Below are 105,043 nucleotides of genomic sequence, written 5' to 3'. Positions count from 1 at the left end.
GCACAAGAGCATCGAATAAATCTGTTATCATCTTTACTTAAAAGTTTAGAACACAAAACTGTCTAGAGCTTTAAATAAAAAATGTAAATTAGACAGGAGTATGTTCTGGAGATCAAGGTCTATTATCAAAAGATTGGTGCTAAGAGTATCACCTTTTCATCCTTTGGCTGAAACAGGTGTGCTTACATATTTCTAAATCATTCAGATGGCATCCTAGAACAAGCAGTTGTATCAGTACAACAAAGTGCTTTTTAAAAAAACAGCTTAATGCATAGGATGCCTTTTCTATGCTTTGTTTTAAGCAATCATAGGATCCTTAAACATCCGCATACAGTAGCTGTTCCAGTTTCACTATCCAGCTATCTTTAAATGGAATGTTAAAGCAAATGTTTAGTTCCTAAATGTTTTATAACAGTAATGTTTATCAAATAGATATCACTTCATCATAATGTTTCTTTTTTAATGTGATGATAAGATAATCTGACCTTTCTGTGTTACAGATTGCATTTCTTCAACTTTAGGTTGGAAAATGAAAAGTTTATTATAAATATATAACTATTTCAGGTGGGTAGCTGCATAGGCATCTACTTTTCTTTTTCTTTCTTCTTTTTTTCAGCATGGAATAAACCTATTACTTGTTCCTATAAATATTTCACCACATACAGTACAAATTGTAAATTCGTGAAGAGGTTTCAATGCAAATATGTATGTTTATGTAAAGACTGTTTCAATATTTTTTTCTCTTCCGATACTTTTCAGCCTGTCTCTGTTGCGAATTCAACTTAGAAAAGTTTCCTTGCTTTTTCATGTTAATCGGAAGCTAATTTTGCTGCAGGATGATCAGCTCATAGAGTCTCATCTGAATTCATGGGCAGTCCATCAAGTCTGCACCATGATTAGTGTACATCTCTGGTGATTGGTCCTTGAATGACAAACCCATCTCTTGTTTGTGTACCAAGTCATTATCTTTCCTGGTCACTTGAGCACCACCACCAGTGGCACAGTGGCTCTTTTTATCATGGTCAGTGCTGATTTCACCCTTATTGCTACAAATCCCAAAGAAGGTAAGGAACACAGGAAGAAAAACAATCCCGTGAGCCGCCCCAAACAAGATGACCAGGAACATGATCTTGAAAAAGGTGCGAAAGATGTAACTCTCAGCAGCAGCCAGCGCCACCACCCCCAGTACGGTGGAGGCAGCGCCCTGCACTATCGGGTAACCCAGGACGAAGAGCGAATCGATGGCTTTCGCGTTGACGTTGTCGTTCCTGTTCGACACGAAGGCATAGGAAATGTGCGCGGAGAAGTCAACCGAGAAGCCAATGCAGATGACGAGGTTGATCATGGAAATGGAGTCCAGGTTAACCTGCCACAGAGCCATAAACCCGGCTACGCCCACGATGACGGAGCCGATGGCAAACGTCACCCACAGAGAACAAAGAGGGTTTGGAATCAACAAGAGGGAGATCACCAGCATCACCGCTGTGGCCACCACGATATTCTGTACTGTGGTACTGACTATGACTGCATACTGATCATAGTAGATAAATGCAGGGTGATAGACCAGTAAGGGGACTTTACAGTTCTGGGCCGTCTCCCTCAGCTTATTCAACATGTTCTTCTCATCGACTGCTGTGCTAATATTTACTGTCTGAACAAAGAAGCGAGAGGCATAGATATTACCTTGAGAAATGTTCAGATCTTGCTTAAACTCTGGCTTTACATTTAGAAATGAAGTTAAATTGCCCATGAAAGCACGTTTATCATTGAAATCGACTGAGCTAAACATTGTCTCGTACATCTGAAGCCAGGACGTCACAACAGTGCCGTCAATGAAAGTGAGGTTTTTAAAATCTTTCATACACGCCTTTAGATCAATATGGATTGTTTCATTCCAATACGCAACATTTTCCTTTACAACTACCATAACATTTGGACCGTACTTGGAAAAATATTTCTCTTCATCGTCATAATAGTTTACCACATATGAACCATCGGAGGCCAGATTCCGAAGGTCTATGCCTTCTTTCAACTGCAAGCACCCATAAATACTAGTACCCAGATACACCCCGTACAGCAAGACCACAAATACTTTAGTCCATGTGTTTGTGAGAAAAGGACCATAGTACTTCCTAAAGAAATGACTCATTGGCTGCTCTTCCTCACAGCCAGTCTGGGAGTCATATGCCCCTCCCACACAGCACAGACTGTAGGCTTTAGAGCGTCCCTGGGGACAAACTTCTGGAACTTTCCTACAGCTCAGCCAGTGCCTGTTGCTCTCTTCTCTCCTTCCGTTCAGCGCCAAGAAAGCACCGAAGAACGTGATGTTGTAAAAGTAGCAAAACAGGACAGTGGTGCCCGTATAGAGACAGAAGGACTGCACAGACCGAAAGGGTGTCATGATACCGATGTAGAAGGCCAGAACGTCAGTCAGCGTAGTGATCGTGATAGAAATTGCGGCCTCTTTATACGTCCTAGCCAAACGGTCCTCAACTGAATCGCAAACTCTGGTTTGCTGCCAGCAGGAGATCATGATGAACATGTCGTCAACGCCAATCCCTGGAAAAGATGGGTCAACATTTAATTCCACCGAGCCGTTTTCTAAACCACTTTATTCAGTGTGGAGGCACCCCAGGAATCAAACTCAGGGCCTCAGTGTGCCACCATGCCACCCTGAACATTTAATTATTTTCTTTGAAAAAAAGTTTGCGAACCCCCTGATGGTCAGTGGAACCTGGAATGAAAGGACATACTGTAAGGACGTTCTTACCCAGGATCAAAAAGGGAGAGTTGGCTACAGTCATGGCGAAGGGCACACCGCAGCACAGCAACAACCCAAAACCAGACAGCACAGCCAGGCCGGCTGAGATCACCCCAACAGACGCCACCCAGGCCTTATTCCTTACACAGTCAAACCTATAAAATAATACAGTAAAAGATCCTCAAAAGTGGTTGGTGTCAACATGTTTCTTTTTCTAATAAAGACTTGTGATATAAGTAGATTAGTAAAGGATCACAAACTGTTCTTCAAAAGACAGTTACTTGACAAGAGCCTTTTAAGTTATGTATTAAATATAAAGAGTTATATATTAATCATAACATCATGTTTCACTTATTCCTGTTGTCTTTTTAGGGCTGTAGTCTCAACAACTTTGAAAAGGGTAAAACGCTTTCAGTTGGAAGGAGAGCAGAGTAAAGAAGCCAATTCATAGATGGGGATTATTAGGAGGCCATGATTGGTAAGGGCCAATGGGAAATTTGGCCAGGATGCCAGGGTTACACCCCTACTCTTTTCAAGAAACGCCCAAGTATTTTTAATGACCACGGAGAGTCAGGACCTCGGTTTTATGTCTCATCCGAAGGACGGCGCCTGTTTACAGTATAGTGTCCCCATCACTATATTGGAGTATTAGGACCCACATGGACCACAGGGTGAGCGCCCCCTGCTGGCCCCACTAATACCTCTTCCAGCAGCAACCTTTGTTTTTCCCAGGAGGTTTCCCATCCAGGGAGTATAAAGTATAAAGTGGTTGTGGGAGTGTGCAACAGGCTACCCAGCCATGTTGTTAAAGCTGATATCCTGGCTCCTTTCAAGATGTGAGTGAATACGATGCTCATATCTCTTTGCTACTAGGAAACAATCAAACTAGATGGAATGAATGGCCCCATTTTAAACTGTATATACAGTTCAGGTGGGTATCTGCGTCAGCATGCATAGTCTGCAAAGCAACAAGTAATAGGTTTATTCCATGCTGAAAAAAAGAAGAAAGAAAACAACGTTTTGGCCGTGGGGCCTGAAGAAGGCTCCACGGCCGAAACGTTGTGTTTTCTTTCTTTTCTTTTCAGCATGAAATAAACCTATTACTTGTTCTACACAGTTCATGTTGTTGTATTATCTGTTAACAGTTGCAGGAGGTTCGTTCCTGCCCATAGGAACAAAGACTTCCTTTGTTTTCTAGGATGCTCTGATATCAAAAAACTTTGATTATTGTAAAAGCACCACGAAATATATAGACTTGTTATTTTAAGGTGATACCTAATGTTGTGTGGTTCAGAATAACATTGATTTTTTTTATTATTTTAAATTCCAGCCATCAATTCTTTTGATACCAACACAAAGCCTTACAGCATATTAAATACTGTGCATAGCATAGCATGGCTCTAGGCTGGGCATAGAGCACAAAATATCAATATCTCAATAATAGGTTTAAAAAAATCTCAACGTATAGTCTCTTAACCTTAAAACAACTAACACTTACCTCAAGCAAGATACGATCGAAAATAAGATGGCAAGGAAATATGTAATCGAAAATAAGGGGATCACAGACTTTGAATTTCCCTCAAACTCCTCCTGCCTAGATAAAGAAGTAAACGGAGACACCTGCGAAACAGAAGAAGTCATATGAAACTGTGCATGTCATGACAGCGAGTCCAGCCTAAAGCCCACCCCCCTTTAATAAAAGTGGTGCCACGCTGCACAAACAGCGCCCCCCAAAACGAACGTTTTAATATTTCTGAAGGCGAAGAAGAGTCACAGGCGGCTTATTTTGTTCCGCATGGCCCACTTACTAATGGGCAAGATATTTTTTTCAAACATGAAATCCTGGACGTTTAAGCCCTGTTTAACAGTAAATACAACCGAAAAGCTGACGGTGGTTAAAGCATATCCGAGTCTAAAAAACAAAAACTATGACTACCGTGATGTCCGAACTTAAGTGTGCAAGTAACACTGTTAAGACTACTGTTATTTGAATCGTACATAAACCACATATGATTCCCTGTTGTTATTAATCATTCTACAGAATGTATTAGCTGAAAGTATTTTTCAGTTGGTTTACACTAGACCCCAGAATCAAGACTGTATCTTACTTAATTAGGACAATGCATATTTGTGTTTTATTCATTGTAGCCTTTGTGATCATTCTTACGTTCTCGATATGAGTGCGTAACGTTTGAATCAAACTCTTTTTTGTCCTCGCATAAAACTCAACACCGTGCAGCTTTGAATTACGTGTGAAAACTATGATCACAAATGGCTGCGGACACTCTCTTGGTGTAAACAAAACAACAGCAGGAGTTTGAAAACTGAAATTGGTGACAGGATTGTTCCAGCACAGTTTTCTCAAGATGAATAATAAAACAGATTACCAAAGCTAAATGCTTCTAAATCAGTTCTGAAAAAAAGTCTGTAACTACATAGCTTTCAAAAGCCTTATTAAATGGTGTCACTATGAAGTCGCTAAATCATTTGAAGGCCTAAATATATTCAGTTATATAAATCAAGTTTCAAAAATCAGCAGCCAAGGTCTATTTTTTGCCGTTTTGAAAATTGTGTTGTTACTGTCTTCTGAAGTTACATTAAATTGGTAGGCATTTTTTCAGAAGAGCCTTAGTTTTCTAGTAGAAACGCGCAAAGGCTTCCACTGAGAGAAATGTTGGTTAAAAACAGAAATGATCCCACGAAATGATCAGAGGCGGGTATGGTAGCAGGGCTTTTGGTAGAGGAGACTGCAACCAAAAAGGAGGACTTGGGCAATCGTAACAGCTCGTACTTCACTGAAATAATACGGTTAACTATTTCGGTTAATTATTTTTTCTATGGCGTAATTTTAAAAATCCGCTGCACACCGACTGAGCAAAAAATCCTACTGTCTCTCACATTGATCGTAACTATCACAGCACACAGACTCTCAAAACTGCGACACAATAACGCGACGTACAATCGAATCTGCCCCCTTGGATACCTGCCAGTCATTTTTATGATTCTGATGCGATGATTTATCTTATCATGCAATTTAATATCATAGGATTTAAGAGGCTCAATAAAGGCCGAGACTTTGAATCAGCTGGTGCAGGTTTGCGATCTTTTGATACTGTAACGCTTACAGGCACTGTGTAAGAGCCGGCGTACCAGAGCAGGTGATGTCACCGCCCTTCCCTGTGATAGCAGGACCACAGCTACTGAGCTGTGGAGAGATCTGTCTTTAGCTCACGGGTCTGGGTCGCTGCAGAGACGCGGGGGTCCCGGGTTCGAGCCCCGGACGGTGCGGGGCCGACGTAATGCGGCAAGGGCGCCCGCCTGAGCCCCCGTTGCGTTATAATACAGAGTTCACGAGCAATCATATGGCGAATATAAAAAATCAGATTATCTTCAATGGGATTAAGAAACAAACCGACCAAATCCAAGATATTTTATAGTGTAGTAAGTCTATCAGAGGACAATCTCCATAGAATGATTTCAGTGAATCGATTATTTCAATTTTACAAAAATACCCTCCCCTTATCCTCTCTTAAAAAAAAAGGCCATTTGAAAATTGTATCGGTTTTTTTTTGTTTCATCTAAGAGGAGCCTACTGTACGAAAGAGGGTAGATTAAAAACAGTTGCCCATTAAATAATGAAATGTAGAAAGAAGTTAATTACAGGCTATCGGATCACAGTCTTTTCTGACACACAAATCCTCGAACGAAAAGCAAATAACTGTAATTTAATTTATTACCAGGTAAAAGAAAACTTAATATTAACTGATGTACCGATCCGGAGAACTTCTTTATTATTACCAAATTGTATCCTTTCTGATGGATCAGGATCAGGTTTTGCTGCTGTTACCCATTGACTAACTGTATGCAATAAATTTTAATTCACGGGTCATGTCATCAGTTATCACAGTTGCCCTGAACTGCTAAGGTACGAAATTCTGACAGGAGGTGACAGCCATCAAAGTTTTCTGTCTCAATCCATAAGCGGTGTACATATTTTTGTATTTGTGGTTACTGGTTCATATTACCCTGAAAATTCGTATTTCCACTTTTATTTAGCTCAATAATGGTGTAACCACGCTTAAAAGTAATTTAAATAACTCGTACGTATTTTAGACTGTTTTCATCCAAAACGCCATTTTTTAAACGTTCAAATTTTAATCTAACATTTTGTGCGAGTATTGCGCTGCATTTTATCGAGTGAGTTGAATGTAACATCTAAACATTTAATAATTTGACACTGACAGGAAATGTGACGAGCAGCAGACATTGAGCACCCGGACTCAAAGATAAAAATAAAATAGAGATATTGTCGGGCTTTTAAGCTACGGCTTTTAAGTTTTTCACTTACCTTGATAAACGTCCTATGTGTAGAGCTGTTGGAAAACACTTTCAGAAATTCATTGAGCCACAAAGTACCCGAAACGTCGTTTTCTTCTAAATAGTAAAAAAGTCTTATTGCCTTGGCACTTTCTGCTAAACTACCGTTCGTCACCACTCCACCAACTGTGGATCCCAGAAAAACAAAACCACTCTTTAAAATATAAATAGGGAACGTGAGATGAATGTCTTCGATTTTACTGGCATTATAGTCTATAATGTCTAATATTGCATTGGAAACACACTTCTGCTTCGTTCTGACACAGAGATGAGCGTAATTAAACTGGCCGTTGTCCGCACGCACGCTCATCCGTTTGATTTCAGCATCTAAATCTAGTATTTCTTGAAATGCCTCTTTTGTTAAAATACTCGACCCTGTTGAAACCGCGATGACGGAAGCAAATGTCCCCTCGGTGTACAGCCTTTGACTCGAAAATTCAGAATAGTTCTGAGGGAAATTTTCCTGCACAAAACGCCGTTCGGTCTTTGCAGGTCCGTTTACGGGAGTGAACTGGTTTTCAATATCATTCGCTTCTCGGTCTTTTAGAAAATAAAAACCTCCTCCCAGTCCAGCGGAGATCAGTAAAGGAATAACAAAAAAACACCAGGGATTTCTTCCTATAAAACGTCCTAACTTCTCAAAGCCGATGCAAACGGGCTTTTCTATACAGTTTGTATGACATCTAGCCATATTCAACTCAGGCTAGAGGTGCAAAGTCTTCGAAAATAGTTTCTTGAAATTAGCAGATGACAGAAAGATTTTCCCTAAAATTTGGAATAAAATGTCTAAGCTTCTGATAACATTTCTGTCCTGAAGCTAAAAGGACAAGAGCATCAGACGCTAGATTCAGAAATACACAGGTTATTTGCATATACTGACGTAGGCTGCTGCAGATCTGCACTAAACCTGAGTTATTAATTAACCACTTTTTCAAGAGCGTTCTTTAATTCTTCGGTGCCTGACAAATTAGTTCATGATTTTGTCTTATCGGTATACTCGTTCAACAAAGAAACTATATACAGTATATATCGAACAGAAACTCTTAACACGTTATTATTCCTTGCTAAGTAAACGATGGTGTTTTCTTAACAGTTGCTAGCATTGGTCTTGCAAAGGTGGCCTGATGGTGCAGGATATAAGGACGACCAACCGAAATAAAAAATAAAGACCTGAGATGAAGTTTGAGAGAAAGTATTACAGGTCGTGCTATTTATTTTTTAGACATTATCGACAGGTAAGGTAAGTAATATAAATAAAAACTAAATCAGATTACCAGCTATCACCATAAAATTAAGAAGTACGGGGATTCTGTGTTACATTAGGAGAGCAAATCACATTTGAAATCAAACCTTCGTCTGGAGAAAACATTATTATTATTATTATTATTATTATTATTATAGTTGTTTTTGTTGTTTTGATTTGATGTGGGGGTGTCTGAAGCTTTTCTCTCAACCTCAAAATTCTCATTTTCCTCAAGGTAACAACCGACCTCTGGTAAGATCGTATCTCTAAGCCCTTACTCTGCTTTCATTGAGACCAGGGCACGTTCAAACCTTTGGGTTCTGTGTTTAATTATTTAAAATCTTCATTTTCCAGGGACTTTGTTAGGAGTGTCTCTCTTTCAAATTTCAAAGGACCTACTTGATAATACCTGTGGAGGTGAATAGTCTGATTGTTCTAACTAATGAAGCAGCTTACCCCTATACTTTATAAAAAGATAAAGGACAGGGGGTTAGTGTTGGTGACCTTTAATGTGAAACAGTACTTTCCTGTTAATTTGTTGAAAGTTTTCCTTCATTGGACAAAGGGTAAGACCATTTGTTTGTACTCAATAAACTACAGTTTGTACTTAATACACACTTACTGTACTTTATATATTTTATTTATACTGTAGTATAAAAATAGTATTATTATAATATATTATTATTACTATTATATTAAGTACTACTATAATAGAATTATAGTAAAGAAAATTATTTTTTTGATATACTGTAATTTTAGTAGTTCTGAAAATTGTTGCATTCATTTCCAGCTTTGCAATCTCCACACAACACAGATATGTCTGCCTGCCTATTTATGGAAAATGTCCCTTATAGGCCCCATGGTGCTTTGAGTCATTTGTTCTTGCACTCTTGAATGTTTTAGCTTGTCATTTCAGACATATGTCAGTTGGATGGTGTTAGCAAATTGGGAAAAATGGTTGGGTTACAGTTTGTAGCTTGCAAAAAACAATTGAAAGTACAACCTATACGTTCATCTAACATATATAAATGTCTGGCTAGTATATAGAGTATATACTCTATAAATATGTAATATATACGTGAGGTTGTAAATACTGTGCATAAATAATTTCCCTATTTCTTGCACACACTTTAACGTCTTGCATTTCCCTATTTTCCCTATGCAGTTTGGAAGATCCTGAACTTTAGTTCAGAAGTTTTACAATCAGGGCATCTGCTAAGTGTAGTTTAAGTGGATTGGGAAGGTTCTGACATAGAAACAGGCTTTGCAATGGAGAGGTTTGTAAGGCCTTATTGTGGAGTCTAATTTGAAGTAATAAATGAAAGCACCTGGCTATGTACAGTCTAGTTGCTTGTGATGAGTTTCTTTTGGGTAACTGATTGTATCGTGGGAAGAAATGAAAAGATCCGATAAAGAGAGATGAAGAATAGTGTCCGAAGAACAGCAGAAGGAACAGTGCTTTGGAGGTTGAACCGACAGGAGGGGAGATGCAGTTTTTCCAGAGTGAGGAGAAGGTTAGAAGTGTGACTGTTATCAGCAGAGGTGATTCAGATTTGCAGAGCAAGCTGATGTGCAGTTGTACTTGGGCAGGGCAGGAATTGTCCCTGTTAGCAGAGTGTTAAAGACTAGACAAGTATATCTCAAGGTTTGTGTTTTGTTATAGTTAGAGTAGGATATGAGCAAAGATATGGTATTGAAAACAAAGGAAAGATAATTAACTGGTTCTGCAACTGAAAACAAGAAAGTGAATCAGCAATGTGGTTTAAGTAGCCAGGAATATGAGCAGTGGAAATTATGAATGGATTGCATATCATTGGTGTTATCCATTTAACAGAGATATGTCGGCTTCTGTGTCTTCCAACCCAGTGGGACAAGCTGTTTCTCTACTGGTGCTCTTTTCTCATTCCTGGACTGCTGTCTCCAAGCACCTTTCTGCTGCTGTTCCCCACTGCTTGCTGCCATCTTGCTCCCGAGTTGTGTGGTCATTGTCAGGACTCTTGTGAAGCCTTGGCTGTGCCTACTGACTCGAGGGTTCTTGCTTCTTCTGCAGTCTTTTGCTGCTATCATGGGGATACAGTCAATGGGAGCTGACTTCTGGCAGTCCAAAAGAATACTTCATCATTTATCCCACTGCTAACACCAGCTGGCATTGGCCTATGCTTCTGTTTGTAAAGAGGGAAGATAATTGTTACGTTGCAGCTGCTGCTGAGCAGTGCTGCAGCGAGATGAGAGGTCGGGACCCTAGTGCAAGACTTTGGGGATCTTGGGGAGATCCGGGAGAGACAAGATGACAGTGAGGCAGTGAGTAGGAAGCAGAGAGAGAAAAGCGCAGGAAGGCTGAGGTTAAGGAATGAGCAAAGGGTGCAGTATTCAGGATGGGGACTTTCTGTGGAGAAATGGCAGGGAGACCAGCAGGAGAGAAGCTGCCTGCAGAAGGCAAAGATAGATGATAACAGAGAAACACAGGGGATTAGAGATGTAGAAAATGTACAAGGAGAAGACATATTACATAAAACCCTTTCTGAAGAAGAAGGTTTTGAGTCTGTATTTGAATTCTCACAGGGTAGTTGACCCCCTGATATCCTCAGGGATAGAAATCCAGAGCTTTGGGGCGTAGCAAAAGAAGGCCCTTTCATCTGAAGAGCGTAAACAAACTTGGAAGACAAACAGGAGACCCGAATCAGATAAAGGAAGATTGCAAGATGGGGAGTAGGGAGATAATCACTCAAAGAGGTATTGAGGTGTCAAGCCATGTACAGCTTTAAAGATGAGCCCAATAATTTTTAAGTTAACATGAAACCTGATAGGAAGCCAGTGCAAGGACTCCAGGATAGGAGTAATGTGATCACTTGCATGTGACCTCAGGATTCTGGCTCCTGAGTTCTGGACATACTGAAGTTTGTTCAGTGTGAAATGTGAAACCCCAGTGAGTAGGGTGTTACAGGAACCAGTTCTAAAAATGTCAAATGTAGTAACCTCTTTTCTGCTACAGTCAGTCAGGCAATATTTCTGAGATAGAATGATGTTTTTACAATATTTTGGACATGTGGGTCAATGGTCAAACCTGGATCAAATACCAGCCTCAAATTCTTTGATTTAGAAGAGGGTAAGGAATACAGAATGTACTGAAGCTGTTCCATTATTTATGTATTCCACACTAGATACACGCACTCCAGACTTACACAGATCATACTAGTGGTCTCTCTTCCCACTATTTTCAATTGTGTGTAGACCAGGAGGAAGACTTATCTTCAGTTATACACTGCCCTGAATAGCATCATGTAAACAGATGAACAATTACAGAAAGAAAGACAAAGAAAAAAGTTATGAGCGTTCAAAATAAAAAAATAGCATTAATTATACACAGCCTGATCACTCAGAATTCTCTTATGCACATGAGCTCTAGGTCACACATTGTCATGATCCTAGGATTCCTCAGTATGGCACAGGACTGCTGCAAAATTAACAAGTGGCTTACCAACAAGCACATTTGGAAAAAATACTTTTTCATGTTTGTTTTGGCTTCGGTATTTTTTTGCTGTGAAATGTGCTTTATATGCATTGTGTTGTAAGAGCTTTGACACAGTATCTTTTAAAGCCATCATTTGGCATGACTGATTTTAATTATTATAATCCATCCAAATGTTACTATAATTCAAACAGACATTTTCCCATGAACAGTTTTTTTTTAACATTTCCCATGAATAACACCTGGAACATACAGTATTTATAGCAGTATTAATTTTATTAGTTTATTACCATCATTAAAGATAAGAAGAAGTTTCCATTATTATCTTATGAGGACATTGTACTTCATAGTTTAACCATTGTCAAGCTGTTGTAATACTGAAAAAAACTTTAATTATTGATTTTGGCCTACTTTGCAATATTTCTCTCTGTTATCATTTCACATGTCCTTTGTAACATGTGCTTGGAGTTTCTCTGAATCCCTGAATAAAATCTTTGCAATTTTTAAATCATGTATCACTGAAAAAGCTAAAAAAATTTTGTTCAAATCTTTATTATTTTTCTAAGTTAAAGAAGAAATGGTAAAAATAAGTGATTTGATCAAAAATAGTCATTCTCTGTGTCTCACATTACATTAATCAAGTGCAAAACATTACACCTGCTGTAATCACTTTAGTGTTTAACAACACCACTAAAATATTTATTAAGTCTGTTACAGTACATATCCTAGTTATCAAGATAATATAAGAACACATTGATATTAGTGCACTTTATATCCCGAGTAGAAATCTGATTTACATTGTGGAGAAGGGATAAAACCAATAAGTTAAATTCATTAAATTATTATGTAGCTACCTGAAGCTAGGTACTGTGTGATCATTGTGATGTATTTTAGGCAGTGTATTCAGTACTGTTACAGCTTCTGGAAATAGTTATTGAGGTGTCTCAGGATCTAGAGACAATTGTCAAGACCTGGCTAGTGTCAACATTGGGCAATTTAGAGCTTCAAAGTAAGAAGGGAACTGAGGTGTGTGCTCAGTTGTAGGGAGGTTGAAGCACATTGATCAAAGAAATTGTAAGGTTTACTTGGTTATGTTCAGAGTACTGTAAATCATTAAGAGTCATCAACAGCCCAGGAACACAGGTTAAAAAAACACAGGGAGAGAGAGAAGGGGGACACAGAGAGAAAGAGAACAGAGGATGGACAGCATGACACAGGCAGAGAGAAAAAGGCGTGCCTGGCGATAGGTGCTGGTTCTGAACAACCATAAAGACCAGATTTGAGTTATCTTAGGAAGCTCTCATTTCCTTTATACAGAATATCTAAGTTAAAAATGGTCTCTCCTGGTTAGTGAATGCATTTTACAGAATAGGGAGACAGGTTTCACATTGACTTTGTGACATCTGGATTCATAAAGAGAAATTTACCTGTAGGTGATATTCAGTTCTTTGTAGAGGGCAAGTGTATCTCTCTGTTTATCCTTTTAGTATTTTGAAGACTTGGTCAGCTGTCTGGGGTTTTTCTAGATGTAGGATGTAGACTTTTGAGATGCCTTGTTTGTAACTGGTATTTTGTATGTTGTGTGCTATTTATTTTGTGTTGTGTGATTATCAATACAATTTTGTTTAATATATATTGTGTCTGACTTATAACTCTTTTCACCAAAGCTGTGCCAGAGAACTAATATGTCAAGTGCCTCTAATTAGAGTATAATCTTGACAAAATCTTTACAATTTGGGGGTTATGATCATTTATTTTAATCATTGATTTTACTGCTGGTGTTTTTGGTAATTCTCCAATTCTCTTTCTCTTATTTTCATAACCCCCTAATTGTAACAACATATTCCATGCCTTAATTTGTGTTGATTTGAATCCTTAATGCTTTGAGAAAATACATCAACCAACAAATCTGATTTTTCTTTCAAACTTTCCATTTGGATGCTTGTCTGACTTCTTAGTATCAAGCTGGAAATATAATAAGGAAAAAATGAAAGAGAAGGCTCCACAGCTGAAACACTGTGTTTCTTTTTTTCTCTTTTCAGCAGGGAATAAACCTTTACTTGTTCCTTATCAATTAAAATGTCTATTTGAAACAGGGAATATTCTGCTCGGGATATAAAGTGCACTAATTATACAGAATTATTTCTTAAGGAAAGTTCTGATAAATGTCTTTGCACCAGTGATTTGTGGACATACAGTACATCCATAACGTGTGGATTATCTCCAACAAATCACCACAAAATTGTCCCTGTAAACTCTTTCCCCAAAAGATTCTGTACAGGAATGTTCTGTAGCCCTTATGGTCTGGATTGCTAATCTTCTCCACAAACTATTTATTCATGCCACTGCATAAATAGCAAAGTATCACCCTCACTCTATATGGATCCAGAAGAAATATAAATTTTTCTGACTTATGTTTATTATATAATAGTTTAAAATTAATTTAATAGTCTTTAGAAAATTAATTAAATTTAGTCTTTAGAAACCTTATATAATCTTATATAATACAACTTAACATGTTACCAAATTTCAAAAAGCGAAATCGCAAAGAATACAATATGTCTCACAGATTGAGATTTATTATATGAAAAACTATAGAAAAGTTAATCAAAAGAACTTATAATAAATAAAATAGATCTATATATATACTTAATGTAAGTGTCGGTAGACATGGCAAAATTTCTAAAGAAATCAGCTTAAAAGTATGTTCTTGTTTTTCAAGGAGCAACTTAAATTGCTCATCTGTGTTTGAATGTTGTGTATTTACATTTTCAGAAATAATAAGTACTTCAGAAGTGAAAAGGTCTTAGCTAAGCTGGTATGAATTAATGAGCAGATAAAAACAAAACTGTTTGTTTACTTCATATAGAGAATAGTTTCAATATATGATATGATATATAATATATAAGCTGATTTCTTATTTAAATTCAATTATATACAGTATATGCTGTGAAACATCCCATCTAATGCCCTCAGCATTAATGTGCAATATTTGCTACTTCTTTAGTAGTAAATGAAGATAAACATTCTGGCCAGGAAGGTAATGGAAGACTTTGTCACTCAGTTCTTGCCATCGAAAGAGCATATTAATTTGAAAGGGGGGTCCTTCTAATATGTACAGTGAGTCTTTATTCAGCTACCTTGTTTTCTAGCTTAGCTCAGATAAGACTGCAGTTTATGTTTGCTTATAAAGGTTTTATGATCAAAAGGTATTTTTTTTTCCTAGATGGAAACATCAGCCTTTTTATATTTGCTAGTACCCTTGCTTATTAATGTATACATAAATAACAAATATAGGTGTGACTACAGTGTGATTTATGGTTTGTTATTTCTTGCAATGTTTGTAAATTTAAAGTAAAACTGCTAGCACCTGGCTATTTTGATTTGAGAAAAAGAGAGTTTTTCTTTGTTTTTGACTTTGTTCAAAATGATAAAAGACACTTGAAAGAATCCAGGGATCCCTCAGAAAAGATGTTGTTTTTCCATATTATCAATTTATTCCATGAGCTCAAAAACGAAATAGAGAAGTACATTAAATAGAGAAGTGCCCATTCATCAGGAACACAATACAGATAATGTTTAGTAGATAAAAACCTGTTTATTTATTGGTGTCAAAGGCAATTTCAGGTTATCTTTCGATGGCTATTCTAAGCCAATATGTCCAGACAGGGAGATACATTGTTTATTGTTTGAGGTATCAGTATAACTCAAGGACAAAACCACCCAAGCCTGCCCTTACTTCCCAGTCCAGCCTTCTAATTATAGGCTTTTATTGGAGACTGGTGGGAGAGCAGTTGTGATCAAAGGTGTTTATGTGCAATACTTAATACTCTTTCAAGGTAATCAGTTACTGAAATTAAGAGGATACATGAAAGAGCTCGGAAACATTTTTTTGTTCTGTTTTCTTAGAAATGCCATCTTAGTTTTACTTTTCCCTTACTAAGCACTAAGCAGAAGTAATCTGAAGACTATATAAGAGGCAGGCAGACACTGCCAGTAAACAAGACAAAGGAGATGAGGTGAGTAGACAAGATACAGTATGTAGGCATTTTTATAGCAATATAAACAGTAAGAGCAAAACAAAGTAAGATGCATAAACGTAGTTCTGTGAAAAGAGTTCTCATTACTCTGTATTAGTTAATTAACTTTATAATCTTTTGATGACACCATAAACTGAATTTTCAGGTTTGAATTTCTCTTGTAGCAATGCCGTGTGTTATTCCGCAGAGACGACAACAGAAGGAGTTTAACTTGGAAAAGAATAGAGAAGTTTAGCCTTTCACTTAGTTATCATTATTTTTCTTTTATTTTAACTTACAACTCTGACCATGGTTAAGGTCAAACATAACTAATAATATTATAAGAAGGTATCAAGAACGACTTGCGAGTATTTAAACTTGCCATCCTTAGCACTGTTTCTGAAGCCCCAGGCAACCCTGATCTCGATGAAGTGGTTAGAAAATGGATGGATTCCTAGCTGTAGAACCCACCCTTAAATTATCGTAGACATTAATGTCTTTATTATGAAAATAAAATAAATAAATGCTAATAATAACAAAGCTAGGAAATTAGAAAATGATTAGAAATAATTAGAAAATTAGAACATTTCAAAATGATCACAAACTTTGTCATCAAGAATTGCACAGAGAAAAATGTGCATTGAAACATTACATCTATTCAAAAGTGTCCGGATTGAACTTCCTTTTTAAATTGGATCCTTACTGCTTAAAATTAAAAGTTATATTCTGTTTTTGACCCAAAAAACTTTCAGTCTTGTTGTATTCCTAAAAAAATAACTTGCTATTTATGGTATTGCTGGAGGATTTGTGTCTAACAATATCCAATAATACTGTTTTTACTGTTTCTGATGACACCGTATTGCTCAAGTCATTCCAGCACAGCATTCAAAACACTCTCTTTCCTTTCCTGCTTCTGCCTTAATTAGTGGTTTAGGAAAACACAGATACAATTGTCTTGCAAACGTCTGTACTTGGAATGAGTGTTTTTTTTAGTTAGAATGCCTCTAAACCCATTAGTGTAACTCTTTTTACATTTCTTACGTTCGATGTTATAGAATAAAATGCAAAAATGAAACAATCTTAGCATTATTTTCTCTAAAATACAAAGATGGTATTTAAAATAACTTATAAGAAACTGTGTTTATGTTTAACTATTTTTTTTAAAAGGAAAATGTCTTTAATTTTCTGTTTTAAAGGTGTTGAGATGTCTGCTTTCAAAAAGAGGAGTACTATGGAGCACACAGAAGAAGACCTAGCTATTGTAGGCATCGGATGTAACTTTCCTGGAGGTGAGTGAAGAGTGAAGACATTCTAGTTGCAATAAAACAGACAGTGATTATTTCTTTTTATAAATCTTTTTTTCAAACATCGTGCCTTTTGTTTATGAGGGAGAATTCTTCTTGTGGAAATTTGTAAATAAAATGAACATTTGAGTCTCGAAAAACACCTGTGCTATCAGCACGTATGTGTGAATTTATACAGCAAAGGACCAAAAACCATCTACGATTAACAAAATATATATTCACTCACAGAAGAACAGGAGCTCAAACTCTTAAAGAGCCACAACTGTAAAATGTGAATTGCCTTTTTAAGTATAACAGATGTTTCAAACAAATGTGGAGACTTTCCTCACAGATGCCTCAATATATTTCCAAACAACCCTAATCAGGAGCACCAATGTCACACATGTGAAGCCTATGAACATTGTAATATATACATTATTACCCTAATATTTTTAATTGCACTAGAACACCTCATATTTTGCATAGCAGAATAGTAATGTGTGGTTTCATTTACAAAACATAAAAAATGTTAATTTTCATATCTATGAATAGTGCTAATAGTGCTTTTGTGTACATCTCTGAAGTTGCTGATTTGTACTGACACGCTGTCATGGATACAAATGAAGGTATACTACCTTATATGAACCACTGGTGACAAAAGCCTTCGTACAATATTGTTTCTTAGCAAGAGAACAAATGTTTATTCGATATACTGAGTATCGAAAGCAATTCATCACTTTGCATATATGGTTTGTAGAAAAGTACTATGTACCTTTTTGGTAATGACTAAACTTTTTTGTGTCATTTTGTTTAATTGATCTTTGAAGCTTGACATGACGCACTGAAGTGACTTTGACCATTACATAGGCATTAAGCAAATTTATTTTTGAGACGATTGATGGGAACTGAGGTAATTTAACCTGTTAAATGTCAAGCCTGTGGCACAGTGGTTGGCACTGCTGCCTCTCAGTGTTGGGGCCCTGGGTTCAATTCCAGACCTGGACTGGTGTCTGAATGGAGCTTGTATGTTCTCCCCGTGGATGCACCAGTTTCCTCCCACAGAAGCATGCTGGTAGGTTAATTGGCTTCCGGGAAAATGTGAAAAACTGGAGTGTGTGCATGTCTGTGCGTGTCCTGTGATGGACTGATGCCCAGTCCAGGGTGTATTCGGCCTTGTGGCCGTTACTTGTGGGGATTGTTGGGATAGGCTCCGGCTCCCCAGTGACCCCGAATTGTAAGATCTGGTTAGATGGAAGTGAAAATGAGAAAGAAGGAATCAATATTTCCCTCTAATCACAAGAACAGTACATTTGTGTCATCAGTGTGTTGGGGATCAGACTAAGTCAGTCCACTGGGCGTTTCCCAAAGATCCAGACCCACTCGAGTGATAAATATTGGCTTTGTGAAGACCTCCATATCAGCAGTGTGGCATGCAGCAGATGTGCAGAACAATATACTAGTTATTGTGAACAACAGACCAGTCCACAGGGGGGTCCAAGTGTGATGGTCTGAGCAGGAGTTTCTAGTCACCACAGCATTGGAAGACTGCAGAGTACTACATTGATCGGGTCTTGAGACACTTTTTCTCTAGTTTCACATTGTCTACATCTAAATAATCATTTGTACTTCCTGTACTTCCAAACCAGCAATTAGCACAACATCACAATTTATCAATACAAACAGCTGATTGGTAAGACAAAAGTATAAGTAGAAAATTACAAATTTACAAGAACAAATAGCTGTTGAATGGATATTACTTTTTGAACACTGAAAATGCTTTTGCAAAGCAGAAAAATATGATAACATTAACCAACTACACAATGTTATCAAATTGTCTTTAAAAGTTAAAATACAGACATGTAGAAAAGACAGTGGTTATCTCTAAATATTTTTAAATATGTACTGTATTGGAAAAGTGGGAAGTATTTTTTAGTAATGGTGTCTAAAAGAAACCAAAAAACTTTATACATGACTTTCTTTTACAGGCGAGGGAATAGAAAACTTCTGGAAGGTTCTTCTGGAGGGAAGGAACTGTGCAGTGGAGATCCCGAATGAGAGGTTCAGCGGCAAGTCCTGGTACGATCCTGATGACAGCAAGGCAGGAAAATCACGGACCGCTAAAGCTGCTCTCATCGATGGGTAAGAGAGTCTGTCACAGGGCCTAATACAGCTTCGCAAACTCCATTGCTTAATCACGTGTGTCTGAGAATTTAATCTTCCCCAAAAAGCACACAAGTACACAGCTATACCATTGTTATAATATCAATATTATTAAATATGTTGTGGTGTACAGTATCAAATAGAAAATTCACAATTAAATTGTCATGGGAGCCGGTTCTGACTCCCATGAAGTGTGTTGTTAAAGACACTGTGTGTGATTCGGAAGTGTCTGGAGAAGCGCATCAGGGAAGGCCGGGTCGACAGACAGAGGGCGGCGTCAGTGGTGGTCCGGTGCACGGGGAAAGGGTTCACAAAAAATCCAAGGGAGGTCTGAGGGGGTAATTCGGTTGCAGTCCAGTGTCCAATGCTGGGCGGCCCATCCGAGACAAAGACAGTTAAAAACCGGAACGGGGAACTGGGATCAGGAACAGAGAAGATAAAAACATAACGGGACTGGGCACTCCGAGCGCCGGACTCAGAAGACAGGACGCTATGATAAAGCTTATGCCCTCGGGCCACTCCTGTGCCCAGTGATAGACGAGCTTCTGGGCTTCCAAAGCTGAGCCCAGAACTACGGAGACACCGGGCTTAAATAAGACAAACGGGATGAGACACAGGTGAAACTAAGAACAATACAGAAAAAGGTAGGGGCGCCCTCTCCGTGACATAAGGAGTGACGTACAGTGAAAAAAATAGCTTTTAACTGAAGTGAATTGACCTCTGTTACTCCATGGAAGTCTCTTCTCTCAAGACAAGAAGATATTTGGATACTGTATATCACATTTTGTTCCATTTTTCTTTTTGTAACCTTAACGGTCTGAACAAATGGTTAACATTTATTATCTTGCTGATTATACAGTCACCTTTTGACCTTGGGGTGTTTTTTTTTCTAAATAAGTTATTAGTATGCTTTATTGTGGGAAGTCCCTTTTCCCTCATTAGGAATATTAGATTCTAACTTTTGAAAGTCATTAGGTCATGGATGGTCTCGGTGTGTGTCCAATAATTAATAAGGCCCTGACCTGAGATCGTCAGCTGTGACTGGGTCTGATGGGCTGGTGGCATTCAGCGTGAGAGGAGTTTTATACATATACATACTATATATCGCATGACGCATAAGACACTTTTAATTTCTGGTTTGTTTGATGTTTATGACCTTCAGGAGAAAATATAACTCTCAACACAGCTTCTGTGGAAAATGCATTGTGTTAGCATCACACAAACCTGAAATCACTTCCTTCTTGAGAAGTAGAAGTTCAGAACAAGTCATTATACATGCTCGTGTTCTAGATAAGGGATCCAATCTTTTTTCCTGGAGACCAATTCAACAGGTTTTAGCAAATGAATCATCAGTTTTTAAAGGCACCTGAATTGCTATCATTTTGTCTGGAGATTTGTTAGATAAAGTCATTCAGAGATCAATTGGAATTAAGAAATGTAATACCAGTCTCCCAAATTTTTCAAAAGTTTTCACTTTTAGTCATCTATATTTTCATGTTCCTAAACTTCCAGGTTCAACGCATTTGACCACAAGCTCTTTGGCATTACCGAGGCTGAGGCTGACCGCATGGATCCTCAGCAGAAACTGCTCCTGGAGTGCACCTACAGGGCCCTGGAGGATGCTGGGATACCAATGGAGAAAGCCAGCGGAACCAGAACAGGAGTTTACATTGGTACTTTTTTATTTTGTGGAATGCTGCTGTTTGGTGTCATGCACAGTATTAAAAAGGCTTTTTTTACCTTTGCGTGAAATTTAACAATAGAACAAACTTATAGTTATAGTGCAGTGCATTACAACAGTACTTGAATAAAAGTAAAAGATGAGGTCTCGGTAAGTAACAAATGTTGAAAACGAGACTATAATCATAAAACAAAAGTGGCATTCACTTTAATGCAGTAACTTTATGGATAAATGTGTATGATGTATGGATTTGCAAACTAGTTTTTACAGTAGATGTTAACCAACTATATTGTGCCTACTGTACTGTGCAGATAGAAACATTGTGACGTACATTTCTGATTACAGTTCACAATGTGGCTACAGTAAGACTCCGATGAGTGTTTATTGCTTTATGTGCAGTAGTTGTGTTTGCAAAGGGTAAAAACACAACAAAATGGCGATGCGCCACTTCAGTTTTAGATGAGTCAAAAGCTCAGGAAGGGAGCTGTTCACAGTTGGTTATGTTAGGAACAGGAATGTGTGAGTCAGGGGAAATATTCAGAAAGAGTTTCTTCATGCAGGCTAACTAATAAAAGTGAAAACCATCACGATCCCAGATATGAATGTCAGGATACAGTATATTGAATATATTAGCACTTTTGATAATGCTATTGAGGACTGGATTACTTACTTTGTAAAAGATGACCTTCATTGTGCAGGAAATGATCTAGAGAATGAAGGATAAGGTTTTGGTGTTGCTAAGTTTCTGTTATTACAGTTAACTGTGCAGTTCGCTAGAGCCAGAAAACATTTAAGTAGACAGTTGAAACATTACTTAATCATTTAAATAAAAAAAGAATCATGATACTAACTGACAGATTCAAATTTCATAAAGGAAACCAGTTGAAAAGTGGGAAGTATATCAGAGAGCGTGAGTAGGTTTAAAGAACATTGCCAATGTGGGATTGTCTGATGCATTGTGGAACAGGCTTGTATGTGTCATGCATAGTCACAGCACACGAAAGAAGTTGCTCTCAGAAAGAGATTTTACTTTGGATCGCTAGCTGAATATGTGCAGTATCAATGGAGTCTGCTGCAAAAGCTGCATCCAGATTGCAACAGAAAGTTGGTTGGTAGTGCAATAAACAAAATGTCAATAAAACAAAGAGACGATTATGTTTTCGCTGTGGCAAGATATCATGTGATGCAACTGACTGTTCAAAAACAGAGACTGTAGAAAATACAAGCAAGCGAGTTCAAGGCAGACAAAAAGCACATAAACTGCAAATGGATCTCAGAGACAGAAATGCAAAACTGCAAATGGGCACAAAGTGACTCAAAAGAGACTGAAAATGACGGAGACAATGTTGAGCAGTTATGCTTTCAAATTCATGGATTGTTATGTTTGCCATCTCAAACAACAGAAGGGCCAAAGTCAACAGATCCGTTGGAAGGGTTTCACGCTATGTTAGTTGAACAGCTACCAGTTACAAATGCCCTCGTAAAAAAGAGAAAGAAGGAATGACCTAGGACTGTTAAAAATCAGTGACACTACTGTGATTAATTTCACCCAGGATTCACAACCAGAAGAGATCAGCTTTCTGTAATGTATGGTAAGGGAACTTGATGTGCAGATCAGGTGTGCTGGTCTGCTGTTCAACCTGTGCAACAGCTTGTTAAATGCATTGCATTACGGATACTTAGGGACAGTGAAAGTGGAGAGCTTTGCTTGTAGTTATGTGTGGTGGCCCTGTATTGACAAACAGATTGAAGAACTGTCAAAGAGCTGCTCTGGATGCCAAAATACCCAGAATGCACTACTGTGAGTACCTTTACACCCTTGGGAGTGTCCTTCATCAGCATGGCTACAAGTGCGTATTGATTTTGCAAGAACATTCATGGACTCTATTGTATGTTCTTGGTTGCAGTTAAATGCACATTCCAAATGGTCAGAAGTCATTCCATGAAGTCAACAACCTCTGAAAAGACTCTCTCAGTATGTAGAACTCCCCTGTTGCAGTGTAGTATATGGATTGATATGTCGTGATGGACAGATCTCATTACAATTAAGAACGTTGCTCTCACTCTGAGTCTTTTGTGTTTCATGTAGTTTTGTTCTTTCTTTCTCTACAAAAGTTCATTTTCAATCATTTTAATCATCCCTTTGTTGTTATTATGATATAACTGCTATGTAAAAAATGGTAAATTCGGTCAGTAAATCCTGCTGATTCTAGGTGTCCATTTTTTTTTCAGGTCTCATGAACAGAGATTACGAAGGACTTTTAAGCAACAGTCCCACCACAATAAACCACTACAATGGCACGGGGACAGCAATGAGCATCGCCGCCAATCGGATTTCCTACACCTTCAACTTCACGGGGCCCTCGTTCGCCATCGACAGCGCCTGCTCCTCTTCGCTCGTGGCTCTTCACTCTGCCTGCCAGGCCATCAGACAAGGTAACCTCTCGTGCGTGGAGAGGATGTGTTCCCCGGTGTCACGACCACCAGCCAGCGGAGATCAACTCACAAAAGAACTAACCAGTGCCACCAGCGGGTTAATAATAACAAGCGCCGCCGCATGTGTTAATCCATCAGCACACTCTATAGTGCGGCACGCAGCGCTATTTTTACCATCCAAACTCGCTTCCCACTGCTCGGTGTTGAGTCTTCTCAAAGAGAGCTCTACCTTGTGTTTACTCTGAATCTCGCTTACTGGTTACTGAACTCCATTTTGCCTCACAACCTTGGACCTGGCCTTCTGTTTTGGATTGTTTGCTTTTCTCTGTACTTCCTAGATTTCGATCTACCTTTCGCCTATCGACTATGATCTCTCCTGACGTCCCGGATTGTTCGCCTGTCTCAATATCTACTTGCTCCTGCGCCTGCACAGGATCTGCATACCTTTTCATTGAGGATTTCTGACAGTCGGTCAAAAAGTAAAGTGTCCTTGGCCAGTCACAGCTGATGATTTTCTGACTGAGTTTTGGGGATAAAGTATTTCTGGTGAACACTTCAATGCAGATTTATGGGTTAACATTTTTGTGGATGTTTCACAATGTTAAGAGTCCAAATACAATTAGCTTTTCAGTAGATTGGATAGAACCTAATGAATGCGATGGAGGGATGAAATAAGAGAGGATGAAAGAGAGTATTTGTTGTGACTCCCCTAATAACTCCCCTTCAACCAACATTGGTGTACAGCCCCACCTGGATGATGCGAGGGCAGCCATAGTGCTTCAGTACTCTCACCACACACCAGCTATCAGTGTGGAGGAGAACAGAGAGATGAAGCCAATTCATAGATGGGGATTATTAGGAGGCCATGATTGGTAAGGGACAATGGGAAATTTGTCCAGGACGCCGGGGTTACACCCCTACTCTTTTCAAGAAACACCCTGAAATTTTTCATGACCACAAAGAGTCAGGATCTCGGTATTACGTCTCATCCTAAGGATGGCACCTTTTTACAGTATAGTGTCCCTGTCACTATACTGGGGCATTAGGACCCACACAGACCGCAGAGTGAGCGCCCCCTACTGGCCCCACTAACACCTCTTCCAGCAGCAGCCTTAGCTTTCCCAGGAGTCTCCCCTCCAGGTACTGACCAGGCTCACGCCTGCTGAGCTTCAGTGGGCTGCCAGTGAGCTGCAGGGTGATAACTGAGGGAATGGCAGCCTATTCATGAGATATGCCTTTCACCTGGAGTGACGAGAGGGATGAGAAAGAGATAAGGGACATCCTGGGTGCAAGCCTTACATGCATAGGCAAGCAGAAGTGTGCAAAAATAATTTCTGTTGTTTTGTTTATTTGGTTAGTTTATTTTTAATACACCTGGTTTATTGTTTTTTCCCCTGATTAGTTCTGATGTTCAGTAGTATATCTATTTTTATACACATATTTATTTGTATATTTATTTAAATACAGCCTTGCACCAGTTAGTCTGAGAATATGTCTATTTTAAACAGCCTCTGTGGCTTGGATTTATCCAGAGACAGCTGTTTTAGAGCCCATGTTGGTACTGTTTTCTAGGGGACTGCGAAATGGCGATTTGTGGAGGTGTCAGCTGCATTATTGAGCCACGAGTCTTTGTCGCCCTCAGCAAAGCAAAAATGATTTCGCCTGAAGGCACCAGCAAGCCCTTCTCCAGCAAAGCAGATGGCTATGGAAGAGGGGAGGGCTGTGGGATTGTCTTACTGAAGCCCCTGCAAAAGGTGAGATGTTCCCACACTCCCTGATTAAACCCACTGTGATTGAGCTGCTGATTAATTTCATGTGCTTTACCATCACTGCAAAGGTGAAGTGCTGCACTCCAGGATATATTGTAACTGGATTTCATTAAAATGAAATAAGAGTATAAAGTGATTTAAAAGTGCCCTTGAATGTTTCTACCAGTAAATGTCCTCATGTTCAGCTACCAAATCCAGATATTGTATCATAAAAAAAAATTCTTCATATGTACACCTATTTGCAATTTTTATGTTACTGTATTTCTGGGAGCTCTTCTGCCGTGGACGTTATTCAAAAAGAAATCAACAAATACCATATATTTGTTTTCTAAATACATGCATAACACGTTTTTCATTCGTTCTTACTGCAGCTTTTATCACGCCAATGTCAGATAGCTATGCTATTTACCTGTCGATTTTAGTACACAAATTGAAAAGAAAAATGTTTTCCTCCAAACAGAACTTTACCTTTTCTTTATTAAACTGCTCATTTAAACTAATATGCCTGGTTCCTATTTGTGTTAACAGGCTAAGAGGGATTTTGACCACGTGTGGGGCATCGTAAGCAGCACTGCTGTAAATCAAGATGGCCGCTCTGTCACCCCAATCACCAAGCCATCCATGGCCCAACAGCAGGAGCTCCTTCGCACAATTTACCCTGCACAGATTGATCCATCACATGTCCAGTACGTGGAGGCTCATGGGACTGGAACCCCAGTAGGAGATCCCACAGAAGCTGGCAGCATCTCCAACGTCATAGCCAAAGCCCGCCCCCCAGGATCCCCAGTGCTTTGTGTCGGCTCTGTGAAAGGTAACATTGGGCACACCGAGTCTGCAGCAGGGGTGGCAGGGCTCGTCAAGGTCCTGCTGATGATGCGCCATGAAACCATTGTCCCCTCCCTCTTCTATTCTGAGGACAACGCAAGCATCGATGCCAAAGCCCTGAATCTCAAAGTCCCCACCGCAGCAGAGAAGTGGGTAGAGACTGGGCCGCTGGGAAGGGCTGCAGGCATCAATAACTTTGGCTTTGGAGGCACCAACGCTCATGCTGTCGTGAAGCAGTACAGACAACAGCAAGATGTTAGGTCAAGAACTAACACTGCGCCCAAACTGTTTGTTCTGTCCACAGCCACAGAAAAGTCTCTTAAAATGATGATGGAAGACACAGTCCAAAAGATCAGCAATGACAACACAGTTGATCTACAAGCTCTAGCTTATACATCTGCATGTAGAAGGACTCACTTGAGGCACAAATACAGAAGAGCCTTTGTTGCGTCTTCTATCAGTAATTTAGTAGAGCAGCTTAAATCTGCAACAACCAAGAGCAGTTCTCAGTCAAAGTCAGACCCCAGGTTGGTTTTTGTGTTTTGTGGCAATGGAGTTACCTACCGAGGCATGTGCAAGCAACTGTTACAAGAGGAGTGTGTTTTCAGGGAGAAGGTGAAAGAGATAGATGAGATTTTCCACAACTACAGGATCTTGAATCTCCTGGAGAAACTAGACAGTGATTATGACAACGATGATTACTCCAAACCAGATGTTGTCCAGCCACTTCTCTTTGCTGTCCAGGTTGCTATTGCCAGCCTTTTCAAGCACTGGGGTGTCAAAGCAGACGCCATGGTTGGGCACTCTGTGGGAGAGGTGGCTGCTGCACATTGTTCTGGACTGCTGTCCCTGGAGGACGCAGTTAAGGTCATTTACTTCCGCAGTGCTCTTCAGGCCACAGCAACTGGTGGGAAAATGCTTGTGGTCAGTAACATAAGTGTGACAGAGATCTCAAAACTCCTACCCGCATATTCAGGGAAGCTTTGTCTTGCTGCCTACAACAGCCCTAGATCATGCACCTTGTCAGGGGATGCAGATGCTATAGAAAGTATACATCAGAAATTGAAAACATCATTCAGCGGCAAGAATTTATTTCTTCATGTTTTGGACGTTCCAGCTGCGTACCACAGCCACATGATGGATCCAATTTTAAGGCCAATTGAAGAGAACATCGGCATGTTGACACAACAGCCAATGGGGGTAGAGCTGTTCTCAACTGTGACAGGAAACGTTTGTTCTCCAGGTGATTTTATCACAGGCGAATACTGGGCGAGAAACATTCGAGAGCCAGTAGCTTTTGAGCAGGCAGTGAAATCTGCTGCGAAAGACAAGAGGAATGTAGTTTTTGTAGAAATTGGTCCAAGAAGAGCACTGCAAAGGAATATCCTGGAGACACTAGGGAATGAGGCCACGGTATTCTCATCTGTGCAGCCAGAGAAAGACCACGAGGCATTGCTCACTGTCACATCAAAGCTTTTTGAGCTGGGCCTCCAAGTCAACTGGGAGCAACTTTTTGAAGGATGTGAGACAATACCAACACCATTTCCAAGATATCAGTTTGACAGTCTGAAGAAAGAGGTGTACTTTGAGTTGGTAAGGAAGGGCAATGAAACTGTGTCAGCTTCCAATCACCCTGTGCTGATGCAGACCGGCAACGACGACAAAGAATTCAGTTGCAACATTTCAGGAGACTCTGTGTCTTATATATCTGAACACAAAAACAATGGTGTTGTTATAGTTCCAGGTGCCTTCTATGTTGAAATGGGATTGGCATCATTCATGGCCAGTGTGAGACCAAAAGTAACACTTAGGTCAATGCAGCTCACCATTCATTTCCAGAGTCCTTTCATTTTGAGCAAGAACCCCCTTGAGATGAAAGTACAGCTCGAACCAACAGGCAATGCAACGATGTTTAAAGTAAAGTCTGCAGTAGCCACTTATGCATCTGGGAGAATTGAGCATAGCACAGAACGAACTATTAAAGAAAAGAAAATCTTACTGGACCTTATCTTCAAAAGATGTCCCTTGGTAGTAAAGTCAGGGGATGTCTACAAAAAACTTTCTCAGGTAGGATTCCAGTATGGGTCGGTTTTCAGAAACCTTGGAGATGTGCATTATGGGGAAGAGTTCAGGGAAGCTCTCACGAGTGTGAAGGTCCCAGATGAAACTGTAAACCAGCTGCATGACTACTGCATACACCCTGTAGTGTTAGATTATTTCTTACAGATGACCGCTGTTGTAGCAGCGAACGGCTTTAAGGCAAGACCTGGGTTTCCTTCAGCCATAGGCAGCCTGACAGTTGTAAAGCCATTGGAGGAGGAAATGATTATGTATTTAAGGACAACCAAAGCAAACTCTGACTATCTTGAGGTGTGTGGTTGCTTCACAAACAAAGAAGGCTGTGTTTTAGTTGAACTTAAACATGTGAGGATTACATTTTTAAAAAATACATCTTCAGTTTCTGAAGAATACTTCTTTCACAATGAGTTGACAGCAATTTCAGAGGATTTCAACTCTAGCCACAGGTCAGTGGCTCTGGTCTTTGCAGACCAGTTAGGAGTGGCCCAGGCCTTGCAACAGCACTTACATCATAGCTGTACCTACATTCCCTTCCAAGACTCTGGGAAATTTGCAGACCGTGAGCTTCCTGCATTGATTTCACAACTACATGTTCCAGGCAGGCAGTACAAAGAGGTTTTGTTCTTGTGGGGGATTCAGAACCTCAATAATCTGACAACAGAGGAGGTTCTTGAGTGCTTGGTTTGCTGTTGTGAAGTTTACCGCCAGATTGTTAAAACAATGAAAGAGAAAAAATCCCCTAATGTCATCAGAGCTGTCACGTACAGATCAACAGAGAACACAGTTGACCACATTAGCCCAGGCTTTGTGCTTTCCGGTATGATAAGGTCTTGTGCAGCAGAAATTCCTGGTCTCACATTCCAGCTGATTGATATTGGTTCTGTAAGTAGTGAGGACATTACAGCACTGGCTCAGATTATTAATTCACACACAGGCCACAGGTACCCAGAAGTTGTAATAAGCAAAGGCCAGATTTTTACAACTGAAATTACACGCACAGCAATTAAAAATGTAAGGAAAACTCAAAGAAAGGTCTTGTCTTCAGATCCAGAATGTTTCTTGCTGCAGACTGCCAATCCGTACAAAATGACAGGCTTGAGTGCCAGTCCCTCTACTGATACGGAGAAGCCTTCTATGACACAATGTGTAGCGGTTCAGATGAATACAATGTGTGTTCACTCCTCAGAGTACTTTCCCGTCAGTCTCTCGGATTTGGAATTTGGCCAGACGATATACTGGAGTGAACACGCATCTCAAAACCACAAACTCCTAGCACTCGACTTCAGTGGTAAAGTTACAGCTGTGGGTAGTGATGTAAGCAAACTGAAAGTAGGAGATCACATTGTCTCCTGCTACCCTGTGGTTGCTTCCTCCAAAGTCACAATTCCTGAAGCTGTGTGCTATAATACAAAGAAATTCCCCTTTCTTGTGGAAGTGCCATGTTTATCCTTCTTTATACTGTCTTGGGAAATCCTGCATTGTGCATTGCCCAGACTGAAACAGCAGAGGAAACTGGGTATTGTCTGCACTGCACCAGAGTCAAGCCTGCTCCAGGTTTTGGTGCTTGCAGCTAATAAATCAGGATGGGTTGCTGTAGTTGGAACACAGTTCAGTGGACTGTTACAGAACATAAACAGGTGTGATGCTTTCGTTTTCTTGCCTCCCTTTGATGCAGATTCAGTTGCAAAGGCATGTAGCGTTTCTAGTGCCAAACACATCATTGTTGTCTGTGATAATCAGCTGTCACCTGCTTTCTCGCAGAAAATCTTTCCAAGTAAAAATGAAAATGTTTGCATTCAGCTCCTTCAGGTATTTCATGTTTTTCAAAAGGCCTATCTTAAGAAACAGAAATCAAAAATCTATAAATGGATAAAGTCATTGAATTTGGACAAGAAATCTTTAGATTTCCACAGTGTAACATTCCAAAGGGTGACATCTGGCAGTATTGATTCTCTAGCTCTTGATGAGTCTCAATCTTATTTCTCCTGTAAGACGATGCCTGTAGTTGTTCTAGAATCGGCACCAAAGAAGAATATTTCTGATATTCCAGTGCTCGAGACTGAAAAGCAGCTTTTCCAGCAAAACTCAGTTTATATAGTGACAGGGGGGCTTTCGGGTTTGGGATTTGAGACAGTAAAGTTTATTGCAGAACGGGGAGGGGGGTGTATCGCCATTCTTTCCAGAAGTGCTCCTTCAGCAGAAAAGAAGATAGAGATCACTGATCTGCAGAACCATTTCGGGGTTTCTGTAATCAGCTTGCAGTGTGATGTTTCAGTTTCTGAAGATGTTATGAAAGCCATCACAGACATTGGACAGAGGTTTCCTTCTTGTCCCATCAGAGGGGTTTTCCACAGTGCAGTTGTCTTGCATGATGGATTAATTGACATTCTGGAAAAATCACACTTTGAAAAAGTTCTGAGACCTAAAGTTAATGGTGTGTTGAACCTGCACTATGCAACAAGATATTGTAAACTGGATTATTTTGTGTGTTACTCCTCCATTACCTCCTTTATTGGAAATTCAGCTCAAACAAACTATGCAGCAGCAAATTCATTTCTGGATGTGTTTTGCCATTACCGGAGAAACCTTGGACTTTCTGGGCAGTCCATTAATTGGGGGGCTTTGAATCTTGGTCTCCTGCTGAACCGGGAACATTTCCAACGATTTCTTGAGGCAAAGGGAATGATGATCATGGAAGTACCAGAGATTCACGAATGTCTTGAACACTGCTTGCTGCAGAACAATGCTCAGCAGGTTGTGTGCAAGTTCAGCTTCAAGAACCTAAGCAATCATGTTCTTTCTCAAAATGCCTCTTTAAGAATGCGCTTACTGGCTTTGGTGACAGAAGAACTGAAAAACACAAGAGAAACTGAACCGCAGTTAGAAGAAAGTACTCTTGCCTCTTCACCTGATGAGTATGTTAAGTCTCTGCTCTGTGAAGTAGGCAATGTTGATGTTGTTGAGATGAGAAGTGACACAGGACTTTCTGCATTGGGTATTGACTCAATGTTAGCGATGACGCTGCAAAACCGCATCTTTCAAGATAGAAATGTGAATGTTCCCCTCATCAAACTTCTCGATCCAAGCACAACAGTTTCCTCTCTAGTTTTGGTTCTCCAGGAAGACACTGAGAGAAAATTTCAAAATGAGGATCGGAAAATGACTTTGAGCACAACTGAGAAAAGTAGAAATTATGAGTTCACTCAGTTTTAAATATTTAAACAAACTACACATTAATTCTTTCATGCTTGTTAACCTGATGATAAGGCCTGATAATAAGGTGTTCTTTAGTTCTCTGAGAAGATACAGAGAGCCGATTGTAAAATGAGGATCAGAAAATGTCCTTATGGAATGGTTACAAAGATGAAGCTTATGAATCCCTTCAGTTACAATTCATTTTCAAACAACAACAAATCCCTTTTGTTGCTAGATCTAATTAATCTGCAGAAAGGTTTGCTGCTAGCAACTAAAGGAGCTAAATTACTACGATGGGTATATACATCACATATACGTTAATCCACTAAAAACAGACAGTTTTTGCTATAAGCACCTGCTTTTTATATTTGGAAATACAGTGTTTGACCCAATAGCATTCTATAAATTATAATATTTATTATGCACTTAGTTTGTAATCATGGGTCTCCACCTGTATTATTGAAAATTTTAAGTATATTGTAAATCAGCAGCAAAAATATTCTTGACTAATTCTACTAAATGATAATTCCATTAAGAAGTTGGGAGCCAGGCTGGAGAAACCAGAAACCTTTAAACTACACCTCTGCTTCAGGGGCAACATTAACTCTATATTACTTGTAGTAATATTGGTACAAATTGTTACGCTACCAAGTATTGAGCACATATACATGATAAATTCAAAATTGCACTAAGCCTTATTGTTTGCATATGTAACAGGGCTAGCTGAAAGCATGTTTTATATGAATTGCTGAATACCATTGAATACTTCTAAATAGATTTAATCATTTATTGGATTGAGTCACTAATTGGCTGTGTACATTTGATTTGTCTATTTTTATAACCTTTACTTCTATATAACCATAAAATTTGGTTCATTGTGTATCAAGAGTGACCTTTGGGACCCTCAGATCACACAGTTTGCATTTGCCATGGTGTTGAAATACAGGTATGGGTTAACCTGAATGGGCTTCTTCACCAGTGATTATGAATTGCCTTCTGAAAGAAGCATCATAAATTAAACAGATAAGATAACTATTAAAAGTTTAATTTGTTATTCACAAAATGTATAATTACAGTGATAAAAATTGGTAAAGGCGTAACATATAATGGTGATTCTAACACTGAGCAATCCCTGATTTGTCAATAAATGATCCACAGATTCCACACAAAAGACTCGTGTCCTCCTGTCTAGACCTGTACAAACCCCTCTGCCCTTATTCAAAATTCAAGCTAGACATCTATTATAAATGTAAAACTGCAAAAATACTAATAGGAAATCTGTTCACTTACCAAATTTGAAATATGAAGTATAATTGCAACAGTACATAAATGTTAATTTCAATCTCACCAATGTCCAGTTATGCAACGTGTCTCTAACAAGTTTATCTTTTGCCTGTGTCATTATCTTGCTATGGTTACTAAAGGCCAATGTCTCCGATAGCTGATCTGTGATTCCACCCACATGTCAGCAATCAAGCACCACATACAGTATTTGGCATGTCTGAAAAGAGACCAGATAATTTACATAAGTGGAACCATCTAGTCCATACACGGCAAACAGTATCTGACACGCTAGCTGTCCTCAGCTGATGACAAATGGAGGCTTAATTCCCATCTCACTCATTAGGGTGCATTGGTTTCCCATTCGAAATTACTTAACAGATGGAAAGGCTGTTTGAGGACGGAGAGTGGTAGATAAGATTTAGCACAAAGGATGGTGAGGAGGTTGTGTAAATTCATAAAATGGCAAAAAAAAATACTTTACAGGAATAAAATGTATGACCTAGACCAGTGTGTAAGAGTGGGTCTGTGTATGTTTAAAAAAAGAGCAAAAAAGCATTACAGATTTGCTCCAGGGATTGGGAAATCAACAGGCAGTGAATGCTGTAATCATTGAGCAAGCTGACAGGATCTTCTGGCAAATTATTTTGTAAACATTTACAGTATCAAATAGGATATGACAGAGTCACTGTTTCCCAAAAATGGATTCAACATTTCAAACCTGAAACCTATTGCTATGCAGTGATCTGACCTAAGCTATCTGACCTAAGATAGCTGCCTATCTCCGGGGGTAAAAAGCAAAGCAACAATCACAGTCCACATGTCCACACTTAGTCATCATTCTGCCTGCACTGGTGCTAGGCAGCTTCTTAACATGTCAAGCTATTCGCAAACCCTGAGATCATTGTTAGACAATGAGCATGCAGAAAATCCACATTATTGTCCCAGTCTGGCATAAAGCTGGTTATTTTTTGGTGGAGGAAAAGCGTTGTAGTAGGTAACAATGATATTAAAATACAAAATCATGCATTGTTATATACAATAGTAGTTATGCGTCTTTTTGTTTAATGTATTCATCAGATACGCTGATAGGGTTCTGGGTTCATTATCAACGTCTCTCATATAATGGAATTAGAAACTTTATCTTTTAGCTTCTCTCATGTACAGAACAATTTAAATAATAAAAAGCAGAAGACGTGACATATTAATAATTACTAGTTGCCTCTTCTATCTCAGCGTTTCCCATTAGGTGTTCATACAATAGTTTATTTTTGTCTTACCTGCATGTAATACTCTACACTTGTCTACTTTAAAGGTTTTTTTATCTATTAACCAATTCTGCATCCAAACACACTTCATTGAGTGCATACCTTCTGAAGTCTGACAATTCATGTTTTATGAGAAACTTTATCACACTCCTTTTGAAAATGTAAATTCAGCAAATTATATACTCTGTATATTTGCTGATACAGTATACTCATGTCCCCTTTCTTTGTCTAGAAGTTTCCCGTTATTCTCCCAGATATATTTTTTATATTTTTATTGTTCTAGTACTGAGAGATATTTTAAGTTTTTATTATAGCTTCCGTTGCTATGTTCCCTTGCATCTCTCTCTTTACCTTTCTAATTTCCTTTTTTAACATCTGCTTACAATTCACTGTCCTCCTTTTCTTTAGCTGGATACTGCTGGTTTTTAAATCTTTTTCATGAAGTGCTTCCTTTGCCTTTATGTTTCCCGAATGTGTTTGTTCCACCCTTTTGAGATCCTGTTTGATAGCTTTTGCTTGGGATCTCACTCTTGGGATAAATGTGTTCTGTCCTTCATGCAGTATCTGTTAAAACTGTTGCCATCCTGTATCTACTGACTCCACATCCATCCTGTCCCACTGTACTTCTCTTCAGCTGTTTTGTTCATACTGTAGGCTGCTTTCCTGAAACTGTAAGCTTCTGATTTGGAGTGTATCTGGACCCTTTCAAAGTGTACATCTGGGGATGATTCTGTCACCTCTGTTTGGCAGTCTCTGTTTCGATTGTTTCGATTGTTTCAAACGCATTTTGCTAAGGTTCTGTGTCACAGAAGAAGGTCTACATTCAACACATTACATTTTTCATTAGTAAAATATTCACCACTTGGCCTTTGTGCAGTCATATTCATGAACACAGAAACTAAAATAGAATTAATCATAAACTGCACAGCAGTTTAGGAATAAAGACTGATTTTAGCTGAATTTGTAGCAGGCATAAAACTGAACTTCGTCTTTTTGCAAAGCTCAATTACCTCTGGCTCCACATCGGAGTTTCAACTCGGCTCCTCTATCTTAATAGGTACTGTTCATTGATAATACTTATAAAATGACTTCAGGTTTTTTCTTGAAACGCACACGCTGAATTATTTCCCAGTATTACATGTGAAATGGGAAAAAGATTTTTGTATCTCCCAAGTTTCAAAGCAAACGTGTGAATAAAATACTAGATATATGTGTAGTAACACTGCCACCTGCTGGTCAATCACCCCTTTTATGGAAATTCAATAAAGGGATAGAGTATTTTAACCATTATACTATTACTTACCTGGATGTTAAACATGTTGGTTTATTACTGGGTGTAAAACAAACAAATCCTACACCTGGCTGTATAGAATTCAAAGCTCACACAAAGTGAAAATTACCTACATTTGTTTAGCTTTTTAAAATCAACAACAGTCAAGAGCTGGTACAAATGTTTCTGATGGATTATTCTGTCCTTCATGGCTATTTCTTTATGCCTTTAAGATCCAAATGACAGATTTTTACACTGAGGTTTGTGTTGTTGTAGCTTCTGCTGTAGCTTGCTTACAGTAAGTTTTCTTTGTTAAGACTCTCAACTAAAAAATGGGGGCGCAGATGCAGGTGTTGTTGTTGTTGTTGAAAATGGACCTTACCCAGCAGTAAGTACAATATACAGTATATTAAGCTACATGATGTATGCTAGAGTCTCTCATAGCTTTGAGACTGGGAGACTGTGGCAAGCTGCCAGTTCTGGCAGACTTTTGGCCACACCTGGTTTTATCAAAGGATATGTCTTTTGTGGTTTTCTTTTCTTCCAGGCAAAGAAAGTAGATCTCACTAGTGTTCACTGGAACAGTACTTTCCTTTTGCTTCATGTCTCTGGAACATCAAAGATCCTTTCATTGTTAAACACCTCCCGTGCTTTGCTTTTTAAAATGTAACCCGGCATTTTAAACAATGCCTTGATTTCTTCTATGCATTAATCTTTCATACGAATAAAGATGAATAGTAATTGAGGAGTGTTTTTTTTTCTTGGGAGTTAATCTCCATGATAAATGATTCAATTCAATTCAAGCTTTATTGTCCCACAGGGAAATTTTTTTATTTACAGCACACTCTCAACATAGCAACACAATGACAGACACACCTTCACCAACCTAGAAGTCAGCGCAGTGTTACAGTAAGATAAGGGCGAAGATAGTAACAATACTTTTATACAATTTTATACTAATAAAATTAAGTTGCTATTTATTTTGACTCGTCTTTCCAGCCTATCCCAATCAGTGGTACTGATTTTATGGTTCTATTTACCTTGAAATAGCTTAGTTTCCTTTGAAAGTAGAGTCTCTGTTGTCCTTTTCTATAAATGGTGTTGCAGTATTTTTCCCAGCTTAGGTTTTGTCTATGACCAGTCCCAAGTAGTCATTGACAGTTTCTACAGTCTGACCATTAGTTACAGTAGGTTGGAGGAGTGTTGCATTTTTCCTAAAATCGATGATCAGATCCTTTTTTTAAAACACTTAACTGCAAAGAGAACTTGTTACACCATTTAGTAAAATCATTTAGAATGGGACCAGGATGGGTTTCTGGGTTCCTTAATAAGCTGTCCAGGGCTGTGCCATCAGCACACTTCCTGAGATGTGTCTTTGTGTGTTTACTATTAGAATCGATATCTCAGTGATGTCTCTCGCTTTGTGCCCATTGCTTGCTGGGATAGGTTCCGTCTAACCCAGGGTTATTTGACCCTGAACTGGAAGAAGGGATTAGAAAAGGGATGGATGGATCCAGACAACCTTACAAAAACCACACCACTCTTTCCTTTTGGGATTGACTCAATCCTGGGAACAATACTGTTCTCATCTCTCAAGAAGGAACAGTGAATGTGCTTATTGTTGAGCTATTTGATCCTAAAACCACAGTACCTACACTGTCTGCTTATAAAACCATATGTTTCTTTTGGAGTAGTTGTCTGCTCATGAAGGATTATCAATGCACCTTTTACTGTATTGTACAGTAAATATATATAAAAGTTGTAGTACACAACAAAAAATCTATTATCTAGTTAATGTAAAACTTAATGGCGTTAATGTAAAAACAACAAAGAACTGTAAATGTAAAGTATTGCATTTTCAGTCATTCTGCACATCATTGAAAATAGTATTTTTATAGTTTTATTTCCATGTTATATTGAAATATATGTTCAACATTTTTAAATAAATATACTGTATTTTTTGGAGCAACACTACAGCTTTATGTGCACTGTTCTTCAAAACGCTAAATAAAATACCCAATGAAACTGGACAGTGTAAAGTGAGTAAAAGCCAAAAATATAAATCCATAGTTCTAAAATCTAAATACCTCCCATATCTCCTCTCCTGCCTGAACAATGTCCTTAGGAATTTTCCTGGAATTTATCTTCTTCTGCTTTTACGAATATACTGTAGTATTTTTTTATTACATATACAAATATTGATGTTAACTATATTACAGAAACAGAAAATAACACCAAAACTTTTCGCTCACCAGTGTTTCTTACTAGTGGAAATGTCACTCTTTTGGAGGTCAGTACCAAATTTTACATGTTATTGATGCTCTTAGATACTACACTGCCAATCCTGTGAGTTTTTTTTGTTAATGAAAGCTTAAAGCATTTTCCTGCACACCAGCCTGACTGAGACTGCAAACCTAGACTCAGGAAAACGTCCCCCCTCCCACACCCAGATTGGTGCTGACGACCCCTAGCGGTCGTGGCGGAAACAGCATGTCGCGCCGCACTGGCGAGTGGGAGCGGCGCGGTGACGACATGGCGCCTGTTCTCCAATAGGAAGTTGCTGGAGGAGGGAGCCGCGGTGCGCTGAGCTCAGGCCCTCCGGTGCGGTGAGACAGCAAGTGCAACGTCAGCCCAGCTCGGGTAAACTGACAGCTGCCCCCCCAGCCTAGACAACGCTGAAGAACATGGACGAGGACGTGCTGACAACTCTCAAGATACTAATAATCGGGGAGAGTGGGGTAGGAAAGTCCAGGTGAGACACTCTCACCCCCTGTCTGCGCTGTGAAACACACTGTGCTCGGCCTTGTGTCGCTGGCTGGGACTCGGAGTAGCAGCCGAGGCCTGCGCCTGACCTGCTTTGTTTACTGTATTGTTAGTCTCGTATTTCTCACAACAGCTCATCTGGTTTTTTTTTTGTTGCGGAAAGAGAGCCGTGTAGGGTTTTCGGGCGCTCTCTGGACACGTCGCGCCGCCAGATCAGTGTGTTTTATGAAACGCGTACAGGCGAAATGGTGTAAAACTGGCGTTTCAAAAGCAGTCGTGTTGTTACAGTAACTTCTTTTTCGCACGATGCAGTTGTGCGGATGATGTTTTCTGCCGTGTCTGGAGACCTTTTTATCCTGCCTGTGGGGTTGACAGCAGGCAGCTGCGGTAGTTAACCCACCGTTTGGCTTCGGGGTCTCGTTGTGTTGACGGGGGATTGGCGTCGTCAGATGTAGACAAAGCCGTTGCTTGTGGTCATTTAGATGGCGATGGACTTACTGCCTGTGCTACCAAGTAGAAAACGACGGTTAAAAAGATCTTTCGCCACCTCTCATGGCAGCCTGCTGCGAGCTTGGCCGGTTTGGGATATTGGACATTTCACGATTTCCCTTGTACTTCATCGTGAAGTGTCGGTGTCCCAACAGTGCTCTGCGGTTTTTTTTTTTTGTACTTATCGCTGTGCCTTACTGATCTTTTCAATAACTAAAAAAAAAAAGTCCAGTGTGGAAAAACGCACATCTCAGATGAACCCGATAAGCTAGAAATGGCGAAATTGTACTCCTCTCTGCGCTGGGGCCTGTGAAATGCTTGGGGCATGTAACAGGAGAGACCGGTCATGAGAAAACTGTTGCAATGCTGAAGTCATCACCCTTGGCCGGTCTGAGCTCCTGAGCAGATTACTAATGGGGGCTTTTTCCTCAAGTGTGCCAAGTAAAATATTGCCACCCTTCAACAACAAGAAAACATGATCCAGAAATGGAGACATGTCCGTCTAATATGACGTCTAATGTTCTGGGAAAAGAAAATTGACGTCACTGGACGGGTTTTAAAACGTTTTGGACGTGCTTCTTTTCAGAATAGCTAGGGAAAGGCTAAACTTTTTTTTTTAATAAGGGCGATTTTTATATACGGTGGGAGCCCTAGTTTATCATAGGGGTGAGAAGAGCCATTGTTTTGCAGGTGTGTGTGTGTGCACGTCTCTGTTAAATAGTTAAAAGGATGTTTGGCATAGTTGTGTTTGCATAACAAATCACCTGGTGCCTAAGGCAAGCCAACTCCAGCATGTGTGACAGTTCTGCACGTTATGTGCAATAACAGGTCACATACTAGTATCAGTAGCATAATGGCCATACACAATGTTCATATTTATTCATATCGTGTACCTGTGTTAATGCTGTAAATGTGCTCTAGCCATGTTTGTCATCTGGTTGTTTCACAAAACCTCACAAAGATTATAGAAGCCTGGTGTTGAAGGAGGCTGAATTCTGAGGGAGAGCAGTGAGTATTACTTCATTCTGGGGGCAAGTCAGAGAATTGTTCAACTCCAGTGGCAGCACAAAAAAAAATCAGTAAGCGATCCCAGTTTTGACTGTGACACCCATCATCAAGAAAATCAAGGCTGAAGGGGTAGCTGCTGCCATATTTTGAAAAGGGTGTGCGAATGTTTTTCCCAAATTCAGGATCCGGTTTTGGGAGACAAACTTGTAATTAAAGGCAACAGCTGGAAATCTTCACAAAGCTGTGATATTCATCGGGATACAGTGTCTGACAGGATTACTTTTCAGGGTGAGGTCATGACTCTGGTGTCTGGGGAGGAGTTTCATGGGCATATCAAAGAAATGACATATCTGCCACCTGGCATCCAGTTATGAATGAAGCACGCCTTGTTTTCTCACCAGTACAATGACTGGCAGAGAAAGATGAATGTCATCTCTGAACAGTCTTTCTGGGAATGGATGTGGATATTTTCTGCTTTAGGATGGATTTGCTTTGGTTCTGGTATCCTAATTGAAACTGAGGTGCAGACAGTTTTCAATGTTTACTGGGATTTTTGGGATGTAAAATAGACCACAAGTTAAACACACAGAACAAATGTTAGCACCCTGGAGCCTCATGTTACCCATGTGCTGACCTGCTGGCATTGACTTGTCTCAGACTCCCTGAACGAGATACTCTCTCTCATTGCGTTCAGCTGAGTTCATTCATTTCTGCTGAAAATAAGTTAAATTTGTAGAAGTAAAAAGGCTTAAAAGCTTATGCTAGATGTTGAATAAATAGGCCATTAACAAAGGGCAAATTGTTCTCCTTCTGTGATTTGAAGCATTTTCAATAGTTAATATCATTCCTTTGTAGTGTTTGGCAGGATTTAAGAAATGTTTAGAAAGATCAACTGTGGGATATTTGGAAGAATTTATGACTGGTGTATTTATAGAATTTGAATTACTTGCCATGTGATGGTAGCCATCCGGGTTTTCTGGGTGTAACGTACCTGTAATACATTTTGTGTCATGATAGGCCTACTTCTTATTAAACAGGAAGCCTTTAAATAAAAGATAAGGATGTTTAACTACTAAACTAGTATTTTGTATATTGGTTCACTGAGTGTTTTATTTGGACTTAAAAACACGATAGCATTAGTCATCCAGTTGTTAATTTTTTTATATTTATTGATTTTTTTCTTGCTTACTGAGCTGTTACTTGAAAGGTTTGCAGTTCAGCTCTAGATAAATGTTGTATATTGTTTTCCCACTAGGGATATATCATATGAGATGGCAAGAAGTCTATTATAATTGGGTGGTGAGATGATACTTAACGTCCTTATTTTAATTATGAGGTGACATAATTGTGAAATGCGGTGATGGATGTTCTCTCAAATACCTGATAGTGTCTGCATTTCCAAAATTGCACTTGAACTTGAGAAGTATGAGGTAATTCTGATCCTGATAACGTTACTCAACAAGCTGTAACAGTGGTCATTGAAATAAAAATATATTTTGCGTGAACTCAGTGAGAGAAGCAATTTGCATACACTGACTAGCATGTCTGGTGTTGGGGAATATGGGTGAACTCTGACCTGATAAGATGAGCCACGATGAAGTCATCTGGCCTGCCTGCACTTTTCTGAATACGTCTGAGCTGACATTAGTGCATGCAAAGAGGTCGAGATGACGTTTTTCCATTGGGACAGGGCCAGAGCAGTAAACCCCTTTTAGAAGAAAGGTTTTTCAGAAGTTTTTGGCGTATATCCTGGGTTACAAAGTGGTTTAAAACTTTTAGATCATTTGATATTAAAATGTCAAAATGTTAAAAAAAGATGTAAAGCAAGTTAGAAAAATTTAGTGAAGCTTTTAAATTTAAGCTGATGCAGAATGTAACTTGAGGTTTGGGTGTTTAAAAAGTGTTCTACTGTCTGTAATTCAAGGTATATTTTGTTTCTTACTTGAAATGTTGTTTTTTTTAAAGTTGGAGGATGATTATAAAGTATGTTTGATGGGGTTATTCTGATGCAGAATATTCTAACTGCGGAAATAGTTTTTTTTTATGTCATGTTGTTTAGGCCTTCACAAATACATACATCTGAAAGCCCACTACCTGGAGATGACTTCTTGTTTTGCTACAAAAATCTTCCATTAGTTCATGGATTTGTGATTTGCTTTTGGCAGATACATCCAAGTTTAATTTAACTCTATGGACAAGTTTTTCTTGGTACTGAACAAAACAAATATAACTGTTATTAACAGGGAGTAACTGGAGCAGTTATAAGAAGGGTTACAAACAAGGAGGCATTCAATCCCTCTGTTTTTTTTGGTGCTAGCAGATAACTGCTCCAGGATTCTCATCCAGCCATGTCTCCAAGGGGTTTTGCAGTGGAGGCTCAAATTAATAACTTAGTTTTTTTTTGCTGCTACAAAAGCAGAAGACCTGTAAGCGATGAAATAAAATATATCTGAGCCAGTGATGGGAAACGTCTAGACAGTGAAGAGGAAGTGTCTGATGGACTAAATAAATTCACTCCCTGGCTTCTTTCAAGCAGTGTTTGGACGAGATCAATTAATTCATTTTGGTTGAAAATACTTCATTTATCCCCAAGGGGCAATTTAATCAGCAAACACTGTAACATCACAGTACATTCCAAATTAAAAATAAATCATTTTTAAAATAAATAACAAAAAACAACAAAAGTGAATTAAAATGATTACAAAAGTAACAAAGCGCATGTGCGCTGGAAGAACTCTGACCTGTCCTACAAAATAAAATGGTAATCTATCCATGAGATATTTTACGTTTGCAGAGGGAGCGCTTTCCAATAGAGATCATATGGATAAAACTTTCTTTATGGGCGAGCCTAATGCCCTCTGGAACAAAGCTAGGTTTCCTTCTCTTGGTCCTGCACTGTGGACAGCGAAGACATGTTCTTGAAGGCAAAAGATGAAAAGACTGATGAAGGACATGAGATGGGTCTTCAATTCAATGTATTTTTATATTGCAAGTGACCATACATGTGAATACAGAACAGAAAAGACCAGAAGACAACTGAGGAGAGGAACCAAAAACTCCTTAGTAAGGAGAAAAAAAACCCTCTAGGGGTCCAAGGTCAACTGACTGCCCAACCCCTTTGGGCATGCTAACATTATACAATAAAAAAAAAAAAGAAATAAATAAGGGTATTAATCCATCCATCATGTCTTGTGTATGTCGGTACTCCCTGCAGATCTATATAGACCAGTAAATCCCTCCTAAACGATAGCTATATCCATGACGTCCCTCTTGGATCCATGGCAGTGATGCTGCATCCAACTCAGATGGTGCCCAGCCCGGTTGCCATCCGGACATGTGGGCAGGAGAATAGGATAGTTTGGTCAGAACAGATGTATCTCCTGGTGGGCCAACACAGAGACACACAATGGCATGCACAGCAGCACCAGCAGCCATGGTTGCAGCAGGCTATGATGTAATGTGTGAGTAGTGATGGCACAGGCCTTGCTCAGGATCTGCTGGACATGCAGCTTTGCCAGGGGGTCTTAAAGGCTCACCAGTGATATTGGACTAACTGCTAAGTATCTGACAGGGGAGATGATTTGGTTGGCCTTCCCTTTTCTATAACCTTTCTTAAGAAGCTGAGTGTCATCTGCAACAACATGGCTGGTTAGATAAGCGCATACAGAAGCTCCACAGCAATGTAAGATGAACAGATTGCATCTTCTGAATGAAACGTTTTTGTGACCTGATTCACTAAGTATGTGGCATAAGTTTTTTTTTTTCTCAAAATTTCTGCGGCGGAATCCAATGAAAACAAGAGCACCGCGGAAGGAAAGAAAAACTTGTTTCAGAAAATGTGGCGATGGGCATGTCAAAGTGTTTTTAGTAGCTGTCGAAAAACTTCACGGGAGTATGGTTCTATGTAAAAAAAAACTCAGGAGACTACTATTATTCATTTTGGATAGTACTGTAAAGAATAGTAAAGTACTGTGAAAAATAGCACATTCAATCACAAGTGTAAAAGCTACTTAATAAAGATTTATGCAGTTTCCCTCAATTGCATAAATCAATCAATAAATAAAATATCTATTTAATTTATATAATATACTGTGTGTCACTGGCATCACCAGGGCAAGTTAAGTGCAGGTGCATATGGATTTATCTTAGTTTAAGTTGCAGTAACACATTCAGGTGTGCATCATTCTGTCATACATATGCAGTTCCCCAGGTTCTTAAAGTCATATGCTGACTAAAGGTTTCCTCACTGTAAAGAAAAACTGAGGTTTGTCTTGGTTTATGAAAGGTTAGTTCTATTTTGTTTGGGACCATTATATAGTAAAGATTCTCGCTGTGTTTTTTCATTCATTTATAAATGTACAATTCTTTTTCTACAATTTCTTTTTCAGTCTCCTGCTAAGATTCACAGATGATACATTTGATCCTGAACTTGCAGCAACAATTGGTGAGTTTACTGTACAGTAGACATTACAAAACGGAGGGACATATTCACTAAGTGCTCCCAGACTAGCATTATCTGCATTGTCCTTTGAAGTTTATGTACTTTACTTGTGTATCGGGTTAAACATTGGTAAATATCGGCTCAATGTAAATACTTCCACATACTCATTCATTCTTTATTTTAGACACCCTGATGTAATGTTATTTTTCCATACCTACAAGGTTGGAGTTACAGGGGACCTGCAGTCTCAGTTTCTCAGACCGGTTTATTAAATCTTGGTAACAAAATATATTAGTTGAAGGTATTGCAGAATTTGACAAATTCTGAATTAAGCAACAAAAAAAAGCATGAACTTTGTGAAAGTGCTGGATAGTCACCATGTTGTCAAAAACCCCTGTTCTTGCCACGGGTGGGAGCACAAAGTTTGCACAAAGTGCGATGTGATGCAGCCCTTCCTGCTCACTAGCCACTGTGATGACTAGTGTAAAGCAACGTACGAGTGAATAAATACAGGATGTAAAGCAGATATTTCACCGCAGAAATGTTCCAACGTGATCTGCATGCAGAGTTAACAAGTAAAAGGTATTTGCTGGCAAAACCGTCTCGAAACCGAGAGCAATATTTCTTGGATTAAACGAGAAGTATTCAGAAGCCTGCGTGTACACAATGTCACAGGGCCACTTCACCTCGCCAGAAGTTCTGTTGCCTCGTTCTGATTCAAAGAAGATGCAGCTGCGCATGCCTGGAAATTTAGTCTATTTTGTCATGTAAATTGGCGGTTTTACACTTTACTGTGCACATTTTACATTTATTGTGGTTTGAAATGCAGTCATCAGTGCAGATTCTTTCTAACCTGAAATAGAAAAACAAGGCTGCAGTTCACTTCTTAAGTCTGTGAAATTCTACAGTAAAAGCATTGATGTTCTCAGTTTAAGCATATTTTTGCAATAATGCTTGGCTTGGATGAAGTACCCGGCCTGTTGGCATTTCCTTCTTGGTTATAGCTAAAAGGGGTTTGTCTTCCCAGCTCTGAGTCTGTGTAGTTCTGTGCTCTACCTGTCTGAGGAGAGTAATACATGCCAATTGGCTGGGCAAGGCCTCAACAGCTCCTAAATAAGGCCTTAGAGAGTCATTTCCTGGTTTTGGCCCAGTATCTTTACTAATAAACATCCTCGAAGTGTAATGATTAACCTAGTTTTTCTTAGTTTTAAGAGTTGTTGTTAAAGGCGTTTGAAGTTCCAGAATTCTAAAATTCCACAGGTTCCACCACAGAGCTGTGATCAGGTGTAGAAGGAACTTCACTTAGTCGGTTCTAGAAGGAATTGTGGTCAGTTCTACTGTTGCTTTTCTTTTATATCCCTTCTGGAATTTGTGCTGTTAGCGACTTAACAGCACATATTCTGTGACAAAGCAGAGCTTTATGTGAAAGGAGATATTTTCTGCCAGACTGACGGTTTTCTCACAGCAAAGAGCTGTGTATTAATAAGTTGTTTTTTTTCCCCTCTCTGAAAAATTCATTTTAAGACTAGAAGTTCAGAAAACAATGACATACTCCAATGTACAATGACCTTAGGCCACTTGGATTTGGTTACTTTAAAGAAATCTTAAAGTTAATCCAAAACCGTTAAAATTCTTAGGGTTTTAGGCATCATGCAGTTACCTGGACTTTGTTTCTGAAATAATTAATTCAGGTGCCATCAGACCTCTTGTATGACTTGTGGCAAAAATAATCCAAGCACAAAAACCACTGGAGGCTAAATTAGGTTATCTCATCACTGCCCCAGCCGAAATGTATAAAGTTTTAGAACTATTTTGCCAATAAAGAAATAACAGCCCTGGATCTTTAAGGGATGGTTAGTTTTTGACCTATGTTAAAGTGTAGTGGGCTGCCGAATGTGCATTGAGTAAAATCCATACCTTGTATAAATTTGCTGTTTTGAATATGACAAATGTCAGAAGCCTTGTTTGTATAATAAAGGCTCGGTTACCATTGCTTCCATGAAGATTGACAGTGTTCGAGGTCAGAGGGGTGATAGTCTACTAAGCTTAAATAACCAGTATGGCTTCTGTTTTCATTACAGTTGAAATTTGATAGAAATGTCAAAACACCCTACACTTGCTTTAAGTATTGCTGACATTTGTTAAATATATGTTTTAAATTGCGGATCAGGCATCTTATATCTATTTTGTGGGCATATATTTCAAAGAGGTAGCTGGAAAAGCTTTTAATGTTTTCAAGACTGACTCGATGGCTGTCAGTCTTATATCAATTATTTTAAAGGTAATGAACAGTTATGATATAAGTATGCATTTTCTTCTCTTATTCATTTCAGCATTGTGTTTTGCTTGCTTGAGCCTAATCTAATAAAAATAGACACTCCAAGATTTGTGTATTATAGAGTTCACTGGATACTTGAAGTTTAATGTAAGATGCCATTTATCAGAGACTCCTTACTCTGTGGAAATATTGTATTTCACTGGTGTATAACGTGGAAAGTATTAACAGTACATTTTGTGTTGTGCATGTAGGTGTCGACTTCAAAGTAAAAACCATTTCGGTGGATGGGAACAAGGCCAAACTTGCGATCTGGGTAAGGGTTTTTTGTGCTGTTTGTATATTGTTGGAGAGAGTAACAAATGTGGTGCTTGATATTAATTGTACAAAATCTGTATTTTGCAATAAGAACCTCATTGCTATTAAATTAGTTGTTTTTAATACTCCGGCATGGACTGCCAACACCTTTCTTTTTTGAAACAGGCCAGTAGTCAGATGCTGTACACTTAGATAGAAAATGTGCCCTGTTTTGTGAAAGTTCTCTCAGGTCACTTTGTGCACAGATGAATTGTGGACTGAGAAAATGTCATTTTTTTTACAAGATGTTGTAAATCTTCTAGAATACAGTAGCACGAGCGTCTTGCCTGATTTATGATGGTGGCATGATGGTGTGCCGGGCAGTGTGCTCAGTGTGAGTTTTCTCCAAGGGGCTCTGGTTTACTTCCACCTCCGAGAGACGTGCTAGCTGGGCTGGTCGGTGTCTCTGACCCGTCCTTCTGCGTGTGATCTGGCCTCCTGCTCGCTCAGGGCTGTCGTACTGCCTTCAACCCTTCAACCCTCCTTCCAGGGCGGGCTTTAAGCTGCTGCAACCCCTTCTAGGAATAAGCTTTCTGAAGAACGGGATCCTTACTTAGCAGTTAGCCCTAATTACAGTGTACCAGTGTTTTAAAATTTAGTGCAGTTGTGAGATTTGTACTTGATTTTATTTTAAAATATCTTTGAAGCATTCTGTTGCTCTGTTTTTGCTAAGAAGTGAAAATGTCCCACGTATAATGGTAATAATAATAATAAACTTTATTTTATATAGCGCCTTTAAAGGTGGCTTCTCAAAGCGCTTGATGGTACAATATGATCCAGAGATTCACTCAGAAATAATTAGAAATGTGAGTCAAGTGCACCTTTAACTTTTTAAAGATGGCCTTTGAGTCATTTTAGCGATTGTGCGAAGGCTTCAAGTTAAAAACTGATCTTGCCTGGGTCTCTAACTAAACTCAAGACAAGCCTCCAGAAGATGGCACTAGTGCATAACATTACAGTCCAGCCTTAACAGGTTTAATCCAAAGCCCTTTTTAAAATTCATCTGCAGAGGGTATACTCCTTTTTCCTATTGTTTTTCCTGTTCAAGTAAGGCAGACTTTCTTGAGTAAATGTGAACAAAGTGTTTTGTATTGCAGGACACTGCAGGCCAAGAGAGATTTAGAACTTTGACACCTAGCTACTACCGAGGGGCACAGGGTGTCATCTTGGGTGAGTAAACACTATCTTATTGAGCAGAGACATTACCTTCTACATGCTAGATTATAAATTACTGGGAGTTCCTTTAATCAACATCACATTTTATTTCATTCAGAAATCTGTCAGAGATTATTGATGTGCTCGTTTTAAGTGCCTCATCTTAAATGAAGTGCAGTGGAGCTTTAAGAGATCTTTGCGGTGGATTTTAGTATTTAGCATAGCTTCTTTTTTAAAAAAAAATAGATGATTAGATAAAAGTTCACACTGGTATTCGGTTTAGTTACAAGCAAATTAAAGATTTTCAGGCTGCTCTCCCTTTTCTTGTAGTGTATGATGTCACAAAGCGCGACACTTTCACCAAACTTGACAACTGGCTAAACGAACTGGAGACCTATTGTACAAGAAATGACCTTGTGAAAATGTTGGTTGGGAACAAAATCGATAAGGTGAATATGATTGTCAGATATTGTCAGTGAGGAATATCCTTGTGCAAGCTTTTTTTCCTGCTGGACTTCCCTAAAATCCTTGTTAATCAGTAAATAAAAGGTATTTCAGATGCCTTTTCAATCTAATTTTATTCTTTATATTAATTCTTTATGTTAATCAAAAATAATTGCCAGCCCTTGAAATTCTGAAGTCTATTAGTACACTAATAATCAGAATAAAATGTAGCTGAATAGAATGTGTTGGCAATAATCAAGCTATGGTGGTGAACATGTCGTTTTCTACCTTTACTCAACCATTGTGTTTCTGAAGCCTGCTATGTGTTTTGTGTTTTCTTGGGATACGAGGGTCCTTGTGACCTTGCCTGCCCTCTTTAATTTACAGTAGCAGCTTTAAACTGAAGACAGGTTTCATAAATGATTGTTCTTTTTGTTAAAGGAAAACCGGGATGTAGACAGGAATGAAGGCCTAAAGTTTGCAAGAAAACATTCCATGCTTTTTATAGGTAAGTCTGGATCATTCCTCTTAAAAGAACCATTTCAATAAATTATCCTCGGCAACTATGTTGGGGAAGCTGCTTTTTAAATTACTGTCATTCTAGAAGGTGAATGTGTATTTTGGTGCCATATTGTCAGTCTATTTTTAGCATGTTTTTCATCTCCCTCAAAACAGCCATGCCTTCAGACACAGGTCTCTTCAGTTTCAGGTTTTCCCAGTTATTCTGAATTGCCTGATTTCAGATTCTTACAAACTTTGGTAGAAAAACAATTTCAATGTTAATCTATCTAAAAAAGTTCTTCCTTCTTTTGGTTCTTTAACAGAGAACCAAAAGGATATTGGCTCTATATTAAATGAATAATGGTTTGTACAAGCCCACGACAATATTTTGGTACAATATTTGGAAACTTTAAAGAGCATTGCAGTGTATTGCTTTAATGTTTTGCTTTAGTATTATTTAGTAAACTGTTTCCTGTCATAAAGATGTCAGGCACCACTACATACCTTTGAGAAAAAGTTATATATTGAAGTACATTTCTCTCCTCTATCTTTTAATTTTGTTTTTGAATGGAATAATAAACTGTTCTGTAATAGAGATGTGTTCATTATTGTTCCACCAATTTTTTTGGTCTGTTTTGAATTTTGTACTTGGGCAAAGCTTGTAAATTAGAATGCTGTGATCCACTGAGTAAATACCAGTTTGAAGTCAGGATTTAATTCAGATTTTATCTGCCAGGGACTTTTCTAGTGATGAACTTTGTGTGCATTTTGATCCTCTCGTACAGAAGCTAGTGCAAAAACCTGTGACGGCGTCCAGTGTGCTTTTGAAGAGCTGGTGGAGAAAATTATTCAGACACCAGGACTGTGGGAGAGCGAGACTCAGAGCCGGGGTGTGAGACTGTCTGATCACGAGGAGCGGGGTGGCGGAGGCTGTGGGGGATATTGCTCCTTGGTGTAAATCGAAAATCGACCACTGTCCCGCAACACCACTCGCGCACAAAAACAGACATCATTTTCTAACTATTGGAAGGGCCTCTGAACTGTATTGCTGTGTTTACATGTTCAGTAGCTGCGATAGTAGGGACATTGCTGTTTGCACACTTCCTGGTATCACGGCAGCACCCACGGTTTGTAAATTCCCCAGCTGAGCAACTTTGTAGACTACAGCTGATCTGACCCTCCTGTCCATGGCTGCTTTTCATGAACTGCAGTGGAAACGGTCTGCCAAGAGCAACTGAATGTGGTTGAGACGAGTCGGTAAATAATCTTACTAATTCACGGCAAAAAAACAAACACATCCATCCTCGCTGCCTTTTAGAGTAAAATGTTATTTTTATCTTGTATACGTGATGACATTTATCAAAAAGTGCAAAAATGTTCAATTTCTTTCCTGCCTCTGTTTCAAATGTGCTTTGTAATGCATTCTGTCAAGGGAAGCACAACCTGATTAAAAATAATGATTTCTTTTCTCTAGTATGTTGCCGGTTTATGCTCCGCATGATCATGCCTTGTATTCCAGATTGAAGAGAAAAAAGCAGAAAAGCAACAAAGGAATGTTGTATTTTATTATTATTTTTTCAACTGACATGATCCTATAATCTGGATGGATACCCTTTTTGAGTAATGTATGTGTTCTTCAGAATCTGCTTTTTTCAGTCATAGATTTACAACCATTTTGCAGCTGTTTGGCTATTTTATTAACTTAGACGCTAAACTTTAAACATGTTTGGAAGAATTTGTACGTTACCACAGATTGACACTATAGACTTTCTATTGTTCACTGCAAAAAGGCTAAATGTGCATGTCTTATTTGGTTTCCTGTATCCTTAGCTCATGCTTTTATGACCTGTAACTCATGCATATTATTCCCTTTCCTAAAAACACTTTTACATCATACATTTAACACACCTGATCATATTATATAAATCATTCCTGGGTCTGAAATATATATAGATCTTGTATTGATGCCTTTGGATATACAGTATTCTGAGTGCAGAATTTTTCTTTTCCCTCACTGTTTAAAAGCTTGATTTCCTGTCCTGTCAACTAGTACTGTATCCACATTGGCAACATTTCATCTGTGTTGTAGACTTCAACCTTTGCTATCCCTATAGCACTTGAGTGCCAGAACAGAGATTTGGTTGCAGGGATTAAGTGGTAAAGTTAGTTGACATTTGTTCTACTTCCAGTCTTTCTGGATGATTTGGAAACATGTGAAGGACATGTGGTACCTTTTGTCTGTTTGTTCAAACATTCTAATTCTCTTTTCTATTTTAATGTTTTTTTTTAACAGCATGTAATTGTCTGAATATTTGTGTTGTAACTCAGATTTACATAACTCTTCACGTTTACTTAATAAATGGTCATTTATTTACTGAGAATGCATCTGTCAACCATTGTTACAATCGTAAGTTGTATGCATCATATCTTGGTTTCAATTTTTTTCAAGACCAGTAGTCTTCCCTGGGTTATATTCTTAAACCTTTCTGTTAATATTGAAGAAAAGATTTTTAACACATACAAAAATTGGTTAGTTCTTGTAGATAAATGCTCTTTGCATTAATTTAGAACAAGAACATCATGTACTTTTGTATGTTTTACTTTGTAAAATATAATTTATTGCCTTTGGATAGATGATAAATGCTTATGACTGCATCAATCATATATACTGGACTGCTTTTGAAAGGTTCTTAAATATAATGCTGTAAATTCCGACACGTGGGGGGACAAATCTTAGTTTGTTAATGTAAATAAAGATCAGTTAACTAGGTGACTTGCTAGTGTTCATTGTGTTAGCACCACGTAAATATTAAGCCCATGCAGCGTCAGTCTGTATAATTTGTTCCACATACCTTTGTGAAAAGTTGTCATTTCGTTTTTAAATTTTTGAGGTATTCATCCGTTTTCTCACTGCTTTAACCAGTACAGGGTTGTGGGTAAGAAGGAGTCTATCCCAACTTGTGACGGGTACACACAGACACAGATACACACACTTACACCAGGGCCAGAGAAGTCCCACATGAAGATGGGGAGAACATAGTGTACAAATTCCACATGCCTTAGAGCCTCACTGTACTAATTCTAACCACCAATCTTGCTGCCCACGAGTACCTTTTTTTTCTTCTTCTTTTTAGAACTAAAGAGATTTTTTTTCCCTTTTATGCATCCATGCGTGACATTTTTTTGGAAGCGCCAACTTGTCCTTCTTTGGAAACTTTCTAGGGCAAGAGTATTATCTGGGGATCAAATAAAAAAACAAAACTGCTCTAATTGAAGCCTTGTCCACACCATATAACCTGGTGTAACTTTGCATTTAAAATCCAAAATTGACATTTCAGCTCTCTTCATCATCACTTTCCTGCATTTTGTAGATCAGAACATGATAAAACAGCAATTTTTTATTATAATGTGGTGACCAAAATAAACACTTGTGTCTTTCATAAGTAGCTTCTTCTAGCTTTGCATTTCACATTTTGTATTTAGATTTTATGCTTTTACTACCCTCATGCAAAACCCGGCACTTGTCTGCATAAAGCATCATCTGCCAGGTGTTTGCCCAGTTTAGAATTTTATGTAAATCTTTTTGAGCTTCATTTGTCTCTTAAACAGTGCTTATCTTCTTAATTGGAATAATTTGCAAACAAGTTTGCAAGACTAGTTTAAAAATGCTAGTAGAATCTGAGTTCAGTGGTCCTAGTATCGACCCTTGTGGCACTCCACAAATCACATCACTCCAATTTGAGTGATCACTTCTACTTTCGACCCTCAGTTTTCTAGTCTGTTAATTTAAATTTAATTGTTAACGCTGAGCTTTGTCAAATGCCTTCTGAAAATCTAAATATGCTTTATCATGTGCCCTGTTATAATGTAGTCCTTACTGTTATTGTTTACTTAAAGAACTCTAACATGATAGTTTAACATCTTTACTAGTTGATAAGATATTTTTCCATGTTATTTCTAATTATTGACATTTCTAATATGATTTTTTTATAAATTCCATTTGTAGTCTTTGTGACAGCATACAGTAATTTGATTGTGAAGGACTGTTACTATTTTTGCACTCCATAGGCCTAATTACCACTTTTCTCTAGCAGTTGAACCCCAAAGAAAGATTACATGACCAATCTGCCTAATCTCATCAAGCACATGCTCCATTTGATACTAAAGATTACTTCAGTATTTGTTTTATAACAACTGGGAAAAGAATGTACAAAAAAAACCCATTTTATCTGTACCAGAAGCCTGTGAAGTAATAGAAATGTCTATAAAACAGATGTCCCCGTCATTACCAGTTAAAAACATTTTCAATGAGACTGATTTTTGTTTTGTTTTAAATATTTACAACGGGAATTCTTTTCAAAAGTTGCCTCATATGTTTTTTTGTGACAGTTTTTTACTGTTCTTTCTTGAAAAGTCTCTCTTTCTGTCATGTAGCTGCCCACTGCCCGTTCCAGGCCATGGTTTTCAACATTTGATTGACAGCAGCATATTGGAAAATGTTATAATAAACCCATGGAGGGAGAACCAAACCCGCCTCTTTCTTTCGGCTTTCTGGAAAGGAAATCAATCCCATCGCTGTAACATTAACAAACTATTCTTCCACCACAACAATAGCAGGCTGAAAGGTTCATCTCCACACCATGTTCTTTTTTGATATCATAGTTGCACAACCTGTTTTGTTTTGAAATATCACTGCGTTGGTAAAAACCTTACGATGTGTTGTTTAAAACATATTTAGAATACAACATTTAATGTTTTATTTGCTTACGCTGCTGTCTATGGTAATTCAGTCTATCGTGTACAGTATATATGATGCGTAGATACAGATATAAAGGGTCATACTGTATTTGCAACTCAGAATTTAACAGATGGTACAGAGGAGCTGGGAGATGGAACAAACCTGGTCTTCACTGTAATCCATTCATCCATGAGTTCCTAAATTTGTTTCTTTGCATTCCTGTACACATACCTGTATAATCCTTGATAATACCTACAGGAGAAATTTTCTCATTTTAATCCCTCTTTTCTTAGTAATGACTACGAAAAGTGGGAAACGTGACCATTTAGCAGTGTTGCCTAATAAGTCAAATTAAGGGATCTCATTATTAGCAGTGGCGGCTTCTCTGAATAGCAGCAGTGAATAAGGCAAATGGCCATATGAAATAATACTAGAAGAATACTGTGCCCGAGGTTCATGTAGAAAAGGGAGCAGCAGCTTTTCCTCGGTGTTGCCAAGACCGAGCGTCTCCACAATGTTATAAAACCAGTGCAAGGAGAGTATGATGCAACATCAGAGAAACAAACAAAATGAATCTGCTTTGCTAAAAGTATGTGAGTTGAAGTGCAGCCAGAAGCAGAAAGAGGTTCAAGAGAAAAGTAGCACACTACAGTGCTACCCATGCAGCACTGAAAGATGAGACAGGACTGACAAACAGTACAGAAGAAGCAAAGGAAATTCAACTTTAAGATTTCAAAATTAAAAAATCAGGTCTTGTAGTCTGTTGGGAGTCAGACATTCCTGCAAGCCCAGAAGTGTACCTGGTCGGTATTCTGTGAAGTGATTATGAAAGTAGCAAATATGGATTTTTGTAACGTAATGAAAACCCTCTTCTTAATCTACTTAATGAAATCTTAAAAGTGCATTGTCAGATTAACAAAACATCCCATTTTGTGTTTTTACTTATATATCCTATCACTGTTTCCGACATTGTCTTGAAGGTGAAAGAGGTACAGTAGATAACCTTAGACTGTTTCACTGGTAGATTTGTCACAACATTAAGTGTTTCCCATCTTATACTATACTCTTCTTTGTTCCTTATTCTTTGAATTACTTTTTACTTTTACTTTTGAGTTGCTCAGCAGTCCTGGGTTTGGCTGAATTTTGATCCTCTTTGTACAAAGGCAGAATTAGCATTTGTTTAGAGACTAAAACTTGCATATTAAATATTTGCTTGTCAGTGTTGTGTAGTTTCTTTTGCACGCATTACCTTACATCACCTCTATTCATGTATGCTGTATGTTGTGTTGTTGTATGTGGTGGGATTTCAAGGATTAACTGCGCATGTTGGTATTGTATAAATATGGTATAAGGCAGGCACTTTTGCAGTGTTGCAAGTCAGACTGCCGGTGCCCTACAGCTGTCCGATGTCAAATCGGTTGAGGAAAAAAGTCACAAAGCTGCCGGGCGGGTTTGAAGACATCTAAAAATGACCAGACCATTCTTGGGGTATCAGTAGCCCAGCCTTTCGGAGGATGGTACAGTCCAAAATGTGGGCCCACAATGTAGTCTAACTAAAACTCCATACACTTTCACAGGCAGTCTATTCACCTACGAAGAAGCAGCATTATCACTGGGTTCCTTCTTTGCAGGCCAGACCACAGAAAAGTAACTGGTAATTTGAGCAGCAAAGAGACCGATCTTGGAATTTTGGAGACTGACTGTTATCTTATAATTGTAAGAATATTTATTTCCTTAGGGAAAATAATCTTTTGCCACCAGGTAAAAGAAATCTCTTGTATGTCAACATGCTCTTTGGTATAGGGAGAAATGTTCTTCTTTGGATTAGCATCCATTTGGGGAGATATTTAATATTGAGTAACAACTTTTTATTTTAGAAGAAACAGGTTACCAAATAAAAGTATTAGAAAAAAGTATATGTTTCTTGCTGTAAATAATTGTAAATATGTATTTGTCTTTTACATTTTTGCCCCTTTCATTGCTCTTCTGCCTTACTTGCACTGAGAACAAAGAGCCCACCTGCCGTTAGGTGTGATCACTCAGTACTCTCTGATAATAGAGTGTGTGTGGTCAAATTTTACAATTTTCTTGTAAGGAAAGATGGTGTCAGAACTTGATTTGATATTTAAAATGTTATCCTCTTTTATTTAATTTGTCTGTATCCTCCAGCTTAGAGAGCATTATGCTCACAGTAGTGTCATAAATACTGTAAATGCATTGGAGATACACAGCATATACTGTACGTATTGACACATATATTAATATCATAGAATTATCCACACTTGAGTCTGTTTTTCGGTGCGTTAAGGCCTATAGGTTAGAAAAAAAAAGTTTGCCAGTAGATCATAGCAGTTTCATTAGCTCACAATCTGACATGGCTCATGCGTCCAGATGTTTTGTTATAAAATTATGCCGTGAGATGTCCAAGTAATGGGCTTGAAATCTTGGATTCCTGAAGAGTTCTAAGAAGCTGGTCCCCCAAGCCAAGCTGAAACACTCTTTGGTGTGTACTGTGTAATAACAAATATTACTTCAGGACCTTGTCTCCATCATACAAATTAACATGATTTAAATTCTTGTTACCCTGAAATGTGTGGTAATGCTATTAAGCTGCACCACGTTCCAGGTTCTGACTTATGTTAAGGCCATGTTGTGATCTTGCACATTACATTTTTAATAGATTGAAAATGACTTAATGTCACCTTGGCATTTGCAGTTCAGAGGCACACTTTAGGAGTGTCACACGGTGAACCAAGTGATGCTTGATTTCCCAGGCCTCGTGTCTGGTCGGTGAACTTGTGAAATAAGTCAGTAATAAGCTGAGTGATATTAGTCAGAACAGATCAGGAATAACATCCCAGCTCTCCAAGATCAGAACTGAACTACCTTTAGACTATTTGGCAGATCGTGTGAATGGTAGCATCTATATTTGTTTTCATGTCTGCGGGTCTAATGGTCCAAATTCAGTTTCACGAGGAATGAAAAACACCCAAGATGAAAGCGTCATGGAGCGAGATTGTGGCTTAACCCACTTGGCTGAGGGCTGGCCTCCCGGCCAGAGGACAAGGAGACCAGGACCCCCACGCAGGGTGACCAAGGGGCAGCTGCAGAGGTGGTGATGGGGTGGAGGTGGGATGCAAGAGAGAGAGGGATTTCGTAGGTATTTATAGCGTTTGGGAGAGGAATGGATTGTCAGGAGCGATTGCTAATTACTGACAGCTGAGTCCAATGGAGCTTGGTTGTTGTCATCCCTCCCAAACTTCTGTTATAAACTCCATTTAGTACTAGACATGTATAGCCATGTGTAACAATTCCCATTCAGACTATAAGAAAAGATGCTTACACATTTTAACAAAATCTTGAAATCTTATAGAATTCTGTCCAGTCTGTGTGTGTAAAACCTTTTCACCAGGAGATATTACTGTGTTTATAGTTTTATCCTTCCTTTAACACATAAATAACTTTTCAGCAGTATTATTCCTGAGTCAGTTGTATGGATGATTGTAATATGCAAGACAGTCTGCAGATTTATCAATTGTGTTGGTGTTTAGATTTTACATCTTGAGCCCTATAGTATAGAAAATGTCCATAATAATATTGCAATGGTCATTGTTGTTTTTGTTAGAAACTTGCACTCTGAAATTGAGAGAGGTTTTATAGTCATTCAATGGGACACTTAGGCTATAGGTCTGAGGAAATTGCAAGAATAATCATCTGCACATGATGGCATTAGTGGTTCTTTTTGTGGAAGTAATAGACACTCTAGAGCCTGTTTCTTTCCGTCTAGCTCCTGCTAGAAGATACCCCTTGAGTCATTCTTGACACCTCTCTAGCACATTGTGCGAGGTGTTGTTGGAGTAGGAGTCACAACAGGATGTGCTGTTCTGCCTTGCAGATCTATTTGTCTTCAGATTGCTCCCTGATTCTGCACTTTTCTTTCATCTAGAGAAGCGTTGCTTGCCTTTTTGTACACAATCTGAAACCCACTGAAAGTATATCATCATAACATACTGTAGATAGGAGCTCCATACAATCCCTATAAAGTATTTCTTTTCAATACCTATTTGAATTGGATATTCCAGCATTAACACTGAAGCAGGTGGGGGATCCGCCTGTGCTGGCATTATGTTACTGTAGCAATAAGCAAAGACAGGAATGCATGTTAGTGCTTTGGCACCACAAATAAACTCAAGGACAAGTAGTGCCATTCATCATCCACGTATTCTCAAATGGTATAAGTGTGTGTGGTATAATTCTGACCATGTATTCATCCAAGATTCTTGAACAGTGCTGTCAGTCACTTTAAATCAGGAGTGAACCTTAGGTTTTTATTCTATAGGAACATGAAATTGGAAACACTGATCATAATGACATCTTTTATAATAAACGAATCCAATTGTGTCAGCATGGGCACGTGTTCACTTTCACACAGTTAAAACATGTTTTGCAGGAAAGACCTGTTTTAGTGTGATTGTTATATATATACATTTTTAAATAAAATTCCATTAGGGAAGTGATTGGCATGTGAAAAAATAGAGTCATTATTTAGAATAAATAAATTCATCCTATCTTAAATCTTACGTTTATTTTCCTTACTGAAGCTAATCTCGATTTCACAGTTATACTAGTGACTTCATTATTGACCAGGATCCAGACGTCCATCCTGTAATAGAAGAAGATAGACAAGATAGTCTATACTTAACGCACAGAACAGATTTATGCTAGAATAAGAAAATAAAAAGCACAATTTATTTAATAACTTAATAAAAAAATTCCTAGGGTTTTACTTGTGTGGAGTTTGTATGTTCTCCTCATGTTCGCATGTGATTCCTCTCTCAGTCCAAAGACATATTGGTTGCATAACTGGTTTCTGAGAAAACTGGCCCTGGTGTAAGTGTGTGTGCGCCCATTGCATGTTGGGATAGACTCCTTCTCAACCGCAAACCTGTACTGGTTAAAGGAGTGAGAAAATGGATGAATACCTCAAATATAACCTGTTTGTGTCTGTCTGGGCTACGACAGACTGGCATTCCATCCAAGATGTACTGTACCTAGCCTTGCGTCCATTGCTTGCTGGGATAGCCTCTAGATCTCCCACAAACCTGTACTGGACAAAGTGGTTAGAGAGTGGATGAGTGGATGTATCAGGAGAAAGAAAGTAGTTTGCAAACCTTGATATCCAAAAGAATATTAAAAAAGCAGATAGCGATATAGTAAATAATATAGGAACAAGTAATAGGTTTATTCCATGCTGAAAAAAAGAAGAAAGAAAACACAACGTTTCGGCCGTGGAGCCTTCTTCTGACACCTGAAGAAGGCTCCACGGCCGAAACGTTGTGTTTTCTTTCTTCTTTTTTTCAGCATGGAATAAACCTATTACTTGTTCCTTTGCAGCCTACGCATGCTGACGCAGATACCCACCTGAACTAGTAAATAATATTGCAACGGAGGTGAAAACAAATAATAAAACATTGTCTTAAGTATTACAACAGACAGAGAACAGCAAAGGTTAGACTAGCGTGTCTTGGAGATAATGAGAGGAAATATTTGGATGACAAAAAGGAAATGGCTAACATATTAGAAGAATATTTCACACAGGTGTTTATCCAGGAAATAACTGCCGATATGCCTCAGGCTGAGCAAAGACGAAATTGTATATTAATTAGTATCAGATCAGCACTAAAGGAGCAGACGTGTAGCAGGTATTAGAGACTCTCAAGAGAAACAGATCTCTAGAGTGTGATGGTTTTCTACCAATTTTAACTGAAAAAAGATTATTCATTTGTCATTAACAAACCTCTGCTAACATACACTCAAGACAGATGTAATACCATTTCCTGGTAATGCGAATGTAGCGTTCACCTACAAAAGGGTGAACAAAACAAATGGAGATAAAAGTAAGAACTAAAAGGACAGCTATATGATTATAGACCACAACCTTTAGAAAGGTTAGAAAATATAGATCTTGCTTTAGAAAATATAGATCTTCCTTATCTAGTTTGAACACAAAATGGCATTGATGGATTAAAAAAGCACATGATATAGTGTATTTAAATTTTCAGATCACTTTTGTCAAAGTTCCTTGCACAAAATTAATTCCCTAAATTGCAGGTGGAAGGCATTCAATAGAAAGAATGTATGTGGATTCAGAATTAATGGAGAAAAAAGAAACTACTGCAGTTCCTGCAGGGAACTATCTTAGGACCGCACAAATCTGATAGAATTAGTAACCTAGTCAAGTCCACATCTGCTACCAAAGAAGGAGGATTAGCAAACACTGTACAAAGCAAACGCAATTTCTTTGCTTTCCTAGGTGGCTTATCTCTGAGAGAAGTTACCTGGAGAACAGAGTGTTCGGCTTAAACAATATACTAGTCCAGAAGAAAAGGACATCAGCTTTGTGGAGGACAGGTCATATCCTGTAATCCTATAACTATTCATGTAAATGCACAGATGTTTTTGTGTTCTGAGTTCATGTGGCCACAAATTGGTTGAATTCAAGGGAGTTTTCAAGAGAGATTTGCTTCTTAATTAAAAGACTTTAATCTTTATTGATCTAGCATAAGGCTTTACCAACTGCATTGCCAGCAGCCAAAAAGTAATGGTACAATATTAGCTCCCTCTTCCCCTGTCCGGCTATCTTACAGCAATGGCCTTTTAAATTTAAATATGTGTTTTTTTCTGGACCTGCATGGTGAAGAACAATATTTCTAAATCCTCTGTGATTTAGAAATATCCTCCAGCCTCCAAGGAGAGATATTGTATATTTGTGTCTGGAGTCTGAGTGACAGATAATATGCATCCCTGCTTTGTATGTACAGCATGTTATGGGCTGAAGTGCTGAAGTGTTGCTGGTAGGGTGGTTGTACTGCCATATCCCAGTCCAATCATGTCTTTTTGAGTATACAGGTTTCTGATCATCTCACTCTGCCCATTTTAACTCAACTCAAATAGGAAGAAAGGAGCACATCCACTGGATCATGCACAGTCCAAGGTAATACATTGAATGTATTATTAAAGACATCTTAATTCCTTAATGGATCATCTCTAACTACAATAAATGGAAGTGATGAACTGAAGTTTGGGAGGATAACAACAAGCCAATCTCTTACAGCTGTACCTAATCACCATAATCACATAAATTAGCTAAAATATTGAACACAAACTCCACCCTTCGCATTTGTCTCAAGCATCCCTCCTCCACCCCATCTCCACCTGGTGGCTCCCCCTTGCTTCACTCCTCTCGGAATGGGGCTCATGTTTCCTTGTCCTGTGGCCAGGAGGCTGCCCGTTAACCAAGCAGGTTAAGCAGAACCTACCTCACTAAATATTCCAAACATTCACAAAGCATTCATTTCTTGGATGTAGTTGTGAACTACTGTTGTTAAACAGTCAACTTGTAATCTTGTACTTCTGCTCTCTTACATGTAAATTGTCACCTACAGTACCGTCCACAACTCACCCTTGCAGCAGCTCCCTCGTTCATTCCTCATTTATAAAAAAGAGCTGCCAGGCAGGTTAACACTAAAGTACTAATGTAGTACCTTTACTATCCCTTTATATTAATTGGTTAATTATGTCGAAATGAGAATTTGACCGATCTACCATCAGAAGTATAAAGAAGGATACAGTACCCATCCAAAAAGAGGAGTACAAATGTCTTTCCATCCACATGGACAAATCCTCTTTCAGATCATAGAGTTCCAAAGGAACGGGAAAAGCTGTAAATCAAAATGTTCACACATAGATCCACACAGATCACAGAGTTGCACATCACAAAATATGCAGTGTGTCTGAACTGAGCAGGGTCATGCTCAGGCAACAAATGAAGCAGAAAAATACATCTGTGCTGTTTTGTAGCATTTGGACTGCGTTACCAGTTTTTTCACTGCTGTGCATTTTAGCAGTCAACTCTAATACCAGACAGCCAGCACTAGGGATACTACTCAAACAAACAATAAACCCATACACTCACTGTGCTGATCTGCTCGCTCATTTTATGCATGCGCCTAGTGAGCTATTTATGTAAAACCTTGAGTATCACCCTTCGAATGTGCAAAATGAGTTTATATAGATCTGAGGCACATGTGTCCTCTACTGAGCATCACAGCTGTCACAGAGGTTTACTTAATTTGATATACAGTATCAATTATTTGTGACAAAGCATAATTTTGAAGGTGATGAATGCTTTTGTAGAAAATAAATTTTATTCCTTAGTATAAATTTATTGCAGATTGTTAAACAGGCCCCTGAGAAATGCGCTTATTTATTTTGTCGTGCCACAATTACACTGGAATGCAACTTGGCCCATTTACAGTGGAAGAGAGCACTTCCTTTACAGTTTATTTCTGTGTGTCCATTTAAGGCTCAGGTGGAGTAGAAGACCTCACACGGCCATTTAGCAAAGGCCTTGTAACTCAGTACGAATTGTGTACATGGTATAAATGGGCTTTTCCACAACCTCAGTAGAGCGCAGGGCTAGTGTTTCACTGTTTTGTCTGTGCCTCTGAGGCCGGCACTTTAATGCGGCAGACTTTCAGGTTAACTAGCAATGGCTGCAGTTAAAAAAACAGTCTTTTGTTTTACTTCGTCTTTCACAAATGATATGTTCTATTTAAAAAAAAGGTTTCAAATAAGAATCTGGAGCCCCTTCCTGCAAACAGATACATGAATGACGGTACTCATTGCCTCTGGGATTCAGCTAGCTTAACAACTCTGAACCTCGGTGACTTTATATTCATTTATAGTTGGGAATATTTTGGCTGCACTTCACAGCAGGCACATTTATAGTTCAAATATTTACATAAAATCAAGCAGTAGACAGTAGCGCATATATTTCAATGAGGTCATCGATTTCCCCCCTCACACACACACAAGAAACAGCTTTGCAAGTCTCCAGATGGCAGTGAATAGAAACTGGCAATTATGTGTGTTGTCCCTGCATTCATTAGTTTTAAGGGCATATTTACAATGAGTAATCTCAGTTAAGATTTATAATCTTATATTATCAGTTTTGGCACTGATACTTTTTAATATGAACTTGACTACACTGTGGTTGAGAGAGAATTTAAAGTAGCTTGATGGCTCAAGCTGTGTGAAGGGGGGGGAAAAAGACACTGGGAGCCTTTTTTTCTTAATGTTACACGTCTTGATGCAGATTAAAATACATATGCTACAGAGGAAGCAGGGCACACCAAACTTTGATATCTGTGGACCATCTGGAGCAACATACATTGGTACCTCTGTATGAATGTCAAGTAGTTTGCTGTCTTTTTATAGCTTTGGACTGAATACAGAAGAGCACAAAGCACCCTTTGAAAATGTGAGGAAAATATGCACTAAATAATCCTGTAGGGAGCTGAAATAGCTCTCCAGTCATGCTTCCATTGATTTTGATTTTATGTACCTTCTTAGAGGCAACATGCAGTAAGATAACACCATTCATGACCCTTTATGACTGTTCCAAAAGGCATCACAGGTACACAGGTATTCACGGCATTTATCAAAGTGAACACTAGAATATGTTTTAGCTTTATAGCTACAGTTAGAGTTAGAAATGTACACTCACAATCTATAGAGCTGATATGTGTTTAAAAGGCACTCAAACTATTTCCAGTGTCACTTGGTTCTGAATAAAGTTGATGGAAATATCTTTCTTTTTCATGACCCATACAGTCCGATGGCATGCTCTGAGGCATTTTAATCAAACATCAGAGTTGTGATTTAATAGGTAATTGTATCTAGAATATGCTCTATGAGGAGGCCCGTCGGTTTACAAAAAAAGGATCTTGTTATGATGGGGCTCCAATCCCCCCCTTAAAATCTTATAGATGAACAACACAAATATTGTAAAATAAATTAACCTTATTTCATGAAGGTAGAACACATTGCCTAGTGTTATTTTCTAACAGTGTTCTGTTAGCTAACAACCGAAACTTTCTGTTCAGCTCACTGTGATTTCTGTTTACAGAGCATCAGAAAACAGCTTATTGAATTCAGATTCTCAGCTGAAGTCTCCACCAACTGGAAACATCTCTATATTCTTGGAAAGGCAGAGATAAAAGCACCATATCAGCATCTGGATGTATCTACTTCACACAGCTGCTGTGTATTTTGTTTTTAGGTTTCTGGTAACATTACAAACGCTGGCTTTCACACTACACTAGAGTATTCCAAGACTTTAGTGTTTTTGGTGGGGGTGATTGGCTGAAGATAATGACATGCCCGTTGCCAGATCGCCTGATCTGTGCTTGACAATCTCTCAAGAGATCAAGTATCGCAAGCCGCAGTATCACACATTTAAAAACAGCTCGCTGTGTAAGTATTTCTAGGAGCTTTCAAAATTGCAGAGTTTTTGCTGAAATCCAGCTATTTTGTTTTTCACTTTTGGAACCATTTATTTCAAGAAGACAGATTGTGTGTGAACACATTTGAAATTCAATTCATCTGTTGTTACATTTGTATGCTTTTTTAAAAAAGATTAAGTGTTTTTTTTTCATATTTAACATACATCACAGATGTATAATGCAGAGATTACGTTACGTCTATAGATAATTTTTCATTGTGACATACTGGATGAGGTCTCATTGTCAGACAGGAACATCAGCTTGAAGCCACACTCTTGTTTATAGCTGCACTTGTGCTTGGTGGGGGCGTCAGCTAATGTTGCTTTAAACAATAAGCTAAGCAGTGTTTGCTTGAGATACTTTTTAGAGCTTTTCCTTTAGTTTTATCCAAATGGTATTACTTAGACCCTAAAACACCATAAGTGTGTCAGTCTTTTACAGAGTTGTTTTTTTTTATATATATTGTCTACGTTTTCTTTTAGTGTACTAGCTAAAAACAAAAAAAATATCCCAGTTTTATAATATATCAATATTTTATGTCTCATATTGTTTTCTTCTAATATGCTCTCTTTGGTTGTTGTACATGGTTTGTACAGCAGATATTTCTAAAAAAGGTCTCTACAAAGTTACTCACAGTGTAGGGACTGCAGTAAAAGATGGAAATGCCACAAATCATTTGATTTGTGCCTTATTATTTACAGCTTGCACAGTATTGTCCTTTGGTTTGTTCCCCATTTTCATACTGACTTTAACGAGAAGAATGTACCAGACACTCTTGAATGTAAAAAGGGAAAGCAGAACACTCACCAGAAAATAGAACAAAGAAATAACATATACTGTATTGAATGGTTTTGGTTTTGTGTGTCAAAATATTATGACAGCATAAAGCTTGACACAAAATAAGGCTGTTTTAACAGCCATTGTTGCTGACTTGTAAAAAGCAAACCAACTTGGGAACTAAGAATGTCAAATATTGCAACTTGACTGTTACTCATGGTGGGCTCTAGGTGCTGTAGCTGCATGTCCAATAATCTCTTGAGTGTCCTTCTATATTTAGTGCTGAACATTTTGAACCACCTTGATTATGAATAGAGGTCTTTTTTGGAGTCCATAGAGCTTTCATGACCCTTGACTTATAAACACCCTGAAACTTGCCTTCTGTTTGCGTTTATTCATCCTACCTCTTTCTCCCAGGGTTGGCAGAAAATGTAGGAGCTGTTCTGGAATGATGAGTGTAATTTGAAATTTTAGGAAATTACTCAAAAAGTGCTCCTAAATCTTTTTTTTATTGGCAAGCGTTTCCTTGTCTCAGCTCCATATTTCTCTCTTGGCTAAACTGGAAGGAAGGATAAATGGGGAAATTCACATGGGGTTTTATGAGATTGAACTGCAAGTAAACAAGCCCTAGAATTAAACTGCCCATTTGTGTATTTCATGCTTTCTACCTGGCGGATTATTTTTCTTGTTAGCACAATGGAGTCCTCGGCGTGAGTTTTCGGAGAGTTGTGTCTGGAGAAAGTGATTCATGTTTCGCATTTTGGAGAAATCAGATGAATTGCTGCTGAATGTTACTGATTTTCATTTCATTTGTGTTGAACGGCATCATAGTTTTACAGCTACATCAACCATTTCAAATTAACAATCTGTAAACCTTGACAACGTTTAAAAACGCTCATCTGTTGTACAGCTGGCAGAACGCCAGAGGGGTAGGGCTGGAATTAGTCAGCCACAATCTTCTCAGTTTGCTGGCAAACCGCAAGTGCTGTAACTTGCTGGTTTCTTGCTGGTTTACAGAGACTATAGCAAGAAATGCACTGCTATTCGGAAAGCACTAACTGTCCTTTCAGACAACTGCAGGGGATGCATGGCAAATGACAGATTGCCTCGCCAGTGGAGATGTCTGAGAAGCATGCCTGTGAGAATCAGGCGGCTATGTAATAGAAAACGAATGGGTGATTCAGAATTCCCCAAAAAATCCCATCTTTTTCCAATGCCCCTAATGTACTGAATTACAAATAATTAGGTGTTATGTTTTGCTTGTAAAAGTATATCCCTGTGAATTATTTTTATTGCCTCGTACACAGGTATTTTTTTGTCAGTTTCTGTGCTGTGGAAAGCAATCCCTGTAATGGAATACATTCTCATAGGTCTGTACCATTTGTGCCCGGGGTCAGCCCAGAGAAATGGAGCAGATTTTCAAGACTGGACATTTTTTCAGATGTTGCAGTCAGGGTCCTCTGTAGTCAAACATGTTATCTAGCAGTGTAAAACGACAGATACAGGAGAGGTGCTTCCATGTGTTTCGATCAGTAATGGCCCTGTCTCCATGCACAGGTTGAGTTCCTCAATCTAGACCTTGCAAGTTTGTGCCTGGTTCGTGTCACTAGCAGACCATGACTAGGATCTTTGAAACCACAGTTACAGTCACTGGTTAAGCCAGTGCATAACTAGCCTGGTCCAGCAGGGGGTTAGTCAGCCAAGACTCTCTTGGTTCCCACTAAAATGTCACAATCGCTACTCCTCCTCTTAAGGGTGCTCCAGCCCTTCCTTTTTCTGCCCCATTACCTGCACCTGTTTGCTATTTCTGTTCCTCCTTAAAAGCCAGACGCAGACGTCACTCCTGGTTCCTCATTGAATTCCGCAGGGTGAGAGCCCGGGTCCTGCTGCGTCTGGCTCCGTTATGGTTTTAACCTTCTGTTCCTGATTCCCCGCCCCAGTTCATGGTTTTGTTCCCTGGATGGATCTCCTGGCCTTGGACTCTACCTTCTGTCTTGGATGACCCGTTTGGATTTTCTCATGGATTGTTCGCCCCGGATTCACTCTCCCTGGACACCTGCACCCCTTGGACACGCCCCCTGTCTCCATACCCTCTCCTGCATGACTTTTTCCCCAGTGTTTCCTCACTTCCTTCCGGATCGTGTCGTCTGCATAGGGCCCGGAAAGAACTGTTCGTGACAGAAACAGTGACCTTCCTGACTTTCTGGGCTCCTGTAGGTCTGCAGGTGACAACAGTGAATAAGGCACTTCTGCTGCAGTAAGTGGTGAACCTGTGACACACAGCTGTGAAGCCTGTAGTGTGTCAAATAATGAATGACATGGACGTGGCTTGTGAATGAATGACAACATGATGAATGATGATGGATCGGAGGAGTCTGTCTGTAGTTCCTATTTCTCCCCGTGTGGGAACAGGGGTCCTTGCTGTGAGTCGAGATGGGAAAATTCAAGTCGTGTTGAAAACGTTTTTGGTTATCTAAAACAGATTTAGAGAGCTAACCAACAAATTACTGGATGGCTGTAGGTTTACAACTTCTGAACAGTTGTTTTGTTATGACATAAATGATAATGAACTGAGTCAAATGTCAGCGTTTGTATAATGGTATGGAGATGAATGATCAAGAAGAGCTGAAACAATCTCCTTCTGACAAATGCTGCGTAACTGTTAAACAATACCGCAATGACATCCTTCTACTCTCATTCAACCATTTTACAGCCATGATGGTCCAGAGGTTCTCTTAATTAAAAATTGCCCTCATCTTCATTGAGTCATGCTAATCAATCTTCAAGATGGATTTTCAGCTTGTTTTACTCTTTGGGATCATGATGCATCATTCCCGACATTACACTGGCCGATACTAAACTATGCTGTGCCATACGATGCTATGCTATGCTATGCTATGCTATGATATGCTATGCTGTGGTATGTTATACTACACTATATTATGCTATACTATGCTATATGATAAAGTATATGCTATGTGCTAGATGCTATATACTGCATTATATGCTATACTATACAGTATGCTACAGTGCCTTGCGAAAGTATTCGGCCCCCTTGAACTTTTCAACCTTTTGCCACATTTCAGGCTTCAAACATAAAGATATAAATTTTTTATTTTATGTGAAGAATCACCAACAAGTGGGACACAATTGTGAAGTGGAACGAAATCTATTGGATTTTTGAAACTTTTTTAACTAATAAAAAAATGAAAAGTGGGGCGTGCAAAATTATTCGGCCCCCTTGCGTTAATACTTTGTAGAGCCACCTTTTGCTGCGATTACAGCTGCAAGTCGCTTGGGGTATGTCTCTATCAGTTTTGCACATCGAGAGACTGAAATTCTTGCCCATTCTTCCTTGCAAAACAGCTCGAGCTCAGTGATGTTGGATGGAGAGCGTTTGTGAACAGCAGTTTTCAGCTCTTTCCACAGATTCTCGATTGGATTCAGGTCTGGACTTTGACTTGGCCATTCAAACACCTGGATACGTTTATTTGTGAACCATTCCTTTGTAGATTTTGCTGTATGTTTGGGATCATTCTCTTGTTGGAAGATAAATCTCCGTCCCAGTTTCAGGTCTTTTGCAGACTCCAACAGGTTTTCATCCAGAATGGTCCTGTATTTGGCTGCATCCATCTTCCCCTCAATTTTAACCATCTTCCCTGTCCCTGCTGAAGAAAAGCAGGCCCAAACCATGATGCTGCCACCACCATGTTTGACAGTGGGGATGGTGTGTTGAGGGTGATGAGCTGTGTTGCTTTTACGCCAAACATATCGTTTTGCATTGTGGCCAAAAAGTTCGATTTTGGTTTCATCTGACCAGAGCACCTTCTTCCACATGTTTGGGGTGTCTCCCAGGTGGCTTGTGGCAAACTTTAGACGAGACTTTTTATGGATATCTTTGAGAAATGGCTTTCTTCTTGCCACTCTTCCATAAAGGCCAGATTTGTGCAGTGTAAGACTGATTGTTGTCCTATGGACAGACTCTCCCACCTCAGCTGTAGTTCTCTGCAGTTCATCCAGAGTGATCATGGGCCTCTTGGCTGCATCTCTGATCAGTCTTCTCCTTGTCTGAGCTGAAAGTTTAGAGGGACGGCCAGGTCTTGGTAGATTTGCAGTGGTCTGATACTCCTTCCATTTCAAGATGATCGCTTGCACAGTGCTCCTTGGGATGTTTGAAGCTTGGGAAATCTTTTTGTATCCAAATCCGGCTTTAAACTTCTCCACAACAGTATTACGGACCTGCCTGGTGTGTTCCTTGGTCTTCATGATGCTCTCTGCGCTTTCAACAGAACCTTGAGACTATCACAGAGCAGGTGCATTTATACAGAGACTTGATTACACACAGGTGGATTCTATTTATCACCATCAGTCATTTAGGACAACATTGGATCATTCAGAGATCCTCGCTGAACTTCTGGAGTGAGTTTGCTGCACTGAAAGAAAAGGGGCCGAATAATTTTGCACGCCCCACTTTTCATTTTTTTATTAGTTAAAAAAGTTTCAAAAATCCAATAGATTTCGTTCCACTTCACAATTGTGTCCCACTTGTTGGTGATTCTTCACATAAAATAAAAAATTTATATCTTTATGTTTGAAGCCTGAAATGTGGCAAAAGGTTGAAAAGTTCAAGGGGGCCGAATACTTTCGCAAGGCACTGTATATGCTATATGCTATTTTATGATATTCTATACTGATGGATATTCCCATTCTTCCACTGAAAAATCTAAAGTCTTCTGTATTCAATTATTTCTGTTCACTGCTCTGTTAGCAGTTTCCCTTAGTTTTGAGTGTCACTAACTGTTTTTAATTTACAATTTACAATGAAAAACTTTATACAAGAGCTTGTTGTTTTTCATTATGCTAAGATGACCTCTTTTTAAATGTATCTTAAAAAGGGACTTGGAATTGAAAAAGAGAATGTATCCACCTGAAAAAACATCCAATATATGCCTTGTTTAGCCAAGCAGTGCGTTTTCATGTGGTAACGTGACAGTTTATTGTAAGTATAATTTTTTTCTGGTGGTTTCTTGGAAGTTTATTATAAGAAATAAAGACAGGAAATATTTCTACTGCACTAGGTTTGCCTACTGAAAAGCAGATTTAGAAATGGGTTACCGCCTTTCCATAGAATTAAAAACAGAAAAAGAGTTAAACAGCTGTGGCTTTAACACAACGCTTTGGACCTATATAACAAGAACCAAAGCCGGTGTTCATTTTCAGTCTGAAACCAAGGCAAAACATCTTGAGGAAATAATCTATTAAGAAACTTAATATAGCAAAATAAACTCATTATTCCAGAAGCAAAGAAAGGCTTTGCTCTGTTATAGTCCAAAAAGATTTTTGCATTGTTTTTGCATTTAAAAATATAATTGACAGTAATTATGAAATGACAAAATTTAACCTGGGTACTCATTATTTATAAATCACTAATCAAGGTAATCACGAAAAATGACTTGACCCACTAAGGCACATTGAAACACATTCATGGAATGTAACCTTATTTCTGTCCTTAATCTACAGTAGCTGGAATGACAGAATAAAAGATTGAAGAATATGGGCTGGTCTTGAAAAAAACATTTGTATTCTCTGGCCTAATTTTACATGATAAATGGTTTTATAATGTGTCTTTAACTAACTCATATGCTTCCCATGTGCGTAAGTGTAGTATGAATACGGTAGAACAATGTGGGTTACTCCTAATTAATGTGTTGTTGGAATTTAACTATAAGGTAACTAATTACTTCAGTATGGTTGGGGCTAATATTTCTTCATCAGATAGGAAATGCTCTTTTTCATTCTGATCATTTTAAGAATTTCTTTGTTCTTTAATTCCGTTCCTCTTTTTGGTAACTTGAATTCCAAGTGCGTGGAAAAAAAAGTGTTCTGGTCTTCGTCAAGCCTCTGGCCTAAAAAGCACCTCGATGTGCCCAGCCCCACCTTCTGTGAGCAGGACGGCACCAGCACACCAAGCGCTCGCTTGAAAAAAAGGCAGTGAAGACAAGCTGACCAGAGAAAAATACAGTCCGGCAGTTTCCATGGAAAAATGGCTCAGCCAGTTTCTCAAACACTTGCTAGAGTAAATGTAATCTGATGACTTTAGAATTAAGAAAAGTAGGAAAACGATTTCGTGTTGACTTGTGCAATGAGACTCCTCCTCAAACGTGTCAACACTAATGATTTGGGAAGTACTTTCCTTGATTTGTTTTATTACTCCTGGTGATGGAGACCTCACAATACAATTTAGCTGGCCAGCAGTTTGCTGTGTCACAGGATGCTAGCTTACTTATTTGATCTTATAAAGATTAAAATTGGAAGCTTAAGGAACTTGGGGTCAAAAACAGGAATAGGTAAGTGACTGAAATACCCCCTATTTTAAAACAAATGTACGTAGAGCATTCACAAAATAAGAAGCACTGGAGATTGATCTGTTGCCTTTGTGTGTTGTGTTATGATCTTCAGTCAGTAATAAATTTATTTGTCCCATCTGCTTGTGTTTTGTTTCTGGACTGAAAACCTAACGAATGGCCTTGCTTTTCATCGAGGAGGCGAAATTTGCTTTGAAATCTTTTCCCTTTGCTGTTTTTTTTTTGTTTCAGCATTTATTGAATAGAAACCAAAGAGAAAATTACATGTGACATAATTAATGGTTCCACATTTAAATCAAAGTGGTTATTCAGAAAATGAAAGCTGAAGACATCACAAAATCATGTGAACTTCAGTTGAACTTGAGGGATGAATAGCAGCTTTGTATTTTTCAAAGCTGTACATTATAGGATTTTTTAAAAAGTAATTTACTATTCAAAATCAATATTCTGTTGGTTGTTTTGTGCTCTGGGTAGACCTACAATGATAGCTGCTTCCTATAGTATCATAGCAAAACTACAGAAGACATTCATTTTACACATTTGCATTTAGGATAGCTTGAATATTCATCAGCACAAATACAAACTGGTATTTAAAACGCAATGCCCAGGATAACAATCATAATGCAATTACCACACATCAGGAAAATAGCCCTGACAATGTGCTTTATTCACTCTCCAATAGTCATTACACAGTAGCTCTTAAAAATATATGATTTACTTAAAGACTAAAAAAAAACATTTTCCCCAAAACCTGTCTACCAGAATGGCATTCCTGAGCTTTCAACCTCTTTGAGGACAAGCAGCAGAAAAAAAGATGTTACATTTTGATTCAAGAAGCCACTTAGAAGGTAATCAGGCTGTGGTTTGTCATATAGAACATTTAAATGTCAAATAAAAGCGGTTATTATCACTTCTATCTGTTAAGACAATTCTTATTATAAATTAGATTAAAATACATTATAAATTATCTTTAAAGTTGTCTTGTAACTGGTCTTAAAAAGAATCATTTGGCAGGTACTGTAGGTTACACAAAATAAATCGCAAGCCTTAGATATAAAAAAGTCAGATGCGTGTCAGGGTTTGTTATATTTGATATGGTTTATTCATATTCATTGTTCTGGAGAAGTTATTGTAGTTCTTTTAAAGTCTTCATTTAAAGCACTTCAAACATTACAATGTGAAAGTATGCATTTGGTCATAGGACAAAAATCCAGCCTCCAGCAATTTTTAAACTTGCATAACTTAACAAAAATAAAAACAAATCATTTTCCTCAGTTTCACACTCCTTAATAACTTACATAAAAAGTATGAACAAAGTAACAGCTAGTCGAGCAACAGAAGTTGTGTAGAATACAGTACAAAACAGTACAAATGCCTTTTTTTTTCCTGTTGATCGTTACATATTTGTAAAAGCAGAATCAGAATTTATGTTATAACTTCTGAGTAGTCAGCTGCCACTTCTTATTGTTATATTTGACATAATCGTCAAGGCTAATGCAAAAACCTTCTGGTGAACAGTAGAGGTACTACACAGCCCTCCCCTACAGTGAGAATCTTAGTGGAAGCAAATCCAATTTCAAGATCAACTATAATTACATGTCATAGTTACTGATTCGTAAAATCTCTATGTATTTGTACTTTATATATTCAATTGTTTCATGCAAGAGTCATCATTTAGAGACCTCTGTTAACTGTATCAGAATGTTAGTGCCAAAGATGGTGTCAGCAGAAGACATATCTACATTAGCAAACGGTATGTATGTGATCCACTATAAATCTACTGTTTCTTTTATAGGTTTTCAGTACAACAATGGTGTAAATTTTTGTAACACATCAAAAAGTACCTTTTTCTAAATATGCCTACTCTGTCAGTCAAACTGCTAATTACATTTGTTCATACAGTCATAATTTTTCTTAATTGAATTAGTATACTTGGCATTCATTACAACTACAGATATAACATATATACATTATTACGTTCAAAAACAGATTCTCATTTCATAAAAAACAGTTAACGTGATAATGACACTAATTAACACTTTATACATAAGAGAACCAAGACAGAAAAGCAAGCACTGAGACTGCTGCTTGCTGACGTAGAGATAATACTGGAACTTGTTTGAAGCACTGACACATATATATATACAGTATAGATGATCGGTTTCCTCAAACCAGGCTCTAACAGGTTGATTCTCAACACTACTCCCCCAACGAAGGTGTAATATGATAATTTGCTACTTCCCCTTGCTTAGACATGTTTATATCACCCATTTGTATCAAATTTGGTTCCTGTGCTTTTTTCTCATCACTCTCTACACCTGTTTCTATTGTACCTTTTAACAGATTTTACTATCCTTAACTAATGTTTAGTCTACACCAGAGCAAACTTCAGAAAGCGATTAATTAAAACTGTGAAACCTATAATGGACCCATTAAAAGCTGTAAAATTTCATGTTTAGCACTGTCATGTACAATTTATACAAATAGGAACAAACGTACTAGAATCAAACCCATAAACTTTAGAAATAAGAAATAAGAAGTCTGGTTTTTGGAGCACAGATCCCACACACTACACGCAAAATCACATACCATATGCTGTATATATATATATGTGTGTCTCCAGGTTTTTACAAACAGCAATTTTCATTTCTTTTCAAACTGCTGACAAAGTGAAAGAGTTTGTTCACTTCACGACTCACTTGTTTCCTGTATGCAAGTACTGTACATGGGTCAAGGAAGAAAAAACATAAACTAAGGCAACTACTATATTAATAAAGAAGTCCCTTAAAGTTATGGAATCCTGCTGACATTTGTGTTACAATTAGGAAGAAGCCTTAAACCTTCATACATCATTTTGCTCAAGACCCTATGAGAGTGCTTGGTGAGCTTCTTTACCTAGAGAACATTCCCCGTAATGAACACGTTACAGGCAGAAATAAACTCAGTTGTCAATCACACACAGTAAACTGCCACCGTGATTCTGCTTCGGAATATTTATGCCTTGAGTTAGCCGAGCTGATGTACTGTATGGGTTTATTCACAGTTATTGTTTGCATTATGTAGGTATTTTTTTCAGAGACACAACAGTGTTGCATTTACAGCCATAATGATGTGGCAGACTAAACATCTTCAATGTCACTAGGAGAAGCAGATTTTACACAGCTGAGTTTTTCTTATGGTAAATGAAAGCTGTGAGAGTCATGGAAGGTCAACCGTGCCCAAACAGATACGCACAAAATGAAATTCATGAAACCTATAAGTAGAATTCTAGAAGCATCTTTAAAATCTCTTAAATAATGGCTATATATTTTTTTTACCTTTTAAAAAAAAAATCTGTAAGATATTTAATTCTCATGTGAGTGCATACATCCATTGTGGACATTTTGTTCCAGCTTCAAAAGGCACTTTGGCAAAGTACAAAAATTTAGGAGTAAAAAAAAGTCAGATTTATCAAATAAGTTAACATTATAAAAGTGTCTCGTTCAAGAATACTGTCTTTAACAATAGTAAAATGTATCAACACTTGATTTCTGCAGGCGCATAAAAAGTTTTAAGACTTGTGTAGAAACCATTGTCTTTTGCTGATTTTAAACATACATAATAAAATAAACATGATCAGTTTGACAGACTTAAAAGTCAACAATGCCGAAACCTTCAATATAATGTTGCATAGCTTGTTAATATGTTAATACTTCTGCGCCATAGGCACTTTAACTGTCTTTATTTCAGATATGTGGGAGGATTTCTGAATGATACAGCTGGTTGTCCCTGATACACTGTCCTTTCCCTGTGCAAGGTTTGTCAAGGCCATGGCTGCATTGATCTCTTTCCAGTAAGTCTCATCTTTTCCTCGTCCTTTTTCCTTTGGTGCACTGCAATTAAACACAACAGCAGTTTGATATTCTCCCTCTGGGGTTCCTTCCATTTATTTTTAATTAAACCTCAGACAATACGGAAAAAATCTGAAAATCGTTACTCACTTGTCACATTTGCTTGATCCATGTTCCACAGTCTCTGAAAGCACAACAAGTAAAAGTCAATTATCAAGGCACACAGGTCAGTGAAGATTTATTACGGAAACGTGTCAATTGTGAAAAAGTGCGCCTGGGTCTGTAAGCTAGTTTTATTAGAGTAACACGTGACTCATTGTTTTTCCACTTAATTTTATTTTCAAATAAAACAACTTCCAAAACTGTCAACTGATGAAAGTTATAAAGGTGTAGAATGAAAAAAATCTAGACATGGTTCTTTATGAAGCATCTCCCTACTTTCGAGAAGCAGAAATTGAGACTTTTCAGAGGCTTTCATTTGGTAGTGATATCCTCTGAAATTCTTCTTGGTTGTACATAACTAAAAAAACGAGAATTTAAAAAACAGAAATGCATAACACTTGGATCATTAAGTAAAAATGGTATAAGACTAAGTTTAGCAAATTCCTTTCCTTGTAGAAAAGCTGAAATTATATTAACAGATCAGTTTCAGAGTCACACTTAAGCCTTTGCCATGTGTACTTCAAAAGGAAGATTCACTGAGCCAGATGGAGGCTGCTCTTAAATTGTGGCAACAAATCACCATGACTTTGCCAACATACAAAAGCTGCTGTGAACAAAGCATATTGCCAAGCTGGAAAGAGTTCTGAGTCTCAAATATTTCTAGTCCAAGGTTAGCTGCAGAACTTTACCTAGCGATGATGATGACACAGGCTTGGCATTGGTGATACACATTAAAAAAACAGAACATCTGGATTTCCTGTTCAGCATATTCGAGGCACACCCTTTATATTAACAAAATAGTATGTAAGTCAAATGAAATTTTTAAAGAGAAGGAAAAATATAAGATACCATTTATGAGCACTATAACCCTAAAAGTAAATACACATATATTAATGTTTAACAGAACACCTTGTCACTGAACAGTTGCCTTGATATTAATTAAATAAAGATGTAATAAATCGGCTTTACATATACAGTATTGGAAAGGATTGTGGAAACTGAAGGAAAACTTGTTTTGTTTCCTCTGCTCTTCAAACATGTATGAGCTATAAGCCATTGAGACCATTTTCATTTATCGTGTATCTTGTTGAAACATTAGTACCTGCCTGCCACAGCCTTCCTAGTGAGAAGTCATTACCTGAATGATGTCGCTTTTACAAGTGAATTCTGCTAAGATGCTCAAAGATATAACTGAAACAACTTGAACTTGCAAATCAGGAACAGCTGCTTCAGTGTACACAGATCTCACCATAGCCTCAATCCACACAACAGATAATAGGTTAGAGAGAATGTGACTCTGTAATTTTTCATAGTTTTAAATATATTTAGATGCTCTTACAGGTTACTTGTCAAAGGTTCCAACAATCTGGCACTAGCATTTTCCAAGTATTTGTTATTTTCCTTCAACTTGCTGATTACGATTTCTATCTATTCTTATTCTTCACTGCCATTTTTGCAATTATTACTAATTTTTTTTTTAAAAGCCCTTTCTCCCACTCACTTCAGGCAAGAAGAGCTTCTGGGCTTCTCAACATGAGGATATATTCAAAACACTCCATCGGCTCTCACTCTTCACTTAGTGTCACGAAGCGTTAATCAGGACCCTATGCAGACGATAGAATCCGGAAGGGAGTGCAATACACACAGGGGAGAGTGGACTAGGAACGGGGCTGGTAGACGAACAGGGGGGCGTGGTCCAGGTGAAAGTCCAATGGGAGTTCGTAGGGAAATCCAGAGTGAAAGCCTGAAGTCCAGAACCGGGTAATCCATCCTCGACAGACATGACGAAAGTTAAAAACTGAGGCGGGATCCGGTGCAGGGACGGGGAAACAAAAAGGGGTAACGGGGCTCTCGCGCTCCAAGCCCCGGACCCAGATGGTCATGACGCCGTGATGAAGCCTGTGCCATCGAGTCTCTCCTGGACTCACTGGTAGGCGGGCTTCTGGGCGTCCATCTTCCAAAGCTGAGCCCAGATTGATAGGAGCATCTGGCCTTTATAGGGAGGGGCTGGATAGGAGTCAGGTGCAGGAAAATCAGGCAAAACGGGAAAGAGCCGGAGTGTCTTTAAGAGGAGGGACTTGCAGTCATGACACTTAGGAAAAGACTCTCGCGATCAAATCAATACATTATTTTGTGTGGAAGGGCATGTCTGCTCCCTTCCACACATTAAACTGAACATGCGTGGCATGGAAGTCCAGGTGTTATACTAGTTGCATAATTTCCCATTGTATGTTTCAGTCATATTTTAACATCCTTCATTTTTAACAATAAAATCCCTACCAGAGCAAGATCAATTCTCAAAGGAGTAATACAAATTCAGCTCCAATCTACTACAAACCTAGGATCTCCAGTAACACATGGGCATCCAAGATCAATTCTCAAGAACATGGAGCAGGAGGAGATCATGTCATGGATATACTAGATTGGCAGACCTCCACTAGAGCTCCTACTGCTGACCCTTTTGCCACGTTTGTGTTGCCCCCCATGATTTGGTTTGGTGGGGTATCATAATTAGAGGGACTGAGACTCATGTCTAGCATGAGAAAAAAAGATTTATTTCTGCTTACTCACTATGTAAGATGAGGGTGGAAAACAATTCTACTCTCCAAAACTGATAAATGGCCACGAGTATTTACACAAGTAAATGCAGCTTGTGAAAATGGAGATGGCTGCAGTGGTGACCTCCCGGATGGAGGATTTGGCTGAGAACTAAAATGCTCAGATGACAGGTTTATTCAGCAACTGCTCACCATCTTAAACTGGACATTGTGTCAGGTGAGCAACAGGCTCGAACGCACATACTGGATAAACACACAGAAAAGCTAGAAAGTCTGGAGTAGGAAGTAGGAAGATACATAAAGACTTATTCCTAAAGACTTGACCTAAAGAAGGAGTTCAGGACATGATAAAGGATGAATCAAATGGTTTTCCTCCTGAATTTTATCTGACATCGAGTACTAGGTCCAATGGTCCTCTTTTGTTTGCATACGACCTTTGAAGTGGGTTATTTTTGGAAGGATTTTAACATTGACACTATATTCACTACATATGTTAATGAAAAAAAAAGAGAAAGATTCCATGCCCTGTGCATCCCATTTCACCGATTTGCTCAAATCCCAAGCTATGTGTTAAGGTGCTTTCACAAGCATTAGAGGCATTGCCCAGATTAGCTCAACAGGATCAGAAAGGCTTCCCTAAGGGGACATCTGTCCTCTAATAGCACATGCTACCTAAACCACATTATACATGCAACTATAAACACTGAGGGCTTATTTTGTGATAATGCAAATTATCCCTCCAAAACTCCTAACCATTGAATGATCCACGTATATTTCCTTAACAGATTCTTTCTGACCCCTTGTAGACAGTATCGTATGAAGAGAGTTCATAGACTACTGTGTACATTCTGTCCACTTTGGGAATGTCCAGGGTTATGTTTTGGAAAAGGATGTCTTCCTGTTTCCTATTAGCTCTATTATTCTAAATTCAGATACTCCCCATTTGCACCTGGTGCTCCTGCTGGATGGTGACTCTAATTTGGTCAGAACGAACGGATCTGGCAGACTGGTTTAAAAGCTACTGGCACTGTGTTGGGAGTCCCCACATTCCCTGTCCTGGCATGGATCCTGTCCTCTCTCATTATTATTGTCTGGAATCACTGCCAGCTGGGATCCACGTGGTCCATGTGGCCAGGGGAGCTGCAGTTGATGCAGTCAAAGCCTTATGCAGGGAGATCTGTTGTAGGTTGTTTGTATTTTAGAGCTCCTTAAAGCAGTTGTCATACTTACTTGAGCCACCTTCAACCTCTCAAGCTCAGAAAGCCCCCTTGTGGGGCAGTGTCTTCAGAGAGGACCGTGGTGATTGTGAGGCTACAGCGAGAGGTGACCACGGGTGCATAGGGCTCACCTTTACCTCCAAAGATCTGGTTTAATCATTAATGTTATCTTTAATGTAGGCCAAGTAATGAATACTTTTCAGTGTATAAACGTTCATAAGGCAACTGGTGCTGATAATACAAGTGTATTTATTTTGAAATTGTTTGCAAGAGTATTAGCTCCAGTGGGGCAAACAATTCTCCAGATGCCTATACACACGCATACTATTCTCATAGTATGGAAAACAACATATTATACCCCCTCCATAGGGAGGCCTGTCCAAGAGAACACTGTGATTTCAGGCTAGTTGCTCTTACTTTGGTTTTGGCATTATCACTGAAGAGGAGTTCAGAATCTCACCCAGTCAGAAACAACCTGATCCATATCAGCTTGCTTATAAAGAAGGAGAAGCACAGAAGATGCAGTAGTTACCCTCATGCTCCTTATTTCCAAACATCTGGACAAATACAAAACATAATGATACTTTTCCTTGGCTTTTCTTCAGCTTTTAACACAAACCAAAGTAATAAGCAATAGTGGAGTCCAAGGTGTGTGGAAACACAATACGGATGATTGTGTTTCCAGTAGTGCAAGCCAATTCCTTATCAAACATCCTGATGATTTAACCTTATTCTCTCTGACGAAGGGTAAGGATGCGTTCCAGTGAAGACAGCTTGTTTACATGGTGTGACCAGATTGTCTTGATTTTAAATACTAGAAAAAAGGAACTTGTCTTTGGTCGTGAACAGGATGAATATCCTTCCCTAGTCCTCAATCATAATGAGTCCATTAAGCAAGTTACATCCTAAGAATATCTGGGAACATGCATGGATGCTATTCTGTCTTGGAATGCACATGTTAACTTAATTTGTAACAAAGTACAACAGTGAATCTACTTTCCTTACCGGTTACAGGTTTTTGGTGCCAGTAGTCAGATTCTGTCCATGATTTTCAGTTCTGTGGTACAAAGTGCCCTGCAGTTTGAAATATTGCCTGATATAATAGTCTTTCTGTGCAACAAAGCACAAGATGCCAAGCCAAGATGTCCATTCTTTTGAGGATGTGTTCTGTGATAGTGGACCAGCCACTTGAGCAGAGCTTTCAAACTGCTCACATGGAGAATATGTTAAGATGAGCTGTTAGTACTGTATCTCCTCTCATCCCTCACATGTTCTGCATGACGAATACCAACAGATGCTTTAAAACAGATGTTTTACAGTCCATCAATGCAAACGCAACAAATTGAGGCACTTTCTACCCTACAATCAAACTACTCAACAAATAAGTTCACAGTAAAGGAGTATGGTTTATGGGCAAGTGCAATTAGTGGTTATGTGCAAATATGAATAGGGTATGTGCAATTATAACGATTTAGATGACTGTGGCAAAGTGAACCGTCATGTGATATTTATTTTAAATATAATTTTTTATATAATATGTACAGTACTGTTTGTATGTTTTTTGTAGCTTTCTGTATGTGTTTTCACAGTCACCTAGAGGCAAAATAAATTTCTGTAATATCAGACAATAAAGACATGCCATAAAAATTGCAATGTGGACTTCTGGCATGCAAGATGGGAATGTATACTGTATATAAGGGGTGCAGCTCAGCTCAATAAGGGAAGTGAAGGAGACATGAAGCAGTGCATTACAGGATGTGCTGAGCCATGAAAATACAATAGCGCTTTGCTGTTATGTATTATATAATGGTCACTGGTGACAGCAGACCTGAGTTTTAATGTAAGGGGTTAATGTAACAAAGCTGAGGGCGTGTTTGGTGAAAAGTTCTAATTAACCTAGTCTAGAGGCAGACTACAGCCTGTGGGTTTAGCCCTAGATGATTATTCTGCCAAATTTGTCAAACATGCCTATTGCAATAAGGCCAGCACCTCTTACCCTTTAAAAACATCTGAGACTGAAGTCCCTGCTGGGAGGCCCTGAGCCAAGTTATCAGTAAAAGAGATTCTTCATCCCCTAAAAACTCAGGGTCTCCCATGTCACTCAACCAGGAAAGGAGCTTGATCATAGAGCAGTTTGATGGCAGGTTGTGTAACTATTTGGCTCTTTTTGGGGTATGGCTACTGCTCAGGCAGACGGAGCATTATTTGATCAATATTTTCTTGTCTTTTGGTGAAACAGACTCCTATGACTGGCAAATCCCCGCAAGCTTGCAGTAGGAACAACGAGAGGTGCGTAGCTCTTCCAATCAGTGTCAACTTTCCTGTGAGTCCCACTGTCCAGAGAACAGTAGGTGTCTCAATAACACCCCCAGGTCCTCATTTTCCTTGTGCAGTAAACCAATTCCAGATTAAAATAAAACTCACCTGCCAAAACTCAATCAAAAAGAATCAGTTTCAGATGGGAATAAACTCACAGAGAAGAAAAAACAGTTCTGACCACGTTGAAACAAGACACACCTAACCACAAATAAAAGACGTTCCAGTGGATCAACTGTAAAAAACAGACCAGTCAACGCAAAGCGAAACAAGAAGGAAGTAAATTTACAACAGAGAAAAAAAGAGCATTAACAACAAGTTACCCAGCCGTGTTCTTAAAGCTGATACTTGAACTGCTTTCAAGAAATAAGTTGAATGACATCCTTGGATAAATTAATCACTAGGAATGAAACAACCGTGATGGCTAAAATGGCCTGCTATTGTTTATTAATGTTTCTTATGTTCTTGTGTTTACCTATATAACAATACTGTTATCAACACAGGCTTCTAAGCATATACATTTTAAAAACTCGTACACAATGATCAGTTTACAGACTGTGAGCACCATGCTTCATCACTGTGTGAGATAGTGCTGGACCGCATATTGAGCTGGTGAAGGATCAACATGTCAGACATGAGGAGAGTATTGTAGAGATCTGACCTAGTGTGACAATGTGACATTTATCTCTTCACACCTTTGATGCTGACATTTTGAAATGCCTACTGACCTCAAATTCAATCCATCAATTAACCAAACTGGCATAAAGCACCTGATATCACAGCAGAGGACACCCATTGACGTGGAAGGGAAATAATGTATGTTTAAAGGGAAAGACCCGTACAAGGCAAGTTACATCTCTCAAACATAAAGATCATCAGGCATGTACTGTACTGTCTATTGATTGTTCAGAGTTCAGGATGTTTCAAATATTGCTTCATTGGCCCAGAGATTAAATTAAATTTGTTTTTGTTTAATTGATTTGCAATGAGGCAGGTGCTTCTCTTGTCTGCAAACTCTAACAATAAAGAAACACAACCAAGCACGAGGCTGTGGTTTGGTAGCTGATGAGTGGGTTGTGCTGTGCATACCCCTTTGATCGAGCAGTAGCCCCTCCCAACGTTGAAATGAAAGTTTCACAATCCATCTCCAGCCATAAATGTTATATCAAGCATAGTGCCTAAGGCAACATTGTGGCAAACATGGATATCTGTAAATAACAATTTCTTTTCCTTGAATGAGCACTATGATCCTGGCCAATGAATTTAAAATATTACATTAAACTACACACCAGTTTCCTGCTGAACATTTGTACACTACAGTGCCTAATTCGCTTATTATTTTATTAATGAATAATATTATTTTATTATTTTACTAAATGGCAGTAAATTGGACTCAATAGCACCTAGTAAATGGAACTAGTCCGTGCAGTTACAGCACAAAGTCTGAATTCCTTTCCACAAAACTGAAAACATGTCACATAAAAATTAGAATGTGGATCCACATTTCATGGGGCAATGGATGGGGGATTTGCAACGGATGAAGGCTGTGGTAGGGATATTTATGTGTAGAGGGAGACAGACATATGTAACAAATCATACAGAGATATAACAAGTCAGACAGCTGTCTGCAGTTTAAAAATAACTGCAGGCGCTCACCGTGCTAACATCTTCAGTTCAAGACAATTAAAACAATTTTTACCATGTTTTGGATACCTTTCCTATTCAAAACCAAATAACTACCCTTCTGAACGGTTTTCAGAAGTAGAAAATGAAGTGCTGACCTTGAAGAGTACGTTGATGTACCGAATGGGAAGATTACATTAGCCATCATTCACTGACTTTCTGTTCTGTTTCTGTCATATTTCACTCTAGAACGCAAGAAAAGGGCACTTGACAGGTAAAATATTTATGTGCGCTTTAATTTTTCTTTCAAGAGCAGTTTTTTTAAGAATAATAGTTAATTTCAAGTTTTAAAAGTGATACGGAGTGGAAGATGGCAAAGTTTAACGTCTTCAAAATTCCAAAAAAGATAGATCTCTATACATAGGTTTCTCAGATTTTTGTTTACATAAATCTGTTTTGGACTTGGGGTATGAAAAATTAAAAGGCATAGCTAGGTTTCCCCCAATGTAATTCCTTCTGTAGGTTGGTCAAATTCTATTTTCCATACATTTGCTTTTCTCATTACGAAGAAATGAGCTGATACATGTAACATGCTTTTATTATATGCTTATACCATAAGGAATAACGGACTTAATACTTTGGTGTTAGCTGGCTTGTTAAATAAAAAGATCCCCAAAACAGACTATTGGAGCGAGTTGGTTTGGCTGCAAAGTGTCGCAGGACAGAAGCGGGGCAAGCGGAAGAGAGCGGGGAAGCTGCCTCCGTTGTTTCGGAGTCTCAAGGCGGGTCGACAAACTGAGAAAAACTGGAAGAAAAGGACAAACCGGGTAGCAGGTGTAGAGAGCAGGTTGTTTTCTGTGGAGATTATGGTTTATAAAGCGGCTTGTCCGTGAAGAGGCGAGAAAGCGACAAAGGTAAAAGTTTGTCTCCTACAAGACCGAAACGCCGAGTGCTAGAAAAATGCGTGCAGAGTTGAGGGCACCTGGCGAGTATTACATTAGCACGGAGCAGAAGGCTGAGTTTACAATATGAAACTCTGATTAACAACTCAAGTTAACAAACTCTTACAAAGAACCCATAAATATTTCAAAGGAACCAATTTCAAGATTGCTGTGGATGCGATTTCAATTTGTTTCAGGCTACAAGGAGTACAGTACATATTACTACAACAGAACTGAAAATATAGTTACGGTACTTTGTTACAGTACATCAGTTCCAATATTCGGGTTCACTTTTTGGTTTTAAAACTTTAATACCATTCGAATACTTCACAGTACAGGTTTGATTTGGTCTCTCTGCCTTATGACATACGATATAGCCCAGTCACAATGTACTGTATAGTACTGAGTAGAAGTTCCCAAGAAAGAGCACCACTGATATTTATCCTGTGCAAAATGCAGCACTCCACAATGATTTGAGACGCCTTTTTCAGCGCAGTATTGTATCACTGAGCTTTTATCTTCAGCACTCAGTAGTCGGTATTTATTGTGATTATTATGTGCAATGAGGACCTACAGACCACTGTAAATTGCTTATGAATATAGATCAGGTCCTTTTAGTGCTTATCCTCTTTAAACAATTTAATGCACATGAGTGGGCAGTAGCATTACACTTTTAACAGTCTCCCACTAAATCCCGATTTCCTTTAGAGTTATTGAAATGATGAATAGGATGGCACAGAAGCATTGAGTTCATATAACCCTTTGGTGATTCGGGAGCGTATGGTTATGTTATACAGAACAGCAGTAGTTCTGACTTGAGCAAAACCTTTCCATGTTGAACATTAGTGCTGCACTTCTGTAAGCTGATATTAATCATTTAGCTCTGCGTGGGCTTCGTGATTCATTAGAATGTGCTCTTCTCTACTGTATCAGCTACAAAACCTGATGAATTTCACTGTTGCTAAACACATAATAATGTGCCTCCCCTTCACTCTCTCTAAGCTTTTCACCAGTGAGAATCCCTCAAAAGCTCTGCATGCTGTTTGCATCAGATATGTGTAAAACAGCAGATGTAATGATCACTGCCACACCTGTAACTCGCATTACAGGAGATGGTTCTCACTATTAGACAATCTGAAATTCATCAAAGGTGGTTCAATTTCTATATGGCCTAACGGGGCACTTTTTCCATAATGAATATCTATGGTGCTGTGAGGTATTAGGAAGTAGCTGAGAGACAGGCTGAGATATGAGAGGAAAAATGAAAGTCATACAGGAAGATGTGAGCACCATCAGCATACAAATAATAAAAAAGCCATTGAAGCTGATATTCCTCTGTCTTCCTAATCTTGAGAATGACAAAGCCAATCTGGCACAAAAGAGTCAGCTTTGTCTTGTGATTGGTAACCCTTTCTGCACTGTGTTCTGCAGAACTGTGAGCTGGGTTTTTTATTGCGTAAAGAGAGAGGAGTTGATGATGCCTTAGTGCATCTCAGGGCTTGATATCTCAATGCCAAGGATATACAGTAAGTCATGTGTAACCAATCGCAATAGTTTCTGGTGATCCCAGCCTTAAAAGCCATGCGACGATTAATGACATTAATTTCATCTTTTGCAACTCATAAGGCAGGATACATTAACACCTCAATACAGTAAGAGGAAACCTTGCTAAAAATTGACGTGCTTAGTCCTAGGGTAGCGATTCGTACACACAAAATATCCATATCTATTTTTGTATATTTATAGAATTGTTGCTACAAAAACAAATCACATACCCTTGCCTTAAAACCTTAAATCTTTCTTAAGATTAAATCAAACATTATACATCTATGATAGTTTTCTAGCATCATTTTAAAGGTAAAAAGCAAGAGTTACATTTTCTTTTATTCTCATTATTTCTGTTGCCTATAGAGTAGCCATATCTTAGTCCTGGTTTTTGGTTTTCACTGAAAAAAACATTCAAGACTGTCCTTTTGGTGCAAAAATTAACAGTTCCAGAATTAGGTAAGCCTCCAGTAGAAAATAAAAAGTCATATAATAAGTTCCTTATAATTTTAAAAGTATTAAAAGCAAGGGGGTGAAATTATCCATCATCTTAGCCATTAAGGCAGGTCTTGAAATCTCCCCATTGCCGCGTGTTCGTAAGTCTTTAATATCATCTGCAACTGTCGTCTGACTGGAGGAAAGCCAAACAAAGCACTTAACTCCCAACTAAGCAGGGACTTCCAAGGAAAATTCTGAAACAAACTGCATGAGTGCGTGGCAAATCTCTTCCGGAAAGAACATAACTTAACTAAATTAACACTTGACACTCAGGCTTCTTGTGTGACTATATGGCACAGAAGACATACTAAACTTTTTTTTGCATGTGAAATAGAAATGATACTAAGACTGTTTCAGAATCATTTCAGTACAACATTAAAAAAAAATCTTAACCTACTCAGCCAGATACTGAAAACTGGATTAAGAAAATAGCTTGTTAGAGCCTTACTCTTTAATGTGATACTGCCAGGTCATCTTAAGCATCAAGCTTGAAAAATCACTCAGGCGGCTTCACAGATTTGATTAGTGTGGCAGTGATTTAGAAATCTGTACAGCAGATGGTTGGCCAGCAAATACAGAACGTATTCATATCCTTGATTAAATGCATTTTATTTTTTGATTTGAGATTTTGTTTTGCAAAACAGCACATGCATTCATGCAGTATCGCTTGCATAAATCAAAACAGGAACAACTGTAAAGCTATCGGTTATGAATGTTGCAAAACTCAGCTGGTCCAAACGTGTTTAAGTATAAAATGTTCATAATGATTTACACCCCTTGCAATCACTATTTTATTGATCACCCTTCACTTTGATACCATAGATAAGGTGCTACAATAAAGGTTCAAGCTGCTCTCAGTAGAGATATGTAACAAGTCGTCCATGCAGAAATTCTCTAGCTCTTGCATGGTTTGCACTAGTGAACTGCTGTCTTTAGTTCATACCATAAATGTTTTATTGGTCTGGACACTGTGATGGCCAAAACAATAATGTGCATTTATGCTCCCTTAACCATCTGGCAGTAGATTTGGAAGTGTGCTTTGGGTCTTTATCCTGCTGGAAAAACCATTTGCGACCAAGCATGATCTTCTTAACAGAGGGAACCACATTTTTGGAAAAACATGTCTTGCTATAATTTGGAATCTGTCCTTGCCTGAATCGTAACCAGAACACCAGGACTAAAGGATGCAAAACAACCCTAAAAACAGGACAGGCCCGTTTCTGTTCTTTGTAGAAGACATGATGTTCTTTTCGACACAAGCTTCGCCTTTCTGTGCTATTACTGCTGACAACGCCATCTAAAAACCCATTTTGTGTTTCACCGAACCACATATTTTTTTGTCTTTTTTGGTTCAGCCAATTCATTCCTGCAAATTAACGTGATTTTTTTTTAAACGAGATTGATGTCTACTGAAGACACCGAATTCATTCACCATATATATCCTGAAACAAATCTTTGAAGACTGTTTCACAAGATTTACAAGAGATGCTGACCTCCAAAGACCGCTTTTCTGTTTGCGTCTTTAGTAAAACTTGCTTACATTCTTATCCTGTTATTAGCCTGGAACTTCGTGATCTCCAGGACGTCCTGCGAATTGGGCTGGTGATGTTTAATCTACAGAAATGCGGAGTATTACATTCAGGTAGCAAACGCATAACATATACAAAATGGGGAAGAATGAACTTGAAAAACGTACTGTACTTATGAAAAAGACTGAGGTGCTTATGTTGACATCTTCTAGACAATGTGGGGAAGCAATAAAAAAGGAGAAAATGTCTGGATTTATAGTTAAAAGCGTAGGATTGAACTCAAGGGATGTTATGTTAAAAATGTAGCATGCACTAGTAAGACCTCATTTAGAATAGAGTTACCATTTTGGTTATGGCATAATTAAAAATATATTGCTGCCTGTGGAATCACTCCAGAGAAGAGCAGCCAGACACTGCACATTCCAGGGCCTGAGGGAATGTCCCGCACTGACAGGTTGAAGGAACTTAATTTTTTTAGTCTTGAACGAAGGAACCTGGTCCAAGTATTGAGACCCCTCAAAGGCATTGAAAAAGTCAGCTCAGTGGACGTCTTCAGAATAAAGAGTGCGATACAAGTCCAGAGGATGCAACTGGAAATTGTGCATTTAAAACCAAGAATGTAAGGCACTCTATGATGCACATGGAACAAGCTACCCAGGAATGCTACTGTATCTAAGCTGACTTTGCCTGGATGAAGGCTAGATAGGCCTTCTTTCTGCCTTCTTACAGGCTCAGGGCAGAAACAGTTAACCTCTGCACTCAGAACACTTCAGAACACTTCAATGTCAATACTTGGCACTGGGGCTTTTGTTTAAAGTAGCACGATAGTTTTAGGTTCAATGAACGATTTTCATTTTCCTGGATTACACAGGAGACGGGAGGAATCCAGCCTATAAAAAGGGCACGACTAACCTTTCATTTGAACACATAAGTTGATAATATTTCTGGAATGTCAACCTCAACAGATGAAAACATTTTTAAATGTATAATGTATTGGTTCCCTCAACCAGAAACAAGGTTTTCTGCTACCTACTACTACTACCTACTTGCCATTTATCTTTTATTTCTCTAGTGTTAATTCATTTTGGTCATTTTTTTTCTAACCCAACCGCCACCCCCATTTTAAGGGTCTTTTTTAATTTTTAGTAATTAGGCTCTTCTAGTGAATTGATAAACTTGCCACCTTGACAGCACCAGTACCACCCCGTAGCCAGGTCTTGTCAGATCTCATGAGCTAAGCAAGGCTGGGTTTGATCCCTACTGGAATGGGAAACATTCATTAAAAAAAACAGGTTTATTTTGCTGTAATTGGTATTGGTGGACCTGTAAGTGTCTCCCTTCCCTCTACCCTGGAATTTCTAAAATCAAGCACCAAACATGGTTTTGACAGGGGACATGTGACAGGAGATACAGTTCCTCAGAGGAGGTCCTGTTTACATGGTCTTTACAGGTCCCCAGGGACTGGAAGGGCGTCTTGGTTGAATTCCACTTTGGGCCTGGGCGATCTGACTTTCACCAGGGTGAAATGGTAGCTCACTTCTTTGTCCCATCTGTTCTGTAACGGTGCTAGTAGAACGTTTGGTTTTATCTGCTGGGTGCTGAACTCCAGACTTCAGTGGTCTGGGGAGAGTGGCACAGTAATGAAGACAACTATTATTATCATTCTCAATTGAAGGTGCAGGGCACTAGTAGTTAGTCCCTGCCTGCATCTCTTGTTGATTCGTGTGGAAAGTCGAGAAAAGGTATTTTCTATGTTCATTTGCAAGAACCGCCAGCATGACTGCAAAAGTTGTGTAAAATCACTAACTTGCAAAGGAATCGGATCGCCTCCACGACAGAACGAAACTGATTAGGAAGCTTGGACGAAACTCCTATGTAAACAGAAGTTGCTAGGCTGTTAAGTATGTGCTAGACGAAAATAGTGTTTATGGAGTCAAAACCAAAATGATATGTTAGCAATGCAGTTCTCACAGCTCCACTGTGCTGCAATTTTGTGGCATGACCTTGAAGCACATACACAAATCAACAGTGTCCCGTCAAGCACGCCTGGGTTTTCCATATGCCCAGAATATTCAAAAGGTACCATTTTTCATTTATGAGCAAATGAAGATTTCCTCATAACACTTCAGAATCGACGGCATTAATTCTGAGAGGATATTTACCTTCAATTTTTTAGATTAAACTAACACTTATTAAATGCGTGTAATTTACATGTTAAGGATAACCAAACCATCCTGTATTTTTTAACTAAGAATTCTACCATTACATGTAGTTTAATGAATCTTACATATGTCTGGACTAAATACATTCTGATATCTCATTTAGGGCTTTTCTGAGTCTGTCCAGCATACGCCTGACAACAGCACCTTATTGGACAAACCGTAAAATAAGGCAGTGAAATAATTATATGTGTTACAGAAATCATAAAACTATGACATGGCATTTAATATATATTGGGGTTGAAGCAGGGAGCGGTGGCAGTGTGTTGGCTGCATAGGCGCAAGTAAAGATCCATTCCGCTCTGAAAAGGTGAAGGAATAAACAGTGGTTCAGCCGTAGAACTCGCCTAAAGAAAGCCGAAGCGTTGTGTTGTTCCTGTATAATTTATTGTATTGTAATCTGGATCTAAACAGGCAATTATAACATTGAAAGTCGTTTCCTGTCTATTATGTGCATCAGCATACACTAAGAGCAGTAACAGTGGTATACTGTAGCTCGGATCTGTGGAATACGACAAATCAAAGTAGGACCTATGGACAGGAGTATCACCACGCCACTGTTCAGGCAGTGGTATGAATAGCAGTACAGGAGCTCTGGAAACAGTCAGCACAGTGAGAGGTCATGACTGTTAACTGCAAAGCATGTCTTGGAATAGAGATTTCCAGCTGCAGGTCCTGGGTACCTTCTGGGGTCTTGCATGGTCCACCCAGACAAAGGGAAGGGTTTGACCCCACTGTACATCTATCAACATGTAAAACCCAGCAGTCTTCTACAGTAGGGGGCAGCGTGTCACAGTGGGTAAGTTTCCTGGTAAGACTCATGACTTGTGGGTTGTGGGTTCGAGTCTCTGCTGCAGACATTGCTGCTGTACCTTGAAAGAGGTACTTTACCCCAGTTCTTCCAATTCATACGGATGCATAAATGGGAGTGGTATTGCTGGGGAGGGATAATCACTGCAATGGACCATTGGGGGCTGTCATGTGATCTCACGTCTGCCTAATGGCACGGAGACTAGGATGAGCTATAACTTTCCTAATACAGAAGAGGTGTGAGGAGAGCACTTATGGTGGGTCTGTTGACCTGCAGTTTGGCCTTGAACTGTTATGTCACTAACAATAACACTGTGCTGTAATAATTTCAGATCTGAAATGGATTTTAGTCCAAACCGGGGAGGGTGGTGGGGGGGATCCTGATTTAGAAGGATTTCTTGAAACGAGTCCTCCGGGTAAGAACACTCCGACAGTCCCCTTCGGGAGACAGCTCTCCAGGCAGCCAGGACTCCCTCGCTCCCTCAAGGGAAGGTTCAGCGCTGTCATTCTCATGCTGACCTGCGCCTTGTGGCTGAGTGACAGGCGCACAGGGAAGAGGGGCCAACAGGTCCAGAAGAGAAGGAGATAAGCATAGCTTCTCTGTCACGGAAGGTGACAATCAGGGCTACGCCGATCTTTTATTAACAGCCACTTTTTGCCATCCTTTCATCAAGAAGCGTCTCCAGCAATAATAACGCATAGTAATTTCAAGGCCTGCGACTCTTGAATATTCTTTCTCAGCCAGTGCTCGCTCTTTTCTCCTGACAGCGCCTGCTTTCAGATAAAATATAGCAATAAGCCAGCCACAGATAAATATTCTGCACAAAAAATCAGCCTGTGGGAATCTTGGCCAATACAGTTTTTGGCACGGGTTCTCCTCCTTCTTTATTTTGCAATATTCGAGAAACAACAGCTTCCCCTTCTATTGGATTCCTGAAAGAGTCACTCTGGCACTTGTTAAATGATGTCCATCTGCTTCACTTGTAGCAGATGCCTAGCACAGAAGCAAACAAAACAATATTTTGGAGGCAGTGTGTTTTCGGGCAAGCAAACGGCTATGTTATATATTCCTAGTATGCCAGTAATAAATAATTCCCCAAAAGTTCTACTTAATCCATCTTAATAAAAGTTTTTTTTTTTTTCCAGGGCTTTTATATATGTTATTCAAATTTGACACTATTCATTTTTAAAGTCACATTACAAACATTACTTTGATTTTACTGTAGATTAAATGACTGGGCTGGCTTCTCCATGCCCAGTACTCTCACTGTTATATGAAAAGAGTATCTGTTTTTTCAGTCCTGTTGAGGTATTGTTTTTTATTGTTTTACATAAAATATTCTCGTTTGGGGAGATGGTTTTAAGCACTTAAACTGTACAATTCTCTAGGATTCAGTAACTGCCTGGCTCTTGGTGTGACTTAATTTAGTTTTAATGAGTCTCTGTTGCCTATTCAAACACTACTGTTTTCATTTAACATGTTTCTGACTCAACCATGTTAAATGTTGCCTATCTTTAAAAAAACATACCATGTTAATGCTGCATATTACAGGTTGGATACATATTTTAATGCATCCCAAGTCCTGTAGAGCCATTTTCTGTAAATGTGAAGCTAATTGCGGCACATAAGAAGATTTGGTTTGTATCTCAAGCTGTAGATCTTTGAAGAACGTCTAGAGATCTCCAAAACAGTAATCTCCTTTTGTGAAAGTACACAACACTTAAGGGGACATGACAACTCAGAGCTACAAGGGGAAGTGAAATGTTATGCATTAATTACAAAGGAACAAGTAAACGTTTATTCCGTGGTGAAAAGAAAAGAGACAATGTTTCAGCTATGGAGCCTTCTTCAAGTGTGTGTTAATTGTGTTAGCTTTACCGGGTTAACATGAAACAAGTAAATCTGGACCTAATTTTTCAATTCAAAGATTTCCTCTCACTTTATTTTTGTAAACTCTGTTATTGTATTTTGTTTTAACAGGAAAGAATACACAATTCTACTCCAGAAAGAGGAGTCAAAGAAATTTGATCTTGGTTAATATACGATTGCAGTTTCTTACTGGCCTGTAAATCTCTCTCTTGCTCAGCATAGTTGAAGATCATTTCATTTATTGTGATCTATATCATATCACATGGATCAAAATACAATTTTCAGCAAGAAGAAAAACATAGAAAGGGATTCCTGGCATTTAATTTCCCATTAAAGGGTAATTTGGCATAAAAAACTCTGGCACATGCAATGGAAATCTCCAACTCCTTGTTTTCAATGAAATTCCCTTAAGGACAATTTTTTTAAACAAAGGCCCTTAGTTTTCCACTGGTAAGACAAAGAAAATCCGAACCCACCATCTCCTGCCACATGTCTGATTATTCATCGGACTTCGGGATTGGCATTTATTGTGTGTACATTGGAGTCAGGTTCCGTTAGCTGCCAATTGTCTTATTAATGCACAGCTCAACCACCACACCCTGGTTAATTTCGAACGGCAGTTTGGTTTCAGGAACGCGCAAGTGAGGCGGAGGTATATTAATTCAAACCATCAGTGCCAAGGACCTGGAAAATCCAGTTTTCTCACAACCAAGAAATACAGGCCTGAAATTTCAGACGCTCTCTAATTATCAAATGGCTTCACTGCAATAATATGTTGGAATGCACTAAATGTTACAAAAGGAATGATGCAAAATAAAGACGAGCTATTTTAACCACAAGGTTGCACGTACAAATTGTACGGTGACTTATTTCGTTATGTAAAATTCTAAACAGAACTTGGTAGGAACACTTTAATGTGGCCAAATATCTTTATTCTCTAAAAACCCTATGCGGTGAGGTTATATTGTTAAGAAACTCTAATGAAACCAATAAATTGTGGGAATGAATGAAAACAGGTGTGAGGCACAGAGCAAACAAGTGGTCCAACTACAGTAGCTGGCGATAAAAAGGTTCTGTTGTCTTACCATGATAAAAGTCTGCCACCTAACTTTATCACAAAAATATATATTTTTTTAAATAAACAGATCTGGCGAATGAATCTGATATCTGGGTGGCCTGTTCTGACTAGAAGAGAAGAGTGTGGCAATGTTTGGTATCCAAGCTACGGTACTGTCTAGGATGCTTCTTGAGGGTGCCCCTTTACGGATTTAAAACAAGGACGTGTTGGTAAATTGAAATCATTACGCTGTAATGTCAATTCAAGCTGTTAAATATATGTTGCTACATTGAGGTGAAGCAAGATTTCAAACGCTTGGTGGACGTACTGGGCTCTTGACGTCACAATGTGATAATGCACAGCGAATTCTCCAGAATCGCAAGTACATGCTGTCCTTATTTTTAGTACTTAGTCAATTGTTCCATTTATTCAAAAAACAGAATCAGAGTCTTGTTTTTTTAAACATAAGACATTTCTTACACATTTCTAAAGATGTAGACAGCAGCTTGTGTACTGCATAGGTTACACTTGCATCAGGTTCCTTCCTCACACTGCCAGAGAGCTTTTACCAGCCTGAATCCTAGGCACATTTATTTTCAAATAAAAACTGAGATAAGAGATGCAAACAACAGATTTGTACCTGATTAGAAGACTCGTGGTTCAAAAGGAGACATCCACATAGAAGCTATTAATATAGGGTGTTTTTGTTTTAAGCTTCAATACAAGCGACCGTTTGTCAGGCAAAGTGATTTTGCCTTAAGCAGCTTGGCATCTATTCCAGAATAAACACCCTGCCCATGCACCAGGACTCTGTAACTACTCATGTCTACATCAAAGGGATATTATACAGTAGTCCATGTGTAACATTATGATTTGCTGGCCGTGAGTTTGGGATTAGATATCCATTGTGAGAACTATGCAAACAAATTCTGTAGTGACAAATAGAGAATTAACAGTAATCCTGCTTGAAAAATACAGTAAATCTGAAGCAAAGACTTTTGTGTTGAAATATTGGTGGGCGAATGTTCAGGTTATTTCTATTCGGTTGGTATATCTTCGGAAAAAAAAAACTAGAACACTTTAAAAATTACAAAATGTTTTGCTCATCACAAATTTACAAATTATTATGCCACGGTACTCTTCAGAACCCCGACACTGTACTGATTTTTTAAGGCACTGCTGCCAGACAGCTCCAGAAAGAAAATGAAATTATAGGTATAAAAAGAATGAAACGGTAAGATAAACATTATTCTGTTTTTTTTTAAACGCAAATCATTTTTGAAAAAGCACAACAGGTTTTTCAGTTTGTATCTGCATGAATATGTCAACTACTTACCAGCACGATAAACAAAATTGGCTTCGGTTTCTGAAGACGAAGGTGAAAGCAGTTCTTCATCATATTCATTGGAACTAAAAGACCCTGAATGGTTTCTTTTGCGGGAGTCCATGATGACATTGGAAACCATGACGTGGCGCAGTGAGTCATTGAGGTACCGATGCAATAAACTGCTTTTGTATTTGGGCGGAGACACATAATCCTCGCTGAGAGATGTGTCGGCTCTCAGTCCCGAGCCGACGACGGTGGCTTCCTTTTTAATAACACTCTGGTACATGGGCTTGCTGAACTCTGCCGTGCTCGTTGGGTTCCGGGATGCGTTTTCTCCATCTGAAAGAACGGGGGGGAGATAAAAATAAAGAGTAAGGGTGAGAGACAGTCACACAGCTATTTGTGTATGCATAGCTCTTTGAAAACTTACTTCTCCCCTTCTATTCAGTCTCAATCAGTATTCTTAGGGCCACACCTGACTTCTCTTACAGCCATAGGACTGTACCCCAGCTGCCAGCCCACACTGACTTGGGTTTAGATCACATTGAAACATTTCACCCACCCACCACTCACAACGAATGCTGCTAGGGCTCGATGGCCGGCTTCCACTGTGAATGACACAAAACCGCCATCACATGCTAGGTCCGTGATGACAAATGGCAAGTGCGCTGTAGCCTGGATTTGATCTAGACCTAATTCGTGCTAAAGAAACGATCTGACAGACGAAGACAAGAATCAGAACTGTTTAATGCTGTCGGTGCAGTCTTGATTTTGTTTTTCCCTGCAGTAGGTGTTTAGTGGGATTTAGCCAGTAGGCACAGCACAGAGGGAAAAGGTTAATCCCCCCGCCTAGCTACCCGTCAAAAAATGTCACATGCTAGGTTTCTTATACAAAGTTTTAGGGACGTTCTAACTGGAACTGAAATCCAAGCGATCAGACAACACAGAGGTAATGAAAGGTTCCCCAGGCAACAGGAGGCCTTCTTGTTCCAAAGAACAAGAGGGCCCCTTCTGGCCCATTCAGTAGTTAAGAGCTAATGAGTTAAGCAACAGAGCCCAGTAGCTTATTCCCTACTCCTACAACCCTTTGTGTAAAGAAGCGCCCCCTTTGTTCTCCATTTTAAATGCACTTCAGTATAGTTTCTACTTATGTCTTCTGGTATAAGATGTCCAAGTGATATTTTGCATTTGAAGGTGCAGAAGTACTGCATAACAAGGTATTGTGTCACTGGTTAAGAAAACACCATGCAACCATTTGGATTAAAGCAAAAGGGAATTTGAAAATTCGTACTGTACTGCTCCTGCTCTGTATTCTCTGCCTTTAAATGTTCTAAAGTCTAAGTGTGGTGATTTTATAATCCCCATGTTCTTGACAAGGGACTTTGCCTGCAACGAAACCTACATCAACAACAAGTAGGGCTACAGGGGTTTAGTCTGAACTGCAGTGACAAAAAATGACATGCCAAACACAAAATTCATGATCACCCTACATCAAGGAAATATCTAGAAAAATTGAGTATCGCAATAAAATAGTCTTCAGCCACTATAATCCTACCTGTTAACTTGGTTTTCTAGGTTTTGTTGTACAACAGAAAGTAGAATGGATTTTCCAAATAAAAGTGATGAAATGTTCTAACACGTACCTTCCGAGCATGTATCGTCACTGCTAACACTCAGTCTCTCCGCATTCCCCTGGACGTATTTGTTATATAATTTGATACGTAAAGCCCAGCTCAGGTCAGGTTGTCTTACAGTATTCTTCAGTCTCCGCCTGGCATTAGCAAACCAGTTGGATACCTGCAAATAAAAAAATAAAACAGAAATGTCATAATTTAGCACTAACCCAGAACCTCAAACCCTATATATACTGTACAGGTATTAGCACCGGTACTTTTTGGTGACCTAAAAAAAAAATCAGATTTCCAAGATGCCCAGAATTGAATCTCTTTGACTGAATGTTCAATTAATTTTGTGGAATAAAACAGAAGCTTGTGGATGCCTGTTGAGAAAGGCCTACTTGGAAAACTTGAGAATTCCAATTTGTTTTCCTCGGCAGGCAGTCATGTCCTTGTGCTCATTTTCTACAATGCTAAGACCGCCGTTTTACTGGACATAATTTAGTATTACAGTTAGCCAGGGAAACAGAGATTTCAACGCAGTTCAAGGCATTCCTTTCCGGATGCTGCCGCGTGCATTTAAGCTAATAGATCCTGCAGAAATCGAGATACTGTCTGGAGGACTGAGCTGGTGAAACCTTTCTTATTTTCTGTTGTGCTCAGCAACCCTGGGTCCTTTATTCTGAAAACACGCCCATCTGTTTTTAACCCCTCGGTTCAATGAAATTTAAAATTAATATCTAGTCCAGCAGGTTATTGCGGTAGTTAATACCGTGCTTCTGACTGGGTCCTTACATTTAATGGAAATAGGCATTTTTAAAGGAACACCTGCTGACATGTTGCTCTTTACTACAATGTCTAGTCTCCTGATACTCAGTCCTGCGCCTGAACAAAAACAACCAGGAAAAGAGTTACAGAGCCTGCAACGGCTTATGAATCATAATCTAGGCACACATTCTGCCCGTCCATCTGAGATGTGCGAGCATGATCATTTTTAAAAGGGGCACAACAAAAACAAAGGAGCATAGTCACTCTAAAGACAGAACCACAGGCGTGGTCCTTTTAATGTTATGAAGTGACAAAAAAAAACCTTTTTGTTTCTGGCATTGTTCTTATCCCCTCTTTAGAAAACCTTGCTGAAACTGGATTATTCCTACTATTAAAAGCACAAGAGATGAATTTGGGACACAATTTCTCATTCTGTACACTTGTGCCCAGCACTTGTCCCCGCCTGAAATCATTATAAACTTTAGATACTGAACAGCCCTTTGGGAAACAGTGTTAACTGTTATTCTGGGTCTACCAGTTTTATATCACATTGGAGCATCTTATATTTTATGGTTTTGAATTCGAAGCAGAAAGTCAATTCAAAGTTGAATTTTCACTTAATGAATCATAAACATCTTTTTACTCACTAAGCTGTTCTCAGGATTTCCAATTATGAAAATATTTAAAAGGTAGGAGATGCTTGAATCTTGTCCATCAGCTAAAACACTTTTAATCAAGAATATCAAATTGGAATAATATCCTTCAGAAGTCACAAGTTGAAGAAACATTATCACTCCTACATTATCTCAGACTTGATTGGGATCTTCTTACTTTTCTAATTATATAAATACTAGGAGTACTTGCCAGTAAAAAGCTTTGAAAATCCCCCACTTATCGAAAACATGGGGGTAATACAGGATCTGTCATGTGCTTCCACAAAGTATTTTATTCACAGACTTACAATTGCATACCATTTTTTTTTTCATTAAAAAAATAAAATGTCAGTTTATACCAATTCTTATCAATCTGGACAAGTCATGCTTTTAATCATTAAAAAAAACTTATTCAAGATGGCCATTTTTTAATTTGAGAATGTAAAGCACATTATTCTGAAAACCACATATTCTGACTTTTTTAGGATTTCGGATGGACATTTTCCTTTTCTAGTTTAATGTAAATTAATAAGATTAACATAGAATTATTTCCCAAATGTATACTTCAATTTTACGTGTCTATGAGACAGTCTATGAGAAGTTAGAATCTGCATGGACTTCAAAGATGTTTAAATTTGGCAGCACCTTTCTGTAGAAGAAGACTCATTTATAATAACATAAATACAGTACAGTGGATTTGGAAGGATCACACCTGTCTTTTAAAGCCCTTTTCAATTTATTTGAATGTTTCAGTCTGATTTATGTGAGGAAAATTGGAAGAGAGTTAGCGGAGGCTTTTAATAAAATCCAAATTCAGACAAATCATAATAACCGTAAAAAAGAAAGAACCTTTCTCTAACCCCCATATCTTTTGAATCTGGATTTTGTTTTTAATTTATGCATTAGGCAGACAGCTAGACACCAGGGATTGATTACATTTCTAAATCCTCCCATTCAAAACAGATGAGCTTATTCTTGAAAACGAACTATTCGATTCAGTTGCTCACGATAAAGCTTTTTAAAATATGAATGTTGACGTAATCCCCCTTTTTATAAGTTAGCCATCAATGATCAACAGTTTGCTGCTGTAATTAACTACTGTCACATCCGCACAGTGTACTGTATGTGCTGTATGTAACGAGAGTTGTCCGTTTCTGGCGGTGACCCCCTCACCTGCACTAAAGTCATCTGTGAGCCAAGTGCCAGGAGAATTTTCTCTGTTTTTGTCGGGTAAGGATTATCTCGGTGTTTGTAAAGCCACTGTTTGAGAGGACGAGCCATATCCTGCAGAGCCTGTCGTTTATGTCTCACTTTTCCTCCGTTTTGACGGGACCTGAGGAGACAAATTGAGAAAAATACATCCAACGCACTTTGCGTCACCCGGGAATTGTGCGCCACCAGTTCGAACATACTGCCCGACTTTATTGGCTGTAAAGATTTATAATCCTATCACGTTATAAATGTATATCATCTGCGGAAACACTAAAAGACCAGAATGTTACGGACTGTAACAACTGTTTAACTGAACGCGTTTCAGCCGAAAATAGAAAACCGACAGCTGTATTATTTCTGTTTTTATTATTTCACATTTGGTACCTGTTCAGTGTTTATCTATTAACGTTCGGAAACATTAAAATATATAAATCGAACATACAACCAGTTTCCAATCAATATCTATTTAGAAAGCCTTTACATTAGTAATTCTTACAGATGTCTTCCTAACAGTACAAATAGTAACGGCAGTTCCTTTTTTTCCTCTTACGGCACATTATCCATATGAGGTGTATTTAAAAACGAGAAAAATCACCTTAATGACATTTACTATACTGCTGATCTTAAATAAACGCGAACTAAGCTCGACGATTAAGAATCATTTCTAGACATCAAACAAATCCATAAAACAGAATGCCAGCTCAATTCAAAGGCAAAGCACATAAATGGCACGCAGAATCACGTCTGTAGTAAGACATTTAATCTGTTAATGGCGTTTAAACTTCAAATCCATGCCTGGTCTATCAAATCAGTACACCTGAAGGGCAGTTCTATGTGTCTGTTCGCTTTTCTCCATCTAGAAAGTATAAAAATATTTCCTTGTCATTATCATCATAATGTTGAACACCAACGTGTTTGGTATCTGTAATTGCACAGAACATTTACTGTTAAATGTTGTTGTTGCAGCTGCACAACAGCTACACGTTTAGCATATTTCTGTAATACAGGAAAAATAAAGCTTTTTTTATATGAACTTGTACTCTCACTAGAGATACCCTCGACTAATCGGATTTTACTGTGAACCTTTTAGGATTTCTTTCATCAGTCACGATTTGCGCCTTTTGTGTAACGCTTATTTCTGGTCTGTAGGTGGCACGACCGAGCCGTCAAAAGAACTTTTCATCTTCTCCGAGACATCATTGCAGATGTGACATATTTCCTTCTGCCCTCAAGTCTCCCTGAGGTTCATGTTCTACAAATATTTCCCTTGTAATCTAGATCTGTATGAACAAAATAAAAAGAACATTTTACTCCCTGTACCAGCCTTTGGCGACACGCACTTCGTGTTTATATTAATATTCTTTATTAGTAATATTCCCACTGAAAGGGCACTTTTCAGTCTTTATATTAGCTTTAGGTCTCACTTTACACACAGAACGCATTACAATATCTCCAACACAGACCAAAGCAAAGTAACGTAAGAATGTTTACATAGGCTGACTTTATATTTCATGCAGAATCGAGTCGGATGTGTTGTTGGTTTTAAATCGCAAAGCATTATTAAAGGTCTGGGCCTGCAGTATTATCTGCAATTTATAGCTTATGTCTCTCATACGTAATCACCAAGAGCAGTTAATAGTAAGTGCATCGGCAATTTCTGAAACTAATCGATGACGTGATATAGTACAGTATATATTCGTAGAGATTCTAACAAAATACATGACTGACTGGACCGCACAAGCAGTTCAAGGGTGTACTTATTGTTGGAAAACGGAGCGTAATACGTGCGTTAAAATAAAGAACAGAATGAACTACACTTCTTGAATAAATCGACTAAAGGGTTAACGTCAGCTTAAATGTACCTAAATCAGAGTAACCCATGTGTTTTAATTATCTACAAGTTTATAAACAACGACGAGCCTTCTGAGTTTTCCTGTTATTTTCACAGTATACTAGAGTTGTTCATTTCACGGATATATGTTTTATGAACTGTTTTTTTTTACTTGGTTAGAATGTGCCGGAATGAATACTCCGGCTGTTTATACCGTGCGATGTGTCTGGTACACTAATACATTTACGAAGAAACTTACTGATCAAGAACTTTCTGGTCACATTGAAATTGAAACAAAAATTAAAAGTAACTAAAGTTTTCTTTACTAATATTCACATTCTTCCCGTTTGTTTCATTTATATACTGTATATGTGGGTAGCTCTTTCAATTACAAAGACAAAATAATGGCATGCTACTGGCGACACCAACTCTAATTTTTAAACGTTGAACTGATTTTTTTCTGGTATGAAAAAAAAAGTGCGTAACCAAGCGTCGGGATATAAAATCCCCTACTGCTGCCTAATTTTCTTTACCTTTGTTGTTTTCTGAAAACAAAGTAAAAGTACATACCCGGATCTCCGGTGCCTGATTCCGGAGCTGTCTTTGATAGAATGGTTTGAGATTATATCTGGATGTTGTCCATCAATAACTTCTAAATAGTTTCTACTGCTCCTTTCAACTTCTTTGGCCTTTTCTTCAAAAAGGACCTGATTGCTTAGTTTATTAAACACGATCGTGTTCATCTTTGGTGCTGTATTCCCTTTATTTTGGTCTCCTGGTGATCGATGCGCAACTATGCGAAGAAACTGCAGTGTCTCCAGTTACTCGTCCTGTGAGAAAAAGCAAACGGTTTCAGCATGAGAATACTTTCTACACACTTTTAGTGCAGAAGCGAGAAAGTGCATTATTTTGAAACGAAACGACGTATCGCCTCCCCGATTCGGATACACACTTTTGTGTGAAATGTTCATCGTCGTTTTACTTTTTTAACTGCTGTTCTAAACTCCACTTGGGATGGATGCAGATCCGAATCTTCGGCAAGTTTCGATGTAAAAGAAGTTGCCATTTGCTTTATGAACAAGGGTCGTTTACTTGGCGTGGATCTCTCCACATCATGTTTGTCACGAATTACTTTCTTTTTCTGATTTTATCTCCACATAGACAGAAATACATGCCCCCCGACCACCACACACACACACGCGCACCGAAAAGACACGGAGACAGAAACCTCCGAAAAGTAACTTGATAAAAAAAAATCAATTACAAATAGTGCCCCGCTACGAAATAAGGACTGGTCAACATTTACTGTATTATATTTGTTATGATTTTTGCTTTTGCTAATCATTACTGTGTGCGCGTATTGGTAGGGTGACATTTACAAGAAGGGCTACAGTTCTGTATAGTCGCACAGGAAATATATTACTCTTAATATATGGGTAATGCTATACGACTGTCCATGACATGTATATTCAGTTATCTATGTTATTGGTCCTTCAGTGTGCGATAATGCGTTAATCACTTCTATAACAAATCATTTTCACATTTTTGTGCGTGTATGAGCCCAGTCCACACTTCCAGAACGCGATGTTACAGAAAAAGACTAAGCAAATAAAAAATGTTTCTTCTGAATGCATTGCAATGGATGTCTTCCAACGTGCTTATTGACTTAAGTGTACAGACAGCTCGGTGTTTTAGTACTTTCCGATAGAAGAGGGCTCTTTTTTAGAGTCATATAAACTGCAGCCTCTTAGGTTTTTTTTTTGTATAGTTCACATATTTATAGTTTTACAAACGAATAACTGGAATTATATCTGATTTATTTGAAAGGGCATATCTTTACACGCTGAAGTCTGAGGTCTCAATTTTATTTATATCTTTTATTGAGCGGAATATGTGGTTCGTTATCCGTTTTCGCAAAACATGTCATTTAAAAATAAAATGCTAGACATAACTGAATAATGTAAGGTGTTTTGAAACTGTAACCCATCTAAACCTGAAATGTTAATAACGAGCCATTCAGGTTATATCTAAAAGACTGCATTCCTTATCATATCTCTTCGCTTGAGCAGAAACGCTGAAAAAGCCTCTCTAAACAGAATGGTGATCCGCTATCGGACGCGTGAAACGTTTCGGTTTACAATCAGCAGAGCAGAGAGGAGCTGAATAAATCCCATTACCTGTAAAGCGCCCCTCCTGCGTCTCTCTGTAGCGGATAATCCAGTTCCCTGTGTCCCATTCCACGCTCACATGTTCTCCGTGCTAAGTTCCTGAGCTCAAACCACAAGAACCGCGGCCGCCTCTGTGCTTTATTCACCAAGCCTGGGCGAGCGCGCCCGGGAATATGAATTCCGCACCCTTCTCATGTTTCTTAGCTAAGCGCCGCAGCCTGCGAACATAAAGTTAATGCTCTATGCCTGTTCCGCGGCTCAAGGAGAGGGAGGCTACTGGGTTACATCTCTACAGTGTTCCCTGTGAGTCTCAGTCTGGACGGATTCCAGCAGCCGGTCAACAGCAGACAAGCGCAGCTTTTGTTTACTGTGATGGAGATCCTCCTTGGCGCATTATCGCGCAGCTTCGCGATACGGAGGGCAAAGAGACGGGGAAATAAAATCAGATTTGCTTCAGTTCGCTAAAAGGGGTGCAACGTCGTTAAGTGGACCGAATAAGGAGAACGAGGAGAAGCTTTATGAGTAAAGTGAACAAGTAACAACCTTACGAAGTATCTCGACTGAAAAGGCATCGCAGTTTATGTCTGTGGGTTGAGTATAGCTCCCTTTCTGTGCAGAATTAGTCATAATTGGCGATAAAGTCGGCTAATACCCATTCTTCACAAGTGAAATAACCACCACTGGAGCAGTCCGTGTCTGTTAAGACACCTACTGTACTGTACAAACTGCGACTGAAACCGCTTTCAAAGGCTTGCCTCATCCGCAGAATAAACCTCGAGCACCAAACATACTGTCTGAAAATCCGTCATATGTGTCTCGACGGCAGAATCACACAATACTGTACTGTAACATCGCGTAATTGCGGAGAAGGGCGATTGCTAAGCAAACGAAACTAATCATAATAAAATGTTCACTGCGTGTGGTAGCCTGACAGTCGGAACTCGTTTTCAGTATTAGTCTCAGACTTGAAGGATTGATATTTCGGCTAGGAGATGAAAAAGTCAACAAACGCAGGGCGAAGGCTGGGAGAGACTGTGAAGTGGGGGATATGCATTCAAATGATAAATGGAAACTAAAACTGGAATGATCGTACTGTTTTCACTATAGTCTATACTACTTCACTTCTACTTTAGCTGTAACTAAAAAACAATATTCACACATTTTCTGCAGAGAACTGGCAATTGTAACGGTATACGGGCTATCAGAGTTATATTTGCTCGAAATAGGAACAAATGTTTAGATGAACTCGACTCGATGTTCTATCACTTTATGATTTATGCCCTTGACACAGTAATTGTTACAAAAAAGCCTTTTCACAATGATTTAACAATTTCAGCACAAGGGTTGTCACGTTCTGAAAAAAAACAACCCAAAGCTCTCAACCTTTTGAGTGCATTTTTCAGCACATCAAAGACAGATTTGTTGATAAACATAAAACGACAACGACGAAGTTGGACACACTCCTGTTAGCGTTTTAAAGGACATTTTGTAATTTTTGTCATGTCAAACCCATTCACGCGTTGCGTAAGATGCTTTACACGTCATTATGCGTTGCAAGTTATTAATGTTTTCTCATTTTATTAGGCTGACTCCTTTTTCCAAAGCGACATAAATTCGCACCTTTCGTACAGCTGGGCACCTAAGTAGCCTGCGCAAAACCTTGCTCCAGGGTATGACAGCAGCACAAACACGGGATTTGAACCCACAGCCTTCCTGCCAGAAGCGTAGAGCCCATAAACACTACTGCACACCTGTGCCTAGTTTGCTATGGTTGTGTTTTTGGTATGTCACTGTTAATATTGGTTTTTGACACGCGCAGCGAACTGAACACTGTATTATAACGATACAGTGTTATCTATGACTGCATATTGAATATTGCTATGAAGTGAAAACTGTATCCCTATACGTAAATTAGCTGACGGAGAAATTGTAAATACACATTAAAAACAGAAAAGGAGCGGTAGCCCGAGAGCTGAAGTGCGCGTAGTTCCGAGACCAGCCTGCACGATTACAAAGTAATAAAGTCCGTTCGCGTACTTCACCAGACCCCGATACTATTGTGTCAAATACAAAACTGCAACGGCATTGGGAATACCACGGGCGAGCTGGAAGAACTCGAAGCTGGTAAGGACCGGTACGTGAAGCGCCGCGTAAGTTTTTACGCCAGCTCTGTAAGGCCGTGGTGTTTGGATTTGCCCGTGTGCCACCGTCCCGGTGAGGGGACGACGCGTGGGCTTGTCAAAGCGCAGCTCATTCACCCAGGCTTCAACTTGAACTGCTAAGTGAGGAAGTACAGCACACGCCTGTCTGCTACTGTACGGTTTTGTTGTTGTTTGCCATTCCTGAATCATTCATCCGTCAAGAGGCCAATCAAAGGACACATTACTGCCTTGCCGAGGTAAAACTCTACAGTATGTGGTTCAGACCGAGGTATCCTGCTGCTCATCCCACGCTTACTACCACTGGCAACAGAAAGAGCTGTACAAGTGTAGTGTTAATAATGACGAAAAGTTCCTCC

At 38.8% G+C, this 105,043-nt stretch overlaps 4 protein-coding genes across 5 annotated transcripts; 2 read left to right on the top strand and 2 right to left on the bottom strand.

Annotated features, from left to right (window-relative positions):
- Nucleotides 1–574: 574 nt before the first annotated feature.
- LOC102683939 (patched domain-containing protein 3-like) lies at nt 575–7,913 on the bottom strand. 2 transcript variants are annotated; one of them, XM_069191259.1, is made up of 4 exons: nt 7,110–7,913; nt 4,260–4,381; nt 2,771–2,916; nt 575–2,559 (listed from the first exon to the last, which is right to left on the bottom strand). In XM_069191259.1, the coding sequence occupies exons 1-4, from the start codon at nt 7,827–7,829 to the stop codon at nt 866–868; spliced, it is 2,682 nt and encodes an 893-aa protein (XP_069047360.1). In that variant the 5' UTR covers nt 7,830–7,913; the 3' UTR covers nt 575–865. The 2 variants fall into 2 exon arrangements, with proteins under 2 accessions (XP_069047360.1, XP_015209474.2); XM_015353988.2 differs by lacking the exon at nt 7,110–7,913 and having other exon boundaries at nt 577–2,559; nt 4,260–4,448.
- A 9,187-nt stretch (nt 7,914–17,100) lies between these two features.
- On the top strand, nt 17,101–31,333 carry LOC102683737 (phenolphthiocerol/phthiocerol polyketide synthase subunit C-like). Its single transcript, XM_069191662.1, has 6 exons — nt 17,101–17,158; nt 19,138–19,291; nt 20,825–20,985; nt 23,226–23,429; nt 25,002–25,183; nt 25,727–31,333. Exons 1-6 carry the CDS (start codon nt 17,101–17,103, stop codon nt 31,313–31,315), a joined length of 6,348 nt encoding a protein of 2,115 aa, XP_069047763.1. The 3' UTR covers nt 31,316–31,333.
- Nucleotides 31,334–37,672: 6,339 nt separating this feature from the next.
- rab18a (RAB18A, member RAS oncogene family) lies at nt 37,673–51,322 on the top strand. The gene is made up of 7 exons (XM_006634091.3): nt 37,673–37,868; nt 43,765–43,820; nt 46,347–46,408; nt 47,547–47,619; nt 47,935–48,053; nt 48,490–48,556; nt 49,335–51,322. The coding sequence occupies exons 1-7, from the start codon at nt 37,801–37,803 to the stop codon at nt 49,505–49,507; spliced, it is 618 nt and encodes a 205-aa protein (XP_006634154.1). The 5' UTR covers nt 37,673–37,800; the 3' UTR covers nt 49,508–51,322.
- A 20,532-nt stretch (nt 51,323–71,854) lies between these two features.
- On the bottom strand, nt 71,855–103,094 carry mkxa (mohawk homeobox a). Its single transcript, XM_006634090.3, has 7 exons — nt 102,535–103,094; nt 100,928–101,187; nt 98,488–98,647; nt 95,921–96,074; nt 94,287–94,616; nt 74,756–74,789; nt 71,855–74,647 (listed from the first exon to the last, which is right to left on the bottom strand). Exons 2-7 carry the CDS (start codon nt 101,098–101,100, stop codon nt 74,461–74,463), a joined length of 1,038 nt encoding a protein of 345 aa, XP_006634153.1. The 5' UTR covers nt 101,101–101,187; nt 102,535–103,094; the 3' UTR covers nt 71,855–74,460.
- Nucleotides 103,095–105,043: the final 1,949 nt, after the last annotated feature.

Source organism: Lepisosteus oculatus, chromosome 6 (genome assembly GCF_040954835.1).
Source record: "Lepisosteus oculatus isolate fLepOcu1 chromosome 6, fLepOcu1.hap2, whole genome shotgun sequence".
Lineage (NCBI taxonomy): Eukaryota > Metazoa > Chordata > Actinopteri > Semionotiformes > Lepisosteidae > Lepisosteus > Lepisosteus oculatus.
The sequence above is the reverse complement of the archived record's forward strand: the minus strand, read 5'-3'. Positions and strand labels throughout refer to the sequence as shown.

What these genes read in the sequence shown, in the direction of transcription:
- LOC102683939 (XM_069191259.1), bottom strand. Translation starts at nt 7,829, where the DNA reads ATGGCTAGATGTCATACAAACTGTATAGAAAAGCCCGTTTGCATCGGC. An exon ending in CACATAGGACGTTTATCAAG is followed by an intron (nt 4,382 to 7,109) that starts GTAAGTGAAAAA and finishes TCTGTTTCGCAG; the next exon opens with GTGTCTCCGTTTACTTCTTT. An exon ending in CTCTCCCTTTTTGATCCTGG is followed by an intron (nt 2,560 to 2,770) that starts GTAAGAACGTCC and finishes CATCTTTTCCAG; the next exon opens with GGATTGGCGTTGACGACATG.
- LOC102683737 (XM_069191662.1), top strand. Translation starts at nt 17,101, where the DNA reads ATGGAGCACACAGAAGAAGACCTAGCTATTGTAGGCATCGGATGTAAC. An exon ending in CAGAACAGGAGTTTACATTG is followed by an intron (nt 20,986 to 23,225) that starts GTACTTTTTTAT and finishes TTTTTTTTTCAG; the next exon opens with GTCTCATGAACAGAGATTAC. An exon ending in CTGCCAGGCCATCAGACAAG is followed by an intron (nt 23,430 to 25,001) that starts GTAACCTCTCGT and finishes ACTGTTTTCTAG; the next exon opens with GGGACTGCGAAATGGCGATT.
- rab18a (XM_006634091.3), top strand. Translation starts at nt 37,801, where the DNA reads ATGGACGAGGACGTGCTGACAACTCTCAAGATACTAATAATCGGGGAG. An exon ending in AGTGGGGTAGGAAAGTCCAG is followed by an intron (nt 37,869 to 43,764) that starts GTGAGACACTCT and finishes TTTCTTTTTCAG; the next exon opens with TCTCCTGCTAAGATTCACAG. An exon ending in AGGCCAAACTTGCGATCTGG is followed by an intron (nt 46,409 to 47,546) that starts GTAAGGGTTTTT and finishes TTTGTATTGCAG; the next exon opens with GACACTGCAGGCCAAGAGAG.
- mkxa (XM_006634090.3), bottom strand. Translation starts at nt 101,100, where the DNA reads ATGAACACGATCGTGTTTAATAAACTAAGCAATCAGGTCCTTTTTGAA. An exon ending in TGACGATACATGCTCGGAAG is followed by an intron (nt 94,617 to 95,920) that starts GTACGTGTTAGA and finishes CCGTTCTTTCAG; the next exon opens with ATGGAGAAAACGCATCCCGG. An exon ending in CAATTTTGTTTATCGTGCTG is followed by an intron (nt 74,790 to 94,286) that starts GTAAGTAGTTGA and finishes TTGTGCTTTCAG; the next exon opens with AGACTGTGGAACATGGATCA.